This window comes from Neovison vison, chromosome 13 (genome assembly GCF_020171115.1).
Source record: "Neovison vison isolate M4711 chromosome 13, ASM_NN_V1, whole genome shotgun sequence".
NCBI classification, from domain to species: domain Eukaryota; kingdom Metazoa; phylum Chordata; class Mammalia; order Carnivora; family Mustelidae; genus Neogale; species Neogale vison.
Window position 1 is genome coordinate 141495832 of NC_058103.1, and position 144179 is coordinate 141640010.

The 144179-nt window shown below is 47.2% G+C and overlaps 1 protein-coding gene across 1 annotated transcript; it reads right to left on the bottom strand.

Moving 5' to 3' along the window:
- Positions 1-30744: 30744 nt before the first annotated feature.
- ST8SIA2 (ST8 alpha-N-acetyl-neuraminide alpha-2,8-sialyltransferase 2) lies at positions 30745-90056 on the bottom strand. The gene is made up of 6 exons (XM_044229836.1): positions 89959-90056; positions 57257-57319; positions 53668-53796; positions 49698-49955; positions 44006-44299; positions 30745-31166 (listed from the first exon to the last, which is right to left on the bottom strand). Exons 1-6 carry the CDS (start codon positions 90054-90056, stop codon positions 30881-30883), a joined length of 1128 nt encoding a protein of 375 aa, XP_044085771.1. The 3' UTR covers positions 30745-30880.
- Between the last annotated feature and the right edge of the window lie 54123 nt (positions 90057-144179).

Sequence of the window (144179 nt, forward strand, 5' to 3'; positions counted from 1 at the left end):
GCCCCTTCTTATAAGGACGCCAGTCATATTGGATTGGGGTCCACCCCTAGGACCCCATTTTACTTTGAAGACCCTGTCTCCAAATATAGTTGCATTCTGAGGTGCTGGGGCTTAGGACTTCAACATAAGAACTTTGGTAGGACACAGTTCAGCACCAAATTGTCATCTGCTCCTGACCAGCCCCCTTTTCTAGGCCACTCTTGTCCCCATGCTGTGTTTTGTTGCGGGGAGCAGCCAGCATTTTTTTCTGGAAGCATGTCTCAGAAGCAAACCAGAACAGTGTCTGGAATCTCGTTTTTACTAGATGTCAGTTGCCATTATGATGGAATGCTACAAAATTTGATGTTTAAATGATACAGTGATCTGCTGTTAAAAATAGAGCATAATCGGGGCGCCTGGGTGGCTCAGTGAGTTAAAGCTTCTGCCTTTGGCTCAGGTCATGATCCCAGACTCTTGGGATTGAGCCCCCCATCAGGGAGCCCTGCTCAGCAGGGAGCTTGCTTCCCTTCCCCTCTCTCTGCCTACTTGTGATCTCTGTCTGTCAAATGAATAAATAAAAATATTTCAAAAAATAGAGCATAATATAATGTTCCAATAAAACAATAAAAGTTGTAGGTTAAGTCCTTCATTATACCCTCTCTTGGCTCTCTGATCTCTTCTGCTGTGTTCTGCTGAGCCCTAATTAATACACCACATGAAATATTATTGGTTTATTGTTCGTTTGTTCCTGGTGTTGGAAGCTCCATCTGGGCAAGAACTGTGATTGGTTTCTTCACCCTGTATCCTGACCACTTTACGCAGGGCCTAGTATATAACATAGGTGCTTCAAAAGAAATGGTGTGTGTGGACTATTACGCAGCCATCAAAAAGAATGAAATCTTGTCATTTGCAAGGACACAGATGGAGCTAGAGTGTATTCCACTAAGTGAAATAAGTCAGCCAGTGAAAGACTGATAGTGAAAGATACCATATGATTTTGTTTGTGTGGAATTTAAGAAACAAAACAGATCAACATAGGGGAAAGAAGGAAAAAAAAAGAGGAGAGGCAAATCATAAGAGACTCTTTTTTAAAAAATTTTTAAAAATTTATTTATTTGACAGAGAGAGAGATCACAAGTAGGCAGAGAGACAGGCAGAGAAAGAGAGGAAGGGAAGCAGTTTTCCTGCTGAGCAGGGAGCCCGACGTGGGGCTCAATCCCAGGACCCTGGGATCATGACCTGAACTGAAGGCAGAGGCTTCAACCTGCTGAGCCACTCAGGCGCCCCAAGAGACTCTTAACTATAGAGAATAAACTGAGGGTTTCTGGAGGGGAGGTTAGTCGGGGGGGTAGGGTAAATGAGTGATGGGTATTAGGGAGGGCACTTGTTATGATGAGCACTGAGTGTTCTATGTAAGTGAAGGATTACTCAATTCTAAACCTGAAACCAATATTACACTATCTGTTAACTAACTAGAATTCAAATAAAAACTTGAAACAAATAAATAAATGGTAAGTAAATGAATTCATAGACATTCTTAGTCTCCCTCTATTAGGAAAAATGACCACAACTCAGGTGCTTCTCTGGTAAATCAGGTCTAACTTCTGCATACATCTGGAAAATCTACCCACGAGTTCAAAAGGAGGACCTTCCACTGGAGAGGGGTCCCCACCTCCTCCAGCTGCCTTGGCCCTGGACATAAACCCTGGTTCTTCCCTTTGTCTTCTGAGGGATGAACACAAACATGGATCTGTTTTAAAAAACTTCACCGAAGCTTGAAGGATTTATATTAAAGAAAATGAAACCCTAAAAGTGGTCCTGAGGTTTCACTTCCTCAAAGTGTGTCACCTCCAGGTCTCTGGGTTCCTGCCTCCAGCTCCCTCCCCTCCCCAGAGCAATCTTTTTGCTGAGCCCCAGGCCTGTCCCTGGATTGTAAGTCCCCTCCTTCCACAACTGAATCAATCTGGTGTTATCACCTCAGTTCTGGAGCACCCACCCTCCACCCCCCATTCCTGGCCAGGCCAGAGCTGTTGTCAAAACGGTCTTTGGAAGGGGATCTCCTACCTTTGGTGAAATTCTCCTGTTAAGCTATTGCACCTGGAGACCCACATCCCAGTCATAGCTTTTGCTTCTGGGTTGTCAAGCACTCCCCGTTTCAGAACACTTACATGGGGTCTTGTGTCTGCATCCTGGAAAACAGCCAATGAAATGGCTTTTCCCAACACCAGGCAGAGCCTGCCCCAAAAAATAACCACAACTTCTTCCAGGAAACCACTAGAAATGACTATTCCAGGTTTTGGCTTCTAGCTCTCTGAGTCCCAATCAAGTTATTGGGGTTCAGTGTCAGGGCCCCTGGTTTTGCAGGTCTCTTTGCCCATAAACTTGGATCAAGGTCATATTTTAAGACATTAAGGGACAGCGGACTGGTCCAGAAAGAGTCAGCTTATAGGGGCAGTAGGATTGCCCAGGGAGGCGTGGCTGGCACAGAAACGGCATGGTCTCTGTCCCCTGATGCTTAGAGGGGGGAATCAGAACATGTCCCCGTGCGGAACTGAGTAGGGAAGAAGGGAGGGTCCCAGAGTCAGTCCTAGGTGGTCATTACCCTTCCCACCCCTTCTCTTAACTCTGCAAACACAGGACAAAATCAGGGCTCACCGTGTCAGGTCCTAGAGATAGGGCTTTTCTGGGGGCAGGGGTAGCTGGGGCTATGCCCCTCTCCTCGGAGGAGTGGAGGGGATCTTGGAGAATCCGTCTGTGGGTCTGCCTGCCCAGGAAGAGGGGCAAGGAAATGGACTGGTGGGTGAAGCTAGCAATTATGACACTGAAATTACCTGAATTCTCCCAGCCATCAGCTTTCACTTTGTTCCCAACGCTGTGTGAAGGATTACACACAGATGTTCTCATCCCATTCTTATAGGTAGCTGTGAGTTACTAAACAGAGAAATGAGTGACTCCACAAGACCCAGATCACACTGCTAGGTTGAATCATGGCAAGACTTGACGTCTGGATCCCTTGATTCCAAAACCTGCCCTCTCAAGGGTTCTCAATGGGTTCTCACCACTCTCCCTTAGTGGGTGGAGAGAGAGGGCTCCCAAGAGGGTTCTTAAAAACTCACACCTGAGAGGAGGAGGCTCTTCATGGCAGCAGCAGCTACAGTCTGCTGTAGGTCATTGGGAGGACCCCAGGAGTCTACGGGCACCCATCCTGAGCATCTGCTGTGTTGCGTTGGATGAATGAAGGTATTGGCTGTAAGGGTTCCAAGTTCCTTAGGGCTCGCCCCATAAATGACCAGCTCTGGGGAAGGCCAGCTCCGTCTGCACAGGGACATCCTTTCCAGAACGACCCCACCACCCATTCTAGTTTACAACCTGGCTCGTAGGGAAAGGGTCGCCGGTTGTCCCCACGTTGGCCCCAGGCAGCCCTGTCTCCCCTCCTTTCAGGCTTCTAAAGACGGTAGAAAACAGACCCCACCCCCACTTTCTGCTCGTGACCAGTTAGAAGGGGTCGTCCTATTTTTAAGAGATGTTAAGGTTTTGTTCTGTTGTTGTCACTTAATAATCCCTGTCTTTGCTGTCCCTACTCCACCACAAACCACAACAAGGTCACCTCAAACTAAACAAAATCAGTGGGGCCCCATAGGCAACTCCGTTCCAAGGGAGTCCAGAACCCCTGGCAGCGAGTGTGTTCATGCACACACGGAGGGTAGAAGCTGGAAGCTGGGTGATTACCCCTAGCCACACCGGCCCCACCCTGGGGCTGGGAAGAGCAAAATCATTCCTGGGCCTTCTGCCAGGCATAGCAGCAGTGGAGAGCTGGCCTGAGGGCATTGAGGAAAGGGACAAAGGAAATACCAGCAGATGTCTGAGTTGACAGTTGACGCCAAAACCCAGATGGCACCCCCCTCACCCATGCCGTGGCACCGCAGAAGTCCTCAGGATTTGGGCACAGGCACAGGGAGGTGAGGACATTCTGAACCGAGTCAGAGTTGTGGAGAGATGGCTCGAAATAGAAATAAACCCGAGTTATAGACAGATAGACAAGTCTCGTTACTTGCACACTGATTGGGAGGGGACCATGTTGCAAGATTGAAAGGCCCTTCTTCAGGAAGCAGAACTCCAGCCTTTTTTATAGACTGGATGTCTGAGGAATAAGGAGAGGCCGGTCCTGAATTAGGGGAGGGGGACATAGACTTGTATGGGTAGAGGCAGAGTGGGAATGGGGAGGGAGCTCTTGGTGGTGGTGGTGGTGGTGGGAAGGGCAATTTCATGTTTTTATCCCAGGGAGGGGGTGAGGAGACAGAGGCCAATGCCTCCGCATAATGTAGATTATCCAGGACATGGCTGCCATAACGATTTTCTTGTAGAATCAGGATAAATCTCCGAGCCTGGCCAGTCAGGCCCCCTTTTTGGGCCGCCAGCTCTGCTCTGCATCTCCTGGTTCACATGGCTTCTTTGCTTTCACAACTGTGCCCCTGGAATTCGCCTATATTGGCACTTGCTGGGCCAGCCACTAACAGCTTCTCAGTGAATGCTCTGATGGGTGTGCTCTGTGATAAGGGAATCTGAAATAAATTTGCTAAGCCTCAGTCAAAATGAGGAAAGAGAAAGAACCAGAAAGAAAGAAAGGATAAAAGAAAGGAAGGAAGGAAGGAAGGAAGGGAGGAATGAAGGGAAGGAGGAAGTCAGCCCATGATTTTCCAGCAAAGGAAATCCACGCTTTATTCTTCTAGAATGTATTCTTTTAGAATGGATACCGGAGAGCTAAATCTATCTTTTAATTTCTTTATACCTTTTACTTCCATCTTGAAAACACCAGAAGACATAGGACAGGTGCAGCGGCTTCCATGACCTGCTTCCTATCAAGTAATGAGCAAGGCAGGATCGCCTTGCACAAGCCGCGTGGCCTGCCACGGAGGGAAGGCTGCTCCTGACCAAAGGGTTCTACTAACACTCTCTCTTGGAAATGATTCAGGCGGGAACTCCCTTGAACTCCACTTTTTGTGATCGTCTAGGATGGTGTAGTTTGCTTAATGTGTGCAATTATGAAAATGGCTCTTGTTAACAGTAAGCCTGGCTGGTTTCCACAACAATTCTGTTTCCTTGCAAGAAGCCAGGAGATGTGTTCATGGCTGGTCTATCAGGCCCCTTACAGCTAGAAAGTGAAAAAAATGGGTCTAAAATGATTTCCAGCAGTGGTGCTTGGAACCTTTACAATCCTTAGAATCTTCAGAGTTTGTCCTTAAGAGGAGAAGGGAGGCAGGAAGCCCCTCACTCACCTCTTTCCAAATGGAGGGATTCTGTTTGCTGATTTGATTTGGAGGGAAAAGATCCGCGTTGCTGAAATAGGTTTGAAAGTCATGTGGCTAGGACAGCCCTGAGTGGACCATAAAGCACAAAGTCTTCACTCCACAGGGAAAGATGGAGTGTGAGGTTTTTGGTTAACTTTGACCTTGATCAGAAGTGTCCTGATCTGAGTCACATAATATTGTTGAGGAAGCCAGTCCCATGGGTGGGGAATGATGCCATGGAAGTGATGTGCCTTCTTCTGCTGGTTCTTCTTTGACTCAGAGTCATGACTAGATAGAGTAGCCCTGGTTTGAGCCAACGGGCACTTTAAGCAGGCTGGGCTGTCCCACTGAAAGACACAGCAGCTTGGGGGGTGGTGGGTGCTCATAGGGGCAGCCAACTCACCTTTTCCTGTTTGATCCCAGCATAGGCTTTGGGGGCAGGAACACCAGTGTTCTTGGTCGGCCATTCATTGACTGACTGTGGCAACTAACACTTTGAACAGCTTCTTCATCTGAAAAGTGGGGATGACAGAGCCTACATTGTGAAGTTATCGTAAAATGCAATCAGATCATTCACATGTAATGTGTAGCATGCTTTCTGGCACAAATTAGAGTCCCATGAACCATCATCATCATCATCATCATCATCTCAAGAGTGGATGCCCTGTTGTTCATTGCCTGAGTGGTGGGGGGGCTGCAGTGAGCCCTTGGGGAATGTGAAATGTGACACATGGGAGCATGGTCCAGTTATTCAAGGATGAACTCCAAATTTTGTCTTGCTACTTCAGGAAGGGCAATTTCTGCCCACTGGTCCCTTGATGATAAGTAGCCCTTGGACATTTGCTGGAGAGGCACAAACAAGAGGACTCTATTAGGCAATTTTTTTTTTTAATAAAACTGAGGTAAGGGGGACCTGGGTGGCTCAGTGGATTAAAGCCTCTGCCTTCGGCTCAGATCATGAACCTGGGGTCCTGGGATTGAGCCCCGTATCTGCTCTCTGCTCAGTGGGGACCCTTCTTCCCCCTTTCTCTTGGCCTGCCTCTCTGCCTACTTGTGATCTCTGTCTGTCACATAAATAAATAAAATCTTTTAAAAAAATTGAGGTAAAATTGGTATACAAGGTTATATAAATTTCAGGTAGATGACATTATAATTTGATATCAGTATGCTACAGAGCAATCGCTCTTAAGAGTCTAGTTACTGTCCAGACCCATAGCATTGGCACTCTGCACTTATTCCACATGCCCCCTCCCTTCTCCAACCCTCACCCCCCCTACTCCCACTGGTAACCAACAATCTGTTTTCTGTATCCATGAGTTTGTTTTTATTTTGTTTTTTTTTTTTTAGATTTCACATAGGTTTGAAATCATATGATATTTGTCTTTCACTGTCTGACTTATTCCACTTAACATAATACCCTCTAGGTCCATCCATGTTGTCAAAAATGGCAAGATTTCATTCTTTTTTTAACGGCTGATTAGTGTCCCATTGCATAAGTGCCACATCTTCTTTATCCATTCATCCACTGGTGGGTGGATTTAGATCATTACCATTTCTTGGCAATTGTAAATAATGCTGCCATCAGTGATGGTGCCTTCATATTTTTATATTCTTTGTAACCAGTGTTTTTTTTTATTATTTGGATAAATACCCAGAAGGAAATAGTTGGATCATATTGTAGTTCTAGTCTTAATTTTTTGAGGAATCTCCATGCTGTTTTTCATACTGTCTGTACTAGTTTACATTCCCACAAACACTGTATGAATGTTTCCTTTTCTCCACATCCTCTCCAACACTTGTTCTGTCTTCTGTTGTTGGTAGTGGCCATTCTGATCAGTGTAAAATAGTATCTCATTGTGGTTTTGATATGTATTTCTGTAATAATTAATGATACTAAACATCTTTTCATGTGCCTGTTGGCCATCTGTATGTCTTCTGTGGAAAAATATTTATTCAGGTCCTTTTTTTTGTTGAGTTGTGTGAGCTCTTTATATATTTTGGATATTAACCCCTTGTCAGATGACTTGCAAAAATGTTCTCTCATTCAGTAGATTGCCTTTTCATTTTGATGATGGCTTTTATCCCCCCCAACTACACAGGAGATTTTTGTTTGGTAGAGCCCCATTTGTTTATTTTTGCTTTTGTTTTCTTTCTGATTGGAGTCAGAGCTACAAAAATGTCATCAATACAATAATTTTGAGGAGATTACTACCTGTGTTTTCTTCTAGGAATTTTATGGTTTCAGGTCTTATATTCAAGTCTTTAATACAATTTTGACTCCATTTTTGTGTATACTATGAGATAGTGACCTAGTTTCACTCCTTTGCAGGTAGGTATCCAGTTTTCCAAACACCATTTATTGAAAAGACTGTCTTTTCTCACTGGACAGCTATATGTAGAAGAATGAAACTCGACCATTCTCTTACACCGTACAAAAAGATAAACTCAAAATGGATAAAAGACCTCAATGTGAGACAGGAATCCATTAGAATCCTAGAGGAGAATATAGGCAGTAACCTCTTCAATATCAGCCACAGCAACTTCTTTCAAGATACGTCTCCAAAGGCAAAGGAAACAAAAGCAAAAATGAACTTTTGGGACTTCATCAAAATCAAAAGCTTCTGCACAGCAAAGGAAACAGTCAACAAAACAAAGAGAACCCATGGAATGGGAGAAAATATTTGCAAATGACAGTACAGACAAAAGGTTGATATCCAGGATCTATAAAGAACTCCTCAAACTCAACACACATAAAACAGACAATCATATTAAAAATGGGCAGAAGATATGAAAGACACTTCTCCAAAGAAGACATACAAATGGCTATCAGACACATGAAAAAATGTTCATCATCACTAGCCATCAGGGAGATTCAAATTAAAACCACACTGAGATACCACCTTACACCAGTTAGAATGTCCAAAATTAGCAAGACGGGAAACAACATGTGTTGGAGGGGATGTGGAGAAAGGGGAACCCTCTTACACTGTTGGTGGGAATGCAAGTTGGTGCAGCCACTTTGGAAAACAGTGTGGAGATTCCTCAAGAAATTAAAAATAGAGCTTCCCTATGACCCTGCAACTGAACTACTGGGTATTTACCCCGAAGATACAGATGTAGTGAAAAGAAGAGCTATCTGTACCCCAATGTTTATAGCAGCAATGGCCACGGTCACCAAACTCTGGAAAGAACCAAGATGCCCTTCAACGGAAAAATGGATAAGGAAGATGTGGTTCATATACACTATGGAGTATTATGCCTCCATCAGAAAGGATGAATACCCAACTTTTGTAGCAACATGGACGGGACTGGAAGAGATTATGCTGAGTGAACTAAGTTAAGCAGAGTCAATTATCATATGGTTTCACTTATTTGTGGAGTATGACAAATAGCATGGAGGACAAGGGGAGATGGAGAGGAGAAGGGAGTTGAGGGAAATTGGAAGGGGAGGTGAACCATGAGAGACTATGGACTCTGAAAAGGAATCTGAGGGTTCTGAAGGTGGGGGTGGGAGGCTGGGGGAACCAGGTGGTGGGTATTGGAGAGGGCACGTATTGCATGGAGCACTTGGTGTGGTGCAAAAACAACGAATACTGTTACACTGAAAATAAATTTAAAAAATAAAAAAAAAAGACTGTCCTTTCTCCATTGTGTATTCTTGGGTCTTTGTCATAAATTAATTGTCCATTTACATGTGGGTTTAATTTTGGGGTCTTAATTTTGTTCTATCGTTCTGTGTGTGTTTTGATTGTCATAGTTTTGTAATATTGTTTGAATCAGGGAGCATGATACCTCCAACTCTGTTCTTCTTTCTTAAGATTGCCTTAGCTCTTTGGGTTCTTTTATGGTTCCATGCAAATTTTAGAATTATATGTTCTAGTTCTATGAAAAAAATGTCATTGGAGTTTTGATGGAAATTACATTGAAACTGTATATTTCTTTGGGTAGTATGAGCATTTTAATAGTAGTAATTCTTCCAATCCATGAGTATGAAATATCTTTCCGTTTACTTATGTCGTCTTCAATTTCTTTCTCAGTGTTTTATAGTTTTCAATGTAGGTATCTTTCACCCTCTTTGTTAGATTTATTCCTAGGTATTTTATTCATTTTGATGGAATTGTAAATGGGATTATTTTTATAATTTCTCTTTATGATAATTTGTTATTAATGTACAAAAACAACAGATTTCTGTATGTTGATTTGTTATCATGTTAATTTACTGAATTCATTTATTAGTTCTAACAGTTATTTTTATGGAGTCTCTGGGTTTTCTAGATATAATATGTCATGGGCAAATAGTGAGTTTTACTTCTTCCTTTATGATTTGGAAGATTTTTTTTTTCTTATTTCTATTTCTTTGTCTTGCCTAATTGCTGTGGCTAGGACTTCCAATACTGTGTTGAGTGACAGTAGTAAGAGTGGGCATTCTTCTCTTGCCCTGATCTTAGAGGATAATCTTGAATGTAATGTTAGCTCTGTGTTCATTATATATGGCCTTTATTATGTTTAGCTATGGTCCCTCTATAGGTTCCCTCAAAAAAATGGGTACCTGGTTGAGAGTTTTTATCCTAAATGGATGTTGAATTTTGTCAAATGCTTTTTCTGTATCTATTGAAATGATTATGTGATTTTTATCCTACACCATTTTGTGGTGTACCATGTTGATTGATTTGCAGATGTTGTGTATTTTCTTGTTGTAAAGTGGTGCCATTTCTTTTCAGTTTAGAGAAATCCCTTTAACATTTCTTATAAGGTTGGTTTAATGGTAATGAACTCCTTTAGCTTTTGCTTATTTGGAAAACTTAATAACCTCTCCTTCAATTCTGAATGATAATCTTCTTGGGTAGAGAATTCTTCATTGGAAGCTTTTACCTTTCAGTACACTTTCTTGTGGCCTACAAAGATTCTGCTTAGGGGTGCCTGGCTGCGCAGGCCATGATCCTGGGGTCCTGGGATCAAGCCCCTTGTTGGGCTCCCTGATCAGTGGGGAGTCTGCTTCTCCCTCTTCTTCTGCTCTGCCCCCCTCACCCTGCTTGTGCTCACTCTCTCTCTCCCTCTTGCTCTATCTCTGAAATAAATAAATAAAATCTTAAAAAAAAGTCTGTTGATAGCCTTATGTAGTTTCCCTTGTATGTGATAAGTTGTTTTTTTCCTTCCTGCATTTAAGATTCTCTCTTTATCTTTAATTTTTACCCATTCAATTATATAGTGTCTTGGTGTGGCTCTCTTTAGATTCCTCTTATATAGGACTCTCTGTGCTTCCCAAACCTGTATGTCTGTTTCCTTCTTCAAATTAGGAAAGTTTTCAGCCGTTTTTCTCTAATAAGCTTTCTGGTCCCTTCTCTCTCTCTTTTCTCCTTCTGGGATCCCTGAAGTATAATGTTCTTTCATTTGATGTCGTCTCAAAGTCCCCTTGAATTCTCTTCATTTTTAAAAATTATTTCTTCTCTTTGTTTCTCTGTCTGGAGTTCTATTGCTTTGTCTTCCAGCTTGCTTCCCCAGTCTTAGGCTTCATCTAGTCTGCTGTTGAACCCTTTTAGGGTATTTGTCAGTTTAGTTACCATATTCTTCAGCTTTGTAACTTCTGTTTGGAACTTTCTTATATTTTCTATCTCTTTATTGATGGTCGTACTCTGTTAATTCTTCTCCCAAGTTCAGTGAGCATCTTTATAGCCATTATTTTGAGCCTTTTTCAGGTAGATTGCATTATTAATGTATTTTTCTGTCGTTTTGTCTTGGTCTTTCATTTGGGACATATTGCTCTGTATCCTCATTTTGCCTTTCTGCATTTGTTTCTATGTGTTAGGCATATCAACTACCTTTCCCAGTCTTGAAGGAATGGTCTTGTGTAGACGATGTCATATGGAGCTCAGAAGCACAATCACCTGACTACCAGAGCATCGCTCAAGGGATGTCCCCTATGTGGGCTGCGTATGCCATCTGTCCGTGGCACAGGGGCCATGTCTATGGCATAGAGGTAGGTAAGACTGGCACCTGGCTCGACTGTAATGTGCAGTTGTGCTATGGTGTAGGGGCAGGCAGGGCTAGTGGCTGGCCCATCTGCGACCTGCTGTTGTGCTGCAGAGGTGGACAGTGTTCTCAGCTGGGTAAGCCCAACAGCTCTAGCATGTTAGAGAAATAGTTTCAAAATGGTGCCTACCATCACCAACATTAGCAAAATAGAATGAGGTTGTAAATATGGTGTCCACCAATGTCTCTGTCCCTAGAGGAAGTCTGAATAGTTTCCCTCCTCTTTGGCAGGTGGTTTAAGGCTAATAAGTGGGTCTCTTTCACATACAGTGAACTAAGGCCTAGAACTTTTGTTGAGTCCTAGGGTGAAAGAGTCTGTGCACGAACCCTTGAAGACTGGTTTCTCTGTTCCCTACAGTTCTATGATTTTCCTAGACATAATCCACAGTGTTTTTCAAAGCCTGGCATTTAGGGGGCCTGTTTCTCTGGTGAAGGATATAAAGGTTGAGTTACCTGATGTGGAACATAAACCTCTCCTCCTCAGGATGAAGTTCTGTGTTTTTGAGACCCCTCCCAATTGTGGATTGCCATGTTTGGGATGTGGTTTTTAAGTTTTTGTCTTTTTGGTGTGGTAGTGTCTTTATCTCTCCTACCTCTCTTGATACTGTCCTTTTTGGCCTTTGTTGTAGATGTTCTGTTCATTCAGTTTTCTGGTCTTTTTCAGAGGAAATTATTCCATATATAGTTGTACATTAATTGTATCCATGGGAAAAAGTGAGTTCAGGATTTTCCTACACTGCTGTCTTGAATTCAACTCCCCATTAGGCAGCTTTTAAAAGAGCATCTTTTGAATTGTCTCTCCCAACCTGGTCTTGGGGAGTTGAAACAGGATCAGCTGTGCCCAGTGTTGTGAACTTCATCAAATCTGGCCTATTATAGAAGCCAAAATGCTTAGTAGATTTCCTGGGGGGAAACAGCACAAAATAACAGAGAGTGGCTTGAGAGAAGATAAAAAGGGGATTTATTCCTTCGAGGAGAACATTGAACATTCAGTCCAAACACCCCCGTAACTAATTCATTACTTTACACCAAGCAGACATCTTTTAAATTAGGCGGAATACAAATGAGTCTTGTTTTGTGCCATTAATTTCAATGGCTTTACACAATATTTGAATCACTGGTTTTTCTTCTCCTTTGGAGGCAGACCAAATCAGGCTGAATCTACTCACATTAAAAGCCATTCATGGGACCCAGCCAGCCCCATCTTGCAGATGGAATGCCATATGTTTTGGCTTGCCCCCTCATATGGAACAGTAATATGCAATCCAAGAATAGAATGCACTATTTCTCCATGTCTGCACTGCCGGTCACCTCAAACCCGTAAGCACTTTCTTTTCTGGACAGAGGTAGACAAGTTCATCTGGAAAAGATTCTGAAAGATGCTGAGAGTCTTAAGAGATGGTTTTTGTTTTCTTTGGCCCCTTCTAGACTCAAGACTTCAAATGAAATCAGTTAGAAGAGTTTAGTGCATCCGTAATATGGCACTTGGAAGTATTCCATTTTTACTTTTTCAGGAACATGTTAGACCTTTTAACTCGAAAGCATAACATTTGACTTTTTGTTAAGGTCTGGAGTATCTATAAATAATGAGTTAAATTGTTCTGGGATCTCAAAATGGAAAAGCAGAAGTAGAGAGACAGGTAAATATGGCAAATGAATCATATTTATGATTAGAATAAACTTTGAGTGTTTGGAAAGACTTGACAGGAGGAACAGAGAAAAGGTAGTAAGAGGGTAAGGGCTCATTTTTCTGTTTACCTAGGTTGAGGTTGTTGAAAGAACATTGAGTAAGAAGTCTGGTCTTTTCTTTGCTGTTGACTAGCTGTGTGACTGGGAGCAAGTGCTACGATTATGTTCTTCACCTATAAAATAAGAGGATTAGGGAAACTTGGGTTGCTCAGTCGATTAAGTGTCTGCTTTCAGCTCAGGTCATGATCCCAGGATCCTGGGATTGAGCCCCACATCAGGCTTCCTGCTCAGCAGGGAGTCTGCTTCTCCCTCTCCCTCTGCTCCCCGCCCCCCACCCCTGCTCATGCTCTCTCTCTCAAATAAATAAAAATCTTTATAATTAAAAAAAAACAGAATAAGGGAATTAGGTAGAATTGGCAATGGCAAGTAGATTTCATCTCTCATGCTGGGTATTGGATGAGGCTGGTCTTAGTGTGAGACACTGGTGAGACCAATCAGATATTTGCTGTGAGCCTGGGATCTGAGAATGAGCATGGTCACCTTTTATTTGGTTCAGAATTGAATGTCTCTAAGGTCCTTTTCAGCAGTAAAATTTTGTAGCTATGTAACTATGATTCAGTTTGTTCCACAATTGACCTTAAGAAGACTTGGCACCATTTGGAAACCTCTCAGTGACTGAAGAAGTGTTCTTGAGCTTCAAACCATTCTCTAACATGTGGAGTGCCTACATACAAAGACTTATGTCCATCCAGCCATTGCTGAGAAGCTTCACCATTGCTGTGAAGCTTTATTCCTGATCTAGGGAACAGTTCTAACAACAGACTGATGTCATGGAAACACAGATGCAGCTAATCTCGAATTCTGATTTTAATGAGATTGTAAATGAAAAGCAAAGGGCAGATACTGGAATCTCATTGTTTTCCAGATCACCAAGGTGTGGCCCACATCTTCTCTCAGCTCTTTAGGTTTCAGTCAGGCATAATCATGGCCCTCGAATTACCAAATATCTATTTTCTGGCTTGTTAGAGATTGAGGTTTGAGATAGCTAGGCCCTTGAGATTGCTTGACCCTACAGGATGGGCTTTCAGACAAGGTACCTGAACCATTACTCACATCAGTGTATTAAAATGCAACTTTCTGTCTCTCTTCCTCTCTCACTTTTTTATTTAAAGATTTATTTATTTGTCTGAGAGAGAGAGCATGAGTGGAGGAAGGTCATTGGGAGAGTCAGAGAGAATCTCAAGTAGACTTCCAGCTGAGCAAGGAGCCTGATGTGGGGATCAATCTCTCAATCCCGAGATTATGACTTGAGCTGATACTAAGAGTTGGATACTCAACCAACTGAGCCACCCAAGTGTCCCTACCTTTTAGCTGAGATGCCACAGGCTAAGAACAAAACAAAAGCAGCCATGTACTCTTTCTTTCCAAAGCCAAGAGCTATATATCCGTGTAGGACTTGCAAAGGGGCTGACCTAAAACCAGGTCCTGATCCTTAGCCCATTATCCATCTCAAAGGGATAGAATTGTTGAAAATGGCAATTGCAAAGAGACAATATTTTAAGGGAGAGTTGTTGGTATATGATGTGACCTGCCTCATACCCTAATCCACATACAGCAGGAGAGAGGAGGCAGAAGTGAGAGCGGCTTCTGGAGGACCACCTGGAAAGCTATTCTTCCCTGGAATTGAGGGACACAGTGGACTGTGCCCTGATAGACATCAGAGTTGTGAATTATGGAATTAAGATTAAGTTATAGATTGAGGCACCAGAGCTGGGAGGATAGGGGCTGTTGGGAGGCAATGTTATGCATTTTCCATGAGTCCAATGGATGTGAAGAGGAGATTTGGTCTGGAGACTTTGCCCAGGAGCTACCATTGGAAGGGTGATGGACCAGATGTCTGGTCATCCTAGAGTCCTATATTTTAGCACTGCAAACCGAAACAGCATTTGAAAACTTGTGCTTGTGTGTGTGTATGTATGTGTATGTGTATGTGTGTATGTGTGTATGTGTGACTTTGTGTTAGTCATGAGAGACTACACTTATGCTTTTTTTAAAATTTGAAGATCTAATTAGCTTTATTAAGCAATTTATGAATTGGGCAGTATCCCATTTAGCAAATAGAGGGGAGCTCCTTTAGACTTATGTCTGGAAACAATCTCTAGCGCTCAGTGACTTAATATAACATATTCAGTGAGATTGATTTAGAACTTTGCTCCACACTCAGGGACCTGGGTTGATGAAGAGTCCATCATTCTCTAGTTGCTTCATCTGGGTCCTGTTGTCTCTCTGGGCACCCTAGGACAGGAATAGGTAGCCAGATGGTTGCGTGTGTGCTGGTTCTTGTATGTCTTATTCCAAAAGTAGTATGCCACTTCTGCCTATAGTCAACTGGCCAGATCTAGTTAGAGTTAGGTTCTGCCTCACTGCAAGTGGGTTGGAAAATGTGGGAGAGCAGATGGAATGCATTTTGACCATCTCTGCCTTTGCCACAAACTTTTTGACTATGAGCTCCAGTGTACAGTGATCGGACTTGAGCTGGTCAGATTCCCAAAGAAGTCCTTCTAATCTCTTATTTATAGAGTGAATCCTTGTAGCTAATGCTCTGGGAGGAGAAAGAAGGCTAAAATGGGATGTGTATATTGGGGGAACCTCAGCATTTAATATGCATAGAGTCACTTAGTACCTCTGTGCCTGGTATCCTCAGTTCTTTGGATTTATTCTCTCCAGTGTTAGGTGTGTGAGGAGCCATCACCCAGTTTCCCCAGAGGGGAGATGAAATCAGAGGGTTTAATCACTTCCTTAATATCTCTTAACCAATTTTCCTGTTTTTAGCTGCATCTTCACCCCCACATTCATGGGCACCTGGTGCCACCTTTTCTGCTGCCAGCTTACAACATAGTTCACTCAGTTCCCATTCTTCCATCTGCTTTTCATTTTCCAAAATTTCTCTTGTTTTTTTTTTCTTCCATTATTTATGTGCCAGAAGATTTGTATCCTTTTTGAAAAATCATTCTAATAGGGCTTATAAACTAAGTTGAAGTACATGGGTGCTTTGAATGCCCATCTTTAGGCAGAAGACCTATTCTCACAATCCTTATAAAACTCAATTTCTTGGTTTTTTTAAAAATATTTTTTCATTAACATTTATTTGACAGACAGAGATCACAAGCAGGCAGAGAGGCAGCAGAGAGAGAGAAAGGAGGAAGCAGGCACCCCGCTGAGTGGAGAACCTGATATGGGGCTCGATCCCAGGACCCTGGGACCACGACCCGAGCCGAAGGCAGAGGCCTTAACCCACCGAGCCACCCAGGTGCCCCCAAACTCACTTTCTTGATATACGATAACACCTACAGCCTTACATACATCTTATCATTTCAAGTTGTTTTCATTGGAACCTGGGGCGGCTCTGTCCTACTCCCATTCAGGAAGCAGAACAGGGCTCTTTACTCGTCCTGTCTTCCTTCTCTTTAGTAAGGGTGATAGGTAGGTGTCTTAGCTTTGGAGCATTTTTGTAGATGACCAGCTGTAGTGATTTCAAAGAAGCTTGGTAGAACGCGACTGAATGTGAGAGGGAGTTTTCTATTTTACCACCTGGAACACAAATTCGCCTACTGCATATGCCCTCAAGCCCTGAAACTGTTGTGATGGGACTCTGGTACCATAAACCTTCAGGGTGTGAAGAGAAGCATATTGTGGCTTTATGATGGACTTTTTCAACTTGGAAGAGGCACAGCATCTCTTAATGTTTTAAGAGTTTATTTGATGGTTTATTGAAAGCCTGATGAGAGCCCACTTTGTTCTCTTTATAGGGAGTTATAAAAGACCTTATTTCCAGAAACGCATTGTAATTTATGTTTCTTTCTTTCTTTTTTTTTTTTTCCCTTGGGAGAATATGGCAGAATGAAAGGAGGTTTCAAGGGGATGTCTGTGGAACACAGGCATACTATATTGAAGGTAGAGCCTGGAATAGGCTCTCACAGGCCTTATTTTGTCTCCAGTAGAAGTGGGTGATTGTTTGTGCTTTCCAAATGGAGGACAAACACATGCTTTGTGCTTGGGATTTGGCCTCTCAGGCCTGATCTAGCGTTTAGAAGATGGTTGGGACTCCGTTAATCAACCCTGCTTTTAAACATACTCTGGGTACATATGAGTCATCTTGGGCTCAGCTCCTATATACAGATTTGCATGTGAACATTTGATATTATCTGGTCCCCTGGTATATAGCTCAGGCCCTTCTGAGTTAAGCTCTGGTGGCAGCTGCCCTGTGTTAAGGCTGGAATTATGAGCTATCTAGGCCAGATTCCCATCTCTGCCACAGGCAGGAGGAAAAGTTTGATTCGAATCTAGTCTATGACTTAGTGTTTTCCTGGGAATCCTTATTGTAATTCCATAACGGAAGTCCCATTGTTTTAAAAATTCTCTTTCATGACTGGCAGGGACAATGCCTGAGTCAAAAGCAGACAAGACTCCTCTTTGTCTCCCAGGTCTTGAGAACAGCTAGACCCCCACATTGTGCATGCTGTTTTTCAAATTAATTAATTGATTAACCAATCAATTAATCGATTGGTTAACCAACCAACCAATCGATTGATTAATTTTAAGTAAACTCCACACCCAGTGTGGCACCCAGTGTGGGGGTTGAACTCATGACCCTGAGATCAAGACCTGAGCTGAGACCAAGAGTTGGATGCTTAACTGACTGAGCCACTCAGGTTCCCCATGCATGCTGTCTTTAAATAGGCTGAGTTCAAAGTCACCATCTGTTGCAGACAGAAGTGTAGCTCGTGTCTTCCTTTGGGAATGAAAGCAGGGATGAGCCCTGCTGGCACCTGCGTTGTTGGGTGTGAGGTCGTAAGCACCAGCTAAATGCCACCACTTAGCCGTATGTGTCTGTGTATTGATCTCACCTCACTCCCTCTTGCGTCTTTTCACCAGTCTTAATGATGATCACGTCAGCTTATTATCTTCAGTATTTTGGAAAATGTGCCGCATTGTAGAGTGGACTTCTCTTCTGTCCTCTACCCTTACCTCCTGATATGATTCCGGGTAGATTGTCTTGTTAGTTTCCCCTTTCTTTTTAACCAAAGGAAGCAAGCTGTGAGGTGCCCCACTATTTGCCATGCCCCATTTTTTCCTGCCACCTTCCTCTTCCTCTTATAGGTGGGGGAGCTCAGATTTAGGACCTTGTCACATATCCTTCATGCTCACGGCAGGGTAAGAGTAATGCCCTCATTTAGGATAAGACATCCTGTTGTCTTGAGATTCTGGTGAGTGTGGTGGGATCCCAACTGATGACATCATTAGGTGCTGAGGCTGTTTCTCATACGTAGGTTTTTTTTTTTTTTAATCCAGGGATGAAGAAAAAGTGCAAGAGCCTGCTCACCCATGGAGCTGCCATCACGATCATCCTTGGCTCCTTCCTTCTATCCACTTGACTTCCACTGGTGAGAAGCAAGAGGCTTCCCTGAGAAAGATCATGAGAAAGCAAATGTCTGCCTCAATGGCCTGCATGGTTACCAGCACTCCTGGGAAGCTGTGGCATATCCTCAAGGACTGGGCCAGTGACTGGTATTACAGTGAGAAGAGCTGCAGACAGACTAAGGAGGCTGTTCATAGAAGGGGGACACTGAGGTCTTACCAACCACACCCTGGAAGAATGAAGTAGAAAAATGATGAGGGCAAGAGATGGGACTTGGAAACAATCTTCCTCTGCATGTCTTGGGCATTTTGGGTGAGCACCTGCCTGTCCTTTCACCCCTAGCATGGTGGACCTAGTACATTGCTGGTTCCCGCTGGTGTCTTTGCCATGCCAGGAGGAAAAGGACAGAGCAAGGGTCTCATGCATCCAGGTAACCTCACCTGGGGGTGGTCTTTCGACCTAGAGGGGAGGCTGGACAGGTGGAAGCAGGGCTTATTCTCTTGGTGGCTTTTGTAAATTGGTGGGATCAGCAGCAGTGAGGCAGTCAACTACCTTGGGCACTTTGCCCTCTGGGGTCAAAGCAGTGGGCCTTGACTTCCTTATCTATAAAATGGGGACAATACTATTGACTTCAGAGGGCAAAGTGCCCAAGGTAGAGGAAGTCAACTCCCTGAACCTTCATCTCCTGTTCCTCGCTGCTGCTGAGGAGGGTAGAACCATCCCAGAGGGGATAGTCAAGAGAGTCAACATTCAACTATCAAAATCCTACTCATTCCTCAAGGCTCAGCTCTTCTATCATCTCCTCTGTGAAGTCCGCTCTGAATCCCCCCAGTAACTTGGGCTGGTGTTTCCCTTTTGTTTCATTCTGCCATTGGTGGTGCATAATTGTTCCTCCCATCAGACCTGAGCTTCCAGGGGCAGGGACTGTGTCTCGCGCAGTGCCTGGAGCAGAGCTAGTCCATTGCCAGCTCTCAGTGTGTCTGATATTGAATGAACAACTAGAAGCAGTCATGCTCTCTTTGTCCTGGTCCCGTTGGTGAGCCCAATGGTGGGGACTGTGTGCTGTGTGGGTGGGCTATACCCCATGACCTTTGAGCTGGAGGGTCACCAAGCATTGAGTGTATGGGGAAGAAGGGACCAGAGTGTCCCAGCCCTCACTCCCCTTGTGGTTCCTGACTCTGTAGAAGAAAGGAGAGTCATCTTCACAGGCACGTGTCTCAGTCCCTTGGGCATGTTTCAAAATTCCACTGCTCCTCTGGAGTGAAAGGCATCAAAGGGAGAACAGACAAGCAGGAGAGGAAGGGGATGACCTGGGTGGGCTGGAGACTTAGCAGCAAGGGGAACACTGACCAATGGTAAGAATTCAAATGCCTCCTCTTCTGGGAGCCACCCCTCTTGGGGTCCTTCTCCTTGGTGTGCCCTCCCAAAAACAGAGTTCTTCACTCTTTTCTCTCTGCTCTCCCTGGGCAATCTGCTGCTTCCCCTTACACCTGCCCTTACAGCGCTGTGCCCTGTGTCTGCTCTCCTTCTGCCACTCCCATCGCTGGACTGCGTGAGCCCTTCAGGAGCAAGGACAGACTGCTCATGTGCCATGGTAGTTTGTTTGTTTCTTTTTTTTCAACATATTTTATTTATTTAATTGAGAGAGAGCACATGAAAAAGAGGGAGAGGCAGGGAGCTTCTTACTGAGCAGGGAGCTTGATATTGGGCTCAATCCTGGGATCCTGAGATTATGACCTGAGCCAAAGGCAGATGCTTAACCAACTGAGCCACCAGGTGCCCCCCCACAGTTTTTCTTAAGTGGGTGAAGAAATGAATGAGTAAGGGGAGGCACGCATGCTTGATTGAGCTCAAACAGCTGTGTGGATTAGGTAGGGAGAGATTCCTAGAAGAAATTCTCCCTCTGAGTGAGACTCCAGCTCTGCCATACTGGCCATCTGACAAGCGGTGGGTCTTGACGTCCTTATCCATAAAATGGGGATAATACTATTGACCCCAGAGGGCAAAATGCCCAAGGTAGCGGCAGGCACTACCGCTCAAGATAGACACTCAACCAATGGCAGGTCCCATTGTCAGGGTCTTGTTGCAGGGACAAGAAGCCACTTAGGAAAAGGCCTCTTCTGGCGTGCAATGGGGAGGAAGTTTAGGGGTGCTACTGGCCCTCAAAACCCCTAGTTATCTGCTGCTCTACTATGATCCCAGCTGTGGCTCTCAGGGAGAGGAACGAAGAGGAATGCACCTCTTTTTTTCAGGAATGAAAACAAGGCTGGGAGCCCCTCTGCTGAGTAGATGGAGAGAAGCAGTTTCAGGAAACTGGGAAGCATTCGGTCTCTCAACAGATATTCATTCATTATTAGGCACCTACTGCATGCCAGGCCCTGCCACTCACTTCTGCAACAGGTACGGAGCCAGGATGAGCCATAACTCATCAGGGACTGGTCTTTGCCCACTTGGCCTGAGCCACCCAGAGAAGGCAGCGAGTTGCCACGCGCGGCTGGCCTTCCGGGGGCGAAGGACTCAAGGCGCCTGGTCAGGCTTAATCCCAGGACCACCTGAGCAGGCAACTTCTCAGTTTGCCAACGGGGAAACAGAGATGGGAGGGGAAGTGGCTGGACCCAGGTTGCTCAGATAGGATGCGGTGGAGGAAAAGTTGGGACATGGGTTCTCCGGGGTCCCTTGGTTTCCTCAGTGCTCTCAGGAAGGTCTTGAGGCCCCTTCTCTGCTTTAACCCAGCCTCGTATGACTGCGTGGTTTTGAGGCAGGCAGTTGGAGCAAGGGGCTTGACGGGGACAGCTGGTGACCCCTGGGAGAGTTCGTGGGAAATCTCCATGACCTTGCCCACACTCTCTCCATTCTGTTCCTGCTCTTAACCCATTCCCTTCCGTCCTCTGCTCGCTGTTACTTCTCCTTTCCAGCTTGGCCTCTGCCAGAGGGTGCTTCCACGTTTTCCTAGCAGCCTGTGGCTTGGCTGTCCCCCCTCTCATCCCCAGACACTGGGCCAAGTGGCCCGGCATGTGCAGAGGGTCATGTCCAGTCCCGGCTTCCTCGCCAAGTTCAAAAGGCAGCAGCTGCAGCCTCTTGGCAGCTGAGCCTGTCACCATCCCTGCATGAATGAGCGTTTCCACTCGGTGGGCCTGGTGGCGGCAGCTGGGGGTGAGGAGGGCCCGGGGGCTGGGTCTGCATGGGCACGGCCCCCATGGGAAGTGGCCATGTTACTCGGCAACAAGGCAAATGTAGCCTCCAGGGGGGGCTACGGCAATCAAGGTGAAGTTGAGGGGCTTCCTGTACCACTTTGGAAAGTGTGGGCTTCAGTTCAAATCCCACATCCACTACTGCCTAGGTTTTTGACCTTGGGCAAGTTAATAAACCCTTTGAGACTTACTTTCCGCATCTGCAAAGTGGGTGTGATCATAACATCCACCGCAGGGACCTCTGTGAGGATGAATGAGTCCAACCATGTAAAGCACTCAGTGAGTTTTCAGGGAACAAGCCTGCCTTTCTGGGTCCTCTGCCGCTCCCTCTGTCCCTGGCCCATCTTCCACTCTCCACTGTGCCTCACAGTTACTCTTTAAGGCAATCATTTCTAGTGACTAGTCTTAGCTAATTGCCCTAAGATGCCTCTTCTGCTTCTTATGTCTCTTGATGCTTCCACAATTGAATTTACAATCTGTACTCACATGAGCTGGACATCTGCTCTGGGTCAAGGCTTTGTCCATGTCCATGGAAAACAATGGGGGAAAGCCAGCCACTTCTCCAGGCCTGGCTACCAGGAACACACCAGTGAACCAAAGCTCTGGTGTCCTGCAGTTTGGTCCAGATGCTCAAACTGCCCTCTTGTCTGGAGGGTCTGGGAGCAGGAGATGATGGGTGAAATAGTTACGAACTCAGAGGGGTCCTGGCCAGTTAGCAGACTCTGGTCATGGTGTCGGAGCACGGCACTCTTGGGGAGTCAGGGTCCTCAGCGCAGTAGCTCTGAATCGACCGGCAAGGAAGTATTTTTAACAATTGACATTGTCACTCGAGTGTGTCCAGGGTCCATAGCAGCTCCGCCCATGGGAAGGGCCAATGACAGCAGCAGCCGGTGACCAGTCTGGGTGGAAAAAGAACCAGTTTAGTCTGTTGTCCCTGTGCCTCCTGTAGGCGAGCTTACCCTCTGACCAGATAGTAGAGGTTTGGGGGCTCAGTGCTAGGTGTTGGCTTTGGCATCAAGCCACCCACTCAGGACCTTTGACATCTTGAGCAAATTTTGAGCCTCTGAGAACCTGAGTGATCTGATCTATAAAATGCAGGCAATAAAACCCACAGGGCCATTGTAAGGATAAGTGTTCTAGAAAACACAGGGCCCAGAATGCAGGACCGAGCAGAGCACACGGGAGCAGCCCTACCCCTCTTCAGGAGGGGTTCTTAACATTAGATAGGAGTCCTCCCCACTCTGGAGGTCAGTGGGGTGCTTGTCTCCCTTAAAGCACCCAGGCCCATACTTTCATTCAGGCAACAGGAGTTTATTAAGTGCTACTATGTGCCACACACAGTTCTAGTGGCTGGGGGTGCTTCAGCGAACCTGCCAGGCAGGGCCCAGTACTCCCACAGCTTATATTTTGGAAAGAGAGGCAGGAAATGCCAGGTCTTTCCTCCTGCTGCAAGCACACAGAAAAAACACAAATCCTGGAGGTGACAGACCCATCAGCAGCAACAACAGAACCCATCAGACGACATAGAGCCAGGCTCCAAATCAAAGGAAGAAAATTCCAGAAGCTGTAAACAAAGGAGTGACCTCCGACCTGAGGCCTGAGTGAAGCTGCCGTGGAAGGAAGAAGGGCGGGGATTCTGGAGCTGGGTCTGGGTCAGCCGGTCCCAGTTGGGGCTGCACATCAACACCCTCCTAGCGGCTTCTAGATGCCCAGGCCACGTCTCAAAACAATTGCATCAGAGTCCCTAGGGGCAGGTCCAGGTACCAGTGGGTCTGAGACTCGCCCAGTGCCTGCTGTGGGGAGGTGCTGGGAATCTAACGGCTGCTCAGACCAGGCATGAGCCAGGATCCCAAGTAGGACAGGACTCGTGAAGTTCTCTGAGTAGGTGAAAAGGGCACTGGATAAACTCCACCCACGTGCTAACAGGGTAAAAGACTGGCCATCTACCTGGGGCTGCAGGGGACAGAGTGTCACTTGGGAGAATTCAAAACTAGTCTGTGCCTCCTAAGAGTTCCAGGGAAGTGGTCACATTGCCAGCCCTTTGCCAGAGCCCAGGACCAATGCATTAGCCGTAACCTACTGCCCAGGGCACAAGATACTGCTTTAAGAAATGAGTTCCTACTGAACATTCTAGAAGGGCAGGCAGACAATAAACAGTGGAGCAAACATGTCATTGTTTCTCAATCCTGGCTGTGCATTAGAATGAGATTTTTTTTTTTTAAGATTTTATTTATTTATGGGGCGCCTGGGTGGCTCAGTAGGTTAAAGCCTCTGCCTTCGGCTCAGATCATGATCCTAGGGTCCTGGGATCGAGTCCCGCATCGGGCTCTCTGCTCGGCGGGGAATCTGCTTCCCCCTCTCTCTCTGGCTGCCTCTCTTCCTACTTGTGATCTCTGTCTGTCAAATAAATAAACAAAATCTTTAAAAAATGTTTTATTTATTTATTTGACAGAGAGATCACATGTAGGAGAGCATTGGCCAGAGAGAGAGGGGGGAAGCAGGCACCCCGCTGAGCAGAGAGCCTGATGCGGGACTCCATCCCAGGACCCTAGGATCATGACCTGAGTCGAAGGCAGAGGTTTTAACCCACTGAGTCACCCAGGCACCCCAGAAGGAGATTTTAAAAAGTGCTGATGTCCCTGATCAGTTTCCAGAGATCTGGATTAAATTTATCCAGAGTGTGGCCTGGGCATCAGAGTCTTTCGTGAAATTTCTCAGGGCTGAGAACTACAAAATAACTGAGATAATTCAGATAGTTTATATAGGCCAGCTAGCAGGATATAGGAAATATAATAAAAAGTAATTAGTTCAGGGACACCAGGGATAGACTTCCTGGAGGTGACATGCAATATGAAACTTGAAAGATGAGCAGGAGACAGCTTGCAAGGAGCAGGGGAAGCAGCTTTCCAGGCAGAGGGAAGAGCACGTGCAAAGGCCCTGAGATTAGAATGAGGCTGAAAAGTTTTGGAGAAACAAACCAGCTGGTGTCGCTGGAATGCAGTGAACCAGAGGGGAGGCATTTTCAAGACCACGTAAGTCATGGAATTTTTCAGGCTTGCAAACATAAGCATTTTCTCCCAAGAGCAAAGGAAAGCCACTAACATGTTTCGGCGGGGCAGTGACATGGGGAGAATCCTGCAAAGTCACAGCTATATGCGCTTGATCTGCTTCACGGCCCAGAACCTCCTCCCCGCCCAGCTTCTCTCTCTCCCCCGTTCTTTATTTGCATTATTCCCAGTGACTCCGTGGGGGAGGTAGGTAGGTGTCCTATCCGTGTTACAGATGACACTGCACCAACGTCAACTGGCTTCCTTAGTGCGATGCTGCTCCCAAGGGCAGGCTTCTGGATCGTCTGGTGCCTGTCCCAGGGCTCCTGGGGCTAGACGGGTTGCTGCAGAGTACCAGCAGCCACATTTGTCACTACAGTGAGTTACATTCTTGCCACCCCTGGTTGGAAGAGAGACGCACAATGCTGGGTCTCCTTGAGCAAAACAGCTTGCCCCCGAGTGGTCTCCTTTGCAGCACCCAACTTCCATGAAGAGCGAATTGTTCTGATTGTTAGTTGTTCCTTCATAGACTATGACAACCTCATTTTAGGAAATGAAGGTGCTTTGAACCAAATTGAAAAGCCAAATCTGATGTGACTCACCTCAGTGTTTCGCAGTGGGATCCCCACTGCTGAGTCCACGCCGGCCTCTGGGCAGCTGCCCCACTGCTTGGCTGTGGGCTCTCGTTTTCTATTAATTCCCCAAGGACTGGCTACTCGCAGCTGTAGCTGGGTCAATTGTGGAGAAACCTCTTTAATATTAGAACATGCAGTCATGGTTGGAGCATTTGGGTCCTTTCTGACACAGCCCTTAGAACCGCGGGAGACCCATGTCACACCCCAGGTTCTAGGGAGGGGAAGGATGTTGTGAGGAAGACTGAGAAGGGCCACAAGGGACCTTTAGTGATCTCGCTGGGTGGTTTCGCGGGGCTGTGGCTGTACACAACTGGGATGATTCTGGAAACAGGATGACGCTGGGCTGGATGGCTTGGTGCACAGTTTGTGGAAACTGGTCCCACCACCTGGATCACTAAGGCGAGATATGAAACTCCTACCGTCACCATGAAGCCCAAGGGCAACAAACACATTGCTTCTACGTAGTAACCATGGAAACCCTGGTACAGACCCCTGGTGTTTTTGCTGCCTGGAGAGATGGCACCGAGTGCTCCCCAACTCCTCCCTTCCCGCCATCCCACTACTTTATCCCAGTCGGGGCTTAGATTCCCAGGAAGAGGTCCCTCGGCTCACCAGGCTCCTGGTGGATGTCAAAGGGAAGAGCCCTGGGGAAGGGAAGCAGAAGGTTGGGAATGAAGACAGGACGGAATGATGACATCCAGCAGTGCGGGTGAGAGACAGGCAGGCTAGGGCAGGCTGTTGGTGTCACTGAGAATGCTATTAAGGGCATTCATGAGGCAGCACGCACGTCTGGGGTCCCATCTGACCGGCATCAACAAATGTCTCTGTTCCATTCATTCTGGAAGGGGAGCTTTAATTAGGCATGAAGAGATTTATCAAACAGCAGCCCCTTGGAGCTGTTGGTCTCTTTGCCATCTGGACGGATGGCTTCGTACCCTGTGACAACAGCAGTGGGAATGATTTATGAGGTCCCACAGCCCCACCCCCTGGGCCTGGTAAAACCTGAATGGCTTTTGTCCTCTCCCAAAAGGAGAGAGATTTTGCCTTTGTTGATGGGCACACAAACTAGGGTTCATGTTGAGGTATGTTTGACTCTTTGAAGGTGATCCCAGACCCATGGCAGCCAAGACTGTGCTTGAGGTCGGTTTCCAGTTTTCAGTGAACCAGCCACAGGGATTAATAGAAGAGACCATGGAATGGGGATAAGACTGGGGTGCAAATTCTGCCAGTGAACTATGGGGCTTCACGCAGTTTTTTTGGCCTCGATTTTATGACCCATCCAATAAGAATAACGATTTCTACATCTGCCCAACACATGTGATTTTTTTTTTTTGGAGAGTTTTATGACATTACAGATGCAAAATGACTTCATTAATTACATAGTCCTCCACAAGAATTAAGGATTTAATCCAACAAACATTTATTGAGCAACTGCTGTGTGCTTCGCACCACTCCTGGCGCTGTAATGGACACAGATGATTAAAACACAGTCCCTGCCCTTGGCGAGCTTACAATCTAAGAACGGTCATAGGACAAGTGCACAATAACTATAATACAAGGCAGAATATGGTAAGTGCCATGAGAAAGGTACAAATAAAGTGCTATGGTGGTTCAGCGGAGGGAGAGATCCCAGTGGTTGGTAGATCAGGGAGGGCTTCATGGAAGATGTGGTTTCTGCACCGGCCTTGAAAGGAACAGAAGAGAGGGTCCCAGGAGATGAGAACAGCAAGACCAAAGGCACAGAGACAGGAAAACCAGGCACCCCTTCCAGCAATGACGATTCTCGATGGACCAGTGCAGGGAATAAAGAAGGAACAGGTCCTTATCTGGTGATCTGTAATGTCAGGGTGGGGACTTGTACCTTGTTTCGTGGGCCAGGGGAACTTTTAAAGGCTTCTGAATGGCTGGAGATAAGAATCACGATGCATCTGCAGGATGGGTGGGGGTGTGCAAGCATGCACAGAGGGAAATGGGGGTGCAGGGAGGGGGAAGAGAGCGCTGCTAAAATTGTGCAAGCAAGGGAGAATCCAGGGCAGCGCTGGTTGGAAGGGTGACAAGGGAATCCATGGAGAAGAGTCAAAGATGACTTTAGGGTCTCAGACCTGGGTGGTTGAGAAGCTCACGGGGCTTCTAGCAAGAAGAGGGGGGTGGATCGTGGAGGAAGGGGAAGCAGAGATGATAAGCTTGGCTTCGAGGTATGGAGTCTATGACGCCCCTGGAGCAGCGGGGGTGGGCACACAACGGAAGGCACCAATGTAGGGAGTGTCCGTGCAGTGGGGCAAGGTGGGAGATGGGAAATAATGGCCTGACCCATCTCGGGTCCTTTTTAGAACAAGGGAAGGGTGGTAATAAATAAATCATAAATACATAAATAAATAAATACATAAATAAATGATGAAGAGACGTTGGGAAGGGAAGAGAAACACCGGGAGTACATGGCATCGTAGGCATGGAGGGGACGGGTGTCCAGCAGGGGTCGCTGTGGATCCCAGTGATGTGGGGAGCTCGGTGGTGATGAGGGGGTCTTCTGATGAGGCAACATGGAGGGTGCTGAATCTCCGGTCCCCGGAGCATGGAGAACAGGCAGGTCATGGGGGATGGCACTGCAAGCGCCAGAGACCCCTTCCTGGGGATGCTGGTGCAGGGAAGGGGAGGGAGGGAAGAGGATGCTGGAGCCGGGATGGGTGTGTGTTGGTGGAAGTGAGGACAGAGGTGGCAGAGGCATGGCTGGGGTGTGTAGGAAAATGTCACTGCCCAGAGGACAGATGTCACGTCCTCAGAAATGCGCGGAAGGAGAGGCGTGTGGAGGAAAGCGATCAGGAGATCTGCGGGAGAGATGGTGTTTCTGGTGGCTTCCTCTCTTCAGCCAAGGAGGCGGCCGATGGAGGGGGTGGTCATTTGGGGGCTTGGCCAGCATGCAGGTCTCAGAGGCTCCAGGGTGGGTGAGGGTGGGGTGATTGGGGACGGCTTAACAGTCAACAGGAGGTGACCAAAGGGTCTCCTGCTCCCAGGATGGCTGTGACCACTGTAGTTACAAGGCGGTGGACCAGGGTGGCGGGGACAGGGTGCAGGCTGGGACTCCTCGGGGCCACCCAGGCTAGCTGGCTTGTGCATTTAGCTTCTCTCAACAGGCAGAGGGGACGGGCTGCCTCCTGACTGCGTGCCCCGGTGGAGGAGCAAGAGGAGGTGGGGGAAGCCCAGGTCCTGGAGCTCCTGCCATCAGGTGGCTGGTGCACTTGGGCAGCGCAAGACCTGTGACTTGGGGAACAGACGGGTGCAGAGGGTCCTGGCTTCCCAGGGCAGGTTGTCAGGGCTCCTTCTACTTCAACAGCCACTGGTGTCCATTTAAGGAACCTAGACCAATATGGGACAGAAGGAAAACCAGCTCTTCCACAGAGCTCTGGCCTTAAACTGCCCCACAGGGTGGACTGGTGGCTGGACACGGAGCGTGGGGCCAGTCCAGGACCTGATGTCCCAGCTCCCCTCAGGACTCACCACTGGAACGTTCTGGAGTCCAAAGCCCCGGTTAATCCACTGAGTCCCAGGAAATTCTACCTGCTCCCCAGGGCACTCCCAGCTTCAGATATTAAATGTCTTCCAGGGCCTTTTGAGATCCTCCCGATGAAAGGTTCTGGAGAAGTGTAAAATATGATACTAATTATTTCCACTTCTTGCGAGGAAGTCCAAACCACGCAGTTCCCACAGAGGCTGTTAGGGCTGTTGCTTTTTAAATATTCATTTTATAATGCAAATCCCAAATCTCAGACTTGAAGCATCCACGGCAAGGACAACAAGAGAAGAAACACAGAGAGGCAGGGTGACGGTCGCAGCCATGGCTTGGACACGGAGCACCCACGTGCAGGTGAATGGTTCTGAACCTCCTCCCACTGCCTCCGTTTGCTGCCCACCAGCCATTAATTTAGAGCAAATGTCCTGGTCTGAATTGCTGCTGATTAATTATGTCCAGTCTCATGTGCTTGGGAGCAGATCTCGGTTACTTTTCTTAACTCCCTTCACCTTCCAGATAATGGTTTTTTACTTAGCTTTCAAATAGGTTTTAAAACACTGTTATTTATCAGGGAAGGGAATACATCCAAACCGCCTAATGCTTGTCTATATGTGACCTGTGATTCCAGCCCCTAAGTGATTGGCATGGAGCCCAGATTTCCCTGGGAAGATTAGGCCCCGTATTTGGATTTGGGTAAAAAAAAAAAGAAAAAAAAAAAAAGTCTTTACAATTCATCTTCATGGGGGCAAAAGGGATTTTGTGAATTTCTCAAATCATTGCCTCCGTAGAGAGGATGGGTGGGTGGGGGCGGGCAGCGGAGCCTCTCCCCGCGCGCTGGAGATGTTCCGTGTTGGAGCTCAATGCCAGCAAGTGTGACATCGGGAGAGGAAAATGACGAGAAAGTGACATGGATGCGGCAGTCTGGCTGCAGAGGCCCCGTGAGCACACGATGCCGGAAGCAAACGGAGTGGTTACAGAGAAATGAAGCAAGGTGCTTAACATCCTTTTAGTTCTAACACTCTGGGGCTCTATGAAGCTCCCAGAAAGGCAATCATATGTATTTTAAAAAAGGATGACATTTATCTTGACGGTGCCCTTGCAAGCTTTGGCTGTGGCTTCCCTGGTGGAAGAAGGGGACAGGACGGTCCCTCATGTGACATTCTAATAGAGCAGGAAGGGGGCTGACCCAGTGGGTGACATCTCGGGGTCCCTCCCTCCTTGGTAGACTCTAGACATTTTAAAGAACACCCACCAGACCACCATGTTCTGGACACTCTTCTGCCTTCTTGCGGGGTGCAGTGCTGTCCCCAAGCGGGAGATCTCAATTTTTCCAAAACGCCAGGTGAACACCCCCTGTGGTCTTCAGGGTCATCTGCCTGGTCTGTCCAGATTCTTGGTGGTTCTTGCAAAGCCAGAGTATGGACTGTCCATGGTTTCTTCTCCAGCCGTCTCTCCATAGCTGTGGAAGCCTGTCTGGAACAGGTGGGTCCACCGTGGATCATCCCTCGGACAGTTTTACTCTAAGTTTGTGGAACAAGGCTCGCGGCCCTGAAGTGGCCTCTGCTTCTTGGTGTCCTTGTCCTCCTTTGCCAGGCTGAACCCTTCAACCTCCTTCTCCTCTGTGAACAGCACCATTTTAGACTTGGGTCCAGTTGTCCCCTCTGGGTCTTGGCTCACCCAGAATCCACGTGTCTCAGAGGCTCGGGGCAGCTGCCAAGAAGGGGCTCTCCATTCATCCATGAGCCCAAAGATCTCTCCAACCCAGATCATCCAAAGTCATGGGACTGGCTTCTTTTCATGTCAAGTCCTTCTGCCCCTAAAGATGGACTGAGTCTCAATCCGGTTTGGGTGGGTTCTCCACACCTTCTTCCTGTGGCTTATCTGCCTAATGCTAGATGAACACCACACAGTTATAAATACTCAGGTCAATATATATATGCAGGTATATATATATATATTCTGGTCACTGTTTTACACTTTAACAAAGAAAACCACTAGCCTGCTTGTTCTATAATTTGCGCCACCCCGACTCCCATCTGCCTGTGGTGTAGCTGGCAGGAAATGTGAGCCACTGAGTCCCACGGGGTGCCCACCTTACGTGGCCCCATCGCACTGGCCAACAGTCAGTTTCAAAGCCCCCTGCTCATGCAGGCTCTTGAGGGCCTTGAACTCCAAGGGCATGGTGTGGGGGCTGGCCTGGGAGGTGTAGCCATACTTGAGGCTGTCGTAATAGTGGTACTTGACGGGGTTCTGGTTCTGATCTAGTGGAAAGGGCCAGAAGCCGTAGAGGTAGATCTGGTTGCAGAAACGTGTGGCCAGCGTGTACATCAAGAGACCAGTGGTGGGTCTCTTGATGTGGACCTTGTTGGTTAGCCAGTACCTGAAAAAAAAAAAAAAAAAAAGAAAAGAAAAGAGAAAGAAAAAAAAAAAAGAAGAGAAAAGAAACAGGAGTTTGTGAATCATCCTTTCCAGGAAGAGGACAATTTTAACCTGTCCAGCAGTCTGCTTCATCTTCACCACTCCAGGAGCTGTGGGACCACTGACCCCTGGTTCCTTTCACAGAGGACTGACTACCTACCTTTATTAAGAAACAGAACTCTTCCCTAGGCTGTGAGCTTTCCCATATACGATTTTTATGGAAACATGAGGAGCCCATTAGGAGGTACAGATGCAGAAATGAGGCACAGAGACAAAAGTGGCTTCCCCCCTGCCACCTAGGTAGAAAGGGCAAGACCTTGACCTGAACGAAGGCCTGTTGGAATCTAAAGTGGGAAGGGGCAAACTTTTTCTACAAAGAGCCAGCTGGTGGATATTTTTGGCTTTGCAGTCACGCTCCTGGCCTCTGCTGTGGGAGCCAGCCAAAGAGGACTCATGTGGGTGTGGCAGCTTGTTGCTGGGGCCGCTGCATGCAGACCCCCTATTAAGGGGCGGCTCTTGTACGGTGCCCCCCCGCATCTTCCCTTTGCGGAGCGTCCCATGTGCTTCCCTCTGCAGGTCACCATTCCTGACTCCAACAGAGACTTCCTTGTCTCTTGAGTGTCATAGGATTTCCTTCCATCCCCGCCTGCAGGACCTCACCCTCTAATGCGGGTTGCCCACCTCTGACCATAGGTGGCTGCCTTGAGAGTTGAGGAGACAGCAGAGGATGCTCTGCCCGGTGAAACCAGGTTCTGCCATGCTCTCTTCTCAAGGCCTGTCGTGGCGCTTGGTGTATCTCCTTCTGAAATGGGAGTTCCCACTTCCTACCCAGGAATCTGGCAGGGATAACGAGAGGAGCTAGGAAGAATTGGGAAGAGCACGGCGTTGGGCTAATGGACACCAGTGCCGGAGGAGGCACTGAGCTACCTCTGCACATAGAAGGTCTCAGTTTACCTTAACCAAGACAGCATTGAGGAAGAACCCAGCTCCAATCCACAGACGAGGAGACAGAGGTCTGGGGAGCTACCAACTTTTTAGATCTGCGCTTCAAGTGACAGTTCTGTTAACAGCTACCTGCGTGCCTTTGGGCTGGTCACTTCTCCCTGCTGGACCTAATTTTTCACATCTTTGTGATAATGGGCCATAGACTAGGGGATCTCCAAGTTTCAACTCAATCTAGACCTTTCTCCAGAAGCAGGAAAATGTCCATTCTCTTTGCTGCCATTTTGGCTTTCCACTATGGTTCTTCTGCTTGGATTTAGAACTCACCGGGATATGTGGTTTAACCTCTTTATTTCTCATAAAAAGCTTCTGCTAACTCTACGCTGGATGCCTTTAAAGGCAATGCATATGCCTTGGTGGAAAGATGGAGTTCCTTACCATCAACTCCTCACTACTGTGTGTCCACACCAGACACTGGCCATGTTTTTCTGTCCTCAAACTCTGTGCGCCTCATCGCACCTGGTCCACCTGCCTCTGTGAAAAACATCTACTCCCCAACCCCAGCGCGGCTCCTGAGGACACCTCAGCCCTGTGGCAGGTGTGACTTTATAGTCAAACGCACCAATTAAACTCAAGCCAGAAGCAAACGTATGCCAGGCAAAACATTTACGTGTTGCTGAAAGTTGAAACTGTCTCATATTCTTCACAGCGCTTTTGGGGAAAAGTTGGTTGGGCGGGGGGAAGATCTTCTAGAAGCTCCAGCACGCCCTTCCTCTTGCAAGTGGTTCTTTCTACCGACCCAAAAATGAAACACCAACACATTCCAGAAAGTTCACCTTAAATCCTTTTTTTTTTTTTTTTCCGGAGGAGATTAACCTTTGAAACAGACAAAGGTTACAGAGTCCTAGTAACCCATATAATTTTAGTTATTTAGTTATGCCAGAGGGTGTTTGACTAGGAAGAAGTCAAAAAAGAGGAAGAGGGAAGCCAGCATGGCACACAGGTTTGTACCTGTGGCTGGGAGGGACAGGGAGAGAGGGGCGCAGCCTCTCGTATCTGCTGCCGGCTTTCCCCCAAGAACCAATCACTGGGAGAGGTGTTAACAGCCCAGGAGGCTCCAGAATGAATGGGGAGCCTAATGGCATGGAGGGGCTGACTTATTTCCCATCCCGGCACCACAGGTGAACAAGAACACTCCTGAGCCATGTCTGACTGGGACGCGGGGGCGCCATTTAATGAGCAGCTTGTAATAGCCGCTGACTGAGTTACGGGGGAACAAATCACTCTTGATTTCCTTTCTATCCCCCTCGGCCACTCTGGCCAGCTTTGAGACTGTGTGTGTGGCTGACTTGTAGACGATTTCCTTCCTCAGGATAACAGCTGGGTGTTAAAACACAAACTAATTAATTTTGCCTTCCCAAATGAGGTTAGCTGGGTGCATCCGGGACGTTGTATTGACAATGCACCTTTAATATTCCAGTCTTGAGATTTTAATTAGAAGGCAAAGTAATCATAAAGAAGCCAGTAATTATTTTCCAAATTGGTTATCCCAATTGCCAAGACGATTAAGCGTCGTATTTTATGAGCATGGACAGCTATAGACGAGGATCGCCAAAACCATCTCCAAGGCACATTTGTCCTTCTTTCTGAATTCCTGAGCTCGGTATGTGGCAAGCACAGTGGCTGCCACTGTGGGGAAAAAGGGACCCAAACGGCCTTCTCTAAGATGCTAAAAGCACTTTGTGGAACATAGCTCATATTGTCCCTTAAGGAGCAGGAATGCCTTACAGGTGGTTTCCATGGCACACTTGGGGACACTGTGCGAGATGAGCAGCAAAGTTGGGGGCAGGACCCTCAGACCCCTGGTTTCCCATTATCCACACCAGCAGCCTGGGCTCTGGTCTGGGGGTCCATAGCCCATTGCTGTCTTTTCCTTGGGAACACTGCCCAGGTCTCTTGTCTCCTGGGGAAACACCTCAGGATGAGGCTGCCTAGCTTTGTGAGCGGAGAGCTGGGGGTTTTGTCTCAAGATTAGGGACTGGAGTGTAGAGCTGACCAAGTCCTGTTGATGCTTGAGGTCGATTGCTGGTCCCTAAGCCTCGGTGCTTACCCAAACCAGTGTCCTTCACTCAGGTGAACAAGGTTGACTTGAAGGATGACCATGCCACCAGAATTTCTCCAGGGACTCTTGGAATCCTGAGGACAACAGCCAGTGGCCTTGACCAGGCTTGGGAAGCCCTTGTGACCTGGGGCTGAGATCCTTCCTCAGAGCCACACGCTATAAGGACCTTCTTGATTCCTACCAAGACACCACCAACTCCCAGCTCTCCTGGCCAGCAACTCTGTCTTATGGTCTCAGCTTTGATGTCACTTCCCAGACCTCGCCAGATGGGTCCATTTTACGTTGTTCTTTTCCAATCACAGCACTTACCATACTGTGCTATCATTATTTACTTGTCTTTCCCCTCCCCTACAATTTACAATTCTGTGAGCCAGTGGACTGACTTCCTACTCCTTATATAACCCCAGATCCTTATAGCTCATGTGTAAAGTGGGTGCACCACAAATCTCTAGTTTATGAAGCCAGGAGAGAAAATGAGCAAGCAGAAGCTAGTGTCCCCTTTTGTGGGGGCACTAGAAGAAACCAAGGAGGCTGGTTTTCCTGCAGACCCACAGGTCTGTACATGGGAGAGGCAGGCTAGTCGTGCCTTAGACCATTTGTTGCCAAAAGAAAGGAGAAAAATCATGATGGCTGATAACTTCAGAGCTTCCTCCTCCTTCATGGGGGGCCCCTGCGGGTGTCAAGAGACACTCACAGGGATCACCTCTGGCCCAGCAGGGTTTCAGAAAGTCCACCTCTTGGGGGCTGAAAACTTGTGGCTGGTGTTGGATTCTGGAATCTAAACTGATGCCACTCCAAACAGGAAAAAAAAATTATATAACCTCATTTATAATGAAAGGAATCCAATTCCACACAACAGTCAGATGGCATTTTCCATTGGATTCGCAAAGAGAACAAGTGTCGGTGACCCGCTGGTGAGCTGGGGAGGCTATGGTAAAGCAGGCATTTTCAATCACCAGAGGTGGGAGTGTAACTTGGTACCTGCCTTTAGGGAGGGCAATTTGGTAACCTCTATAAAAACTAATGATGCTTACATGCATCTCTTTTTAGCAACGGCATGCCTAAAAGTGAGCCTCTAGATGTACATATGTGTGCAGATGCTGGTATAAGATGATCACTGTAGCACTGATTATACTAGCAAAAGATTGGAAAAACCTGTGATGCCCACCAATGACTTCTGCTCCCATAAATTATGGTCCAGACACTCTGAAGGAGAGCAAGGTGGTGTGCTTTGATGTGGAATAACTTCCAGAATTTAGCAAGGTACGATGTTTAAAACATGCTCCCTTATGTGTAAAAGTGGATATTTCTGGAAGAATACACACAGAAAACCCAGTGTAACAGACTGCCTCTGTGGAGGAGGGCTCACTCGTTCTTCCCTTTAAATCCTTTATACTCTTTGGATTTTTCTTTTTACTATGTGCATTGCTGTTTGAAAAAAAAAATTGAGACAATCTATGAAAAATGATGAAATGCCATCTGTGCCTTAAGACCACAGACCTCCTTCTTTTTCTCTATGGAACACTGTGATGGGATATACTTCTGCACTCTGTGTCCCCTGGAGGAGACCGGAACCCGGCTCCTGGACTGAATCTGGGGACATGCTCTTAGGACCATGCGATGGCCGTGTCTGGGAGGAGGGTCCTCCAACCTGTGCTGGTCTCGGCTCTGATTCTCTGTGCCATGCTTACTCTCTTGCCCGTCCAGTGTGCAGGTTTCTGCTCCCCACTGCCAGACAGCAATGCCCACAATGCTGATCTGCTGCTCCAGCCCTGGCAGGGATGCCCGCTGGACCACTGCCATCCTAGGGCTGACGTTCAGCACGTTTGGTGCCTAATTAAGCACCAATTCACAGGCTTCCTCTGCACCAGGCCTGTGGTCTGGGTGGCTAAATGGGCCAGGCAGCGGGCTGCTTTCCTGCCCGAGGGCCACCCTCTCCACGGGTCACAGCCTTCCCTATTGTTGTAATTGAATCAGAGCCATTCACTACCATCTGCAGACCAGAGTTTTCCCCTTCCTGCAGCCATATTCAACTGCCGGGGTGTCCTTCCCCTGGGCTGTTCGCTTCCCTTGCCAACAGTCAGCCAGGGCACTGGGCCACTCTTGCAGGCTGACAGAACCCAAAGCCCCCTGGAAGTAAGATTCAAAGGGTAGGCTTTCTCTGCCCCACACTGCCCCCTCCCTGCAATGCCCAGGCCCCATAAAGGTCCCAAAGTGTCAGGAATCTCCAGAGGACCCAGTGGTTAGAGGTTCCGCTGGCACAGGTGTGATGAATCAATGAATCTCTGAGTGGAAAGGGCGGACCATCTAGCCCAGCCATTATGGGTTGAATGACATTCCCTCAGAATTCACCTGTGGTGGTCAACCTACAGTACCTCAGAATGTGATCTTATTTAGAGATAAGGGTCTTTACAGAGATAAGCAAGTTAAAATGAGGCTGTTAAGGGGACCCTTGTTCCAACCCAATTTTATAAGCAGGGGGGATTTGGAGATACACAGGCACACAGAGAGAAGGATGGAGATGTCCTCCACCAGAGCAAGGCCTGGAGAAAGGTCCTCCACAAGAGAAAGAGGAAGGCCTGAGGGAGGGTCTTCCCTCTGTGCTCTGAGAAGGACTTCTAGCCTCCAGATCTGCAAGACAATAACTTTCTGTTGTCCATTTAGGCCACCTGGACTGTGGTCCTTTCCCACAGCAGCGCTGACAGACTCATACACTAATTCTGTAGGATGCAGAGTTCCCAAGTCATGGCCCAGCAAGGAGCATTCGCTGCTGCCTGAACAAGAGGCAACCAAGCTCAGTTCAGAGAACCTTATTTGTTAGGATGCTCTTCTCAGCACCCAGATGAAGTCAGAATCCTCGTAGATCCCTTCTCAACCTTGGTTCTACATCTGGAGCCTTGCAGTCCAAATCTGTGAGCCACTCAAGAGCAAAGGCCTTGTTTCATTGATTTTTGTGTTCCCCCAGGACAGGACTGGGGCCTTCTAGGTTATAGCAAATAAATATTTGTTAATTGAAGAAAGATTGCTCCCACGCTCCTTGGAGACCTCTCTCCACAAACCTTTCGACTTTCGAATTTCTCTGCCACTGTAGTCCCTCTCCAGCCTGGATCCCAAAACTTCTCCAGGTCAGATTTGACCAAGGTCATTGCTGACCTTGAGTCTCAAAACATTAAACATCCATCACTGTGATCTAAGATCATCTTATCCCTTTGAGAAACCACATGCCTGCTGCTGATTGGTACTGTTCATCACACATGTACAATTGTTTAGAACCTAAGCACAGAATCTTGCATTCGTCTGCATTAAATTTCTCCCTCTTAGATTACTCATTGTTTCAGTCTATCAAAAGAAGCCTGGATTCAACTCTGAGGCCCCAATTATTAGGAATCCCCCCAAAGTTGTGTCTTCTGCAAACTGACTAAGGAGACCATTGGTGCCTTCACTTAAGTTATTGGTAAAAATGGGGACAGTCGGCAGTACAGGAAGCTGGTGACGTGTTCTTAGAGACCTCCACAAAGTCAACCTTTAATTAGTCATTTGGGTATCTGTGGTCAACAGACAGTGGCCAGTCTGCCAAGGACATGAGAAGGGGCATGGCAGTAGACACAACTGAAACCCATACACATGGGTTCGAGTCCCCCTCCTCCTCATCTGAGTTACCTGGTCTCTGAGCCTGTTTCCTTGTGAGTAAAATGGGGATAAAAATGGTATCTATCTTACAAGGTTTCTCTAAGAAGAGACTTAACATTTGCTCCTTTTTACTCCCTGAAATGTCACAGTTCTCCATGCTGCTCAAGCAATATTTTGTCAAAGTATCTGACTTGAACCAAGATATGAAAATGACTACACCGATCCTGGGTCTGTCTACTACCCCCTCAGAAGAGCAGACTGGGGCAGTGTGCCCTGCTGCTTTCCCATGACATCTGGTCTTGATATTTGCTTCTTCATCTTCAGGTGTTCCTGAGCCATTGCACTGATAAACATTTTGAAACTCTGGCTTGGGGCTGACAACAAGCTCACTGGAGTCCATCCTTTCCCCATGTTAAGAAAACTGGGGTATGATTTGGGAAAGGTCAGGGCCAACTGCTCAGTGGTCTTAGTGCATGATATCGCCTGAGATATTAGTAGGTATTGGTTTTGTTGATAGTACAGGTTCTCAAGCTTATGCTGTACATCAGAATCATCTGTAGGGTTTGTGAAGATATAGATTTCTGGGCCTCAAACATGCAGTTTCTGATTCAGTAAACCGGGGTTGGGCCTGAGAATTTGTATTTATAACAAGTACCCAGGTGATGCTGATGTCGCTGGTCCAGGGACCATGTTGAGAACCACTTGTTTAGGGCAACGAAATGGGATTATACACAATGATACCAAAAACTTTGTCATGCTATCCAGGTAAAAGACAGCTCTCCTTTGCTGAGAAGACAGGTGAAGAAGAGGAACCAAGAGTCTCGTTCCCATTTGTTTTTTGTAGCCTCTACACTGCCTGCCCTTAACTTTTTGGTTCTTTTTACTTGAACCATAAAATGCAGTTTCTGTTTTTCTTTCTTTTTTGGGGAGGGAGGGGTGGACGGCGAGGGAGAGAGAGTATCTTAAGCAGCCTCCACACCCAGGGCGGAGCCTGACGAGGGGTTCCATCTCATTACCCTGAGATCATGATCTGAGCTGAAATCAAGAGCCAGAGGCGCCCCTTTCTATATTTTTCTTAATATTTCCATAAGTTCACATTCTGGCTTTGGCCTTCTGACATTATTCTTCTAGGATCCCTGTTATTACTTCCTGGTTATTGCCACAGGGGCAAATGGGTGGTGATCAGGAGCAAGAGAGGAGTCTGAATCTTGCTCACGAGCCATGCAACCTTGTGCAAGTTTCTTACCACCTGAGGCTCACTTTGCTGTCTTCAGCATAGAATGCTGGTTCTAGTTCTCTCATCACATGACATAATACTTAGCATGGTGTCTCGTATAGCTGTGTTAGGGATGGTTATCTGTGACCCTCCTCTATTCTCCTACATGTCCTTCTTCAATCTGAGGTCACTAGGGACCCCCTGACCAGTCACCAGAGGCTCTCTGAGTATCAGGCACTATGCAGGAGAGAGGAATGCAGCACAAAGTGGCAGTATCCTAGCCTCAAGGCAGTGACGACTTGAACAATTAATAATAAGAAGTAGGTTAATAACCGCAAATGTGTAGGAGGAGACTGTTTAGCCAGGAGAATGGAAACTGTGTTCATGTGGTCCTTTCACATGAAGCCTGGCTCTACCACGTGCCAGCTTATAGTACTAGACGGACTTAATATGACCAGCACTGGGCTCTAAAGTGATTTATGTAAATGATTTCATTTGGTCCTCATGACAAGCCCTCTTGCTGTTAATAGAGCATCTCATGGTTTTTTTCCCCCCATGAATGGATGGACTGGGGACACTAAACCAGTCTAAGGAGCACAATGACTTGTATGTGGACACGTTTGGGCATGTCAAGCCACCCAGCTGCATTCAGAGTGAGTGGACACACAGCTGCTATCTGAGGATGGCTGCTTTCCTTTGGAAAGATGGCTTGGCTGTGAAGGAGCAGTCAAGCAAATGAGGGAGGCGAAGGCGAAGGCAACGTCAAGGGGCGAACAACACTGAGAGCCTCAATGGGAGGTTCCACAAGACTATGTCAAGCCTCAGATGCCAGAGGGTGTTTGATGGGACCCTGAGGTGTTCTGACCTTTCAGCTTGTTCTGCCTGGTGGGAACACTGTCCCAGACTCAGAAGAACCGCCGTGCACCCAGGGAGACCTGATACACCACTGTGTGGTCTCCTCACACCACTTCTCTGGTGTGACAGCACCTGCCCCACGGAGCTGATGGGGGCCCCAAATCCAGAACTGGCTGGGTTTGAATTTGCTGCCTCTGGTGTCCTGGCTAGAGTGAGGTGCTGTGCTTCAGTTCCTGGTTGTGCCCCTTCCTGGCTCGGTGGCTTCCTACTCATCACCCAACTCATCTGGGCGTCAATTTCCTCCTTGGCAGAATGAACCTTTTAAGATGCCTCAAAGATGATTCCCATTTGACATTCCCACCAGCAGGCACAAGGGTTCCAATTTCCTCACATCCTCACCGACGCGTGTGATTTCCCATGTTTTGATAGCGTCCATCCCAGCGGGTGGGAAGTAGTAACTCACTGTGGTTTTGATTTACAATTTCCCAATGATGAGTGATGTTGAGCATCTTTTCATGTACTTATTGGCCATCTGTATATCTTCTCTGGAGAAAAAAAGTCCATCCAAGTCCTCTGCCCATGTAAAAATTAGGTTGTTTGATTATTTATGGTGTTGTTGAGTTGTACTCAACATATACTCCGGATATTAATCCCTTATCAGATACATGATTTGCAACTATTTCCCCCCATTCTATGGGTAGGTCCCCACCCCCTGCCATACTAGATTGGCTTTTTGGTGCATGAAAAGTTTTAGTTTAATGAAGTCCCTTTTATCTCCTTTTTTCTTTCATTTCCTGTGTTTTTGGTGTGATACTTAAGAAACCATTGCAAGACCCAAGATCATAAAGATTTTCTGCTACATTTTCCTCTAACAGCCAATTACTTCTAATCGAATGGCGCACTTGAAAGTGGTCAAGATGGGTTACTACCAAATCACAAGTTGGCAAAGATGTGTTGAAATGGAATAGCAGGTGTGGGGGAAAATGTGGAGAAACTGAATCCCCTGTGTGCTGCTAGTGGATCGCAACATGGTGCAGACACCATGGAAGACGGGATGGATGTTCTTCAAAAAATTAAAAACAGAGTGACTGTATGATCCAGCCATGGAAAGCAGAGTCTCGAAGAGCTATCTGCTCACACGTGTTGACAGCAGCACTATTCACAACAGTCAAGAGGTGAAAGCAACCCAAACGTCCAGCTATGGACGGATGGACAAACAAAATCTGGCACACACATACAAGAGAATATTATCCAGTCTTCGAAAGAAAGGCCGTTCTGACACAGGCTATGGCACAGATAGACCTTGAGGACGACACGTTAAGTGGAATCTGTCAGTCACAGAAAGGCAAATGCAGTAGCAATCTCCTTGAATGAGGTATCTAAAGTAGCCAAATTCATGGAAACTGAAGTAGAAAGGTTACTGTATCAGGGGATGGAGGGAGGGAGGGTTGGGGAACAGAGGACTTGTTATTTAATGGGTATAGAGTTTCAGATGTGCAAGATGAAGTTCTGGAGATTTGTTTCACAACACTGGGTATATACTTAACTACTGAGCTGCACAGTTAACAATGGTTAAAGTAGTAAATTTTATGTTGTGTCTATTTTACTGCAATAAAAATGTTTATCTCCTCCACTTCATAAAGAGATGGTTTATTGAACAATAGATTTTTAAGTATGGAAACAAGATTATTCTGTAAACTACAGTCTACATTGGAACTCTGAGGTGAAGACATCCTGACAGGTGAATCTAACTTTTGTCCACTCTTCTACTACAGAATCCTTTATCCAGTTGAGCCTAAATATACCCTCCACTCTGTGGTTTCACCCTCCAGTCCTACTTCTACCTCTGAAGTCTATAGGGCAAGTCCAATCCCTTGGTAGGTGGTTGGTGGCCGTAGGGATGACTGACTGTGTGTCCCCCTTGGCCAGATCAGACCACACATTCAGCTGTAGGCAAGAGACAGAGAAAAGTGAGGGACAGAGAAAAGTGAGAGACAGAGAAAAGCAGGGCTCATGGAGGTAATGAACCTGTTTCACCACTTGAGTAATGGAAGTGGGCTTTGAACCCAGGTGTCCCTAACTCCAAAGCCTATGGTTCTCATGCTAGACCAGACTGCCTCTGGGCCAGTTTCCTCTTCAACCTTCTTTTCTACGAAGCCTCAGTCTTTTCTCCTGTGGCTTTGTTCTGCCTCCCCCATCCCTTCAGCCCATTCTTCCTCTTGAGGCAAACCACAGGGTAAGTTCCCGCCTCATCTGGGCAAGCTCTCACTCTCGCTACAGACACTGCCCACCATTCCTGTAATGTCTGACAGGACCCGCACCCTGCAGAGGGAGAGGGCCATTGGCAGAAATCCATTCCGAGGCCCCTGAAGCCCTCTTCCCTGCCAGCTCTTCCCCTTGCTAAAAGCAGAAACCAGCCCCGTTCTCTCCTGCAATATTTCCTCCCGGGACTTCCTGCAAGGGAAGATGTTGCCATCCCAGGATTAACAGCCTGTTTGTTTAAAGGGCTTATTACTGGTGCTTAATGCTATTTTGACAGATGAAAGTGAGTCAATTATAGCTGGAAATAGCTCTGGCTGTAAATGTTTCTTATAGGTAGTAGCCCATTCCCTGTCTGAGGGACTACTTCTTTTTACCATGAGCAAGTCCTTCCCCTTCTCGCATCTCCTATGACCCCCAAACCTTTCCCTTTTCCAGGCAGAGACAACATATAAGGCATGGACCTAGACTCCATGAGATGGGGGGTTGCTGAGACACGGAGGAGGTAGATGTTCAAGGAAGACCTCACAGGTTTACCTCCAGGATAAGGAATGTGGCCCCAGTGAGCCCTCTGTCCATCAGGTGTCACTCTGCTCTGTCAGCCACAAGCGTCGCCACCTCTTCCTGAATGTTTCCCTCGGGTTTTTTTTGGGGGGGGGGCGGTAATGGGTTTCCGTGCTGGCAACACAGCCTAATCAGATCAGGGCTGGTCACAGGCTTGGGGGTCTCGGGAGTCACCTTTGTGAGGACAGCAAGAATCTATGTGGGTTGGACAGAGAGCTTTCTGGGGGCCACACTGAGTTATGCTTGGGCCCCGCGAAAGAGCATTTCAATGTCAGCATGGGTCTGTATGATGCGCTCGCTTGTGCCACTGGAGCAGGATGGTGAAGTGCCACGTGTTTGGGTGAGGTGGGTACAGGGCTTGATTCCCAAGCTGCAAGCTCAGGAGTGTGGACGGGCGTATTTGTAACAGGCATCTCAAACTTAGTATGTCCAAACTTAATACCCCCAAACATGCCTGGGCTCTCCTCTCACAGAAGATGGCACCACATTCCACCCATACTCTCAACCTCTAATCCTTTTTTTGAAATATTTTTTAAAGATCTTATTTATTTATTTGATAGAGAGAGATCACAAGTAGGCAGGGAGTCAGGCAGAGAGAGAGGGGCGAGCGGCTCCTGAGCAGAGAGCCCCACACGGGGCTCGATCCCAAGATCCTAAAACCATGACCTGAGCCGAAGGCAGAGGTTTAACCCACTGAACCACCCAGGCACCCCTCAAACTCTAATCCTAACAGCCATTCTGGATTCTTCTCTTTCTCTCCCTCCTCGAGATCCTCAAATAGAATCCTCAAATAGAACCACCAACAAATCCTGCTGCCTCTACGCCAAAGTTTCCAGCTAATCTGAGCGACCTGTTGCCTATCTGCTACCACGACCCCAGTCTTAGCCACAAGCAGTCCTGACGCAGACCATTGCAGGAGCTTCCAGCCCATTTTCCTCTTTCCATCCTTGCCCCTCATGGTTTACTCCCTACGCAGCCCCGATGGGAGGACCGTTCTCAACCCAGCTCTCCGGGCGGGCACTACGGATTGGTCAAACCGGACATGACAGAAGAAACCCATTTACCAGCCCCAGCTCCTTTCTCCAGGATGCAAATGCATCTGGGCGGGGAATATCGCCCACCAAGCCCTTCCCAGGCTCCGCGCCGACGCCCTGCCCAGGCTCCGCGCCGACCCCTCGCCCACCCCTGTCCACCCCGTGGAGAGGCCGCTCACCCGCGGACGGCGTGCAGCAGGCGCAGAGAGGGGTACGCAGTACGCACGTTGACGCGGTGCTTCAGGATGAGCTCGTTGACCCACTCAACGCGCTCCTTGCCGCCCCTGGCCATGAAGGCGGGAATCCACAGGATGCTGCCGTTGAGACTGTGCAGCCGCTGGAGCAGCTTCTCCCGCCACGTGGCGTTGACCAAGTCCTCAAAGGCCCGTTGGATGACGGAGGGGTTCATGGTCACCAGGTCGGTCTTGAGCCCCACGTCCCGCGCGTACTCCTGCACCGGGGCCAGGTTGCACCTGCCAGAGAGAAAGCCGTCACGGTCCTTTTGGGAAAGATGAGACGCTGCTGCCCACAGTTCATTTCATCCACCCTTTACCTCCTGTCCCCTCCTCCTCCTCATCTTCCAGCACGGTCCCTCCCCTCCCGCCCCATCAACCCTGCCCCCCCATATTTACTAGGCTCTTATCACATACACGCTGGCCCCTGGGGCTGTACAATGTGTGCCTTCTGGAGTTCCGGATCTAGTGGAGCAGGAAGGGGGCGAGTAAGCCAGCCCTCAGCCCACAAGACGGCCATGCTGCAAGCAGGTGCGACCTGGCCATGATAGGTAACAGCGAGGGCTCTGAAGGCACAATCCCAGGTTCAGAATTCACTCTGCTACTTTCTACTTGTGTGATTCTAGGCAAACTCCTGAACCTCTCTGAGCTTCCCAAGAGCTTCCCTACAGCTAAGGAATATGCACAGTGGTGTCTTCAGCTGTGATGGAGATCCCAAGAGCACCCCCCCCCAGGGATTAAAGGAGTCAGCACATACCCAGTACTCAGAACACTGCTGGACCACTAAGATCTCTTTGTGATCCAGTCTCACGTTACTATGGGAAGGAGGAGCATTAGATGGTATTCTCAGAGGCGGTGACCACTGAGGGACATCTGGACGGATGGAGGAGAACTAATCCCTTTGTGGATGAGGCAATTAGAAGAGTGTTTCTCTAGCTTGTCAGAGCAGAGCAATCACCTCAGGAGGTAGTTAAAAATACAGATTCACCGGGTCTCTCGCCTGGGGACCCAGATTCAGCAGGTGAGCAGAGGAACTGGTAGTTATTTTTATAAGCCCGTCAGGTGATTCTTACGACCAGGCAGTTTAGGGAACATTGTGTTTTGCCATTAGAGGCACAAGAAATGTATCTAAGGGTGTAGAGGTGCAAAACAGTATGGGGATTTAGGGGGAGGCAAATAATTCGCTCTGCCTGGGACATATTGTGTGGAGGAGACAAAGCTGGAGAGGTAAACAGAGTGTATATGTTGGGCATGTGGTTCCAAGAAGATTTCTTGAGCAGGAGAGTAACATGACAAATTTGCATTTTAGGCAACAGGTAGGCAATAAGACGAAATTGTAGTACCGTATTGGATTGGATAGAATTGGGTCTGGGAGTACAAACGAAAAAGGCCATTGCTGTCTTGTGCTGAACTGGCCAGGGACCCTGGGTGGGCAACCTCTGATATCTCACCAGGGGCCTCCTTTGTGGGGGACCTTCCCACCTTCATGGGTCTAGCGTGGGTGTGCATACTGGGACTTCTGGCCTATGCTGCAGGCCAATGGGCCTGGGCTGGCCACAGGGGAGGCCTGGCTGCTTACTGCACAGAGGATCTGATGGTGGAAGAGCCCTTTGACCAGTGGAATTAAGTCTGAGGAACTAGAGTAAGTGTTTGTAGAACAGAGGCTGCAGATATGAAGACCAGGGCCATAAGTCATTGCCGAACGATGAGACCCAGAGAGACACCACTCACCCTCCTTGCAAGCCAGGACTTTTCTTCCTTCAACATTTGAGGAGGAAAAGTAGGATGATCAGAAAGAAAATGAACATCCTTGTGTCCCTGGCGTGTGCCAGCCCCCGGTCTTTTAACTCGGGTCAGCTCATTTTATTCTGACTCCGTGTTAATCACCCTCATTTTACAGATGAGGAGCCCAAGGCCAGAAAGTGCAATGTAATTTGCCCAGAGCGAGTAAGAGAAACCCCAGGATTCCGTCTCTGATGTGTCTGACTCCGAGGCCTGTTTGGTGCTCAGACTAGACCCCCTGAAATACCCACCATCCTCATTTGCACCTGGCCTTGCTATCTGTGACTGTGACCACAAACTGCAGGGTGTAGAACTGGTTTGGGACACCTTCAGGGGCCCTTGCCTCGAACCTCAGAGGAATGGAGTGCCATTATCCCTATTGTCCTGAACCCCGCTGAGCCAGGTTTCCAAGATCTTCCTGAGAATCTGGGGTCTCCCCTGGGCCAACCTCCAGGTCCTGAGAGCAGGGGGAAGGGAAGTGGATTCAATGCAGTTCACATCCGCTGAGTCTACCACGGGCCAGTGGGGGCTGCCCCCAACAGACTTCCAGGTTGGTCAAGGGACGGAAAATGGGCGCGTGCATGCTCAGCTACAGTACTGGTCAGTTGGGGTGTCGTCCAAGTGCCCTGCTGGAGATTCTGGGGAGCTCTGGGACTGCGAGCAGCCCGTGGCGGGCTCCCTACCTCATTCAACCTGGGACCCAGCTCATGGCAGGTGTTCCAGGCAGGGGAGGGCTGTGAGGGCCAGGCTAGGCCCGTGACCATGTTTCAGGGCCACTCCTTGAGTGAGGATGATGGAGGGAGCTCTGCCTTGCTGTACCCCTCCTTCACAGGGCAGTTTTCCTTATGGGTGTGGTCGGGGGGATCAGGAGGGGAATAAGCTTGCTCTAACAGCAGGCCAACTCTCCCAAAGAAAATTCTAGAGGGATTGTTGGTGGGCTGCAGTGCTTTGATGGGCATGACTCTGGGCTGGAAAGGAGTCTGTTCCTTCCAGAAACAGGCATGTCGATAGATCCAGGGGGAGAGGCAATCTGCTGGAGAGAGCAGCAGCTCATGCTTGGCTCTGAGCCATACTGCCTGGGCCCACAGCTTGAGCCTGGCCGCCCAAGCATGCTATGGACCTGTGGCTCTCTGTACCTCAGTTTCCTTCCTGCAAAAGCCAGCCCCAAATGGAACATTCCTTTTTTTTTTTTTTTATTCTTATTTCTTTTTTTTTTTTTCCCAATTTATTTATTTTCAGAAAAACAGTATTCATTATTTTTTCACCACACCCAGTGCTCCATGCAAGCTGTGCCCTCTATAATACCCACCACCTGGTACCCCAACCTCCCACCCCCCCGCCACTTCAAACCCCCAAATGGAACATTCCTGATAGGGTTGTTGTGAGAATTGCATAAGTCAATGGACATGAAGTGCCTAGAATTACCCTCGGTGCATGCTAAGTGCCCAATGACTGTGACAATGAGAGGGATGATTTGTCTGTGAGGGGGCATTCATCCATTAGGTTCTCTCTATTGAAGGTGAGTTTGTGTGTCTGTGTGGTCTGAGTGTGTGTGTGTGTGTGTATGTGTGAGAGAGAGAGAGAGAGGGAGAGCATGCAATGAAGTTTTGATTCCCAAACATCTGGGAATTTATTCTGTACTAAATGACCCCAAGTTAGGAAGTCCCCTCTGCCTGCCACTGCAGCCTCATGGGGACACTGCAGGGACCAGCACTCCTGTCCGGCCCCAATTCCCAACAGCTCTTGAGGTGGGCAGCCCGTGCTCAGTCAAGCCCTAGCCTCCGCCATCCATGAATCTAGTCTCTTGTTTCCATGCCTTTCCTCCTGCTGCTTCCTCCTGCTCAACTTTTTCATTTGCTAACGTCTGCTTCTTCCAGAAGCCAGACCTGAACGCCCCTCAGGAACGCAGAACGTTTTGCAAGCTCATTGCATTTTGCATGCAGGCCTGTTCAGTGTGGAACATTCTGAGAGGCAGAAGGTCTTGGGGTCTCCCAGGCAGGGGAGGGGATTACCACAGAGCAAGGCAAAGTGATGGAAGACTTTGGTTGACAGAGACCGAGAACATCCCTTCAGGACCCTCCTGGTGTCTGTTATCCCACAGAGCCTGGAGCCCGAGCTCAGAGTCCCCTGACTGTGCCAGGCTCAGGCTTGGACTGGTGTCCAGAGATGGACAGGAGCAGCTTGCTTTGGGGGAGCTCATGGTCAGCATGGGGTGGGTGAAGTGGAGACACAGGGCTCCTGGAGAGTTCTCATTCAGAGAAGCAAATGCTACAGGAGAGGTGGTGTGGAATTGTGGGGTGGCCTCCCTCCCCGCACCTCAGGAGAAGGCAGGGCAGGGAATGAACTCTCATTGTGCCCTACTGTGGGCGACACCGTCTAGACACACACATGCCAACTCAGGCTGTGGCCATAGCATGCTCCGCATTTCCTCTCGGTGGGGGCTGTGGTCTATAGGATCCCCCAGAGGGAAAGAGGGTGGTCCCCCTAAGGAAGAAGAGCCCAGGGGGCCCCTGACTAGCCAGGGCTGCCGCCTGGCATCATGCGGGTTCTGTATACTGTGCGCCTTTGTAATTTTGTCCTGAATTGCCAGGGCAGGGTTGGGTCGACCATGCAAATCTCACCGCTGAAGCTTGTGGCAAAGGAAGAAACTTGGCTTATGCGTGTGACCCCAAGTCAGGAAGGCCTGGTACCCCCTACTCACACTCTGCCCACACCTTTAAACCCCACCACCCAACCCTCACCCTTGCCCTGGCTCCCATCAGACACCTGCCCTGCTTCCTTACACCTTGCATTCCCCCTCCGTCCCTAAGTCTGTAGACAGGAGGGCTTTGAGAATGGGGGCCAAGTCCCGGGCTACACCAGGCACAGGCATAATCTGGCAAAGGCTACCAAGCTAATCCAAGTTTGGCTGCGAGGTGGCCGGGGTGCTTCTGTCACAGCAGATGCAGGAGTTGACACAGCATCTAATCCCACGGCCTGAGGTCGTTCCCCAAAGCCCCAGGACAAGGCTCTCTTTGCATCAGGACAGCCCCAGAGGAAACGTGAGATGCGGTATGCCCTTCTGCCAGGGCTGGGGCACTGTTTGGGACGAAACCCGAGGCTCTGTGTGCCCTACTTCTGACCAGGGGACAGCAAAGCCTTGTTCCCAGTCCATCTGGGTTGGGGGTCAGGTATCAGGGCCATGGGTAACTGAGTCCAGTTGGGTCCCAGGAGACGAAACAATAAGAGCTGACATTTCAGGGAGAATGATGGTCAAGTCCAAGTTTCTCTGCCATCCCCTCACTTCCCAGATTTTGACTACAGGATAATAGTCACTAGCAGAGCACCGCCTTCAAGAACACTTGTACAAGGTTTGCAAACTTGAACGGACAACTGGCTGGCCTAGGCTTTATCTGGGGGTCGGCAGACTTTTTCCATAAAGGGCTAGGTACTATTTTCAGATTGGCATATGCTCTCTCTGTTGCTACACTTCAACTCTGCCCAACTAATTTAGCCATTGAGGATACGAAAATGAATGGACATGACTGTGTTCCAGTAAAACCTTATTGATAAAAACAAGCTGTTGGCCATAGTCTGCCTACCTCTGTGCCAGGTTAGGGATTCTCAACCTTGATGGTACACCAGACCATTTGGGTTTCCTCGGCTACATCCTGCTGACCCCTCAGACTGACCTAATCAGTCTGGGGTGCACTCTGGACACTGGGGCTTTTAAAGGCACCTCAAGAAATTCTAATGCACAAAGGTGAGAACAGGGACTAACCCAAGCATAGTCTCTCGTTTCAACCTCTTGGGACAGCTGCTGTGCACCACTTAAACCTGCCTGTCGCTTCGGGACCGGAACCCCTGCTGTGATTACCTGATGACAAAGCTGTGCGTGTCGATCTCCTGCCCGCAGCCGCTGTTCAGCAAGACCCCCGAGTTGCCCACAATGGCACAAGTCCGGAAGTGTTTGTTCTTCAGGGGAGAGGTTCTGGGGAGGAGATCGTAGAGGTTCTGGGACACGTTCATCGTGCTGTCACGGTCAAAGATGTAATGAATGATGTCTCCGGGCTTCAGGGTCCCCTTGAGGACAGAGATGTCCTTTTCAGCATCCAAAAACTTCAAGATTTGCTTCCTACAGGAACCAAACACACATGAGGAACAAGTTTCCCTGTGGCCAGCTGCCCTTTGTCAACCCAGCTTTTCCTGCCCTCTGTCCCCCCGTGGCCTGACGCAGCCAGCACACAGGCGAAGCTGAGTTCGGGTGCCCTCTGAGAATGCGTTCTAGGTGGGGAGTATCAGAAATGGCCCAGAGGCAACTATGGCGAGGGCCGGTCTGGTTTTTCTGGTTATGGCCTCTTCCTATGAGAGGTGGTAACTGCCCAGGGAGAGGACTCTATTAGGACATAGTAAGAGCTCATCACAGAAGGCCCGGGGAGGAAGGGTGTCCCACCATTCTGGTTTGCCCAGGCATGGGTGGTTCAGTGGTAGAATTCTCGCCTGCCATTCTGGTTTGCCCAGGACAGCCTTCTTTTAGCATTGAAAATCCAGTGTCCCAGGGAACGCTTGTTTTGGACACTTCCAGTATCCCCAGATATCACACTCCCTCTCAGTGGGATTCGGGGCCAGCATCCGACAGGGGGTCCTGAGCCAGGATTAGGAAGCCAGGATGACACATGTCCCTCACTCCTCAGCGGTCCGTTTTCTTCCACAAAAATCTTCTCTAGGAGAGGGGATATCCCATGGGTGAATGGGAGTGTAGATACTGTGAGGTGTGTCAACTCCTCTACCTTTGAGAGACTGAGAACGTGGCCTGCCATTCCTGAGTCGGTCCATTCCGTGGACTGTGCTGTTCTGCCCCCCACTGCTATCTAGTTCGAGTTTATAAAAATTGATCCTCCTCTGGTCCCTCAGAGAAATTCCTTCATGCTGTTTCAGAACAAGGGTGAGCAAAGGACAGCTCCCTAGTCTCCAGGGTGACTTTGATTTCGGGGGAATGTTCTAGAATCATCTAGCAAAGTACACAGCTGGAATGGGGTGTGGTGAGAAAAAGGATAGGTGTCTTCTCAGAATCGCCTGGGGACATCTACTTAAACCACCCAGACATAGCTGGGGGAGTCTAGCTGGGGTGGAGGTGTTTACTGTCTGAATCTCCTAAAACATCTTTAGAAGTGATTTAAGTCAAGAGAAAGAAATTTGGTCCCCACAGTAGCCCTACATGAACTTCATTTCCTGCTGTAAGCCCCTTTCGAACATAGATACAATGATGCCAATCTTCTTTTCCGCAGAGCCCTGGCAGGACAAAACTTCTTCCTGCACTTTGCAAATGTGCGAATTTGCAAGAGAGTTGCCCCACTGTGCAAATGGTAACACGGATGCCTGAGAGCCTGTAGGACTGGAGATGTTGGCCACCAGCTGCGTGTCCCAGCAGCACGCCCCTTCAAGCCCCCAGGGAACTATAAAGAATTCGGCAGTTTGGGGCTCACACCTGAGAAATCCTGCCTTTGAGAGTGGCTCAGGCTCTGCGTGCTTCCTAACGCTCACCAGGGAACTTTAACATGTGGCTGGATTTGGGAGCCTCTGGGGTAGCCAATGGGTGGCTAGAATGCTTGGCAGGGCACACAGGAAGGAAGTTCTTCTTCCACTAGTCTTATTAATGACCTGGATCTCTTGCCATCACGCAGGGGAGACACTCCGGGCTGAATAATTTGTATCTCTTGATGGGAAAAGAGGCATTATATTTATTTACTGCCCTATACCAAGGATTCTACAACTTGACAAACTGATACAGTATGGAGATTGCTAAAACCTCTGCAATCACTTACCCCAAAGTATTTAAAAGTAAAGAGAGTCCCTAGAAAGTCCATAAATAAACACCTCTATGAGTGAATTGATTTATACCTAATTATGAGAAATTACTATCAATTATTAAACACCATTCCGAATCACTCACAGCATCTTTTATTAATAATAATTTGGGTGATTAATTGAAGGGAGTTGGAGGAAATTCCTTTTCCCCCTGGGTGAAGGCACATTGTTCCTGCCAGTGTGGCTGTGTTTGTAGGCTGCCATGGTCTGGTCGCCTCTGAAAGTGTGTGTGTGTGTGTGTGTGTGTGTGTATGTGTGTGTTAAGTGTCCATCAAGGCCAGGGGCGTGCAGGTGGGCTTGTGCTGGTGGGAGGATTTCACTCCCAGATGGTGGGGTGGGGTGCTCCCCCCACCAGATGTATGTCTACTTCCTAACCCTCAGAACCTGTGATGTGGCTTTATTTGGAAATAGCACTTTTGAGGACGCAATGAAACTAAGGCTCTTGAGAAAGTCCTGGATTACCGGGTGGGCCCCAAAGCCAATGACACGTGTCCTTATAAGAGGCAGGAGAGGGAACCGCCCGGACACAGAAGAGATGGGGACAGGGATTGGAGCATGAGGCCACAGGGCTGAGGAAGGGCTGAAGCATCCCCCCTCCCCCCTGCACACCCCTTTCCCCACCACGCAGAGGGAGCACTTGGAACTTGGGCCCCAGAGCTGGAAGAGAATATGTTTCTGTGGTCCTAAGCCACCAAGTGGGTGGGAATTGGTTAAGAGCAACCCAACCCTGGGAGACTATTGTGCATGATCTCACGGACGGATCCACGAGTACTGCTGATCCAAGGGCGAGTGATAAAGGCCTGTAGCTGGTGCACCAGGGGGCCTCAGAAGGGGCACTGGTGAGGGTGGCAGAACGGTGCTGCCAGGAGTCGGTTCCTTCAGGTGGCTTCTCAGCTGCTGGGTCCCGGGTCTCATGTGTCTCTAGCTCCCACCCCCACTCCCCCTCATGTCCCCAGTGAAGCCTTGGACTAGGGGGTGGGGCATTTCCATTCTGACAGGGAGCCTCCCTGGAGGGGGCACCTCCCTGCTCCTTAGTCCAGGCGTTCTCCATCTGATCCAGGCTACCTCACCAACCTCCCCACCCACATTCCATACCTCCTACTTCGTGCCCCGGCAGCACAGGGAATGGACACCGGATGCCAGGCTGTGCGCAAGTGGCATGAAGCTTGGCATACCTGTCAATCTCCTGATTACCTTTCTAATCCCGCTGCTCCTTTTCTGGCTCTCCTGTTTCATCCCCTTGTTCTCTCCTCAGCGTGATCTCTGTATTTCCACTGATTCATGCAATGCAACACCACTTAATGTGTGTGTCACATGGCGCTGTCCTGTCTTAGATCTGTGTCTCCCCACTAGCATGTCTGCTTTATGTTAGCATCCCGGGCCCCCAGCACGATGCCAGGGTTCTACTGACCAAGCTTTGGTGGGTCAGTCATGGCTATGTCAATGTCAAGTACTCAAAATGTTGATGCTGTATCTCCTCCTTTACAGCTCTCCATCCCTGCCACCCAGCAGTGACTGCAGAGCTCTGAGACATCATCCTAGAAGCTCAGGACAAGAGCTCCTCTCTGGCTAAGCACACCTCTCCTCTTTATGTCAGCTCCTGGGTCACCCACAGACGGCGGCGCAAGTGCCAGAGAAAGACTCTTGCTTTGGATCGCCTGGGAGAAGCCACCTGTGGTCTCCACCACTCAGGCTCCTGCTGTTGCTGACCCGAGAGCCTCACTCCTTCCAGAACCCAGGATCTCAGCGGGGAGCTCCTGCCACCTCCCCAGCCCTAGTCGCTGCACACACGTGTTGGGCTGCTGGGGTTGTCTCAGGTTTTTATTTCCAATTGATTGCTTACGGATGAAATCTGCCTCAGCGGGAGGTAAACATTTTATTTCTATCCTGACTTCTTTAGATGATGGAAAGCGGCAATTTGCCGGCTTGTGCCGAAGAAGGCCAAGGCTCTCTCTTGTCCTATAGGTAATTACCACTACCTGATCCTCAGAGAGAGCGTCTGGTTGTGCCTCCATTTGGCCGAGGCTGGCTGGATGTTGTGTTTAATGCTTTCATTACTTCTGTCAACAACAGCTGGCGAGGAGGAGCCATTTATTACAACTTCAGCTCTGGAAGAAAAAAAAAAGGAAGAGGGTAGACATGATCTGTTAGCATGCCGATGACAAGTCTAATAGTTTTGTTTTTGCATGGGCTTGGATGTAAACTTCGGGAGAGCAAAATTGCAGTTATTACCTGAGAAGGGAAGGAAGTCTATTTATCTTCTAGAGGGCACAAATTCTCTCCCTCAGATATACAGTACATACAGTTTGGAGACGGGAAAGGCAGTCTCTCTCTCTCTCTCTCTCTCTCTTTCTCTCCATCCCCCACCCCAATGTCTCCTCCCAGTGAAACCTTGCTGTCAACCGTTGGAATAGTACTACACCTTCAAGTTACTTTTGCAAAACTCTGCAGTTGCATTAGCGGCTAGGGGGCATCAGATGGTCTACAAAACTTAATAAAGAGAAAACAAAAGCTCACGCCAGGGAAAAGCGAAGCAGCCTGTGGCTTTCCCCTCCTCCGTCTTATCGTATCACTGCCCTGTTCGTACTCTCCGATGACACCTCACACCGTGTTCCACAGTTCTCGGTGCTCGGTCTCCCTCTCCCATTGCCTGTAAGCAGGGGAGCTCCCTCATTCATTTCTTTTTTTGTCTAAAGGTCTAACATAGGAGGTGCTCAGTAAATGTTTGTTAAACTTGAATTTCACCTTGGGGGAGCCTGGATGGGTGAAGGAGTTGGTTGGCCCTGCATGTCCAGGGCAAATCACAATTCTGGCTGCACAGCCTCTCTCTACCTGACTCAGGAACACTAAGCATTTGGGACCCGCTTGAATCCTGAGGTTTGAAATCTATGCTAGTAGGTTTCTAAGAAACTAGGTTACAATTACATCTCTAAAGGCAGTGTAGTCACCAGCCTGCCTTTATCAGATGCGTACAGATGCATGTGGGTCGCGTCAGGTATTGCTTTTGTCTGTGCTGACAGCAGATTCTCCCACTTCCAGTGATAAGTGGATTTGGGATGCCAAATTTTGGAGCTCTAAAGAATTCAAACCAAACATCTATGTCCTCAGCATTTATCTGGAAACAGCCAAGTTAAAAGAGATGCAGTTCTTTTAATGAAGTCTGTAGCCGATGCTCTACTTTGCTTTTTGTAGGTAGAAAAGAAATTCAGTTGGGGGTGCAAATTATCTCTGCACATTCTCCCCACACATCTCCATTGCTCAATATTCCTGACTCCTCTGGCTGATATCTCCTGTTTTGGATTCAAACATATGTAACTTTTGCAGAGGACTAGAAGAGGAAACAGAAGACCCTTGGAAATTTTGTTGTTTTCATAAAAGGAAGCAGAAGGTGTCATGGAAAGATTTTACAAGCTGTGTGACTGTGGGTAAATCATTTTACTTCTTGGAGATTCAGTTTCCCCATTTATAGAAAAAGGAAGATATCCAGCATTAAGGACCTAGAATTCTGTAAGGACCACGAGGTCTCCTGCACCTATCCCTGACTGCCCTCTCATAAGGCTGCAGGAGGAGCTACTTGTGGTCAAAACCCTGTGGCACTGCCTCCTTCTGCACAGGCCACAGGTAGGAGCAGTGACACTTGGGACCACAGATCTAGCTATTACACCTCAAGATCCCAAACTTCACTGTAGCTTACATCAGACAGTATTTATGAAAGAAACACTTCTGTGCTTTCCAAACAGGACTTCCAAACGTGACTTATTTTCCAAACAGGCTAGCTGATGTTCTCATTGGTAATAAATGATCAGAACCTGGTATCTCATGGCTTAATGTGGATTCAGTCTTAAGGTGAAGCTTCCTAGAAACTGTGGCACATTGGTTGACCCCAGGCTCTCTCAGGCCAGAAGGATCTGCAGAGGTACCTATCCTGGGTGCTTGCCCAGGGAATTTTCTTGGAAAACTCCAGAAGGAGTTTCTAGGCTTCTCTGGGACAGAGTGGTGGAGGGGAGGAAGGGAAAGAGACAAACGCGGGCATGACTAGTGGTAAAATTCCATTCCTGTCTCCACTTCCTAGTGAAATCTAGGAGGAGAACTTATGCCTCTAGCTGTGGTCTTCCTGGAGTTAATCCTGGCTCTGTGGCTGTTGAGCTGGGGCACTTGGTCAAGTCACGTTGGGTCTCTGTCCTCTGCTTTCTTCTCTGTAACATCGGAGGGATGGATTAGGTGACCCAGGAGCCAACTCAAGTCACTGGTTTTACATGCTCTCTGTTGCACAAACTCAGCTGGATTAGTGGGTCATTCCAATGCACCGAGGAAACAGGTTCAGATGGGAGAAATAATTTGCTCATGGCCCCAACTACAAGCACGGGGAATGAATCCTGGTCTGCCTGGCTCCCAAGGCTTTTTCTTCCTGCTTCTCATACTTGATTTTGAGTAAGACTCTTCCTCCCTCAAGTTACCATGGAGCACAGCTGTGGCAAGATCATGGGTCAAGATCTTGTTTCTCCGAAAGGGGACATTTTTCCACAGTAGAAAGAGAGGAACTTAGGGCCACGTGGTCTCCTTTTTTATTTCTGCATTTTACTAGGCATAGTGCAAGTTTCATTTGTCATTAGAGAGCTAGAAGCAATGATGTCAGGGAGAGAGGGGTCACTTTCCTGAATCATGTGGGGTTAGGAATGGACATATTGAATAGGTCGGCTATGGTCAAGAGACCTAAAACGAAAAAAAAAAAAATCTATAGAAGGGCAAATAAGAGACCCTACTCCAAACCATTTGGATCTCTCATCCCCAGACTGACCACAGTAGGATATTTAGAAAGTAAGACAAGGACTTCATTTTCAGTAGTAACTTTGTCAAACAATGTGGCAATCTTTCTTCCTTCCAATGTTCCTTAAGCTCAGGCTCATAGCCTGTAGGTCAGAGCTATGGGGCAGTTGTCATCAGTGGAGAATCGGACCCAAAAGCCTGGTCCAACCATAGTCTGTGGCAAGTGTGGGTTTGTTAGCTTGCAAAGCATTTGCTCCCTTCTGTGTATCAAGCAGCCTCTGGCCAAGGATCATCACAGGAGAAAAATTGCTTTCAGAATTTAGATTGTGCATTCAACAGTCAAGATGAACATCACTGTGTTGACTTCCTAAATATTTTTAAGAGGTCTTTGTGAAGTTCCTGAATGTTTTATTTTCCATCTTAATCTCCCAGATAAGCCACCTACTACAATGAAATTGAGTGAGAGACCTGATTTTCTTTAGAGCTTCCACTGCTCAGCAAAAATGCAAGTTATGAATAAGCACATTGGTGGCTCAAGTGCTTCAAAATGTGTGGGCTCTTTTCCAGAAAGTAGCTCTTTCCCATCTGAGTTTTCCATCTCTACAGCCTCTAGACCTTGGGCCATTTCCTGGGCTCTTCTATCGACAGCTCCTCCCAAAAGTGATTAGGGAAATGCAAAGCCAAAGTGAAACAAAACAGATCTATTTGCTAAGTAAGAAGGGCACATCCAGCAAAGAGGAGAAGCAGATTAATAGCTGCCTTACAGCAAAAACAAATGAACACAAAATCTAATTTACAAACCTATTAGATTTGCTATGTAAGCTGTTCACAGCTGATCTGATTGTACCTCTGCCTCCAGAATCCCTGCAAGACAAAGGAAATGCATTATTTATAAACCCAGCTCTTCTTCCCAAAACCCTCTTCAATCACCAGGAGATCCCGCAGCCTGCCTGGAGAACCATAGAGGGAGGATGAGATCTCACTCGGGCTTCTCCAGAGTGGGCAACATCCTGGCAGTCACAGACCCAAGCATTTTACAGAGAAGTAGGCCTCCGAGATCTCCCCACCATCCCACTTGAACACTGTTTCAATTGGTAGGAGTGTTTCCACTTGAGATCATTTGAGTCTTGAGACCAACTTCTTTGAGATTAATCTCCCCTAGTTAATCCCTCAGCATGACTCAGCATGACTCAGCATCTGCTCTAGCATGACTCAGCATCTGCTCTAGGATGTCTTAGCATGACTTGGCCTTCACTCTAGCATGATTCAGCAGCATCTGCCCCTGGTCTTCTGTTGCTCTCACTCACGTGTTAGGATGTTGTCCCTCACATTCTAAACCCGAGACACCAGAAGTTCAACAGAATCCTGAATGTGGTAATGATTTGCTTTTTTGGTGGCAGGAAAAATAATTAGTGGTGTCACTTTGTTGTGGGCTAGGAGCAGGAATGGGTGATTAATAGGGTCATTTGCTTCTTCCTCTAGAATATAGGTTTTTGGAGTAGAAACCTTCTAGGGCCCTTTCCAGCCCCACCACCTATTCATTTCTGGAAAATTCCATTCTGAAGGGGGCCTCTGGGGCCATGAAGTGTCACCCTGCTTTGCTATCACACAGGGCTATCACTCAGTACCTAGTCCACTCTGTGCCCTGTGGGTGTTTTTTAAAAGTTGTGAGACTAATTATTTTTATTAAATTGAATATTTTTTTCTCCCACTGGTTTATAGGATGTGTGGTGGAGGAGCTCTTTCTTCACACTTTTCTCATTTCTAAACTTCCATCTAGCTTTTCCGTCAGGGTGTTGGAGCACTCCGGAGAAACGATTAAATCACTGGCGAAACTGTATGTTTCAAGGGATCCTGTGATTTAATGAGAACTCTTTGGGGGAAGTGAATGCCTGTCTCTACACTGTTGAGACTGGATTTTTCTGTCTGCTTTCTTTAGGGTTACCTTATCTGTAGTTATAACACTGTGTGTGAGTTTTGTGTATGCATTTGTGTGAAAACATATATGCCTTTTCCTGATGGACTGAAACATCTTTTCAGCATTATTTGGCATCAGCCAACATTCTTCCACTTCACAGCCAGACAATCCGACACAGGAAGTACGCTATGTCCTGCCCAGAGCCTCCTCCCTTAGGTCTTTCCTCAGGTGTCCAATTTCCATCCCTCCCAGTCTAGTTCTTGATTGCATGGAGTGTCATTGGTTCTTCACATTTTAAATCAATGCCTAGTATTTCCTTTTTGTCTCTCCTTGTTTCTCCCTGTGAAGACAGAGCTCTGCTCTGGCATTTTTATCTCAGGGGTCTGGGAATATCGGGCCAGCTCTGGACCTGTAACTACATCTACTCAGATCAAACCCCAAGGGCTTTCCTGGGTGTACTGCTGTCCACATGCCACTGACCTTGCACATGCCCCCATCCTGACCCCTGTCCTCAAAATCAGTACTCTTCACAGGGAGGGAAGACCTGTGGGGCCAGATACTCAGTCAAGTGCAATAATTAAAAGTGTGGTAATAGCTCAAGACTAATGAAAGGTTAATGGAACAAAAAAGATCCTCCAGAAAGACTTCATATAAGAATTGATATATGACTTTAAAAAATCATGATCAATGAGAAATTCAGTAAATGGTTTGGAGTAGTTGGTTAACAACCTGGAGGTGAGGCGGAGGGGAATCAGTTGAGTATTACTTTAGTCTATACATCAAAATGATCTCAAGTGACTTAACTAGTGTTTCCTAAATGCCAGCTATTCTCTTACCACCAGTTCACCATGTTTTATCACTCACACACAACATTACCTCCTTAAGTTTTAAAACTGACTCGTCTTTGAAAACTCCCGATCCTAAGCAATGCCATCTGTGAAAATACGTGTTTGATATAGGGATTAGATGGCATTTGAAAAGAACACAATGTCATTAATACAAAAATATTTATCACTGGAATTCCTAAAGCCATATTATCTCTGGGAATACTTCTAGAGCCCTCTGAAAAAGACTAAATTGCAGAGGTACCCATTTAAGGAAGGGATCCCATAAGAAACCGGTGAGAAAATGGAAGAGAATATTTATCAAATCTTTGATGAGGTATGAAGAGTGTATGCAAAGGACTTTTTAAAATTCAGAGGGGTAAGAAGAAGTCATAAGAGAAAATATAAGACAGATCTGACTTTATAAAAACTTAAAACTTGGCTTATACATAAAAGCAATCCTCAACAAACCCCATGCACGGTATCTTTCATGAAATCGAAGTGGGCATCAGGAGAGAGAGCACTGTCTCTATGCAGCCCTCTGGTTTAATGTGACCAGGGGTTTGGAGAGAACCACGTGCCCAACAGCTGTCCCAGGTCTTTCTCTTCTGCCTCCAGACCAGGTCCTGAGTGGCACCAAGACCTATGGAGTTCAGCAGCATCTTTGCCTCCATCACTTTACGCCAACAACAGCTCTTCCCCTATCCCCCCAATTCATGACAACCAAAAATGTGTCACCAGACTCACCAAATGTCCCCTGGGCAGGGGGGCAAAATTGTCTCCATTCAGAATTTCTGCTCTAACCCTTGTTTCTGCCCAGGAAGAGGGATCTCCCACCGGCCAGCCTATCTGCTGTCACCTTCCTCAGATGACCCCCGAGCCAACATCTGTGTTTCCTTTCCAAACCATCCCATTTTCATTTTTCCATCTTTTCCTTCTCCTCCCAGAGCATTCAATGGTCTTACAGCATCTGTGACTTCCCTGCTTATTTAATTATTTCAACAATTTCTTGAACTCACTTTAAAGAAATCTCATGTGCATGGTCCAAACTCCTCCTTTTAGAATTGGAACCAGGGCCTGGAGATTTGGTCCCGGTTGCAGTTTCCTTGGCTGTTCACCGCACTAGAACATCAGCCCCAGGAGGGCATGCATTAACCAAGTCTTTTCTTTTCTGTATTCTGAAGTCTTGTGGACTCTGGAGGGACTGACCCTCCCGGGTTAGCCAATTCCTACAGACAGTAAACAACTCATTTGGGAGTGTACCTTTCAAAGGCAAACCAACCAGTCTAGCGCCCACACCACACCGCTGTTATCTTGCTTACTGGGGTCTCACACTCTGGGCTACTATCCCTCTACCCTAATCACCCCAGAGCCACGTACTGGACAGCTAGGGGCAGCCCCTATGTCCCAGAGCCTGCTGGATTTATTCAACCAGCCTCAGCCTGCTTCCCCTGCCTCACTCTTCCTTCCTATGAGAGTGACAGTAAAGGCTCTTGCCCACAGTCTTCCTCATCTTTCTGCCTCCTGGGTGACCTGGGATCTGGAAGTATAATAAAATATCATTTTAGTGGCAATCATCCTCTGACCTGTTGGACTGACCGTACCTAAATAATAATAAAACCTTTATTAAAAGAGGCAGGGACCCTGTCTTGTTCACCTTCGCAGCCTTCCCCAACTGTGGCTTACTGAATCAAATCTAACTTCCAGGTTAAGTGGGACTTTTCTTCCAAGTCTTCCCTTCCCAGTGAGCATGCCATGTTCCTGCATATGATTTACACCTGTACAAGACACAGTTCCCCCTCTCAGATATCCATTGAATGGGGCACACCATCATTCCAAGAAACAGACTGCAGATGTTTGGCTCAACAAGAATCACATGAACGGACAAGGGATTTTTTTTTTTTTTTCTGATTAGGATTTTGCCTTCAGTGTTATTAAAATAAGCTTGCCTTCCTTACAATGAAGGAATGCTGATACCTGCTTGGTTGAGTGACATAAGAAGATGATCAGGTGAGAAAAATTTGCTAAAGATAATTCACAGTGTGCTGAGGTCATAGAAACAAAGGCACTTGGATAATCCAAAGGAGAAGACATATAGAAAAGCACTTTGCACACATAAAGAACTCTATAAAACAAGGTGTATTTCTAGTAATAACCACTGCATTTGACCCTGTTAAATATTCTCAGCCATAGTGATGATAGAAATTGATTACAGCCCTGCATTTTAGGACAGTGATCTCCTTTCCACCACTGACCTAATACTCCCTCTGAGTAGAGTGTACTTGGTAAACTAAAACAATGCATAAAAATGATAAGTTGAAAAAAAAAGGCATCATGTACAGTTAGCTCTGTTCTAGTGAAAAGCAATTAGCAAATCTGAAAGCTGCATTTCTGTGTTGTCTCTTTGCCCAAGCCCAGTTGTTGATGGGTAAGGGAACATCCAGTGTGTTGGGGTCTTGTAGCTGTTTAGAATCTCCTGTGTTCTCTGTTTGTCACTGGAGAGAGAGGCTCAGTAAACAAATTGTCAGCTTTAATTAAGAGTCTAGACCCAACTTAAACAACTGACTAGTCTTGAGAATAAAAGATTAAACTAAAGCACAAATCATGAATTTGCAGATGGTTCTTCCTTCCTTCCTTCAGAGTTTTGGGAGGATACTGAATAGTATTTTTTTTTTTTCAAAAAATTTGAAAGATTTTATTTATTTGACAGTGAGAGAGGAAACATAAGCATGGGGAGTGGGAGAGGGAGAAGCAGACTCCCCGCCAAGCAGGAAGCCCCATGTGGGGCTCGATCCCAGGACCCTGGGATCATGACCTGAGCTGAAGGCAGATGCTTAAACAACTGAGACACCCAGGAGCCCCTTTTCCTTCAATTTTTGCATAAAACCAGTTGGGCTTCCTTCCCGTTGTCTAAGGGACACACAATAAATATATGGCCCCAGAAATGCATGGTGGGGAGGACTGTAAGAAAAGGGATCATTCATTTGGGGTCAGTCACATGGACAGAGCTAGGGCTTCTGGGTTCAGCGTTAGAGGATGGGTTTCTTTTTAATTGTGGCGAAATATACTTAACATAAAATTCCCATTTTAACCCTTTTAAAGTGTACAGTTCAGTGGCATAAGTATATTCCCAAAGTTGTGTAGGCACATTACCACTATGTAGCTTCAGAATGTTTTTTTAATTGCCCAAAGAGAAACTATGCACCCATTAAACAATACCTCCCTCATCCCTTATCCTTCCACCCACTGGTAACCTCTATTCTACCCCCTAGCTTCATAAATTTGTCTATTCCATATTTTTAATATATATATTTATATATTATATAAATTAATATAAATTAATTATATAAATTAAATAAATAATATTACTTATATAAAATTATATATAATTTGTGTATATAAATTATATATTATATATATATATAAATGTAAGCGGACTCATATAATAGTTGACCTTTGTGTCTGGCTTCTTTCACTTAGTGTAATTTTTTAAGGATTCTTCTATGTAGTTGCATGCATTGGAAAACTAGCTTTTGATGCGGCTGTTCTAAGGAGGCAGAACTTCAGAGACAAGAGAGGGAAAGACCCCTCCCAAGTGTTTGTGTCTTGATCCTTGAGCCCCTGTGATTAGAACAGGAGCAGAGGGTCTACCAGCTGACCAGTGCTTGGATGGGTCAGGGGCTCTCTGGCCCAGGGCTTACTTGGTGAGGAGCTTCCTGAATTTGTTGCCAGAAAATTAAGCTTTGCTGTCCATCTCCTCCTTCATGGAGCTCATTGTACTTGGCCAAGTGCTAGATGGGCAAGGGGCCCAGCCTTGTTGGTCCAGTGCACAGCCTCACTATGAAGTTGGCAATAAAAGTATTTTCAGTTGCCCTAGCACAGTGGGAAACATGGCACCCCATCCTTTGGACCAGGCCAATTTGCATTCCTGAAGACACTCTGTCACTGGTGTCTGATTCACTCTGAGCAGAAGGCAGTTACATGTGGTGTTGTCCACAGGCTTAGTCATTTGTTTTGGGTTGGTCACCGTGAGGCCGCCCACAACACCTGTATACTACCTGCATTCGTGGGAACGTCTTCCCAGCATTCTAGCGATCCTGCTCTAGGGCATCTTTAGTAGATACCACTGGGTAGTCCTTGATGAAGGACTTGGACCCCGTCATCAGCTACTCAGGAGTGATGCAATGGCTGGGTTCATCAAGAGACCTGAATTTCGAGGTCATACTTTCCAAACTCTAAGAACTAGAGGCTACATCACTCATGCCATTCGTCACCTTGTAAGGGCAGCCAGCCTTTCTAGTCACATTCCATAGCAACTCCAACGTTCCATATTCTGTGGGATATGAGTCAGCAAACTTTTCCTTTAAAGGGCCAGACAGCAAAATATTTTAGGCTTTGTGGACCAAGAGGAAAAATGGAAGGTTTTGCAATGGAAGAATGCAATTCTTTCTGGGGGGAGATTGGAGCTTGATTAATTGAGATTTGAAGTTAGTAGTCCTGTCATCATGATAAAAAGGTTGCATCATTCTTCTATAAAGTCTTCCCTCCCACGAACTCATCAAAATGTGTGTCTTGAGTCTCTCTTTTGGACTTCTACTTTATCTACACTTATGGGGTAGGAGAACATTTTATATGGGGATGCAAGTTAAGAAGACAAGGCTCTATAATAAGACTCCCTGGGTCTGAGTTCTAGCTGAATTAATCGTTAGCTGTGTGATCTTTGACTATTATTTAACCTATCTAGAAGCTTCCGTTTGTTTCCTGGTCTACAGAACGAGTAACCACTTCACAGGGTTTAAGTAAGGAGTGCATGAGCTAATGAGTTCCAGGCTTTAGAACACTGCAGGACAGATTATAAAGCACTGGATATTAGTGTTACACTTCCTTTGATTTTTTTTTTCTCCCAACCTTTAAAAAATGTCAAAACATTCTTGGCTTGAGGGCCACATGATAATGGTGGCTGGTTGGACATGACCGATGAGTCACACTTTCCTGACCTCTGCTCTCAGGAGTTAAGAGCAAAATGCCTCTCATCCCCCATGTGAGAGGCGTCTTTGCCATATTTCTTTTGGACGATGTCCTTCTGATCCAGCATAGGCTTCCTGAAGGCACAGCTCCAAGAAGGAGGACCATGAACTCCAGCACTGTCAGCTCCTTACCAGTGTTGACAACGACCATGGATCATACTGAAAGCTGGAACTGGCCGGTCACTTCTGGACCGCCAGCCAGGACTCCTTGTGACTCTAAAGGTCACAGCAGCTTCAGTTTTATAAGCAGCAAGTGACGTTTCTGGCTTGGTAGTTCCATCAGATTTAGACTTATTACCAGGGTCACCTATGCTTGTCACCAGTTTGCCTCTTTCTTCTGGTTCCATGAACTCAGCTTCTCGCTCATCAGGTCAAGCCTGAAGCTCTCCTGATGTGCTCACCAGTCTCTGGGACACCCTTTCCTGGACAGTGAGTCTTATTGGACAGAAGCCCTTGAACCTCACAGATACTGAAACACACCAGGCACAGAGCTCTGAAGAGACCTCGGTAGGGTTCGACCCTGACAGTGGTGTTTCCATGACGATCGAGATCTCTGCTGTTGGTGTCAAGGACCAGGGTGAAGTCAGCGAGCTTACAGGTGTCTCTCTTATGCCCCTGAGCTCTCCTCGTCAACCGCCTAGCTCCTTTCTTGGCTGTCCTCCCTTCTTTCACTTTAAATATTAGTGTATTACTAAATTATTAAATATTACCCATTTGCTTTGATTTCAGCAAACTTTTGCTTGTGAATCAGCTTCCATCGGTGTACAAAAAGGAACCAGCTAACTCCTGGTTCTTCCCTTTGCTCAAGTTCAGAAAACACCCATGTGAACTTAGGGCTTTGATTATGTTCCAGGCAATTTCTCTAGTCTTCATATAAAAGCACAGATAGGGATCTACACATCCAAATTCAAGTAAATAAGGCACTTGGATGCCAAATATTTATACCCGGTTTATTGCTGATCCTTTCTCATTATGAAACTGTTACCTTTGATGGGGTGGGGAGAAAGGGACCATATGATTTCTCACTCAAACCTGAGTCTTTTTGGCATAAACTGAGGCACTGTTTACCAATCTATGTGGGACTCTCTATCCTTAAACCCATACCCATTTTATAAAGGAGAGAGACTTTATAATAGAAAGACTTCTGAGAGAATGCTGCATTCCTAAACCCTGAAAACACTCAAAACCCCAGAAACCAAGGCAGTTAAAACTCAGAGGTGAGACATCTTTATTCTGTGGCTTGAGCTGGAGACAGTAAAGCTATTGGCCGAGAAGACTTCTGTAAATCATTCAAGGCTGTAGAGACTTTTCTGAGAGCCCCCTGACTCCATCCTGAAGTCCCTGCTTTACAGCAAGCCAGAGCGCTTGTCCTACTTCTGGGTCCTGGTCCTACCTGCACCAAGGTGCTCCCCACCACTGCAGTGTCACCTAGCACATGACTTCGCCAGACCGCAGCCAAGCATAGGACAGGGTCCTGCTCATCTCCGGGTTGCGGGGGTGGGGTGTGTCTCTGTTGCACATCAAACATGCCCGGGAGAGGGCTGCTGAATGAGTAGATGAGTCAGGAAGGCTGAAGGTGTCCCTCCACCTGTAGAGAAGAGGACTAAGCCTCCCAGAAGCATGACTTGGGGAGGAGGAAGGGAAATCCTGGCTTCACTGCGACCACTACTGCCCACCTACCCATGTCCCCCTAGGGGGTGCTCTAGCCTCAGCACTCCCGCACTGGCTGTTCCCCTTCCCTTGAACACTCTTCCTGTAAGTCTCTCCATGACTCACTCCCTGTCCTTTCAAACCTGGGCTCCGATGTCACTTTCTCACAGAGACCATCTCTGACCACCCCATTTAAGATCGCATCTGCTCTGTTACTCTCCCCACCGTGGCCCTCCCCGCTCCCATCTCCTTTTGTCTTCTTATCACCATATTCATGTATTAAATGCACTGTCTGACTCTGCCCCCGGAGCGTAAGCTTCGTGACGGAAGCGCCGGGTCTGTCTTGCTGCGGCTGCACCCACAGCGTTGGGCACAGTGCCTGGACATCATAAGGGCTCAGTGAATATTTGTAAACAGAAGACGTCTGCCTCCTTCCTTCCTTTGTTACAAGAGAAGAGCTAGCTGTTCTCTTATCCAGACCCAGGAGCCCTGTAGGAGCTAGCTGTTCTCTTATCCAGACCCAGGAGCCCTGTAGGAGCTAGCTGTTCTCTTATCCAGACCCAGGAGCCCTGTAGGAGCTAGCTGTTCTCTTATCCAGACCCAGGAGCCCTGTAGGAGCTAGCTGTTCTCTTATCCAGACCTACCTGTGCTCTGAATAGCATCCCTTCCTGCCTTGGAGACTCTTGTTCTATCAACTACTTCTTCTCCCTTCCATATCTTCAACAACATCCCTCCAGCTCTGTCGTACTTCTGATATATATCTTGGACCTCACAATAGCCCTGTGAGGCAGCACTGCTTACCCGTTCCACCTGACAAGACACTCAGGCACAGAGAAGGTGAAATACTTCCTAGGGCAGCACAGGGACTAAGTAGGGACACCAGGGCTTGGACCCAGGAGGTGGACTCAGGATCCCAGCTCCTGATTCCTTGGCCATACAACTGGCTCATACCCACTAGCATTTATATGTATGTTTGTTTTTCTCATTTTTTTAAAAAAAGATTTTATTTATTTATTCGACGGACAGAGATCACAAGTAGGAAGAGAGGCAGGTGGAGAGAGGAGGAAGCAGACTCCCTGCTGAGCAGAGAGCCCGATGCAGGGCTCGATCCCAGGACCCTGAGATCATGACCTGAGCCGAAGGCAGAGGCTTACCCCGCTGAGCCACCCAGGTGCCCCTGCTTTTCTCATCTTAAATAAACAACCCAACCTTAATTCGATAAGGTTTCTGTACTTTCTCTATGTCTTGCCAGCACTTAGCAAACTTCCTAAGGAATCGTCTACACTAGTCATCTGTGTTCCTCATTCTACCCTCTCTTGGCGCCTCTCCAATCTGGTCTATGTCCCACATCAAAAGAACTCTCGCAATGGATGCTACTCATTCCCCACCTTATTTGAACCCCATCCTTGTGTAATGATAGTGGCTGCTTCTTCGTTCTGTCCTTCTTGGATAGGTAAAGTCAGGGCTCCCTCGGTCTGGCCATGGGACAGATTTCCCTCTAGAGGAAATATGCTACTGGGAAGGGACAAATGAACAATCCCTACCCAAGAGAGGGGTTAGAGTCCTCAGGGCATCGTTAAGATTCCTTCTGCCTCAGAAAACCCATTATTATATTAAATCATCTCCACTCAACCCTTTAAGGTTCCACGTACAATGAATAAAATCCCTTGAGTCTCACAGCTCCCCAGAGGGTGCCCCCAATTAAAAGTCTTGATTTTTCTCTATTTTCACACCCAGCAAGATTTTGTTCAGCATTACTTTCTACAGTTTTTCTTACAAACTATTCATTTTATGAACTTTTCAAATACAAAATATACTGGAATATGGTTTTTGTTTTGTTTTGTTTTGTTTTCAAACGAATCAGCCTCTCTTTTCTCAGCAAAATTTACTCCCAAAATGTGATGACTTCACCAACCCAGGTGAAAATCCCTGTCCCAGATGGACATGTCACTAGAACATATTTCCAGGAAGCGGATGCAGATTCCAAGAGATCAGTGAAAAATGTTAATGACCTCATTTGCTTGACCCCACGATGTGCGGGGCTCTGTAACAGGGACCTGTTAATTTTCACATTTTAGTTTTAAAAATAAAACACGCAGGCCCCAAAAGGTTAAGTGATTTGCCCAGTGAAAACACTGGCAGAGCACGAACTGGGGTCTCCTTTGCCTGGAGAATGGGGCCACCCTGCCCTTCACCTGCTGCGGGTAAGGATTCAACATACTGTCAGGAAGATGCCAGGGAGTTAAAAAGAAGCAAAGGTTAATTCCACAAGTAGTTGTGAGGTAGCTGGTGAGCGGACTGGAGAAATAGTCAAGTTAGAATCTTCACCTGCACCACACCAGTAGGGAGGAATCGTGATCCAGGAGTGGTTTTATATGAAAAATCATTCAATCTTACTGTCTCCGTCCTTTTGGGCTGCTAGAGCATGATACCAGGGACCGGGTGGCTTATCAAAAATGTATTATTGCTCACAGTCCTGGCGGCTGGGAATTTGAGATCAGGGAGGCAGCATGGTCGGGGGAGCCCCCCCCCATATCCCACCCCATCTGGGTCTGATTTCTTGTTCTAACCTCCTGAGGTGGAGGAAGTGAGGGAGCTCTGAGGGCTCTCCGGGACAGGGCACTCCTCCCATCATGACGGCCCCGCCCGCACGACCGAATCACCTCCCAGAAGGCTCCACTCCCTACCAGCATCGTATTGAGGGTTAGGGTTCTGACATGTGAATCTGGGGGTGGGGGTGGGGAACACAAGCATTCAGACCCTAGCACCTCCACTGGCCAGTGACTCAGTGTCCATTTATCGGCAGTCCCCCTGCCTCCTGCTGCAGATACAGTGTTAACCTCGGCTGTCATTCCCCGCCTTGCATCGTTGCATTAGAAATAGACTCCTGCAAAACCCCTGAAGTGGGATCTTGGCAGCTCTGAAAGCCTCTCCTTTCATTCATGTGGCCTGCCATGGATAAATCTGTGCTCTTTAAAGAGAAGCAGAATGCCCAGCCACAGTGCCGCGCTTTGCTCTTGAACCCGCCTCGCCTCGGCAGCACTTGAAAGGGCTCTACCTTAAGCCGGCCTTTCTTCCCTCTCTTTTATTCCCTTCTTGATGGAGCTGCATTCAGAAACAGCATCCATCCCCATTAATACCAGTGGCAGCCTTTCCCCGAGGAAACCCCCCGAGGGCACCAACGTTGGAGAGGATTTTGAAGTCCTGTCTCTTCTGGGTATCAGATGTGTCCCCACCCTGCCTTTCCAGCGGTCACCGTGCAGGGAGTGTGGGTGTCGTGCAGAAGGAGGATGGCCAGGACCATCAGTTAGGGAGTTGGGGTTCTGGGTCCTGATGGTTCTGGCTTGGCCGCTTTAGACTCTCTATGACTTGATGTCCTTCTCGGTAAAGCGGGGACCTGTTGTGCGACTGCAGTGAGCAGGACTGGACGGACAGGGACCTCGGTTTTTGTATTAACGTGATGGCTGCCGCCCTCTGGATCAGAGAGAACCATTGCTGGGCAAGGACTCTGCCAAACCCCCGTGGAACAGCTGTCCTCAGGGAAGCTGCCTTTCAGCAGTGCAGCCCTCAAGGGAGAAAGGAGGACCCGGACGTCGAAGAAAATGCGTGTGTTCCCCATGGCAGAGCTGTCGTACCTGCTGCCGTTGCTGTCACCAGTGGTGTGCCAGAGACTAATCAGTGCATTTCCTTTTCTTCAACAAAGAAACTCTCAGCTAAACAGCAGGAAGCACCTCTAGAGGGCACGCTGTTGAGACCTAGGCTCAACCGGCTAGCAGCCTGTGCTGGACTGAGCTCCCAGGGGGACTCCTTGCAAAACTCCCGGAGTACCGACTGGTCTTTGAGTGAGTCCGACCACACGTTGGTTCTTTCTGCTCTGCCATTGGACTAAGACCCGAAATATGCCGCGAGCCACAGACACTGTCCTCCTCCGTCGACTGGCCTCACATCTCCAAGTGTTCCCTGAGCCTTTCCCACTACTTTCTCCCAGCTCCTCCCCACCTGCCTGCCCTCCTCTCCATGCTGGGATAGCTCAGCCCTGCTGAGCATGGATCACTTATCCAAACCCCAGCTTCATTGCTTGTCTAGACTACTAGACAAGACTACTAGACTACTAGACTGCTTGTCTAGACTGACTAATTCCCAGCAGGCACGCCTCACTTCCAGAATCATGCACATCCTGGATACCTCCCTACACAACTCAAACCTGACCAGGATCCAGGTGGCATCTATATTCCCCACATGCCCTCACCATGCTCCGCCTTCCAAGACCACCCAGGCTTCAGATTGTACACTTGAGGGGAGCAGGTGCCGACCTTCATGGCCCCACCCTGGATCATGGCTTGGTCTCCATGTTCTCTCCCTCTCTGTCTTAGAGAGTCATTCTCTGCCGCCCCCTCCCACACTGGACCCAGCTTTCTGAGATGCAAATTGCAATCTGGTAGTCCCTCCTTGAAACTCTTCAGGGTTCCCTTACAGACCCTCCCAGCTTTCAAAATAAAGAACAAAAATTAAGGAGCACAGCACAGGAGACACTTTCTGGGGTAGCCCTCTCTGTCTTCCTATTCTATTTTCCCACTTGCCACTTGCTAACTCCACCAAGGGAAGTTTCTGGAATGTGTGGGTTGGATCCAACCAAGCTTGTATCTTTGAACATCATGCTCTCCCTCAGGAATCCTTTATTCTATCTGCATTTACTAAATTCCGAGTTTATGAACTGCCGGCCCCAGGTCATATCTGGCCTCAATATGTGTCTGGGTGGAGGTGACTTGCATATTCTAAACATTTTAAAAATCAGAAGCCAATATTTTAAAGCTCAAGGGAATAGTTATTATAAAGCATGCTAATTTCTGGATCCTTGTGAACAATCAGAAGATCTGGCCACACTGAGTCAGAGTGGTTGGTTGAGTTGAGTTGAGAAGGGGCTGTGCCTCAGGTTGGTGGGAGCCGGGGCGGGGGGCAGGTGGGAATATGCTACGTTTCACCATGTCCTCACCATTCCCTCTTGTCTTACCCTGAGATGCCTCACTTATGTACATGTCCTACCTGGACTCTGTAGTTTGAGATCCCTGGATTGACTCTTTGCCACTCACATAGCAGAAAATCGCATGTCATCTTCTCCATTAACATCCCTGACTCAGAAGCCCCTCTTAAGCCAGTATAGCAAGATTGCTGGACCCGAGGGTGTGCGGGGAGTGGCAGGGGGCACTAGCTTCTTGTTCCTTCTCAATGACAACTGACAAGGTGCTTATTGATAAATTCAACCATAAGCAGAAGAACACACAGAGGCTGAGTCCTTTGCCCCCTGTAGAAGCAAAGCTGCTGGAAAGGAAATCTGGGAAGTTCCTTCTTCCTACCATACAGTGCAAGGCTACTGCCTACCCAGGGCTTGCTGATTGAACTTCCAACTAACAGAACAGTAAGAGGAAACCAGCCCGAGCTCTGGAAGGATACTCAGCCCCCATGACTTCAGGTGTCAGCCATGGCCTCCAGTCCCACACCTACCCTTTGTCCTGGAGGAGTCTGGGGGCTCTGGGGAGGAATTGTGGAGGGGTTCTGCCCATTGTCTCCCTGTGAGCCAATTCCTGATTGCCTTGGAGAAAAGCCCAGAGCTGGTGCTCAGGATGGAAAATGCAACCTCCTGCTATGTTGTTAGGGAATAGAAAATGACTTCACTCAACAAACATCGCTGTAGCTTGTAGCGGGTGGGGGTGGGGTCGGGATGGGCATAGAGAGGATGGTGGCACCCAAGCCTGTGTCAGGTTCATGCTAGAAACAGGTGTCTGGGTGGGGACTTAAGAAGGACTTTGCTTGGATGGTAGAGCCCAGAGGAGTGACCATCCTGAGTTGCTACTGCCTGGGTACCTAGCATCTGGCACCCATAGGCCACACCCTCACTGTGGATTTTCTCCTTTTGTCTCTATCATAACCCTATGAGGTGAGCATTTTTAGTAATCCCATTCAGTTAGAGACGTTAAGCATTGAATCCAAGGATTTACAGTAAGGAGGAGCTGGAGGCAGGATATGAACCTGGCTTTGTCTAACAGATTGTCTCTAAGCTGGGAACATGGGGCAGGGGTGGTCAAAGCCTGAGTGGAGTCAAAACTGGGGCTTCGTGTAATTGGCGCAAATCCAGAAGAGAAGCCAGAGAGCAGGGCCAGACAGCAATTGTACTTGGGACCTACACCTGACTCCAGACAGATGCCCAAGCTGTCCCCTGGCACAGCCAAGAGAAGGAAGCAGGGAGCCAAGTCCTCCAAGGGGTGTGTGCACAGGGACCTGGGGTTGTCTATCCCACTGGATTCCTACCTTCTCCTTCTAGGAGGGTTTGGCCCTAATGTTTCAAATGCTTCTAGCAGCTTTTCAGGGAGCCTGGTTTCTGCTGCAAACACACAAAAGTGAGAGGTGCAAAGATGGACTGGATAAGTTCCCCTCCCTTGCTTTCCCCCTTGCTCTGAGCATCAGTCAGGACTCCCCGGGTGTGTGCGGGGCGTTCTGCCCGTCTACCTCCAGGGTCTGGGCTGGTGGCTCTGCATGGTGCTCTGGGGACAATGGGTCAAGGTAGCATTTCAGGCTTTGGACTGGGGCTGGCTTTGAGCCTTATCCCTTCTCCACTTCTCCTGCCACTGAATTCACCTAGAAAAGGCCAGGGAAGAAGCTAGGGGGAAGTGAGGCTTAGTCTGCCCCTCCTTGGACTTTAGAACAATCCAGAGGCAAAGAGAATTCTTCACCAGCTTACTTCTCCATGTGACCACAGTGGACTGGACAAATGGATGGGAAATTTAATGCTTCTTAGGCTCTTGTAAAACATCCTGGCATGTAAAGGGCTTTGCATGGGCACGTTCAGAATGGGGAGCAGAGGGGAGAAGATGCCCAGAACCTCCCCACCCCCTGGAAGAGGGAAGGCAGGAAGGGATCTTGTCTCTCTGCATTTTTATTTTTATTTTCTTGACAGAAATGCCTCTTTGATTCAATACTGTCAAAAAAAAAAAGAGCGACAGAAGAACACAGGCTTTGGTGAGCGAGCAGAGTATTTAAAGCTGAGCCTCCTCACTCCTTAAAGTGAGTAAACTTTGCAGAGTAAATGAGGTAATGAATATATACAAACAGCTTGGCAGATGCTATTTCAATTTTACTTCTATTATTGTTCTCATTAAAACTCTTCTGAGAAGAGAGACAGGTCATGGCTGGATTCCTTTGCCTTCCCATCATTTTCTTCCAATTAGCATGCACTTATTAGGCACCTACTATATGGCAGGCCCTAAGCTGAGACCTGGGGGCACAACGGGGATAGACAGTAACCCGCCCCCCAGGTTTGAAGGTGCTTAAAATCTAAATTTGGAGGTACAGCTGGGTGGCTCAGCCAGTTAAGTGTCTGCCTTCAACTCAGGTCATGATCTCAGGGTCCTGGGATGGAGCCCCACATCTGCTGAGCAGGGAGGCTGCTTCTCCCTCTCCCTCTGCCTACTGCTCCCCTTGCTTATGCTCTCTCGTTCTCTCTCTCAAATAAATAAATAAAATCCTTAAAATAAATCTAAATTTGGAAGCACACACATACCCATACGAGAAAGACAAATATCTCAACAAAGGAAGAGTCATAAACATGTACTTGGTGGCACCAAGAGGAATGGAGGAGGACAGGGATGGGTGTGTAGGGACTGGGGGCAGGCTCCGCGGGAGCCAAGGAAGAGTTGCCGAAGGAGCCGGTAGTCCATCAGCATCCTGGAATCTGAGCGAGAGCCAGCCTCACAAAAGGCTGTGGGAAGAGCCCCAGGCAGAGGGATCTGCTTAGGCAAGAAGAGCCTGATGGGTTGGTGGATCCCAGATCTTCTTTCCTTTAAAATTCATGTTTCTGGAGCCTCCCAATCCAGAATACGGTTTCCAAGACTTCATCCCACTCTTCCTCTCCCCAACTCTGATTATTGGTCTTGTTTTCACCTCAACATGGTAGCTTTATCATATAACCTCTCCTTTCCTTCTCCCGCTCCTTGTTTCTCTACCTTATTTTTATGAATGCGATCTTTCCTTCGTAGACTATTCTCCTCCTGCCTGCTCTTCACACCCCGGACCTGCTTCTCCCTCCTTCTCAAACCTTTGGTGCAGCCAGACGGTAAACATGACCTCTTTGATCAGGGACCTCTCTTTGAAATCTTCTTTCATCTCATCATTGTGCCAAATGTCACCAGACACTTGCTGATGGCTAAGTCCAGGGGCCCCTGAGCACCCTCAAACCTGCCAGGAGCACTTCCCTCTCTTGCTCACTGCTTTGGTCTCTTGGTTCCCCTCTCATCTTTGTCCAACCTTCTCCATGGCCTTTGCTACCTTGGCTTATCCTTTCCACCCTCTAAATGAGGGCAATGGCCAAGGCTTAATCCTGGGGTCTCTGTTTCTTTAGGGATTTTGTCTCCATTCATGGCCTCAACTAATATCTCCCTACAAATGGCTTCCAAACTCCATCTCCAACTTCCACAACCTCCCTCCTAGATATTGTTCTCTTATGGCTTGATCCTAGTTGCAGTTGCCCGCCATGTACATGACCATGGACAACCTCTTCCCATCTTGAGCCTTTGTTGCCATACTTAATGAATAAAGGAAAATGGGCCAGCTAGCCTTTTGTCCCAATGCTCTGATAATTGTTGATTCAGGCAGTGATTTTTAAATTCTTAAAAACTCCCACATAGACAAACTCCATCCTTTTATAATCACCATGTTTAAGGCCAAACCATTGTCCTAGCCACCACTGATGGTCCCCTGAGCGCTGTCACTTCTTCTCTGTACAATGATGCCCTCTCTCTTCCTTTCCATTGACACAACTGCAACCCTAACCCTCCAAGCTCCTCCTGTGGATGACATGAGTGGTCTCCCCAGCTCGTCCCCCTCTCAGCAGCTCACATATTCTCTGCACAATCCTGTTCAAAACCCTTCAAGGTTTCCTACTGTCCATAACATCTTCTCTTCAGCTTTATGGATCCCTTTGAGAATCTTTAAAAATATATGGATCCTTTGTCCAGAAAAATGCCTAGAATTTCAAGAGGTTCACTGATCTCCTGAGATCAATCACAGACTGTTTAGAGGTCTTTGGACCCCAGCTTAATCCAAAGTGGCTCCTAAAAGAACCAAGTGTGACAGCGTCATCACTGACAGCTCAGCTCTGAGCTCTCTGTCCTGTCATATTTCCCTCCACTCCAGCCCAGCTTCTTGCTGTCACTCAGCCTTTCCTTGGCTTCGACCATTCCCCGCATCTGGATCACCACCTTCCTTCTTTTTCTGGCTAAGTCCTTGGATGCATCCTTGGACGCAAGCCCCACCCTGATCCTGCCTCCTCTGCGAAATGTCTCTCTTGTCCTCAGCCCCCTTTGGAGCTCCTACAGTATGAATCATCAGTACCATCAGCACAACAATGTCACTTTCATTTTTATTGCAAGGCAGGGCTCACCACTGAGGACAGGCACTGCCATTGCACACACGAGAGGTTTGTTGGTGACAATGAATCTTCCTGATAACGAAAAGGAGAAAGCTTCCAAAAATCCTCCAACTTAGCTATATTTGATAATAGCCTTTTATATTTTATTACACACACTTAGTGCTTTTCTAACACATGGAATATTGAGCATAATTTATCTGGAGCACCAATCCTGCTGTAATATAATGATTCTCCAAGTGGTACTGGAAGACGGGAAACAGTGATGTTACTGAACCTCTCTTGCAAGTTTATAAGGTGCTTCTTTGAGATGTAAGAATGTCTACTGCAGTGCCTGGCAGGTAACAGGTGCTCAGTAGGTTAGTCTGCCTTCTCCGGTGGTGGTCATTTTTTTTCTGTTTAACGTAGAGCAGCTGGTCGGTGAAAATAGACCAGCACCTATTTATTGCCCTGCTCTAAAATTTCAGGGCAAGGAATTCAGAGGCATAACAAAAGGATTTGCTATTTCCAGTGAGTCTGGACTCCATCCAACAGGGAAACCCATTGAGGGAGGCACTCAGCTGTGAGGCATTGGAGCTAGGCATGTGGGCTCATCTCATGCTCATTCTACAGATGGGGAAACTAAGTCCCAGAGAGCTTTGGGCCTGCCTTTAAGGTGAATGGCCTGGGGGTGGCGAATCCATAACCAAAGCCCCGATTCCCAAATTGTTGCTCACTCCAGACCCATCTGGCATCAACCCCTAAGAAATCTCTGATCCGTTAGACCACAAGTGCCTTGAGCCTTTTTTCCTGTACTGGGTTCAGATTTGCATGGTGCCAGCCTCGAATACAGGACTTGTGAGTACCTGTGGATGGTGAGTCGGATCGATTTGACTCGTACAGCTTTGTGGTAAGCACATGAAGCTTGCAGTAATGGTCACAGCATCTCGGTACCAGGGACGCTTTTGTCCGGGGGCACCTCGAGTGACTTGCAAGGCTGCTGTTTCTGCACCTCGCTAGGAGCACGTTCAGACAGTGGACTTCTCCATGGTAGGTAGCGTGTGCTGGTTACGCCGAAATGTGACGTTCGAGAAACCAGTTCCTGAGCATTCACCGTGCGCCATGCAACGGGGACACGTTGGTGAACGGGGCGAAAATGGACTCTTCCCTCACAGAGATTGTCTTGTAGTGGATGAAAACAGTAAAATCAAAACTGAATAACACCAACCACCTCATCCAGGCTGATGGTCTCAGTGGCTAATCTCCGCCGATTTTCAAGACAGAAAATAAAAACAACGCCACACAATGGCACTCTGATGAAGACTAAAAAATCCCAAAGTCAACACATTTTACTTTATTTTCTCTCCATTGATCTCAACTCCCAAACGTTCCAGCTTCAAAAGGTAAGATTAGGTACCATTAAGCCAGCAAGACCAGCATTGATTTAAAACCATCCTTCGTGCTACAGGATGGAGGAGGTTGCAGACCCTTATTAATCTCCGTGTTATCAGCTTGATCTCAGCCTGCCAGCGAATTCTTGATTCTAGCCACATCCCTCCAGTCCTCTGGCTTCTGTGTACCAGGCCGCGAAGACTGTAGAGAACCTCGAGTTATCCTGTGAAGGATACTGGTCTTTCTCCATGGAACCAGCCAAAAGGAAAGTGGGCTTCATCTGTAAGTAGGATGGCACTTAATGGACTTCGAATCAGATGGTTCTTTGGGGGGCTTTTATAATTCACATTTTCTCTCCTTTGGCCATGGAGAGAAATGTAGACACGATCTCAGGATGTAGGCAGCAGGGGCCTTTCTGAGCCTCAAGGAAGGAATCCCCCCCCTTTCCTGACTTCTCTCCTTTCCTGCCTTTGTTCTCCAAACCAGGGCTTGGTCTCTGCAAGGCCCGTGCAAGGAGGTTGGAAGCACAAGGCGGTACAGGTCTGCTGTGGTGGCCCCAGCATCCTGTGGCTACCATCCCACGGGCAAGAAAGGGACCATGCAAGATACACGAAGCCTAAGGTATGGCGCGAACCAGAAGTAGAGCGTGCCAGGAGACAGTGAGATGGGGGTCTAACCTTGTGGCATTGCTGGGGGTGAGCGGTCTCTCGGGCCTAAATCATCCTTTTTTTTCAAAGCATTCACAAGACTGTTTCATTGGCCAGTTCCTTATTTGTACCCTGGGCAATTTCCCAGGTACTGTGAGCAAGTGTCTCTGTAACCAGGCACTTTCTAGGAAGATTAGCTCTCTTCCTCTTCCTATAGAAATTTTGCAAGGATTGTCACAGCTTTGCTACCAAAGGGGCAGACAACGATCACGGGGAAGAAGTAAGGCTAGTGCATCATCATGGCACAGACGTCAATCTTTTCCTGGATCTTCCTTCAGGGGTTTTGCTAACTGCACTTTATTGACTTAATACTTTTCTTTACAATGACTCGCTTGAAAACTTAAATGAATTTATCATAAAAGGAATCTTTATATCAGTGCCATAAATAGAATACCAATATCCCTTGCCCTTAAATAGAAAATAATGGCAAGAATAAATACAATTAAATTCTTGGCTACCAGCCTGCCCAGAGGCTGTCTTTACCTGAAGGAGCAGGTTGGTTCTAATGGCTTTCTTTTACCTGCCTTTGATCACCCCCAGTGGCCTCCCCCACCTTAATTCCTCTGCTTTCTATAACAGAGATGAGACCGTAGTCTGGGTAGGCCACCAAAACCACCCAGAAAACCAGGAACCCCAGGGTTCTGTTACTGCAGATACCAGCTAGAAAAGGGGGGCCTTTCCTGTGTGAATGACCACATCCTGGCCAAGTTCATGAGTGGGGCTTAATGATCCAGCCAAGGAGGACCTCACTGCCCAGCTTCTCCAGAAATTTCGATCCTATGCTATAGCCCAGGGACGAGGTTGTTTCTGATATAGACATACTGCTGTCTCCTTGAAGACTGATTTCATAGATCAATTCCACCCTTGGTTGGGATTTCTCCTTTTCTTGCCTCCTGTCTCGGGCCTCATCTGGGAGAGGGGCAGAGAGAGGGAAGCAGGCTAATCTCTGGGACTAAATCTCCAGCACCCGGAAAATGGCCAGCTAGACCTTGAGAAAATTCAGTTCTCTTTCTCTGTGTTTAGGAAGCAGTTACTTTACTGGAGTCTCAGTTTACCTCTCCACAAAGTGGGTTTTGATGGGGTTTTATAATAAATGTGTGAAATAATGTTTGAAAAGCTCCTGGTGCTTACACAGGCATCCGGCAAGTGGCTCTAAGAATAACTATTAGCAAGTTATTCTGACATCCATTTGGGGGTAACTCTAGGCCAACTCTGTGATGAGTAACAGGAATCCTACAACAAGTTTCCCCTGGTCTGATGGTCCGACCTCACTGACTTGGGCAGAAGGCCAGGAAACCAGCTATACCTACCAGTGGAGCGAGTGTGCATGCAAATCACCTGGGGTCTTGGGTCTTGTAATGATGCAGATTCAATTTCATTAGGTCTGGTTCTGGGGTGAGGCCCAAGATTTTGCATTTTTACCAAAACTCCAGATGATGCCATGTGGCTGGACCAAAGGCCACCCTTTGAGTGACAAGGCTCTAGCCCCATGGTTCTCCAAATGTGGTCCTTGGAGGGACCAATGGTAACAGATCACCTGGAACTTGTTTGAGATTTGGACTCTCAGACCGCACTCAGATCTGGGGAGTCAGAAACTCTGGCCTGGGACTGGTACTGTATCTTACAGCCCTCATGGATGCTGACCCACAGCTTCCGCACTCCCTGCCCCTGCAATCCACGGCACTCCCTCATTCCTCCTGTGTTAGGGGAACCGTGCAGCCTGAGCCTAAAGGCGAGGGAGACAGCTGTATCTCAGCCTCCCCTAGGCCAGAGAGAGCCAAATCTCTGGGGGTTAGCATTTGGGGCTCTCTTCTTTTTTCAGATTCACCATTGACCCAAAAACACTAACCAAGGCTACCGGGATGCAGCTGGTAAGGCAAGGGGCAGCTAGGGAACTTGATGTGGCAGGAGGGTGGTTTGGGCTGTCTATCCCCTTCCCTGCCTACGCCTTCCACCATTCCCTGCTTTCCATGAGGCCTGGGCTGCTCCCATTGAACTTAGACAGGCCGGCCAGCAGCCCAGCAGGTATTTACAGAATGCCACAAAGAAATTACGTGTTTGCACTTCCCACAATTCCAAATCCCAGATGCTGGGTGTTCAGCCCCCTCCAGCAAGTGGTTTGTATTTTTGTAAGTCTAGCTCTATATTCTGTAAGTATAGCTCTATATTCCTTCTAGCTCCTATATTCCCTTGACTTCCACCCCACCATGCTTTTTCGTACTATATTATTTCTTGAATTGAAGAACACTCCCACTGATGTTGCTTGGTTAAGACCGTAACTGCCCACTTAAAATAAATCAATGTGCCTTGAGCACCTGCCCGGTGCGTTTTGGCACCTTGCATCTATATGCGTGTTTTTAATTGTGGTTAAAGTACACGTCACATAAAACCTCCCACCTTAACCATTTTTAACTGTACAGTTCACTAGTGTTAAGTGCATTCAGGACGTTGTACAACCCATCTGTAGAATTCTTCTCATCTCACAAAACTGAAACTCCGTATGCCTTAAATAGTCGCTCCCTCCTCCCCTAGCCCTGAGCAACCACCATTCAGCTTTTTTGTCTTGGGAATTCGATGACTCTCAGCACCTCATGGAGGTAGAATGGAGGTAGAATCGTTCAGTATCTATCTTTCTGTGACTGGTTTTTTTGCACTTAGCATAATGTCCTCAAGGTCCATCCATGTTGTAGCCTGTGTCAGAATTTCCCTCCTTTTTTTTTTTTTTAAGATTTGTTTATTTATTTGACAGAGAGAGATCACAAGTAGGCAGAGAGGCAGGCAGAGAGAGAGAGGGGGAAGCAGGCTCCCTGCTGAGCAGAGAGCCCGATGTGGGGCTCCATCCCAGGACCCCGAGATCGTGACCTGAGCCCAAGGCAGAGGCTTTACCCCTCTGAGCCATCCAGGTGCCCCGAGAATGTCCCTCCTTTTAACGGCTGAATAACATTCCCTCATACTATATGCCATACATAACTTACCCTTTCACGTATCCTTGGACATCTTTCGGCTACTGCAAATACTACTGAACACAGGTGTACAAACACCTGTTCAAGCCCCTGCTTTCCATTCTTCTGGGCCCACACCCAGAAGTGGGATTGCTGGATCCTATGGTAATTCTACTTCCAATTTTTTGAAGAACCGTTACACTGATTTCCATCATGCGGCACAATTTTTCATTCCCACGATGTGTGTTTTATTTAACCCTCGGAACACTGTGAGTCGGGTATTATTAACCCCGTTGTTTAGATTAGGAAGCTGGGGCTCTGAGAGGTGACGTCACCTGCCTGAGGTCACACAGGTAATAAGTGTTTCTCCAGACACGAGAGCCTCAATCTTCCCACGGTTACCCTTGCGCTGGCAGCTGGGAGAAATGAACAGTGAAGACCTAAGTGAGTTATTCTGACACCGGTGGAGGTTAGAGCTTTACTGGGGGGCACCAGACAGGGTGGGGAAGGGGCTGCAGAGGTTGGCTAGTTCCACGCTGGAGGCTGGCCCGCCGTGGTTCTGTCCTTGAATACAGCGGCCTAAGAGGCATTCACCCCCCCCCCCCCGCCCCAGGCTGGGATGGATACGGCACTGGGGGTTTCCAACTTAACTCTTTGCTTCTCCTTGGGGATCCGGGTACAGTCAGACGTCATACAGAGTCCTCTGAGTGTCAGTTCCCAAGTTTTGGGAACCACGGAGGTGTGGTTGGAAGGGCTTTGCTGCTTCTCCTTCTTCTTCTTTATTTTAAAGCTTTTATTTATCTACTTGACAGAGCACGAGGGAGCGCACAAGCAAGAGGAGAGGCAGGCGGAGGGAGAGGCAGAAGCAGGCTCCCGGAGGACTCGATCCCAGGACCCGGAGATCAGGCCCGCGGCTGAAGACAGATGCTTCACTGACTGAGCCCCCCGGGCGCACCGGACAGGCTTTGCTTCTTCCGGGAGAACAGCAACTCAAAGTCCCCGGCCCTATCCATTTACCAGCTCATTTTTCCAGAGACCGTATGCCTCCTCCCTTCATTATTTAAGCCACGCTGGCATTTACCGAGAGAGAAGGTGTGAATTAATCCTGGGTATCGCTCCTCCGAGCGCAGCCAACGTTCTTGTTCTGGAAATCGGAGATGGGGAACTAACAGCACAAGCCCACGACTCCCTGGGCAGAGTCTGAGTGTGGCCGCCCCTTCCTCAGCATCCACTGAAATGGGGCACCCGAGGGCAGCGGCCACCACTGTGTCTGGGGCGCTCCTCTGACCTGCCCTGAGCCTTCCCTGCAGTCTCAGATATGTCCCCAGCTTCCCTTTCCAAACCCTCTGTGTGGTACAGAGGATACAGAGTCGGTACAGGAGCAGCAGCCCCATAATTCCCGTTCCCGAAAGTAGCTAAGGCCTGCTCGGGCCTGCCTAGGCAAACCTGCCTAGGAGTCCAGCGCCTCAGTTTCCCACCCGTGTGACCTTAGCAAATCCTGGAACCTCTCCCGCCCTCATCTGCCCATAGGCAAACCGGGTGGCTGTGGGGGTTAAGGGAGTGAGCCATGGGGTCCCCAGCAGAATGGTGGGTACGTGTCAGTCCCTGGAAAACAGGGCTCCCTGGGCACGTACTTCCTCCCTGCACTAGCCTGTCCTGTCCATGCCAGCTTCCTTCCCTCCTTCCCTCAATACTTCCTTCCTTCCTTCCTCCCTCCTTTCCTCCCTTCCCTCCTTCCTTCCTTCCTTCCTCAAAGGGCCCCTCCCAGCCCAAAGGAGCTGGAAGCACCAGCCCTTCTGCCTTTCCCCAGAAGGAAATTCCTCCTGGCCTTAATCACTTGTGTTGTCTTCCTCTTCCTTCAGTGTGTGTCAGTCTCTCTGGCAATGAGACGGCCACACGAGGCCACGCTCCCGAGCCATTCTGAGGAGACTGGGTGAGGGCACGCGGGGGGCTGGGGGAGGCACCATCGTGCAACAGGTGACTCGGAGCCGGCCGCCCTGCGGGGCATCGGCCCACAGGCTGCCGGGATGCCACCCCAGCCTGGCGCTAGCACACGGCCCCGGAGCTCGCTCTCAGCACCGCTGCTCCCCACAGACCTTCGTGTTTCCCAGCGTTAGCCTCCTGCAGATTTCCCCCACTGGATGCCATTCAGTACGTGGTTTCTGGATCGTTCTCCTTGCTTCCCGCAGCCTGGGTTCACATCCCAGCTCTGCAGCTCACTAGCGGTGTGACCTTGATCATGTTCTTGAACTGCTCTGTGCCTCGGTTTCCTCCTCTGCGCAATGGAGGACGGAGCGGCACAGACCTCACGGGACTGCTGACAGGGCAGGTGCGAAGAAGGCTAACGGGCTGCGAGTATCGTTCGGCGCAGAGCAGGCATCCCAGAGTGATGCGGGACTCTCGGTGGCGTCGGCCTCTGAGAGGAAAGGATGTGTGAGGAGAGAAGCTGTGCTTCGGGGAGCGACCCCCTCTGCTTACCCTTCAAGGCAAACTCAGACCCCAGACTGTTAGATTTCAGGATCGGTAACATCGGGGAGTCATAGGGCCACCAACCTCTTCGGCCACGGAAGACCATCACTCTCAGGAAAGAGAGGACACCTTTCTACCCCACAGGAAAAAAGAACAGCACCTCACAATAAAGGAGAGTCCTTCTCAGGCAAGGCGGCCGGCAACCCCAACCAGCATAATCATCATGGGTACGTTGGGTTTTTACTTTTTCTTCCTTCTTTTCTTCCCCCGTTTGGATCCCTGGCCTTCTGCGGATCAGCCTTGGGGACCACTGACCTCAGGGTCATTTTGACCCCCAGCCGCTGACTAAGAGGCCAAAGGAGGAGGAAAATTTGTCGCCTTGAGGCTCAAAAAGGGACTGGGAGGTACGGCTGAGTTGGGGGTGGGGGGCTCTGGGTTCTCCCAGGAAGAACAAAAAAGGTGCTGGGCAAACTCTCCGACAAAGCATGAGCCTCCTTGCAGAGCCATTTAGGAACACACACACACACACACACACACACACAGTCCGCGGAGCGGGACTCAGAGTGGAGAGCAGTGAATCAGGATTCCGAGTGGACAAGTGCCGGGAGGAGCAGCTCCTGGCGTGGAACACGGATGCACGGCTGGTCACGGCCACTGCTCTCTCCCCGGATGGAGCGGTTCCCTTCGCCCCCGTGAAGTCTGTGACAGCTGAAGCTGAGAAAACGCTGGGACAAACAGGTCCCGTTAGGACACCGGGGCGGCTTCCTAGCCAAGTGATGGATTGCAGGCCACTGGGGAGAATTTTAAACCAGCCCAGCTGCCGCCCAGGAGAGTGACTAATCTCAACACTTAAGGACAAGCCCCAGACCGGCAGTCATTCAGACACAGGGGATGGGTTTCCTGGACGCAGATGGCACCCAAGTGCCTCGCCCTGGGGCTTCTCTTGGAGAAATGCACCGATCCCACCCCTTGGCAGGAGACGGCCACCGGATGTGAAACGCCCCCCCCCCTGCAACCCCCTATGGCCCGACCTCCTGTTTCTTACTCTCTCAATGTGTCAAACACGCAACTTCCAGCATCCTTTCTGGGGACCAGCCCTTGGAAGGAAACAGTTGGCTCCCGGTTAAGTCTGCTCTTAAGGCCAGTATGAAAGCATGAAGGTGACAAAGACAGACAGAGCTGGCACTTTCTGTCCAATCAGAAGGACGGTGACTGGGGGCTAGAGGGCTGGAAAGGGTTCCCTGGAGAATAAGAGGCTGAACAGAGGTGTGGGGTGGGTCTTGACAGCTTTGGTTTTTATCTGAACTGGCAGTTGGAAACAGAACTGCTAAGTCCTCTACTTTTACAAACTAGGAAGGGCTTTTCCACTGGCCGGCCTCCGACATTCCAAGATGATGAACAACGCCCTTGCCCTTGACTGAGCTTGTGTCCTCCGTGTTGGATACAGAAGGCAGGCAAAGTGGAAAAGCAGGACCTTTCAAGTAAGCAGAGGGTGTTTACTTATTATTAGAATAGTATAGGGGCCCCTGAGTGGTTCACTCAGTGAAGCGACTGCCGTCAGTTCAGGTCATGATCCCAGAGTATTGGGATCGCACCCCACATCGGGATCCCCGCGCAGTAGGGAGCTTGCTTCTCCCGCTCCCTCTCCCCTGTTTGTGCTTGCACGTGCTCTCTCTCTGTGCCAAATACATAAATAAAAATCTTTAAAAAAATAGTATAGGCCTTTGGGAGCAGAAAGACTGAAAGCTTATTTTGGCCACATCTAGTCCAAAAAAATATATTATGGCTTTGATGCACTAAGTCATATGCTCCTCACCAGGGGCTGCGGGCAGGGAGAAATAAAACAGAATTGCTGAGCCCATCTCCATGGGTGTAAATACTGCCATGACCACGTGCTAAGGGTAACACAGGAGGGACGGCCACCCCAGACTGTCCAAGGAGGGTCTGGGCCCTGGCAATGCTTTACAAAGAAAGTGCGACCAGACCTTAGCCTTGATGGTGGAGTCAGGGGAAGGCAGCAGAGCGTGGGGTGGGAGTCGGGAGGGATAGGGTGTGCAAAGAGGTTTTTCCTGAAAGGAGGACAAATGTGTTCAAAAGCATGGAGGCATGGAGTCATGGCTCATTCCAGGAAACTGTGAGCAAAACAGAATGGCTAGAGCCCAGGGAGGCTGAAACAGGAGGCTGGGGCCAGATTATGTAATACCTTGCACACCGCGCTCAGAGCATGGGAGCCTTTCTAGAATTCTACTCTCTCTGAGAAGTATTTATAATTTGCAATTTACAACATCTCCAATTTGTAAAACCTAAACAATTTTAAAACCTAGCAACCCTGCTTTATAAGGGGGAAAGAGGCCCTGAGTGGTGAATTGGTTTCCAAGATGGATATCTATTTACAATTTAAATTTGATGCTAGGAACAGTTGGCAACAGGACTCAGGCAAGTGAGTTAAAAACCAGAGCCTTCTCTCCTGTTTTATCCTCCAGTCATGTTTATACGAGAGGGAAGTACACCAGGATTGGGAAGAAGAATGAGCTTTTACCAAAAAAAAAAAAAAAAAAGAAAAAAAGATCGCATCGTCTTCAGCAAATATGTATTCTCCTGACAAGGTCCCTGCGCTTCAGGACTCAAAGATGAGCTCGTTTTCTTTCACATCAGCCTGGACTCCTCCAGGACCAAAAGGTGCACCTCACCTCACTCCTGGCGGATGGCCGCAGTGGCTGCCTCCTTGCAGACCTGGTCACAGCCAAGGACCAGAGCTAGCCTGCTCCCCATCTTAATTCTCTGCAGTTGTGGTCTGTTGTCTGCTTGGGGTGCACTGGGACTCCTGATCAGGGTGACTGGATGGCATCTGTCCTGACCAGTCAGATGTCCATGCCAATAGGCCAGTGCTCACAGGGACCCACTGTGAAATATCTCTACTATCAAGCCTGCTCCAGGCCCCCAGACGCTCAATCATACATGGTGTGTAGATGTCAGAATTCTCTTTCAATTGACATCTAAATCAGATTTGCAAATGGATAGGAGTTTTCCCTCCAGAAGCTTCAGCCCAAGGTCCCACCTGTGAGTCTAGGATGCTCCTGCTTGTGGCCCATGACTTTGCCTGGCCAGCCAGGGGACAGATAGTGCCATCATCTGTCCTCTGGCATCACACTGAACTTGATGGGACCAAAGGGGCATATCGGGGAGACGAGCCCACTGTCCTTCCCACAGTATCCTTCACTTACCTTCCCTTTTTGCAAGCTGCTGAGGCCAGATCATGGTCTTAGGAAAACTCTGGGCCCGTGCAACATCCCTGGGAAATGAGACCTGTTCTGTAGTATTACTGCAGGGTGAAAGAACCCAGAGGACAGGGCAGTCAACGAGGCTTCTTACAGAACTAGGGTCCCTTGCTTGATCACCAAACCTCTCTGAGTCTCAGTTTCCTCACTGACAATCTTCAGATAGCCACAGCACCTAGCTTAAAGAGATACAGTAGAATTGAGCGAAGTAGTACTTTAAAGCAATGAGCCCAGTGTCTGGCACACAGAGTTTGACCAGTAGGAGGTCTTGTTGCCCCTGGGGAGGTGACCACTGTGTTGCCATGACAAAAAGGTGTGTTAATATCAATGAAGCACTTGAAATGGCTCTTGGCTCAGGGCCAACACTCAATAAATCAATAAATGCTAATGACCATCATCACCTTCATCTTCACCATTATCGTGATTATTATTATTATTACTATTTATCTTCTTTGAAGTTACAGACTACGTTCAAGGAACTCATTCAGGGATGAGGGCTTTGGGTTGCAAATAAGGACACCTGTGCAGGCTTGTCCTCTCTTTACCAGGTCAGGATAAGTGATACTGCTTCGCAGGCTCAAATTTACACGAACTTTAAAAAAAAGGGGAGGTTTCCTTGGGGGGGAACCTCACACATCCTTCCCATCCTAAGGATCTGTGGGTGTCTACTTTGCCCAAAGATGCTATATGTGCCCATCACTGGGCCAGTGCAATAGAAGTTTATTGAATGTCTCTGTGCACTGGATTTGGGGACATCTTGGTGGACAAGAGAGTCATGCCTCACACCCCTCTGTTGTAGGTTACCCTCAAGACTAAAGTTCAGGGGACAATCAGAAAGAAGCATTTTAGCTTACAACTTGGACTAAAAATTGGGGCACCGCATGAATTGTTGGGAGCTGTTTTATCAAAGCCCCACCCAATGTCTGATGTAGAATTTGAATTCACTCTTTGTTTGAGTGCTTTGCTTAGAACTCATCTTTCTACCTTCCCTTTTCCCTCTTGGCCCCAGGGAGGCATTTCCACAAGCAAGCAAGTTAGAAGTTGAAAAGCAACACGGAGGAAAAGAAACAAGTCTCTCAGAAAAAGCTTCAGGAAGAAAAACCTGCCCCTCGTAACCCATTGTATTCCTTGTGCAGGACAGGACCTCTGAGACTAGCGTACCAAAAGCTTCATTTTAGAAGAAAGGGGTACAAGAGCTTAAAAAAAGTGTATCTCACTTGTGTTCCACCAGACAATGCATGTGTAATTCTCTTCCCTCATTCAGTTTCATTCCTTAATCCTTGACTATTTAGTCCAGAAAGAAATGCCTTCCTTCTTCCCTTTCTAATAACACTATGGGGTCCCCCCTTCCAGAAACAGCCATCCCTGGAGCAGGTCGAGATCAAGATGGGGAAGCGTGGGCACGGCTGGGGCAGTGGCACCACGGTCTTGAATATGCGTCCTGGTCTCCCAGGAAGGAATAAGATGAGGAAGACAGAGCCCTGCTCCTGGCACCCCTCACTGGCCACTGTGCCAGGGCCCTTAACCCACTGAGCCCTGGCTGACCACACACAGTTGGGGTGGTTCCAAGGATTAAAGTGGACTGAGCTTGGAACCTGGCCTCTAAGCAGATATCACACCTGTTGGGATTCTGGTCCTCTGCCCGATACCCTTTCTCCTCCAGCCATGGCAAATCCCAGATATGCCTCCCCTCCCCTTAAACATGTGTGGGACAGATTGGGAGTAGGGACTGGGGGAGGGAGTGAGTGGGGGAGATGTTTCAAGCCTGGGTCAAAACAGGACTTAGCTGGGGATCACCCTGAGGACAGGCACACCAGGAAGGAGGGGTGATGCCCCAGAAGATTACACATTTGGCCCGTCTGACACTTTTTCCCAGCGTCAGCCCAAACAGATACTCCCCTCCCCAATGAAACAGGTCCCGGGGCATAGCAGAGGAGCCCTGGGCTTTAAATATATAGGAAAAAGCCCTTCTTAGCTCTGGCCTAGGAGCTTATTCCTGGATATCCTGTTGAAATAACCTGATGTGGGGTGGTTTTGGGGGCGCTGGGGGTTCTGTAAAGCATTTGGCAGGAAAGTGAAGCATTATGTGCAAAGTGATTTCCTGATTGCATTTTAAAAATTAAAAGTCCCTGGCATGTAGAAGCTATTCAAAGTTCAGTGAGTGGATAAGCCAGGGATGCCTGAATGGGCTCCGCACTTCCTGTGTTTCTATAGAACAATGGGCAGCTGCTGGTCCTTCCCTCTCACCTGTCAAGGTCAGCAAGTGGTCTGGGCCAAGCAGACCCCACAGCTGGGAGAAGGGAGGGAGAACTGAGAGGCGGGCCCTCCCCACCGGGCCATCCATCATCCAAGACTAGGCTTGCCCGCTTTCCTCTCCCACCCTGTTTTTTGGGGCAAACAGCTATGGAAAGTAACGTATTTCTCTATTTCTGCGTGGGAGCACGTCACGTATTAACTGAACAGTATTTGTGAAAGTTTTCGGAGCTCGTGGGGAAACCGAGAATGAGGAAGAGGAGGAGGCTGGCAGAGGGGTTCATGAAAGGTAGTGGAGCTCACAGAAAAAATTCTTGGGTTTCTGAGATGGGAAGGGGCCGGGAGAAAAGGAGAGGGCAGGAAGTGGCGCCTGCTCCAGGTTTGGGTGCTTAGGGCCTTGGGATCCTGCCATTTCCTTTTTGAGGGACCTGTCAGCTTAGCGGGCCCTCAACTCCAGCTGATAATGAATGAAACAAATGGGACAAAGGCGGGGGCGCACGCGGCGAGGGCCTCGAGTAGGGCGCCAGGCTCGGCTCTAGCCCTAAGGAGGAGGGGACAATTTTGCCCCCTCGGCGACCTCACCCTTTCCCAGCCCTGGGCCAGGAAGCTCTCCTCAGAACCCCTCAGAGCCCTAGCCGCCTCCCCACCTGCCCGCCGCGGATTGGACGCTCTTTGTGGCGCCGAAGCAAAGAGACCCGGCGAAGCGTGCGGGGAGGCTGCCGGGCGGGGCGCGAGTCCCAGCCTCCCCGCCCGACAGCGGGTGCGTCCCGCGCCGCAAGTGAGCACTCCTGGAAGTCCCGCGCCAGGGCAGGGGCTCGCGGTCCCGCCCCACCTCTGGAGAGATCGGGAGAGAAGCCGGGGCGAGACCGCGCTCCTGGGGGCCCCGAAGACGACCCCGCGGCAACACAGACTTTCCCGAAAGGTCTCCGTCTCCGCGCTGAGAGCGCACGGGAACCCGTGGGCGCAGGGGGCGCCGTGGGGTTAGCTGAGCGTCCAAAGCCAGGCGAGGGAGAGAATCTCAGCCCAGCCCCGCGCGCTTCGCCTCTAGCGGTACCAGCCGGCGCCCCAAGGCCGGGCTCCCGGGCGGGCGGGAGGAGCGTGTGTGCCAGTCGGTAGGTACTGGGGACACTCCCCTTCCAGGGAGCCAGCGCAGAGCCCCCGCCCTCCGCTCCAACCCGGGGATCCCCTCCCCCAGCGCAGAGATCCCCGCGCGCCCCCTGCCCACTTTGCCAAGGCGAGAAAGCGGCCGAGCTGGAGACAAAGAAACTCCTGCCTCCTCCACTCTCGGCCCCTCCGCCCACCCCAGACACTCCCCGGCGCCCTCCCTCGACCCCGGCGACATCGTTCGCGGACACGCTAGGGAAGGGGGGTAGGGTAGGCGAGTCTGCTCCCTGACGCCGGCCAGCTGGAGGCTGCCCGTGCTCCCCGCTTGGGGACACCCCACGGCAGCCGCGCCCCCATGCTCCGCGCCCTAAACCGTCCCGGTCCCCCGGCACCGCCTCCCCGGGCCAAAACCTTCCCCCCACTTCTCCAGCTGAGCGTTAGGGGGGCGCGGCGCACACAAAGCGGGTGTGGGGGGGGGGCGGAGTACCGGGGTGGGAGAGATCCCGCCAGGGCTCTGCACGGGCCCGGGTGCAGCTATTTACCCGATTTCTTCTTCGATCTCCGAGATGTCTGCGAAGATGAGGAAGACCACGAGCAGCGTGAGCGCAGCCAGCATCCAGCTCCGGAACTGCAGCTGCATGGTGGGTTCGCGCCCGCCGGGACCCGCGCGGGCCGGCGCGAGGAGCTGGGGCTGGAGGGCGCAGCGGCAGGCGCCGGAGCCTCCGCGCGCGCCGCGCAGCGGGGCAGACACCCTGCGCTCCGGGCGAGTGCGGGCCAGCGGCGGCGGCGGCGACAGCGGCAGACAGGGGTTGCTCAGGCGCGGCGAGCCCGCTCGCTCTCTCTTCGCTCTCGCCCGCCCCTCCTCTCCCCTCCCTCCTCTTCCCCTCCCCTTCCCTTTCCCTCCCTCCTCCGCCCCGCGCGGGGCTCCGAGTGCAGTTTGACAGCTTTGCTCCGCGCCTCTGCTCGCCTCCTCCCACCCTAGTCAACTCCTAGGTCCAGCCATCCGCCTTTGCTCCTACCGCCTGGCTTCTTTCAGTCCCCGAGGGCGCTGGGATGTGGCCAGAACCCGCCACTCCCCGCCTAGGGAGGCTGGGCTCGGGGCACCGCGGGCGTCCGGGTACCGAGCAGAGCCCCGGGAAGAGTGCGCACCGCCCGGCGTCCCCAGCCGGCTGGCAAACGCCCTCCCGCGCTCGCTCTTTGTCCAGCGCCCTCGCTTTCTCGCAAAGTTTTGGCGACACAAAGACCTACACCTGGGGACAGTCCCCGCGCTCGGCGAGGAGGCGGTTTCAACCAGGCAGATGTTTCAGCAGTTGACGAATTAGGAGGGGTGATGGGGGAAGGGGAGGAGAGAAGAGATATCCAAGATAGGCCAACTTCAGCGGAGATGCTGATTGCAATCTGTGGGGGAGGTGCTCAGCCCCCTAGAAACCACCCCCTCCGGGCGGTCATCTTGGTCACCATTGATAGAACCGAGAGACTGGATCCGGAGAGGCTCCCTGAGTTGCCTGAGGTCGCGCAGTCTTGGCTGGAACTCTGGGCTCCTGCTGGAGCGGCTGCTCTACCCACAATGGCAGACTCAGTGTCGGCCCTGCCCAGCCTCTGCCCTGGCCCTTCTGACTCCGGGCTGGGCTTCCCTCTCCAGCTTTTGCCCTCTCCCAGCAAAATCAGTACCCGCCCTCCCCCCGACCCCGGGGTGGGGGGAAAGCTCCTGTCTTGATCTAAAGGCCTGCTAGAAATTATGGCTCCCACAAGGGGTAGTGCCCCCCAAGCCGAATATTTTTCGCTTCCCCAGCCTTAGACAATTTAACTGAAATTACATTCTGCACCAACCATTAGCCTGGGAAGGGCCCCATTAAGTTTTACTGGAATTAGATAATTACCTATTTTTTTTCTTGCACTAATTGTAACAATCCTCAAATCAGGAAATGTAACTTCCCAGAAGTGATCATCTGGTTTATGAAAGGGTCCTTGAGGTCCGAGTTTGGGGGAAAGGGTCCTGTTCAAGAAGTGATATGGGGTATCCTAATGGCCTGAAAAGGACTGCGGAATGAAAGGGCCATGGTGCAGACTGGCTGTTTCCTCCAGGACCACCCACACAGAGCCAGTTCTCACCAGGGTTGAGAAGGGGGATGTCAGTGGCTAAGTCCCTTCAGGGGCACCTTGGGGAGGTAAGAGGGCTGCCGGTGCCCAGGATCCTTCTGCCTCCTTTAGGAAGGAGGACAGGAGGAAGTCTTCCAAGCTAGGGGAGCTGCTGGACTCTTGTTGACCCTGGAAGCCAAGATAAGATCTTCCCTGTAGGAGGAGTTCCCATTACCCTGCCTGGAGAGCAGGAGAGGGAAGCACTCCAGAGAAAGGGGGAAAGCTCTGGGCATGGGGTACAGATGTCTTTTCCCCAGAGGAGGTGTGTACCGATCCCCATGACAGCACTTCATTTCTTTTCGAGCCCCTCGCAAAATCTGTGCACCTCCATGCCTACGGGGAGCTCCTCCAGAATACCACTTATTTTTCTTGGAGTGAGATTTTGTGAGGTTGAGTACTGTGTTGGATGTCTGTCTCCCGGTCCATTAGAGGTGGTAACGGGCATCAAAAGAGGGTTTACCATCAATGTGGCTGGCCACATGGTTTAACCATCACATCTCCAAGTTTTCTGAGTGCCTTGATCTTTCCCTTGTCCTACTTCATGGGTGGTTAAGGAGTGGTAGAATTGTATTTGTTGTTTTTGTCTTGTTTTTCTGAATGGTTGTGATATCTGAACAGAGAGAGGTTAAGAACAGGGTGCACCTGTTACACTGCTCCATATTTCAATCGTTCATTCATTGATTCCATTACTCAACATGTTTGTTGAGCACTTACCCTGTGCTAGACACTCTGTGCTTGGGGCTAGAGCTACAAAGAGGAGAGAGAGAGAGAGAGAGAGAGAAGGGGAGAGAGGGAAAGAAAGAGAGAAGCATTTCCTGCCCTCTAGTGGCTCATGGTTTAGAAGGAAGACTGTGAGCAAGCTACAGTACAGCTATGGTCTCCGGAATAGCTTATAATTGATTAATAAGACCACACAAGAGAGCAGCAAGAAACGAGCTGGCCTGTCTCTTTGCTGTTCTCTGCTTCTCTACCAGCTCTTACTGTGGCCATCACGGAGAGATTGCTCTCATCCTAAACTCATCAACATTGCCACTGTTACAACAGAGTGTATCCATCTCCTTTTAGGTGACCCAGTGGTCATCCCAGGCTCAGGGTCTCCCTTCTTTGGACTCACTTGAGAAGAGTCATTTTGAGTGGACAGGAAACGCGGAAGCTGTTGAACCCGTCCATCCCTTCTACAGAAATCCTTGTAACCAGACCCCCATAGAGCAAATCCATCAAGTACACCTGCTGGGAGAGAGTGAGCTTTGTAACATGTAATCCTTGCACTGAGAGCCACGGAGATGGGCTTTTACTTGGAGAGTGGTAGGGACTCTCGCGAAAGTTGACCACAGGACACTGCGTCTGCTTCCACATGGGCCAGCTCCTTTTTACGGTGGTCTGTGCGTGCCCACTGCCTCAAGGTTGTCTGTGAAAACTGAGTTTGTTCCTGGGGTCTGGAAAGAGGGAAGTTGATTGAATTGGCAGCAAGTGTCACGTCTGCTGATGCTGTGTAAATGGCCACGTGGGCACACACTTGGCTCAGCCCTCCGGGTCTCTCCACTCTTCCTGCCCTCTCTATTCAAACAAGTCCCTTTTCCTGCGTTGGTCTTTCTAAGAAACAGTAATCGCTTCTTTAGGTTACATTATTGAGTATTTGGGTTAAAATACAAGAGTTATATGGGAGTGGCAGCAAATTAGAAGTCATTACCACCCATTAACATTTTAACTCAAATTAATAGAGTAGATTAGCTATTCAGGCAACTGACATGGCTCTGGGAGGTTCATATGAATGGGGTTAGAGGAGCAGGGAACTCTGCAGGGCCCAGAATCAGGCAGCCCTTCTTTATCTCTGACTCTGACTAAAGGTGTGCTTCTCCTTCCAGCTGCTGACCTCAAGAGTGGGGACCACCAACCACTATTGAAATTCCCAAAAACTCAAAAACCGTATGTATCATTTACACATCAACTAACCTCTCCACGCGCCTCACCCCAGATACAGAGTGTTTTCATCTGAACTGCTTCTTGGGGGGTGATAAAGACTTCTCTTGGCAATCCTTTACACAGGTACCATCATCTTCGTCTTACTAGGAAGGAAACTGAGGCTCAGAAGGGGCTCCATTGCCCAAGATACCTCTGTGGGCAGAAAGGGAATTTTAATGCTCTGAGCCTTGGGGACTTCTGGGATTATGGGAGTGCCAAGGTCCTCTCCAGCACAGTTCTAAATGGATTTGTAAATAGGCACCACCTTTGATTTTTACTGAATCCCTTTCATTCTGGTACGCCAAGATCAGGGAAACAAATTTATCTTCACTCACTGCCCACCCTCCACCATTGGTGAGACCGTAATCGTGAATTTCAGTTTTCATCTGTCCACACAGAAGAAACCAGTCCTTTTAACGAAATCTTTAAATAAAAACCTCAACAATAAATAATAATTTTTTTATCCAAAATTCTGAGACCCAGTACTGAACCACCCTTGAACTTGCTTGGAAAGCCATTTAGAGTGTTTGAGAAAAAACTAGAGTGATAACAGTTTTGCTCTACCATCATCTCTGAAGGAGGAGCTGTGGATTCTTAGTATTGGGGGTCTTCTGGGGAGGGGGGTGCAAAATCACAGAGATCTTAGTTGGAATAGACTAATAGGCTATTGTATTTCTGTGCCTCCCATAACTGAGAGAACCAGCCTTCCCTTTTGAAATTTACACTAAATTTGAATGTTCTCACAAATGCAACATTTCCCCCTTCAAAATCAGAATCCAACGATAACAATATGGGAAAATAAATGGGCACATTTGCATTCCATTTGTAGCTTTTGTAAATAGCAAAATTGTATATTAGCTGAAGAAAGAAAAGAAATATACCCAGGCAAGTGCTGTAAATGTTTCTGGGATTATCTGCAGGAGACCTTGGGAGGGATGTGGGCATGAGCTCCATGGGGAGCTGGAAGTGATAGCAGAGGGTAGGGGGCAGAGGTTCAATTTTTTGCTGGGATTTTTCCAAATTCTTCAGCCAGGTTTAGAGATGGTTTTGAACCAAAGTGTGAAGTCAAGGGTCAGATGGCAGAGATAAATGAAAAGGAACGGCTTCTCATGATTCTCAACAGTCTTCAGCGAAATGATGACTGGGATCTCTGAATCAGCTCATCCAGTTTTGCCCAAACTCCAGCATGACCCTCCCCAAGATTATCTAAGAAAGCTGGCCCTGGTCAGCCTTCCCTGGCTCTCCGTCTTGTCTCGTGTCACTTTCTCTAGCCTCTGTTTGGATCATGGACCTCTGTATTCTCAGAGCTGGGGCATTGGGCAGAGAGGGTGTACCCCTGTCCCTTCACTCACTCAACCATGGCATGTCTTGAATAAACTCTAGGCACAGTTTCTGCCCTTATGGAGGTTGGAGTCCTGTGGAATTTTTATAGATAGAAAACCCTGGGACCCAGAGACCAAGAGATGGCCCACAGTTGCTAGTCTGAGAACCTAGTTTGAGAGTTTGAGTTTGCCAGTTTGAGAACCGAGAGCAGAATTCTGCCTCTCCTGTCTCCAAGCTGAGCTCTGTGCCAGGTTTCCCCTACCTACACTCTTCCATGTTATTTTCCATGACAGTTCAATGAAATTGAAAACTCCCAAGAGGTAGGGAGATTTATTCCTCTTCGGGTCCCACATTATTCAATGAATACATGTTTCCCCATGGTCAATTTCAAGCCACCACCATCATGTCACTGAAAGAAACACTGGGAAGCGTGTGCCCTAACCCGCCATGACATGGATGTCTACCACATACGTACAACAGATGAATCATCTCAAGGGGACGGAAAAGGGTGAAAGGTAGACAATAAAGTTAGGAAGTGAGGAGTTCTGAGCATGTTTGGCCTTTGTTTTCATAAATTTATGTTGTTGAAAGTTTGCAGGCTTTGATTTCTAATAATGGCTCTGTTTCATGATCAGCACAAGCTGCCTCCAGGGCGATACTGGTGACCACCGGCAACAAGAAGTTGGCATCGTCCCAATGAACTGGTGAGCATGCTTGGCAAAATACCATTTCTAAACGAAACTCCAGATGGGAGAGTCTCCAAAGCCATGGCAGCATTCAACAGAAAGTGAACGTGCCCGGATCCTGGCACAATGCACTGGCCGGAAGAGAGTGCCCTTGGGCCCCAAGTAGGCTTCTTGTGAAATGTCCCATTGGGAGTCCTCTTCTACATCTCCCTACCCCACATGGAGTCTTTGTGGTTGGTCATCCTCTCTTCCCAGTTCCCCCAGTCTGGTTTGACAAAGTAGACTGGAAAACCACAGAAGGATCAAGAGACAGTGAGCGTTTTTGGATTAGGTAAAGCAAGTAAACCCCAAAGGCCAATGGCTTCTTCAAAACAAGTTTGTTTCTCTCTCATGTGCAAATGCCCCCAGTAGGCAGCCTGGGCTGATTTGGCCATGGAGCTCCCTAAAGTCTTTAGGATTCAGGTCCTTCCAGCTTTCCTGTGTGCCATCCCTTTGATGAGGCCCTTTCTCATAACTCATCACCTCCAGATTCCCAGGGGTAGAATGGAGGAAGAGATAAAAAGAAAGGAAAGTTCCGGAAGCCTACGGGCACAGGGCTTCGGCTCACTCCCCTTGGTCCAGAACACTGTCCTGCAGCTACACCTCGCTGCAGGGGGCTCTGGCCTTCTGTGCGCTCTGCTGAGAAGCCCATTGTGGAAGAACAGGAGGGCAGATGTGAGGGGCAACGGGCGGGCTCTGCCACAATGGGGTCGGAAAAGACCACCGCAGGGTTTTTCTCTCTGCATTAGCTCTGCCTTAAGATAATTGTGTCTTGGGCAGAAATGCCGGGTACAAGACCTGTTCGTGCAGCCGAGTTTCATACTCTCGTAGTTCTCTCTCTCTCCATTTCTTTCTTTCTTTCTTTTTAAAGATTTTATTTATTTATTTGACAGACAGAGATCACACGTAGGCAGAGAGGCAGGCGCAGGGTTGCAGGGGCGGTGGAGGGGGAAGCAGGTCCCTGCTGAGCAGGGAGCCCAGAGCGGGAGCTCAATCCCAGGACCTTGAGATCATCACCTGAGCGGAAGGCAGAGGCTTGACCCACTGAACCACCCAGGCGCCCCACTTCCCTGTTTCTTAGCGCCCTTTATTTTGCCACATTCTTTCCTTGTTATCACAAGAGGGAGGCATCCTAGGAGGCACGATTTGTACTAAGCAGATCTTTCTATTCTAATGCGCTGACATCTGGGCCTTCCTTGACCTTGGAAACTGCTCTCCCAGGGCTGGTGAATCCCAGAGAGAGTGAGGGATTTGCCGGGGAGTGTGTCATCCATATGCAAACCAAGCCAATCCAGACCCACACCCCACCCACTTTCTCTACGGGCTCTCACTCTCTGGGCCAGTATCCCCCTGCCCTAAATCACCCCAAGGCCCTACACCAGACAACCAGGGACATCCCCTGTGCCCCAGAGCCCACTGAAATTACACAGAGTGAATCCTAAACCTGTTAATCCCGACTCACCTCTTCCTTCCCATGACAATCAACCGCAAGGCGCTTGCCCATGTTTTCTTCCCTCTCCTCCGCCTGCTGACTGACCCAGGAGCCTCCCCGTGTGTTCCCGTGTGGCGTGGCCTGTATAACAGATTATCTTTTCAACGGCCACGGCCTCCTGATCATAGGCTTCCCTTCCCCGCAGCTGAGTTATAACAACAGCTACATTTAAAAACCAGGTTTTTAGAGCTGAACTTCGCAAACTACTTGTGGTACAGGACCGGGGTTTTTCTTTGTTTTTAAATCTCATCGACTGCAGAGGAACAGGTGTCTGACCACGTGACCAGCGTGCATGTCACATCATGGGCCCCTCACCACGTGCGTCGAGCACCAGGGCACACTCTTCATTGAGGGGGTCACTGATCACGCGGAGGCCACAACATGTGAACCTTCTATGAATGTTTCTAAAGGCTTGCCTTCAATTTCTAGACGCATCTCAGCGTGGACCAGGAACGTCCAGTTCACACATGGTCCCTGGACCACACTCCAAGTGGTTCTTGCTCTGAGCTGATTCTGAGACCATGCGGATGGAACTTAGGACTTAGGAACTTAGCTTTTTGTGTGATCTCGACCTAGGTTCCAGCTTTCCCGATATTAAATGGAGAAGATAATAACACGTAGCTCATGAGTTTTCGTAAGAATGAACTAAGATTGTATAACTCAAGTACTTAGGAGCATGCCGGCATAAAGGAACTGTTCATTATATATGGACTTCTGCTTATTATTTAGGATAATGCAAAAATAGAAAGGATATACATATATATATATATATATATATATATATATATATGCATATATATATAATGCAAAAGCAGTTATCTCCGGATGCTGAAATTTGGGTTGATCTTTATTTTTCTCCACACTTTTCTCCATTTTATCAATTTTCTATTATGACCATAAATTACTCTGTAATCAGGGAAAAAAGAAGTCATTACAATTTGTAGTGCCTATTTGCACTGCACTGAATTTTTTTTTTTCTGCCAGAGTTTAATATTCTTTCTTAATAACCCAAGAGAAACACACATATTTAGTAAAGAAAATTGGTTTTGCAAACAATTTCCAACTTTCTTGGATGTTTTGTGAGCAGCTGCCCAATATTCCTGAGGAAGGAGAGCACCGTCTACAGAACTTTGCCCGCTGGCGTTGGGAAGCCGCAGAGAAGAGTCCCTCTTATGTTCTCACCTGATGTCACCCAATGGTCACCTAACGGGCTTCTCTGTTGATTGCTCTGCGTCATGGGCAAGTCCCAGCTTTTGGAGCAAAGGGGTGACTCAGAGAGATGTGTGCAGGGACAGCAAGCAGTAGCTTCACACCCACATGGCACCCCGGTCTCCCCAGCTCCCAGCGCTGAAGGGACGGACTCTCCCCTCAACCGCACTGTGGCTCAAACTCTGCAACCCATGGTTTTGTGCACGCAGTGATACTGAGGATACGTTAAAATGAGGGGCAGAGGGGCAGACCAACATGAGGGTCATAATCAAGGGTCATAATCCTTCCTCTTCAAGTCATTACATAAAGTCCTTTGCTTTATGTAATCATCAGGTCACTTTACTATGCAAAGCTCTCTTTGAGAAGAATGACCCTCACCTTGAAGTTAGCTCTGTGACCATTTCATATTTTAGAATATCTACCCGCCTGGGGTGCCTGGGTGGCTCAGTGGGTTAAAGCCTCTGCCTTCGGCTCAGGTCATGATCCCAGGGTCCTGGGATCGAGGCCCGCATTGGGTTCTCTGCTCTTCGGGAAGCCTGCTTCCTCCTCTCTCTGCCTACTTGTGATCTCTGTCTGTCAAAAAAAAAAGAAAAGAAAAAAGAAATCCTATTAAAAAATGGGCAGCAGAAGATATGAACAGAGACTTCTCCAATGAAGACATACAAATGGCTATCAGACACATGAAAAAACATTCATCATCACTAGCCATCAGGGAGATTCAAATTAAAACCACATTGAGATATCACCTTACACCAGTTAGAATGGCCAAAATTAATAAGACAGGAAGCAACATCTGTTAGAGGGGTTGTAGAGAAAGGGGAACCCTCTTACACTGTTGGTGGGAATGCAAGTTGGTGCAGCCTCTTTGGAGAACAGTGTGGAGATTCCTCAAGAAGTTAAAAATAGAGCTTCACTATGACCCTGCAATTGCACTCCTAGGTATTTACCCCAAAGATACAGATGTCGTGAAAAGAAGGGCCATCTGTACCCCAATGTTTATAGCAGCAATGGCCACGGTTGCCAAACTATGGAAAGAACCAAGATGCCCTTCAACGGACGAAGGGATAAGGAAGATGTGGTCCATATACACTATGGAGTATTATGCCTCCATAAGAAAGGACGAATACCCAACTTTTGTAGCAACATGGACGGGACTGGAAGAGATTATGCTGAGTGAAATAAGTCAAGCAGAGAGAGTCAATTATATGGTTTCACTTATTTGTGGAGCATAACAAATAGCATGGAGGACATGGGGAGTTAGAGAGGAGAAGGGAGTTGGGGTAAATTGGAAGGGGAGGTAAATCATGAGAGACTATGGACTCTGAAAAACAATCTGAGGGGTTTGAAGAGGCGGGGGGGGTGGGAGGACGGGGTACCAGGTGGCGGGTATTATAGAGGGCACGGATTGCATGGAGCACTGGGTGTGGTGAAAAAATAATGAATAGTGTTATGCTGAAAATAAATAAATTTAATTTAAAAAAAAGAATATCCACCCCCCCTTTTTTTTGGTGGGAGGAAATTTATTGAAATGAAAAAGAAGGTAATAATTTGTTTCCCTAGACAGTTTTTTTAAAATCCAAACTATAAAATCCAAATTGTCTCAAACTCTTTCAGATTCTAAGAAGGCATTATTACTACCTAACATTTATCATAGTTAACATTTTGAAGGGAGAAGGAGATGATCTTTATGACCTAGTACTGTTGCATGTTTTTTGTTTACAAATATTTTTTGGAGAGCATTGGGATCCTGCATGTAACTAAAGCTTAGGGGCGCCTGGGTGGCTCCGTAGGTCAAGTGTCAGGCTCTAGATTTCTGCTCAGGTCATGATCTCAGGGTCATGAGATTGAGCCCCGAGTCAGGCTCCACGCTGGGTGTGGAGCCTGCTTAAGATTCTCTCCCTCCCCCTCTCCCTTCTTCCCCTTCCTTCTCTCCTCCTCTCTAAATAAAATAAAATAAAAATAAAAATAAAAAATAACTAAAGCTCAGAGTAAATGTTTACCAACAGGGAGATAATTGTGACAATTCCCCATGATTATGGAGATTTATGGCTGTGTACTGGCCTTTGGATCAACATATTATTGGTAATAGCCATGATTTATTTGCTTCCAAGACCTAGATCAGTAACCAAACCCCAGTTATAGATTTGATCCAAGGGAGGAAACACCGTCCATTTTGCAGGTCTCTGGAAATTCACTGAGATGACAGATAAGTGCTGGGTCACCCTTTTGGTCGGAAAGCAGTTTAATAAATTTTCCTGAGTGGCCCTGGGAGCAGCCGTGGCCTCCAGTCATGTGACATCACGAGAGGTAGACAGGCCACATAACAGCAATCCCCCTGAGCATTTAAGTTACTCACATACTGAGTCAGAAAACCACTGTGTGATTTTCCCAATACAGCAGCACATAGGTCCAAGAGGGATTAGGAAGCTTGATCTTTCAGTTTTATTCCAAAAGGAAAATGCCAGGGTCTCAGATCCAGAAAGGCCCCATAGTGGGTTATTACACTTCTCTAAGTGCCCATAAGATCCTCGGCCAAATTTTACCAGAGGGTCCCACTGGCTCCCGTGCACCGACTCAGCTGTGTGTATGGATCGTGGTTCTTGCGTCCGTAGGGAAGGTCAAAAAGGCACCATCGACAACAGGACTCTGAACACTGTCTTGACAATGTCCTTCCTTTCCTCTCAGTCTCTGTGTGAATAATCCCCAGTTTGGACCATTCAAGATGAGTCCTGTAGTATTTACTTTGTAATTTAAAAACTTGGAAGGTTTATAAGGGACTTCATCTGGCTTGTTCTAAGGACCTCTCCCATTTCCAGTGTTGTCTTTCTCCCTTTCCGCCTGAATTGCCCACTTCCTGACTCTCGGGCATTTCAGGAAGATTTTGCATTCTGTAGCGAGGCTCATGTCAAAAGATAATATTCTCGGGGTGCCTGAGTGGCTCAGTGGGTTGAAGCCTCTGCCTTTGTCTCAGGTCATGATCCCAGGGTCCTGGGATGGAGCCCCGCATCAGGCTCTCTGCTCAGCAGGGAGCCAGCTTCCTCCTTTCTCTCTGCCTGCCTCTCCACCTACTTATAATCTGTCTGTCAAATAAATAAAATCTTAAAAAAAAAAAAAGATAATATTCTCTTATGGTTCCAGGCCCCGTAAAGGGGAACACATATCCCCCTTCCCTTTCTTCCTTCCTATTCACCAGCCTCTGGGAGGGGTCAGTGCCCTTCCTGCAGGACGAGTGTCCCACGGCTCAGAGTACAGCTGGACCCTGGCCGAGGTGTGCCCACAAACAAGGAACCAAAACAACACAGCATTTATTTCAAGATCCATTAGGGGCTCACATGGCATGAGGAAACCGAATGGGAAAGGTGAAACTGGCAAGAAAAGAACTTCTATTCTCTGTTTCTAGAATGGAATTGACCACAAATAATGATGGGGTGGAAATCATTCAGCAGCATCTACTTTAAAGGTGAACAAATTTAAAAATCACACCAAACAGGCATTTTTGTTGTCATTACCAAAGTGTACTTTAAAAAAGAAAAAAAAAAAAAGAAAGGATAATTGCCACTTTATTCTTTATTTTTTTTCCTCACCGGCACACGACCTGCGGGGATCCAGGACTGGAACGCGCAGCTAGCCATTGTGAGAGACAGCCCCCCCCCAAAGCAGGAATTACTCTTCCAAGGTGGCTGCAGCCATTTGAACGGATAAACTCTTTTTTAAGTATCAATAATATTGATGATTCATCATGATTTGCTAGATAATAGAAAACCGTTTTACCATCTTGCTTTCAGAAGCCAGTAAAGAGAAGGCTTCCGTAGGGAGTGGTTAACCACTAAAAAGTGATCCTTGTCCGCTGACAAAATACAATAGAAAAGGTATTTTGAGAGCTGGCGTGGAGAGGAGTATAGTTTTGATATTTGTAAAATAGTCTCCGCAGAATCAATCCTTCCTGTGCTTTCATACAACTTGGGAATTTGTGGGCCATTCCTCAAAAGGAGGAATCTCTCTCTCACTTTCTGCGTCATTTGATTTCTTGCATGGGGTTGATATCGGGTGTATTGAAGCCCACCGCCCAGGTGGTGGTCTTCCCTGGGTTTTGTTGTCCTGTTGCAACAGCGGAGAGGGGCCACCAGGTGGCACTGTGCCAGACGAGGGTCTCCAAAATGAAGCGCCATGACAGGGCTGAGCCTGTGCCCTGTAGACGCGGGGCCAGGGAGGGTCAGAGAGAAACAGAATGAGAACAGAGAAAGGACACAATCACCCAGAGGACACAAATCTTGTATTTTGCTTATTGACCTGTGTTAGACCCATGGAAGCCAGCTCCCATCAGCCAGTTTCAAGCATGTAACTGGAGTTGAGATTAAGAAGTAGACACACTCATGGTTCACCTCCCCTTCCAATTTCCCTCAACTCCCTTCTCCTCTCCATCTCCCCTTGTCCTCCATGCTATTTGTTATGCTCCATAAATAAGTGAAACTATATGATAATTGACTCGAGACTATAGACTCTGAAAAACAATCTGAGGGTTTTGAAGGGGCGGGGGGTGGGAGGTTGGGGGAACCAGGTGGTGGGTATTAGGGAGGGCACAGATTGCATGGAGCACTGGGTGTGGTGCAAAAACAATGAATACTGTTACGCTGAAAAGAAATAAAAAATTAAAAAAAAAAAAAGAAGTAGACACACTATCTCGGGGTATTGAAAGCTATCAGTATTCAAAGCCAATGAAACGGAGGATGGACATGAATCACCAGAAACTGGTTGGATGATCCCAGTTATCTCTGCAGAGGGGTTCTTTTCTTAATGCCTCTTCTAGCCTTGGTGAAGAAAGGAAATTTGAGCAGTTCTTCAGATAATCAATAATGGAAATCAATGATAGATGGACACATTGCATGATCAGTGAAAATCAATAATTGATCAACAGCTTGCCCTGTCCCTGATTTGGGCACAACTATAGTCGATGTGCATTTCTAGCTGTTTAAATTGGAGAGTGAGAAAATATGAAGTGTTTCCACTTCCCCAGCTATCCTCACATATTAATTAGACCAAGAATCAGCCTTTCTCTCCCTGCCCCTCCACCCCCCCTCCCCAGGGCAGGTATGTAAAATAGAAAATCCACTTCCTTGGGGATGGAGGAAGAGCGTGATACTCGTACAGCATCTGTGTCCTCACAGCTCATGCAGGGGCCAGGAGGCACTATTCAGTACCTTCCCTTTAGGAGTCCAGCACTGTACCCAGTGCCCTGATAGGAAGAAATAGACGCTGGAGATTTTCCCCCAGAGTCTTTGGAAAAGATCCCTGATGCACGTATGAGGTGATGCTTGCCACATGTCGCACAGATACAGCTGCACCCAACCCCTCATTAACTTAATGGATTCATATAGTCAGTCCCCCAGGGATGCGGAGTTGAAGCGACTCCGATTCACGGCAAGTGTGGGAGTATTTATAAGTGTATCTCTCCCACTGCTCCCAGGTTCTGAAAGCAGGTGAGCTCTGCTCCTGCAGCAGATAAGAAGGAAGTGAACACTGTACCCAAAAGCTGTCATCGTTTGTTCATTCATTTATGCTTTTTATGACACCTAGTTTGTTTCCAAGGAAGAGAAAGCTTATTAATTTTTGTGCCCTTTGTCCATCTTGCAGTACCTACTGGCCCATTTTGTAGGAGACCATTTTTTTTTTTTTTTTTTTGTAGTAAGGATGTATTGCTTTAGGGTTACCTGTATGAGGCAATTGGCTTTGCTTAGGCAATGCTTTTTTTCCCCCCATGTTCGGAGGTAATAACTGTTCTCCACTAACTTTCTCTCAAGTGTAAATCATGGGTCATAAACTCATAGCTCAAGTTTAATCCAAGGCTCCCAAATATTTTCTTGGACCAGCAAAGTGTTTAAAAATATTTCTGATGGGTGTCTGGGTGGTTCAGTGGGTTAAGCCTCTGCCTTCGGCTCAGGTCATGATCTCAGGGTCCTGGGATCGAGCCCCCCGTGGGGCTCTCTGCTCAGTAGGGAGCCTGCTTGTCCTCTCTCTCTGCCTGCCTCTCTGCCTACTTGTGATCTCTGTCTGTCAAATAAACACAATTTTTAAACAAAAGAATATTTTTTAGTCTGGAAATCTTTAGGGGACCACAGACTCCCCAGCTCTCAACAGGCTCCACCACACATTTTCTGTCTAGTCTGATTCATATACTTGTGATCCCTGCCTGGCTCTAAGGGCATCTCGGAACTGAATCAATAAGAAGCCCATACTATTGGGAAAAAGAAAACCAAGAATGTGCATACTTTAGTGATGATGGGTCAGCACCTTCTCATATAATATATTTTCAATAGATGGGGAGATTCCCGTATACTCTTCACAGGAGGGTAGATTGGAACAACTTCTTTGGAGGTCAGTTTAGCGATATACAGAAGCCCTGTCAGAGGAGAAACTTGTTCTGTAAGGTGAATTAGTGGTCCGTGAGAATAGAAGTATACAGACCCATGGAGGCCTACTTCTCCTGCACAGCCTTCATCTCTGGGAGCCGTTAGTGGTATGAGTTACAGAGACAAATGGCGGCCTCTTGTTAGCCAAACGAGTCTGTTAATTGCAGTTGGAAACATCTCATAAAGTAACAGAAGTCTTTAAAAAGCACATGCCCTCAACCCAATAATTCTGCCCATCTTTGGAAACTTTTTCCTAAGGAAATACATAAATGAATGTGGACATGTCTGGATACAAAGATGTTTATAACAAGGTCATTTATAGAAATGAAGTATTGGGAACAACCCAATGGCTAGCAGTAGGCTTTCATGAAAAAAATCACGTGATAGCTATGCTGTGGAGTACCACGTGGTCATTAGCAATCATAACTTGGTGCTATTTGTGTATGTAGAAGTTGGTTTGCACGTTAGGAAGTTGGAGATTATAAAACAATATGATTCCACGTTGCCAACATTAACACACACATATTTGCATGGTCCGGTGGGTGTCCTCCAAGATGGCGCCCAGGGGCATCTGCCTCCTTGAAATCACAGCCTTGTATAACCCTTTTGCAGTGAGTAACTTGTTTCAACCTGCAGAATCCAGCAACATTGAGGGGAGGTCAGTTCCATGATTAGGTCACAAAAGATTGTGACTTTCATCTTGCTTTTGGGCTCTGTTGCTTTTTTGGCTGGTTCACGTTGATGAAGGCAACCAGTATGTCAGAAAGGTCCACCTGTCAGGGAAGGGCCCCTAACTCCAGCCAGTGGAGAACTGAGGCCCTCAGTCCAATAGCCCACAGGGAACTGAATCTTGCCAGCAACCATTGAGCAAACTTCTGTTGAGCCCCTTAGGTGAGACCCCACTCCGGACAACATTTTGATTGCAGCCTGTGGGAGACACTGAAAAAAAGAGCTGTGCCTAGATTCCTGACCCATAGAAACTGTGAGATAATAAATGTGTGTTGTTTTGAGCTGTTGCACTTGTCATAATTTGTTATGTAACAATAGATAGCTAATACCCAGGGTGGCAGATCTGGAGTTATATACAGGAGAGTAGTGGATGTCAGGATGTCTGGATGGCATAAATGTAGCATTCTTAAAATGTTTGGGGACTACACATCACTTAGATGAAGTACTGGCAGGCTTTTATATTTTATTCTGATGAAAACATTGAGATTTTGACACTGTCATTTAGTAAACAGAAGGGTGACTTAACAGTTTACAATTTATTTGGCTGATTTCATATACTTATGACAGAGCTATCATGTCTCTGAGACACACTCTGTATTTATGGTTGGGACTACGATTTGGGGTGACTTTAATTCATATTTCCCCCTTCTCTTTGCTGCAGGTTGGGTTCCCTGAAACAGAGTTTGGGTTGCAAGATGTTTATTAGGGATCAACACCTGTGAAAGGAGGAGGGGGAGCAGGATTGGGCAGAAAGTGATTTGAACTGCAGTGCAAGCCAATACTGCCTCATCTCACCGGGATGGTGCAGGGGTGGAGGGACTCTGGAGCAAATACCGTCCACGAGATGTGTCTTGAATGGGGCTGAAATGGCAAAGCTTCTATAGCCCTGCTTGCTGAGCTGTTGGATGCAGGCTGCCCCCAAGAAGGGGTGGCTTCTGCTTGGTGACTCTCTGCCCCTGACACAGACCTGGAAGGAGCTGTCACTGGAGGCTGCTGACTGCACCTTCCACACTGGACACCATGTCTTTCCTTGAATGGGATTCTGGGCAGCTCATTTGTCTGTGAACCACCATGGAAAAGAAGTAAAGGAAGCCGGGCTGGGCTGGTAGTAAGGGGCTGGGATTGCCATGTGGGCCTAACAAAAGCTTAGCCAATCACATGGAGAACCCTTGACCATATTTGGCCAATCAGAGTTTTTCCCCATTGAGTGGAAAATGCTGGATGTTTATACTCCCCACAATGGGTCATTGGATGTGCTGCCCTAAGAAAGGCATGCCCTTGGCTGAGAAAGGCCAGTCACTTTCTGCAGCTGAGAAAGCCTGGAGGAGCTGGTAACTAGAAATTGTCCTGTGACAGCACTTTCCGTAGCTGCAACAGGTCCTCTCTTTCATAGGGACCTTGACTTTCATCTTGCTTTTGGGCTCTGTTGCTTTTTTGGCTTGTTCACGTTGATGAAGGCAACCAGTATGTCAGAAAGGCCCACCTGTCAGGGAAGGGAGGATGGCCCCTAGCTCCAGCTGTTCATCCTTGGAGGATGGCTCTGGGACCATGGTCCTCTCTTTGTATTACTCAGATCCACTTCTTCATGTACATTCTCAAGATCCCAGTGTGCTCCTCCCTTCCTGTGGGAAACGTAGGAGAAGATTAGAAAGACCTGTAGCAGCTGGTCTTGGGGCCCACCTGGAGCTCATTGTTCTCTAGACTTCCTTCACCATCAGCTAGCACCTCTGCTAGTCTCGATGGCTTACCTATCACAGTGACCCAGAGGTCTGAGTCCTTCATCACAGTGCCTTCCTCAGGCCAGGGTCATGCACGTATCCTATCACCTTCCCATTTGGAAGGGAGGGAGGACCGACTGAGAGGCACCAAGCAGATCACCTGGAGCTTTACCTCTCCTCACATTCAGGGACAGTTTTCTCTGTTGAGATGGTGATTCCTTGTTTCGGCAGGATGTTTCTGGATGGAAGGAGTTTGAAGCGCCCCTATGGTGACCACAGCTTATAAATCAATGAGTTTCTTGCTCTGGCTCTGGCAAAAGCATGTCCCCCCCTTAAGAAACCGTTCCTCTAACTCTGCGGAACCCAGTTATAGGGAGGGAAAACAAAAATTTTTCCAGGGGGAGGCATGTTAAATAAGGTCATTTCTGCTTCCATCTTTTGGTTCCCAGACCCGTGCATTTTTTCCATTGGGCACACAGTGCCATATACAGGTCTCTAATTCAATGTGCATCCTGCATCCTGGAGAATGGTACCCCATCCTTGGGGAATATTGCATCCAAGGGTGTTTCAGTGGAAACTTCAGAAGCCATTCCATTGCTCTGTAAGTCTGGCAGCTTCTGGGTGGTGCATTATGTGGTATGAGCCAACTTCCTCACCTCCTTTGCTGCAAAGTATGTCTCTTAGGATGCAATGTTATGTAAGATCTTACATTGGTGGATCAAACATTTTAAGCCTCTGGAAAGTGGCGCTGGCCAAGGCCAGATGGGCAGGAAAGGCAAATTCATATTTGAAATATATATCTATTCCTCCGAAAAGGAACCTCTAGCTCTTCTGGAAGGGAAGAATTGAAGGGGCCAGCTGTATTCCTTAAAGTTTGCTGCCATATTAGGCACTCAGGGTTTTCTCTGTGTCTGGCAAATGGATTCTCAGAAACAGCCGTGGTTTACTAGCTTTGATAAGTGGGATCCCATGCTGTTGGGACCGTGCATAGCATTCACCCCTCTCTCTGTGGCCACTCTATTCATGTGACCAATAACCTAGGGTGGATGATTCAAATGGCTGAGTCATTTTGTCCTGGTGGCTATTTTGTGCCTCATCCATTGTGGATGCTCATTGGTAGATATTAACATTTGATATAAAGATCTTCACACCTTATGCCCACTGCCATATGTCCATCCATATGCCACTACCCAAATATCTCTGTTTTTAATCTCCAGATCTTCCTGTCCAGACTCCTGACTGTCCAGCCAGACTAGTCACATTAGCCATGAGCCATATATATATTCTCACCTTTGGTCATTTCTCCTTCCGTGCAAAGTAGACAATGAAGTGAAAGGCTGGATGTGCCATCCATTTTTGGCTTGCACTCACATACCAAGCTGTCTTAACTCAGGCTATTACAACAAAATACTGTGAACTCTGTAGCTTAAACAATAGACACTTATTTTCTCATATATTCAGTTCTTGCTGAGGGCTCTCTTCCTGGCTTTTAGACAGCTGCCTTCACTCTCTATCCTCACTTGGCAGAGAGAGAGACTTTGGCTTCTTCCTCCCCTTAAGGACACTTTGACCCATCTAAACTCAATTACTTCCCAAAGACTCCTCCCACCCCATACTATCACGCTGGGGGTTAAGGCTTCAACATATGCATTTTGAGGGAACACAAGCATGTAGCCCATAGAAGCAATCCATCTATAAGCCAAGGTTTGGCTTTTTCTTTCTTTAGCTAGCCATCCATGGTTCTGATATAGCTGTGGGCATGAGCTGAGGGAGAAATCATGGACATCTGGGCTCTCTGTTCACGTAGCTTGCTTGTGCCCCCCTGAACACATTGTTGTGGAGTAGTATCCTTTTCCATTTTATGATGGATTGCTACTGGGCCCACCCAACCTTAGGATATGGCAGTTCTGACAGGCTTAGTCATAATGGAAAGTTCTGGACTCATGGTCACCTGTGATGTTTCCATGGTCAGGTGCTTTATCTCTGTTAGTAGCTGTTGTCAAAAGGTATACAGTTCTCCACTGTAGATACCAAAGCCTTGCCCAAATACTAGGGACCTGAACTGTGGTTCTTTAACTGGAATATACCATCTGCTTCACACAGCAACTTTCCCCGCCATCAATAACTCCGTATTACAGGTTCTTCTGGGTCATGTGGCAGAAATAGCAATGTGCTTTCACTATAGACCAGCCCAGGCTCTGGGCTCCACTCAAAGTATACAGTGTTCAATTTACCCAGTATATAGGCTGGAATAGTGCTACAAGATGTGGAATAAGATACACCCAGAACTTGGTGAAGCTTACCAGGCACTGTGTTTGCTTCCTTCTTCAAAGCCTGGAGATATAAAATGTAATCTTTTATCTTTGACTTGGAAGATATCTTGGCATATCCTTGAGCACTGTAACCCTACAAATTGTATTGATGTAGCAGGCCCTGCTTAGGCACAGTTTACCTTCCACTATTAGGACCATGTGTCGTACCAACTCATCCAGTGTGCTAGCCAACTCTTTATTATCTGGCCCAATTATCACAATGTAATCAATGTAGAAGATAGATGTGGTGCTCTGTGGGATGTCCAAATCATCCATATCCCTTTTATCAAGAGGGTTCCTCTATCCCTGGAACAGAACTATGAATTTATATTGTTGCCCATTCCCTGTGAATGCAAACTGTCTCAGTTCCTCTTTTCACACCATGCACCTGAGGCCATGTTTATTTGCCTTAACCAAGATGATACAGCTGACATAACAGCTGCTATTAGGGCTACTTCTTGGTTGAGTTTGTGGTAGTTTATTGTCATTTTTCAGGATCCATTTGGTTTTTGCCAGAGGCCAGATTGATGAATTCATCTGAGGTATAATGGGGATTGCATTCCCTGCAATCCTAAAATGGGGACTTAGCAAAGATTTAAAGCACCAAATAATAAATATTTTATGCTTTGTGGCCACATAATCTCTGTTATAACCGTTTAACACTATTGCTGTAGTACAAAAACAGCCACAGACAATGTATAAACACATGAGCGTGGCTGTGTTCCAATAAAACTTTATTGAGAGAAACACGTGGTGGGCGGGGTTTGGCCCGTGAGCTGTAATTTGCCAATCCCGGTTTCAGGTCTTTAAGAGTGTCACTAATTTCTGTCATCCTAAAGAAAGATTTGCTATCTTGTGTTGGAGAAGGAGGATGTGTCAAGTCAAGCAGTCAAGCAGTTCCTAAAATTTGCTTTCTCCATTTCCATAAATTTGGTAAGAGAACAAGGAGGCATAAAGAATTTAGACAATCTATTAGTCATGGCACAATATGTTTGCATAAATTACCATTACCCCCCAAGTTCCATGGGGGTGACGTGGTCTGGGCTTAATGGTTGCTGCACACGCAGGTCTGGTCACAGCCAAGAAACACTGAGCTTAGGAGAGGCTAAATCTTATAATGGTTGCTGGCAAACATGCCCATCCTTCTATCCAGAAAAAGATTAGACTTACTATCCTGGAAGGTAAGAAAATCCTCTCCTGGGAGGAGGGAGAACTTTATTATCCTGGAATGTTTCCTAGGATTTCTATCTTTAGGGAGACACTCTTTCTAGCTCTGAAGGCTGTCTGTTATAGAAACATTTTTTTTGCAGGGCCTTTGGCTCAAAGGATGAGCAGAAATGCCAGAATTACGGAGAATTATCTCCAAACAAGAATACTGTTCCAGAGGTTTCCGCTTGGTATTCCCCACTATACTAGTTCTCACCCCATAGATCAAGAACCCAATATGGGGGTTGCATCCATTCCTGAGTATGTAAACCCTAAATATGCCTTTGGGTTCCAGATGTGACTACTACAAGGGCTCATGGACCCAGAGGATCTACCATAAGCCAGAACTCAGCCAGACCTCCACTTATTACCTGACCCCCATGTGCTCCCCATGCTAACAGAGCATGTGAGGTTAGTGATGTTTTAGGTTTATGAGTGTCAGTGCTAACTCAGTCCTGTGTCCAACAGTCCTCCAAACATTAGAGTATTCCCTCCCCCCTGGTGTTTAGCTGTGTAAGTTAATAGCTGTAGGTCCCTTAGGAAGGACGGGAGTGGGTATACCATATAAAGCCAGGAGATTCAACAGTTATTCTAAGGAAGTCTCAAAGAAGATACTATTTTCTAAGACCAGCGGTGAGGGGGCACCAGCATCACTAGAAAGTTCAGTGGTGTCACTCCTCTATAAGCTAGGGCTTGTGGTAAGGGGAGCTGTCAGTGAACTGGGCACACTGAAAGCAATGGGGATGATAGAGATGGGAATAATGGAGACCAGGTGGGGACATTTATCATGATGAGGACCAGGGCAGGAGTGGCATCCGAGAGGTTTGACCACAGAAAATTCAGAACTTTATGGAGACAGGTAATAGAACACAATGGCACTAGAGATGAAATATGTGGACTCTAAGCAGGGTGATCCCAAGCCGTACAGCCAGAGGAATCCAAGGATGGATGAGCAGAAGGCTGAGGGCCATCACTTCAATAAGATATTATACCTCCTTACTTATATTCTTGGTTTCATTGAGTTTCAGATTGAAGAGGTGCCCAAGTCCCAGGAGGAAGGACCCTACACCATGGCAAGCGTACACAGCCTGCCCAGTCCAGTGTGTCTGGCTCCCTTGATCAAGCACCCAGGAATATTCTCCCAGCTCCTGTATGTGCATGCTGGCTGGGGCTCACAGCCTCTTTGATAAGGAGATAATTTTAAAAACTTTATGGAACCCACTGTTGGCTTTCAGCCTCTCTTAAGTTGACTAAATCAAGTGCATTCTGTACCCACATAGGATAAATTCAGATTTAATGGCCCATCTGATGGCCCAGAACCTGGAGAGGTAATGCCGTCTGATGTCTTTAGGAAGACAGTGAGTGACAGGCAGATCATGACCCCATCCCAGGGTGGCACTGACTTGTCCATGTTGTGCTCAGTTTTGGAGTCATCTTTTTTGGCAGGCGCGTATTCATGTGGCCATGAGAGCCAATCAATTTGCACAAATACTGGGTTATTAACCTGAAACAATCAAGAAGAAGGAGTGTGGATATTTCTTCTCCCTGTTATGTCTTTGAATGTTCCCCTTCTGTGAAAGTACTTGTAGGAGGAAATTAGTAGAAGGCCTTTGCTTTTGAAGATACAAAGACCTGCCTGGGGCCTCATTCCTGTTTCTGTCTAATAAAATCTCTTTTCTAATAAAAAAAAAAGTTACTTCCTGACAAGAGGCTTTGAGGGCAACTAGGGAAGTTAGTTTATTTCTCATAACTGTAAGAAAACAAACCCAGAGGAAACAACATACCGAAAATTTGTGGAGGATCTGTCTGGGCAGGGAAGACAGCGCAGGATTTGGTGATAGGTCAGCCTCAGGGGTAAATGATTCAAATGCCACCTATTTGTTTGAAATTTTGGTCATTCTTGATACTTCTCTTTTCTTCAAGGGCATGGGCAAAGACACTGAATTTTAGAGAGTTTATTTGACTTGGCCCAAATCTCATGCTAATAGGTGATATTTAAACCCATTTACCTCTAAGGCTGACTAGCAAATCCTATGCAGTCTTCCCTTCCCATGATAGACCTGCCACAATTTTTTAATTGGGAAAATCAGTTTGTATCTGCATCTCTTTCTCCATGAAAACTGAGAAGGGGTCTCCAACTGAGAGAAGTTGGTGGTTTAAGAAATCAGGTGTCCAAATGATAAGATCATCTAGAAAAGCAGGAAGTCGTGAGACCAGGAAAAGAGTGGTATAATCTCTGAGCAGGATCTGGATTCCTGTTTAAGATTTGAGGGCAAACCTAATGGGAATCCAGTCTGTACAGGCATGTGGTTTTCTCCAGCCATGTTCACATGGCTGGAGTAGAACTGCTAAATTGGTAATCATAGACACTTTACATTTTAGTGGCCATTGCCAAAGAGCTATGCAAATATACTCTTCCTTCAAAATGTTTCTCCACACCTGTTAATATAGCGTTGTATCAAACTTGTTGATCTTTGCCATCTGCTAGGTGGAAAAAAAATTGGTATTTTGTTGTTTTAAATGCAAATTATTTCATTATATGTGAGAATGAACATCTTTTCTTATGTTTCTTCTGTGAACGGCTCTTCATGATGGAAACTACTTACAAACTTCAGGATAGTCAGATTAAAAGGAAAATACATTGTCTAAACTACTGAGCAAAAATATAAAACATTAAGGAGGAGGTCCTAATACCTTAGGGCTAGGTCTTTGTCTGCCTTGGCTAGAAACATTTTGGCTGGGGCCACAACTCTGCTCAGAAACATCCTCATCCCACCCAGGTGTAGGTACCAGCCAATGGGAGACTGGTACCCAGATTCCCAACTCCCACTGCTGTAATCCCATATCTAACCACAGGCGAAATTTTGCCCATGACACAGTCCTAGAGAAACACTGAAAGGGAAGGGAAAGAAATGTATAAAATGAAAGGATAAAATAAATCCTCTTCCTTATAGGTTCAGTGGTAACTGTGAGTCAGAATTATGCATTCGGCAGCATAGAAATGATAGTAATGCAAAACTTATGAATCATACACTTTTTAACCTGCGGTACAACTCTTTAAGAGAAAAATAAGACTCCTAAATCTCGTTAAGTTTGTCTACACTGAGAATCATGGTACATACACACACTGTGTTGTCCCCAATTTTTTAACCTGGAATGTGAAAGAAATAAATCTTTTGGATTTCTTTCCTTTCTTGTGGAGGGGGTAGTTTTAAACACAAGTTGAAAGGGGCTGAGAATCACTCTAAGTACATTCTTGGAGAGGGAGGCATGGTACAGACATCAAAGAGAGGAGATAGGGCATTGGGGAAGATGGTGGTACAGAGAAAGACACCTGTCTGGAGGGTGTGGATGTGACCCCAGGAGTCCAGGCTTGCCTGAGTTATGACAGTGTCTTCACATGAATGTGCATTATATACTTAGGACCCCAGAACTGAAGGTGGGATCACCACCCAGCAGTTGTGGACTTGTGCCACATGAGCAGTTTTTAAATGATGTCCTCTGAAGTCCTGGGTCCTAGTGTTGCTTCCAGAGAGGAGTGATACCCAGATGGAAGGGCTGCCTTACTGTGAAAAAAGTGTTCTGCACCAGTAACATATGTGGGATGAACTATGTGCCATGAACTATGTTGAGGTTTTCATTTAACTTGGAGAGCTGCCCAACTCTTCCAGCTTTGGAGGTGACAAAATTGAAACTCAGAAAGGTTACATAGCCTGCCTAAGACCCCTTAGCCACCGAATGGTGAGCCTGAGTGTTATGGAACGAATGTTTTGTGTCTCCCCTCAAATTCATATGTTGAAGCCCCAATTCCCTATAAAATGGTATTTGGCAAAGAGGCCATTGGGAGATAATTAGGTTAGGATGAAGCCATAAGGGTAGGGACTTTCATGATGGGCTTAGCACTCTTATAAGAAGTGACATCAGAAAGATTGCTCTTTCTTTCCTCCATGTGAGGACACAGCGAGAAGGTGTCTGTCTACAAATGAGGAAGAGTGTTCTAACCAGAACCCAATCATGCAGGCACCTTGATCTTGAACTTCCAGCCTTTAGCATTGTGAGAAAATAAGTATCTGTTGTGGAAGCCACCCAGTCTGTGGTTTCAGTCCTTCTGTACCTGACTTGAACACCCATATTCGTCCCAGTGTATCCTGCCACCTCTCCAGGATGATCCACGATTCCACTATGATGTTCTGCTAATGTATCACACCGTAATGGTAAAATAACTCAGGACAAAACACGTGCAAACTACCCTGAGAAATTTGTAATATTCTTCGGATAGTTTTTTTGGTCTTTAAACTTGTCATAAGAATGCTGTTCAAAGGGAGATATTTAATTCATTTCCTTTGAAAGAAAGGAATCTACAATCAATATTTCCTCCATCCACAGAAATCCACCTATCGTACATGGTCCTGGGTCCTATAAAACTCTATTTCATAGTTTGGCTATTGTGGACATGTTGTTATGAACACTGAGGTGCATATGGCCATTCTTTTCACTACATCTATATTGTTGGGGTAAATACCCTGTAATGCAATTTCTGGGTCAAAGGGTAGCTCTATTTTTAACTTTTTGAGGGAACTTCACACTGTTTTCCAAAGTGGCTGCACCAACTTGCATTCCCACCAACAGCTGTAAGAGGGTTCCCCTTTCTCCACAACCTCTCCAACATTTGCTGTTTCTTGCCTTGTCAATTTTTGCCATTCTAACTGGTGTCTGGTGGTATCACAGGGTGGTTTTGATTTGAATTTCCCTTATGGCTAATGATGTTGAACACTTTTTTCTTGTGTCTGTTAGCCATTTGTATGTCTTTGGAGAAGTGTCCATTCATGTCTTCTGCCCATATATTGACTTGATCATTTATTTTTTAGGTGTTGAGTTTGAGAAGTTCTTTGTAGATCTTGGATACCAGCCCTTTATTTGTAGTGTCATTTGCAAATGTCTTCTCCCATTCTGTGGGTTATCTGTTTGTTTTATTGATTGTTTCCTTTGTTATGCAGAAGCTTTTTATTTTGATGAAGTCCCAAAAAGTCATGTTTGCTTTTGTTTCCCTTGCCTTTGGAGATGTGTTTTGAAAGAAGTTGCTGCCCTTCAACAGATGAACGGATAAAGAAGTTGTGGTGCATATATACAACGGAATATTACTCAGCCACGAGAAAAGATGAATACCCAATATTTGCATCAACATGATGGAACTGGAGGGAATTATGCTAAGTGAAATAAGTCAAACAGAGAAAGACAATTATCATATAGTTTCACTTATTTGTGGAACATAAAGAATAGCATGGAGGACATTAGGAGAAGGAAGGGAAAAATGAAGAGGGAAAATCAGAGAGGGAGACGAACCATCAGAGTCTATGGACTCTGGAATCAAACTGAGGGTTTTAGAAGGGGGGGGATCAGGGGGATAGGTTAGCCCAGTGACGGGTGTTAAGGAGGGCACGGATTACATGGAGCACTGGGTGTTGTACACAAACAATGAATCATGGAACACTGCATCAAAAACTAGTGATGTACTGTATGGTAACTAACATAACATAATAAAAAATTATATAAAAAACTCAATTTCATAGAAATTATTTAAAAATCTTAAATGATAAAATTTCCCCATACATTGAAGTCCTTCTTTCACTATTCTCCAATTTTTGCGTTTGAATAATAGACTGAGTTGAAAGTGCACACAAAACTTGTTCATTGTCGAACATACATTTCATCAGGGCATCTTAAGGCTAAGCCATACTGAGAGCTTCTCAGGGAGCTCATCAGATCCAAAATACCTAAGACAAAAGGAAATCATGCTTGGTATTTTGTCCTGTGAATAAAAGGGGGATTGGGCACCAAATTCATTCTTCACCTTTTTTCTGGAATGATTTTGGTTCAAGGCCCTTGCCCGCCAGTGGCCTAATCCTGGGACACTAAGTCAGGGTTGTTAGACCACAGGGGTCTTTGGCCCTTGTAAGTGAGACCCTGACTTTGTTTTGATGTCAACCAAACGCTGCCCATCCCCACCAACTTTTCTCTGTTGTATGTCCAACTTCTTGCTGAAAAACTGCTTTCATTCTCCAGTCTCCTCTTGCTTTCCAGCCACTGAAGAACCAGATGAAGTTACAGATCAGACATCTCCAGAGCTCTTCTCTCACCTTATCAAGGTGAACAAGGTATTGGCAACTTTCACTTTCAATAACGACATCAATTTTTTTTAATGTAAAAATACCACATATGTGGAAACTACTTTAAACACTACTTAAAAACCTGTTACTTAGCACAACCACTGTATTATTTTGGTTTAGATTAAAAAGTTTTCCTATGGGGACACCTGGGTGGCTCAGTTGGTTGGACGGCTGCTTTCAGCTCAGGTCATGATCCTGGAGTCCCAGGATCGAGTCCTGCATCTGGCTCCCAGCTCCGTGGGGAGTCTGCTTCTCCCTCTAACCTTCTCCTTGCTCATGCTCTCTCTCACTGTCTCTCTCTCAAATAAATAAATAAAATCTTAAAAAAAAATAAAATAAAATAATAAAAAGTTTTCCTATGTACAATTTGAAAAAATGTAAATGTTAAGCATACTTACATGTTTGTACCCTATTTTTTTAATGAAAATTACAACATGGTGTTTTGCAAGTTATTATGGAAACACCCTGCTATAGTTTTAAGTTTCTGCATAGCTAGTGAAATAAGGGAGCGACTTAGTCTTGAGAGAAGACAAAAGTCTCTAGTGTCAGACAGACTTTTCTTCAAATATCTGCTGCCATTTACCAGTTGACATAAATTACTTCCTCTCTCTGTTCCTTGGTTACCTCATTTCTAAAGTGAAGTAATGTCATCTAACTTTTATAGAGGTGTGAGGATGCAATGAGGAAAAATACCTTGCAGATTGGCACTTTATACCTGGCTGCCATGTTCATTGTGATTAAAGAATAGATGTGTGATCCTGAGCGATTCTCTGATTCGTGGGCATACCATACCTCTCTTCTCTAAATTTGTGCTTAGCAGGTCCCATGTTTCTCCATGAAATTTTGCTTCAGGTTTAAATAGCTAATGGAATTCTCTTTGCTGCCTGGGCTATTGCATCTCTGGGCAGCTTGTTCTGATGTTAAACAAGTAATGATGTGAGCAAAGGTCCAAGCTCCTGGGACTCAAGGACCAGTCGGCCTCCTAAAATGTTCCAGGAGAGTGTGGTCTTCAAAGCAACACTCCCGGACTCCAGTCTGTAATTGGAGAAGAAAAGACACCAATTCAGTTTACCTAAAATCACTCCAACAGAAAATACTTACAGAATGTCCCCATGCGCCAGACTTCCTTCTAAATGGGGAATAAAACTAGCCCTCTCCTCTCTAGATAGAAGGAGGAGATAGAGAATAAATAAATGTCAGCCAAGTTCAGCATATGGTAAGTGATAAAAAGTGAAAAGAGGGGTGTCTGGGTGGCTTAGTTGGTTAAACATCTGACTCTTTTCTTTCATTCATTCATTCTTTATTTATTTATTTATTTCTCTCCTTCTTTTTTTGTAAAGTAAGAGGGAGAAGCAGACTCCCTGGTGAGCAGGAAGCCTATGTGGGACTTGACCCCAGGACCCTGGGATCAGGACCCGAGCGAAAGGCAGATGCACAACAAACTGAGCCACCCAGATGCCCCAAGCATCTGACTCTTGATTTCAACTCATGATCTCAGGGTCATGAGATTGAGCCCCACATCGGGTTCCACGCTGGGTGTGGACCTGGCTTAAGATTATCTCTCTCCCTTTCTCTTTGCCCCTCTACCCCCCACATACCCTGCTCACAATGCTCTCTCTCTCTCTCTCTCTTTCTAAAAAAAAAAAAATGAAAAGAAGTTGGGTGGACTGTTTCATAACAGTGGTCTACAAAGTCTTCAATAGAGATGTAACATTGGAGGGGCGCCTGGGTGGCTCAGTCGGTTAAGCGTTGGCTTTCGGCTCAGGTCATGATCCCAGGGTCCTGGGATTGAGCCCTGGATCAGTCTCCCTGCTTGGCAGGGAGTCTGCTTTTCCCTCTGACCCCCTCTCTCTCTTTCTCTCTCTGTCAGATTAAAAATAATAAAGAAATAAAATAAAATCTTTTAAAAAAAAAGATGTAACATTGGAGCAGAGCCTGATTAAAAAGGAAAAGCCAACCCATGAATATTTAGGACAGTAGAGTGGTCAACTGTCCTATTTGCTCAAGACGGAGGCATTTCCTGGTAAGCGGGAACTTCTGTGCTTAAATCAGGGGAGTTTTATGCAAATCAGGGTGGTTGATGACCCCAGGAAGACAGTCCCAGGCAGAGGAAAGAGCAGATGTATAAAGGATGGTGAGAGGGGAAGAATGTGGTGTATTCTAGGGATGTCTAGGAGGTCAGTATGGTGGGCCCATGGTAAAGCATGTGGAGGGAAGAGACAGAGCAGGAGCAGGGCCAGGCCACAAAGACCTCATTGGGTAGGGCAAAGACAGTTGGATGAATGATCTCCATGTCATTTTCTGAAGGCCTCTCTTGTGCCTGCATAAGCCTGTACTCAAGGTTAAAGTAGAAAAAGCATGGCCATCTCCAGACACCCCTTTTTCCAGATGAGGAAACAGGGATGGAGAAGGGAGGAAGTGACTTGTCTAATGAAACTCAGGGAGTCAGAGGCAAAGCTGGTCGTAGACCCCAAAGGGAGGGCACTTGCCTGAGGAATTGGTCTTGACAGTGAGCCAGGGTTGCTGCACCTGAGCTGGGCCGGGGGGGAGCTGTTCCCTCCCTGCTGGTCTTCCTTGAGCTGAATTAACAGGAATTTGGTCTCAAGATGTGGGAAGAGGCTAATTTATTCCTGTATTAAGACCATAGTAGGAGCACTGTAGGGTATTGTGGGGGGGGTGGCAGAGGGATCCAGGATTTAAGGGGTGCTCATATAATGTATAGAGTGCACTTGGAGAAGAGTGAGGTCAGATGGTGTAGGAAATTGAAATCATGGCATGTGGACAACAATCAGTAGAATAGGTCGCTAAAGCTCAGAGAAGGAGCTGGGGGTCGGCAGTGCAGAACCCTGGGTCCAAATCTATGAAGGGCTGACATAGACAAATAATGCACTTTGCTTGACTTTTATTGTTTTCTCTATTATTAATAATTTTATTGTCACTCATGTGACATCTTTTATTCTAATTATATAGTCCTACAATTTCTTCATGCAGGGTTAACTACTTATCTGTGGGTTGGCCTGGAACCTGAATCATGCTTTAGAAAGAAGAATCCAACCCCAGCTGCACATTTTAGGGTATTTTTTCATTGTTCTTACTCCACCCAGAAATTTTTATTTAATTGGTCTGGGATGGAGCCTTGTGGTAGTTTGGACCATTGAGCAGAATATTTTTCCCCATCCTATTGATATGGGGCTTGGCCATAGCACTTGCTTTGGCCAATGGAGTGTTACTAGACGTGACATGAGCAGAAACCTTACACATGCTTAGTTTGGCTTGTCTCTTATACACCAGTGATCTGTCATGAGAGCATATGCTAGGTAGCTACTGGTCTAGAGAGAATGAAATATACTTAGAGCTGACCTGAATGCCATCTGTAGTCTGTGGGGTTTGCCCAACTGAGCCCAGCCTAGGTGAGTCGACTGCAGTCCAGCCCTAGACTTGCAAGGGAGAATCAAACGTTTCTTGTTTTGAGCCAGTGTGTTTTGAGATGTTTATTGTATAGCATCATTTTTTAAAAAATGATTTTATTTATTTGACAGAGAGAGGGGGAGCACAAGCAGCGGGAGAGGGAGAAGCAGGCTCTCCTGCAGAGCAGGGAGCCTGACTCGGGATTCGAACCCTGGCCCCTGGCACCATGACCTGAGCTGAAGGCAGACGCTTAACGACTGAGCCACTAATACAAGGCCTCAGCCCTCAGAGATTCTGATTTAATTGATTTGGGTTGAGGCCCAGGCATTAGTGTTTTTCAAAATGCTGCCCAGGTGGCTCTATTGTACAACCATGGTTGGTGACTGCCATGATGACTGAATTTGGAGTATTGCTTTTTTTCTGCTCAGGAATCACATGATGATATCATTGCTTGAACTGGGATCTCTTAAAACCTGGCTCTAGAACCACATGCATCAGAAATCCTGTGGTAGTAAGTAAGGCATCTCACATGATCAGAATGCAGATTCCTGGGACCCCTTCTCTGACTTACTGAGTGGGACTCTCTGCAGTGGGCTCAGGAGTTTTTGTTTTTAACACAGTCCTCCTTGGGCACTTTTCAAACACAATGATGTTCAGGAAAGGCTGAATAAGGGATTCTCTCCCATTTCCCACTATCCTGTAGTAACAGAGTTGATGACAACTGAAACTTTCTTATTAATATTCTAAGCCATTGTCCTTGTCTATGAACATCTGACTAGAGTTTAAGTCTTTATAATGGAGATCTTGGGGAGGAGAAGCAGGCTCTGATCTCATTCTGATGTAATGGAGGAGGTCAGACTACATTACTTTTTGGGACTCTAACACTCTATTACTTTATGCCATTGTATTGGTCATTACAATCTGTAGCAATGGCAGGAAGTGGTTCGACCCTTAGCTACCACAGCAGAACGGTGCCTAAGAGGTGTAAGTAAGAAATCACAGAGCCCATGGGTCCTGCCTCAGACATAAAGCTGTGTAGACCAACTGGGTCTCCAGACACCTTGGCCTCTGAGGCCGCACTTGGACCCCACCAGGCCATGGCTCTTGCAGAGGTCACTGTGGGTCCTTGTGGCTCTTGGTTGGCTTAAAAAAAAAATACTGTGTTTCATTTCTGCCCCCACTTTAAACTCTTGGCTTTGCACCATGGACTCTAATCCTATTGTTGGCCCTTTGGACTTGAGGTCAAGTCTTACATCTCCCCTGAAGGTGAAGCTTGGCTATTTCTTGTTGACTCAGATTTGGAGTTGGACTGCTCAGACTTGCAGTCCAGTGGTTCTCAGTTTCACCTGGGAAATTTGAAACAATGAATGTCCAGGCTCCCTCTTTTCCTATAATTCAGTCAAGGCCTCTGGGGTGGGACAGAGGTATCAGAATTTTCAGATATGCTCCAGCAGACTGCAACATGTAGCTGAGATTGAGAGAACCATTCCCTGGCAGAAACCACACCTCTCCATGGCCTCCACCTTTACCTCATCCCCAGAGCTTTGGTTGAACTCCCGTTACCAGGGTGCTGCTTCCACGAGGAGTATTTTAACACAGTCACCACATTGTCATCCGATGGAACAGCTCTTTTCATGTCAGTCCCAAACTGGTAGTCACTTTCCCCGCCCTCCAGAAGTAGAGTTTGAAATATGCCACGATCATCAGGTTGCAGACGGAGCATGGAGGCAGCTGGCCAGAGAAAACACCGCGCTCAAATGAGAGAGACAGACAGAAAGCTTCGGGGCCATGCAAAATAGGAAGCGAAGCCATTCTCTATAATGAGTAACCGGCGGCAGGCGCTTTGCAGAGCAATACAGTTGATAAATACTCTGTACTTAAAGTGAACTTTGAACAAATGCATAAACAGAGATTGAGTGTTTTCCGCAAAGAGAAGCAAGCAAGGGCTTCACACAAAGAAGCCACGTCCCAGCACAGATGGAAGTGGGGTAAGAAAGGAGTTGAAGACTCAGGGAAAGCTAGGCACCTGAGTAAATTTCAAAAACCCAGATGAATCAGGTCGCAGGCAAGCTTCTCCTGATACTAAGGAGGGGTTGCCCTCGTTGCGTCGTGAAAAGATACCGGAAATTCATATCGGGATCTCACTGTGTGTTATTTATAGTTTGCTGTGTGTGCCACCACTTTAATGGACTATATAATAAGTGGATTATAATTTTTCATTCCGTAGGGTGGGCTCATTGTTTTCAATTAATTCTGTTGTCTTCACAAAGGCCAGAACTAAGGAGCCTCATCAAGATCTTTTGCAGAAACCCACCTGGACTGTGGGGTTTGGAGGGCCAGCTTGGGGGGACAGACTGGATGAGCAGTTAGCTCCAGACTGCTGTGAGTTACGTCCACATCAGCAGCCCCCAGGAGAGGGAATGAGCACTGGCTGTGAGAAAGGAAGAATGGAAAGACCCTAGGGATGATGCGGTTGGGACATTCTTCAGCGCGACGGGGAGCCAGAAAGCCCTGGAACAGGCGCTGATTATCAAACTGGAGAGGTTGAGGGAGTCAAGTGGAACATTTCAGAGCAGTGGTGCCTGGTTTAATTAAGATGGAGAACCAGATACACCCTTTCCTCATGCAACACCATCCGATCTCCATAAGACAGCCCTGACTCGCTGCCTATCAGTTCCGACAGGGGCGAGCTGGTGAGACCGGGATCTGCCTCCCTCTTTTGCCAGGGCCGGATATTGATCTGAGATTCTGACATGGGGGGAAAAAAAAGAGGCAGAATTTGCCTTTCTGTGATTTAAAAGGATGTCAGTTAGAAAGAAACATCCGGGCTGAAGGTAGAGTCCTAGGAACGGACTTCTTTCTCCTTGCCCCCTGGGGAGGCACCTCTGGGCTCCTCCACTAGGGCTGATTCTCTTTGGAAGAGTTTCCAGAAACTCTGTAGAGGAGATGTTAAATGACATGGCCATTGAAAACAGATTAGGAGCGGATGATTACTTGGGAGCTGAGTTGCAACTGAGCCCTGCTCTGGCAATATGCTCCTGATAACAGCATACGGCTACGTGGAAGGTCTCCTTGGATTTTCACGGAAAAGGGCAGATTAAAAGCAAACAAAGGGATAAGAAGCCCAAACCTTAAATAGCTAGACAGCAGCTGGGTGGTAGAACAGCCCTTGCCAGGTCCTGTCTCTTGGGGCCTTTGAGGCCAAATCCCATTTCACACCAGATTTAATGGAGAATTCTTCTCAAAGTCAAAATCAGCCCGCTGTCTTTGAACATCTTCCTTTAAAATGGTGTTAATGAGCGTGACTTCTTCTGGATCGGGAAGCCCCATTGCTGCCTTCAGGGTTGATACCTTCCCAGGCCCTACTATCCGAATTCTCTCATTTGGGGATCCAGCTTCTTCACGGATTTTCTTTTCTTTCTTTCTTTCTTTTTTTTTTTTAATTCCTTTATCTGAGAAGAAAAGAATATTTAGACATTTAATTGGCATGTAACGAGATAACTATAACAAGTTAATTAGTTCTCAATTAAGTTGCGTTTACCATACTTCCTGAATGTGTTCTTAGCAATTAGGGGCATCTAATGAACTTGCAGTAGTTTGCTGTTTGGGAAACAGCATACAGAGTGCTGGGAACATTTCTCCTCCCGTCGGAGGCAGCATGGCATTGTCTTTTGAAAGGCAGTGTCCCTGTATGCATCCAAACTGTCTTAGGATCAATTCAATGTAACAGCTGGTCAATCAGCAAAGCAATAAGCTGGACAAGTTCTGTGAAAATGGAAACAAAGGATCACGGATTTAGGGTGACGGTGATTGGGATCCAAGGGACATGAGGTCAGGTCTTGACTTTCTAGTGATGTGACATTGGGCAGGTATCTTCCAGATCTCTATGCCTCAGTTTCCCCATTATATGCTGAGCGTAACAAAGAGGGAGCTCACTAAGGTTGCTGGGTAGATTGATGAGAAAGTGCAGGTAAAGCATTATAGGTCCCGTGTTTAGTGGACATTGCTATTAGTTTGTAGATGTTTCTCTGTGATTCTGAAGATGTGGGGGTAAAAAGTTTACTTGGTTACTTGGCTAAGCACTTGAGAGGTTAGCCATCATTTTAAGTCATCGCAGAGCCCCAAGTCAAATTTCATTGTGCTGTTAGTGGAGGAAGATCCCTGAAAGCATTACCAAAATATTATAGGACAGCCAGGGAAATGTAGGTGGATAAGGTTAATTATTCATTTTATCGTGGTGTTTCCCTTAAGATAACATTATTCAGTAAGCTTGAGATCAGAAAAATGATTGCGTTTATCAGTCCAGCACGGGGACAGTGAGGATGAAACCAGTCCCCTCTGGGGAACAAATGGGGTGATGGAGGGGTGACGAGGTGGGTGAGGCTCTCAGAGAATCCTTCATCCTACAGCGGTGAGAGGAGATCCCGTTTTGACTCTCCCTCTCTTTTCCTTCCTAGCTACAGGTTCACCTCCCCTTCAGCGCTAGCTATGATTAAAAAGCCGTGTAGAAAAAAAAAAAAAGCCGTGTAGAGGAATCATCAGAAGGAGGGGAAAAAAAAATTTACAAACTAATTTGCATTTTAATGAATTTTTAATTGAACCAAAATCTGTTGTTTCTGTTTAAAGATGCAGTGCTGACTTTTTGGTCTCTGCTGCTGAGGGCCAAGTGGGAACTTAATGTGATAAAAACAATGATAATGCTAAGCTTAATTAGGTTTGAAAGCTCGTCTGGAAAGGCTGCAAGGAGTGTGGGAATGGCGAGCAATTTGCTAGCAGCCGGCTAAGAAGCTGGATTGGGTGGGTGGAGGCTTTCTTTCTAAAACCACCAAGAATGCAGCCCATATCAGCCCGTTGATTTGGCCCCACCCATGCTGGACCAGTGCGTGCATTATCAAACTGTCCTTCCGTCTTCATGTTTTGGGTTTTCTAGGCACGGGTGACAGATGAACTCAGCTAGTGGGAGGTGGACAGTAGATTTCTAGTATGGCTTTAGCTTTTATGATCATCCATGCCTTTTCCTTTTCTTTATGTCACTTAGTAGGATCTTATTGCTGGGGGTGTCACACTAAGACACATAGATGGTGGTCAGGAGGAATGTCTCAGTGACTCAATGGCAGTGTGTGCAGTAGGTTTGTTTCTTTCCTGGAAAGTATTTGTTGAAATTATTTCCCAGGGAATCCTTGTTTTTGAGTATTTGGGTGGGGAAAATTCTGGGATAAGTCTGATAAGTCCCCCTACATTCTGCATTTCCCCATTTGCTCCTCAAGATCTTTTTGCTGTTTCCACCTTTCCTCACCTGCCCTTTGCCCCTCAGCCCCAGAAAACAGATGTAAGCTCACTTCAGTCCTGCAAGGTGATGACCATAGCAGAGCCAGAGGGAAAGAGGAAAAGACAGCATGTGATTGGCTTTAAAGATTAAGGAGCCCAAGAGTGTGGTGGAAGAATTCTGGAAGATTGTTTGCCAGGCAGCTCTTTCTCTTCTGTAAACACAGACTTATAACAATTCTATAGGCTGGGGATGGGTGGGGGAGAATAGTCAGAGAGGAAGGAAGACAGTAGGCCCTTGTGAGCTCTTCCTTCAGGCCAAGTGGGGTAATGCCTATTTGATAGAACCCCTAGATAAGGGCGCCTGGGTGGCTCAGTACCTTAAGCCCCCACCTGCGGCTCAGGTCATGATCCCAGGGTCCTGAGATCGAGCCCCACATTGGGCTCTCTGTTGGGCAGGGAGCCTGCTTCCTCCTCTCCCTCTCTGCCTACTTGTGATCTCTGTCTGTCAAATATTAAGATCTTAAAAAAAAAAAAAAAAAAAAAAGTACCCCAGATCAATTTAAGGACTAACTACTAGGGGAGAAAAATGTCCTGGAAAATGTGCTAGAGAGAACCTGAGAAATCCATAGGTTCTTACGGTGTGTGCAAAAACAGCCGTATTTTCCCTATGCCCTAAACCCAGCTTCTGCAGGATACCTGTTCTTCAGGGTTAACATAGATTTCAGTACATCCTGTGACTGCCAGCTTTTCCATTCTCTCTCTCTTATTACATCTATCTTCCCTTCCCAACTGCCTGTCCTGAGGACCAAGTGCAGGATCAGATGAGAAGACAACGGCCTACAGGGATGTACACTGCGTAAGACCAAATTCCTGCTGTAGCAGACCTATCCACCTATCTACCCACCCACCCATCCACCCACCCACCCATCCGTCTGTCCATCCATCCATCCACCCACCCACCCACCCACCCATCCATCTGTCCATCCATCCATCCACCCACCCACCCATCCATCTGTCCATCCATCCATCCATCCATCCATCCACCCATTCATCCATCTGTCCATCCATCCATCCATCCCTCCACCCACAAACCCATCCATCTGTCCATCCATCCATCCATCCACCCACAAACCCATATATCTGTCCATCCATCCATCTATCCACCCACCCATTCATCCATCTGTCCATCCATCCATCCATTCACCCACCCACCCAGCCACCCAAGTGGTTCTGTTTCTCTGTGATTTCTAAAGGTCACTCTCATTACACATACAGTTGATCTCTGAAAGTATAAAGGGGGTAGGAGTGCTGACCTCCCACGATGTTGAAAGCTTGCATGTAACTGTTTACTCCCCCCAAACACAATTACAAATAGCCTGTTTTTGATCTGAAACCTTATCAATAACAAATAGTTGATTAACCCATAGCTTATATATGTTACACATATATCATATTCTTATAATCAAGTAAGTTAGAGAAAAGAAAATGTTATTAAGAAAATCACAAGGAAGAAAAAATATATTTGTAATACAGTGGTGTATTTATTGGGAAAAAAAGAAAGCCTGTGTAAGTGGACCCATACAGTTCAAAGGTCAACCGTAGAAAGAAGCATCTAGAAGGAGGTGGTCTTGTGAGCATGGGGAGAAGGGAACACTTTCAAGAAGCTTGTCTGTATACCCTTCAATCCCTGAATTCTTACCTACCCCAAATCCTTTGGATGCCTACATTTCCTCACCCTGTAGAAACTAAGATGGAAGAGGGACACCAGGACACTTTTACCGTTGTTGACTAGAGGGCAGGCCCATGTCAGGGTCTCCTCTGTATGGTGAGCAGGAACTTGTCTTAGGCAGGGAAGGCTGGGCAGCCTGTCTCATCTGAAGACGCTTCAAATGCATCTCTCACAATAGGGAATCCAATCAAATAATGTGATTCACATCAAACCTAATTCTTTCAGCATCTGTCTTTTTATAAGGTGAAAGAGCAAACCTTTGTAATTTTTCAGTGGCCAGTTGGGAATTCTCAAAAATAGGTCTAGGAAATCCCCTAAGCATTTTATTTTATTTTTTTCTAAATTAGGATCCAATCTAGGAAAAGCAGAATCTAATGAGTTACCAGAGAAGAAGTGGATACTTAGATAGGATCATTGGATGTCTGAAAAGTAATGATTGGCTACCTATTTCTCAAAGCAAGTATTACATATTTTAAAATAACAGACCTATAAAGCATTTAGCTATTTCACAAGTCACGAACCTTTGTTTTTTTAATAATTGAGGACATAATGGAGTAAACCTAAAGCACATGCAGAACCATAAAAAATGATTCTGATAAGATAAAGTACCTTTGCTATCTAGGCAGATTACACAGATGTAAAGAATATTCTTTTTTATTGTGGATAATGACATTGGTCAATAAACCAAGTTAACCTTTCAAAACAAGAGGAAGTTTGCCAAAATGTTAACATTTTCATGGCTTCTCTTCAGATTTAGGTATTATATAAGCCCAGGCAAATAGAATTCACTTTACAAGTTTTGTCCTTCACTTACCCTCTTTCATATTCTGGAATAGATTGTTTGAAAAATGAAAGCACAGAGACACTTCTCACTATGGCCTCTAATATAGTCTCAACTGTCCATATTAATTATGACTTGTAACTAAAGTAACTAACTTCTATTTTACAGAGAAAATTGGGGTATAGATAATTGAGAATTGTCTGTCATGTATGAACATTTAGCAGACTAACAAAGCTTGTGATACATATAATACAATTTTATTTAGCCACAGACATCACTTTTACACATTAAGATGAATATTTTTATTAACATGACCTGAATATATAACTATATAACATATAAAAATAAGCAAAAATACATAAATTTTATTATACTTTGTAATTAATGTTTCAGTATTCTATTTTAGAAAATATCTAGCCATCTAAGAACTATCCATTAATTAGCTCAGTTTGATATTTTTCTAAAGTTTCAATTCACCTAAAGATGTTGGAAATTATGTCCAAACTGGCTCAATATAAAATATAATTACTGTTGATATGAAAACTTTGTCAGATAATGACTAAATTTAGTTGAACACAAACTTACCTTTTTTATAATCTTAAACATCATTGGGTGTAATGTCAGCTTATTTGGTTAGCAACCCTGTATAAATTTAGGGGACTTAAGACTTTTTTCTTGCAAAAACAAACCAAACTAAGTTGAAATATACTATTGTATTATATACTTAACACTGCTAAATCGAAGAAGAGACATAGCTGTTTTTTTCCTTATAGTAATGTGATTTGCCAAAACGTATCATAATGTGAGCTTAGATCCTCAGAGTGTTTCTGAGCTAACAGCTTGTGTAAGAAGGATTTTTTTTTTATTTGTAGCATATTAAAGTATCAGAAATTCAGTGTTTTAATTTTGTGGGATTTTTAGGAGTATTCCAATTGTATGATTATTTATGTTTATACACAAGTCAGAAGAGTGCTCCTTTAAATGAAGAAATACAATTTAATTTATCAATATTCTCCAGAAGTCAGATACTACTTCACATTCTTACAGTGAGATATCAAGGCCTTTCTCAGTTATAGACAGTCATACAGAGAGGGTTTGTAGCTTCAGTTCTACAACTCCCACCAGAAGTTAAAAGTAAATACAAAACACAAGACTTTGCTGGCCCAGATTTCAAAGAGTTGATCTCATTCCTTATGGACATGAAGTTCTTCACTGACCAGAACTTAAGATTAGTCTAACAGACCAACAAATCAATCTGTCATCTCTCACCCATTAGTGACTAGATTTCTACCATTCCTCTGTAGCATTAACCATGTGGTGAAACCATAAAACAAAAATCCTAATCAGTATTGTCATCACAGGGGATACATACACTGGCTCTGAGGGAACCAGAAACAAGATGGAGGCACTACATCAGTACAGAGAAGAAATCTTATTTTTTCTTTCCTTCTTGACTTCCCAGCATGTTCAGAGAGAGCTTCCTGCTGCTGTGACCCACAACACACAGGCAGATCTGGACTGAGCTGGTGGTCCAGCATGGTCCTTTGTGATGGAAGGCAACACAGCTGATCTGATGTTCTCAGTGTGATGCTCCTAGAGTGATACAGCAAATGCCACACTGGGAGGTAATTAACACCTACCTGAGACTGAAGCATTAGAAAGAGAGGCCACAGTTTTCCCATGACTTTAGAGTTCATAGTTGGTAGGGAGTTTTGTTATCTTCCCATCCAATATTCTTACTTGCTGAAGGGGAAACTGAGTCCCTCAGAGGGCAAGATTCTGTTGCTCAGGGTCCCATACCACGTTATGAGTAGAGCCAGGACCACAAAATGTAGGCTTTCATTACCAGTGATGTTCATAGTAAGTTATGTCTTATAGCGGCGTTGTATTTCTGGTGCTGAAAACTACTAAGTCTTCATATGTATTCAGTAACCTGGGCAGTTATTTCATTACTTGTGTTATGATCAGGGCTCTAAAACTTCTAGAAGTTTCAAAGGAAAGCCAGATACTAGGTGCTCAGAAATGGCCTCACTCTTTTTTGGACAAAGCAAGGTAAATTAGAGACTAGGTAAGAAGGTATGACCATCAATGTTGATTTAAAAGATACTATCAATTTATCAAGGCTGCTTGACCAGTCAGTTTGCTATTCTTTATGTCCCTAACATGTGCTGGTTTATGTATATAATTGCATGATGGGGGCAAGGTAAATATTGAGAGGAGGGAACATGAGTTAATGCTAGCACTAGATACTTGATGTGATGTCTCCCTAAGTCCTTGTAGCAATCCTCATCAGAATACTCATTCCAGTTTGTAGATAGGGAACACACTTATCCAATGTCACAGGGCCACCCTTCTGGGGGAAGTTCAAGGCATTCTGGCTACAGAGCTTAAGCCCATTTCACAGCATCACAAGGCAGGCACGGATTTAAAGCCACACTGGTTGGGAGGATTAAGTGCCCTCAGAGATACGGAAGCTAGGTGTGAAAGGAATGAAAAAGACCCCTACTAATTCACACAGCAGGGAAGCTGAATATGTGATTGCCATTTGCTTGTGCTATGAATAACGGGAAGGAGTTTTGATTCATGGAGATGGAGAAGAGAGAGAAGCTTCCGTGTGGAAGGTGCTTAGAGATTTGGACACTCCAGGGCAATATTTGGAAAAAGGCAAGTAGATTGGTTGGAGTGAGTCACAGCATGTTGGCAAAGGGACTTTATAGGACCATCATAACAATAGAAATGCCATTATTTGAGTTCTTTTCTATAGACTAGATATTCTACCATGGGCTCTTCACTGATACTCTCATCTCAGTCCTCTATATAACCCTTCTAGGTAGGCATCGTTATAGATAACGATCCTGTGACACAGAGTAGAGGAGTAACTAAAGCCAAGGTCACATGCAATTAAATGCCAGCATTGTAATCTGAACCGGGATCTGTCTGATTCATGGCCCTGAACTCTTACCACTATTGGAAAAGAATATTAGGTCAAAATTCCGGAAAGTTCTGAACATCAAGTTAAAGAGTCTGGATGTTATCTTTCAGGCAGACCTTTTCTAAAGCTTGTTCTACAAGATGTAGTCCAAGATTTTAGCAGATATTTAAAGAGGGCTAAGCATATTTCTGTAGTCCAACTTTTTGAGAAGACCAAAAAACACGGGAAAATGTCTCTCTTCCCTTTAATAGACCACTGTGCCTTGTGAAACACAGAGAGGTCTGGTTTGCAGCACTTCCTCAAACTTATTGGCCACATTTCCATGTTCAGAACATCATCCATCTGTGGACAGATTACAGCCGGCAGCAGCATGCTGCAAACATAGATTTGTATTTATGAAAAGCATCTTAGGAAGTGGATTCAAGGATGGATACAGTGGTCCAGCTTGGAGACAGAGAGACCAGTTGGAGAGCAGCTAATTCTAGTGAGGGAGAAAGAAAAGGAAAAGGAATCTCGTTCTTTCATCGGATCATGAGAAGACTAGACTCCAGTGACCTGGATTAACAGTCTTCAAAATCCTCACCCAATTAAAAAACCACCCTGTCTGAGAGAGCACTCTGAAAACAAAGAGGCAAACACACACACATAGGCACACATTAGCAAAGGCTGGATAATAGAGGTGCTGTGTGAACATAAAGACAGACTCCAGGCTACAATTCCTCTGGTATGTGCCCCTCAGCCCACCCTCTCTGTGTTGATGTTGGTTGAAAACATGCACAGTCCGGGATGTGTGTTCCTGCTGCATTGATCCGGTCACCAGCCTCACCGTGGACATTGAGCTGCCTTATTGCTCACAGCTCCCTTCCATACCAAGGCCAACCCTTCTCGTCCAGGGCTGCCATCAATGGGCAGAGCATATCCTTGGCACCAAACAATTCTCCACCCACGGTGGAAACACTTGAGGCAGTGAGAGGGCTTTGGTTATCCCTTGTCTTACCAGCCCATACCTTCTTTCCTTGTTTCCCTTGGCAGCTGTGGGTGTGGGTGCTCTGTTCATTGCATCTCATTATGCTTTGTTCCCATCATCACAGACCTTGCTGGCCTCTCTGGGTTGTGGGTGGATTCCATTAAAAACATGCCCAATTTGGAATATGTGAATATTTGGATCATTACTTTTGTAATCTCCTTGTAAAATGTCTGTTAAAACAAACCACACCAGTGGGGGATGCCTGGGTGTGTGGTGGAGGGCTCAGACTAACTGCCTTAGAAGAAGACAGTGTTGGTGGGATTTTTGACTCTATGTCTTGATACCTGTGTGACTTTGGACAAGTTACCAATGGTTTCTAAACTTCAGTTTCCAAACATCAGAAAATGGGAATGCTGTCAGTCTTTCTATAGTGGATGTGGGGATTCAAAGAGGACAAACCTCTCAGTAAATGTGAGTGTCCAATATTCGTCTGCATGGAGGACTTGGTGGGAGTACACTGGCTTGTGCTGTTGGCAACAAATCTCCTTCCTCTTTCACTTTGCTTTTGCCTATCAGCTAGTGCCCATTCGGGTCCAGCAGTTCTGATGGCCAGACAATTGCTTTAATTCTAGCCATATCTGATTCATGTCTCCACTTGAGGGACATAAATGAAAATGCTCTACTGTTGCCTCTTAAAAGAATTTGTCAGTTCTATCAACTCTGGGAATTGCTGGGCTCCAAACTCTCCCTCAAGGGAGCTGTTTAGCAACATAACTTAGATTATAGTGGAGTTAATGTTTAGTGAACACCTGCTATGTGGTAGGCAGTACGCTCTGCGCTTTCACATAAGTTGTCTCACTAATGTTATAGAAAATGACTATCATTTTATGGAACCATCCGTAGCTCAAGGTAGCATTTATACACGTATGTCCAATCCTGGTAGGGTGAAACTTTTCTTTTCCCCTTTTAGGGGCGATATCCAATACATTTATCCCTGAGTATGGTTTGGATACCAACCAACCAGCATGAGGCATTGGAGGACAGTGATTACAGGCCTTGAGGATGGCAGCTATTTACCAGTTGGAATAGAAATAGTTTAACAATTCTGTTTTCCATGTTTTGATAATTGGTATGACTGATCTGGGGCAACCCAGGCCTCTCTCCCAATGGTTCAGCCCCTGGAAAGAGGGTACACCAGTCCTTTCCATCCTCCAGCTGCTGTTAGGGGGAAATGCTGAAGAAGTTAACTTTGGGGCACCAGAAGCACAGAGTAAAAACTAGGCCCGTGTCTTCTGGGATTCGGAGACAGACAGAATCTGGGTGGGCTAGTCAAGGCAGGGCAGCCTAGTAAAGACTACAGGCTCTGGATCAGATGGACCTGGGTTGAGGCCCCCGTCCCTCACTTACTCACTGTGTGAGACTGGGCATGTTTTTAGACTTGTCCAGCCTCAGTCTTCCCATCTGTGGAATGGTGATAACAAAACTCTCTTGCAGGCTCTCTATGCCACTTTATGAAACAATATAAGTAAATTATTAATACAAGTGGAATCATACTTTTAAAGTACTGCTCAAAGTTGTCTCTCTTCTTAGTAACCCAGTTTTTTTTTTTTCTTTGACATTTCTGCCCTCATTGCCTGAGGAAGGGAAGAACAAAGATGCAAATGAGGAAAGATTTGTCAGAGGGAGAGCTTGTACTAGACAGAAAGAGGAAGTAGAAGGCCCCTCCGTTGCTGGGAAGGCAGAGAAATGGGAAAGCATGCAAAGGGCAAGAAGTCAGACAACTTTCCTTGCTCCTCCCCAACTCCTCTGGGAGGCTGAGCCGGATTTGTAGAAACATCCAGACCATTTTGATGAAGTTTTAGAATGTAGGTGAGGTTCAGTGGGGTGGAGCCCCGAGCTAATGACCAAGAAAGAATTCTTGAGACGCCTTTGGTGCAAAATGGTGGTGTATTAAAGCATGAGGTCAGGACTGGCTGGCAGGAAGAGCTGCCCGGGGGGTTCTGAAGGGCGGCAGGTTCTCTATGTGGGGTTGGTGCAGGTAAGGAAAAATGGAGGTTTCAGTAGGACTTTCATATGCTAAAGAAGACCTACAGGATATCAGATACCAGAGGCCTTGCCATTGTCCAGGTCATTTCCCCCTTCTTAGGAAGGTATTAACATTAAGATAGTTGGGAGATTCCCAGAGATTGTCACATATGTCCCACCCAGGAGTGGGGGTCAGGGAAGGTTGCCGGGTGTCAGCCTTTTGTTTTGTCCTCAGCCAGCTTTCTGTTCCCTCATCAATTTGAGTGAGTCCTAGACCAAGAGGGTTTGCTCCTTGTTTCCCAGAGTGTCCCCCAGGAAAACCACAGGTCTCTCAGAAAAGACCTGCTCCCAGGTAGGCATTCGTGCATAGGGTGTGGCACTGGTGGGGATGTTTGTCCCTGAGATAATACCCAGTTGCCCGTGCCCACCCACGGGTTGGTGCAACCTCAGAAATTTCTGCATGCACCAGTGCGGTACACAAAATACCGAGAGATCCTAGTGTCCAGAATGTTGCCAGGAAGTGGCCCAGCATCTCGGAGCCTCCTAAGTGAAGGCAGGGGGACTTCAGACCACTCTGGACCTCAGCAAGATCCCTAAGAAACAGTAGCAGTTCCCTGTCAGCAAACACTGGCACAAAAACCCAGTGAGGAGGTGAAAAGAGGGTCTGCCTAGCAGAGGGCACAGGGACCCAGAGGACAGTGGGTGACCGGAAGTCCTGCTTCTCCCTGCTGTGAGGCTATGTTGGCTTTCCTCCCAGCTGAGCACCAGCTTGGGAAGGAGAAAGAGGTGAGGAAACCCCTTGGAAGGGAATAAAGGGCCAGATAGGGAGTGGGGAATGAGAGTGGTTGGAAGAACAGAGAAATTGCTGCCTCTAATAGATGATGATACATTTTCTTTCTCCCCACACCCCACCACGGTCTCCAAAATGTGGGCTCAAATGAGGCCAGTTACAGACATTGACTTCATGGTATGTACTACTATCAGGAAAAGCAACAATAATAAAGCAAGCTTGGCTTCATTAGCCTCCAACACCACATCTGGCAGGGGTCATGTGCAAGGCAAGAACAGCCCAGCACCATGGGGCCTTGATACTCCCCACCCAAGAGGGGTCTCTCCAGCACCACACCGCACCCCTCTGAGCTCAGTTACCACATCCTAGCTCCTCTGGATGGCCCTGACCAGACACTTCCTCTGAGTGTAACTCCAGTCGGCTTCCATCAGAATCACAACCCCATCCCCATCTTGGCCCACATTTGTCACCTGTTACAGTCTTCATCGTTCCCTGACATTTGGCCTATCTATGTTCCCTGTACCTCAGAGCTCCATCCTTCCTGCCTGCCCTGTCTTGCTTCCAGTCCAGGATCCACCCATGGTATCAGCCACTCTCTGGATAGCATCCTCAATGCAAATCCTTCCCCTTCACCCTTCCGACAAAAGCTGAACCCTGTCCCACTTCCACTCCTAGCCCTTTCTGCTGAGCATTCTGGAAAAAAAAGATAATCACATAAGCCTGCAAACTGAGGCTGTGATGAATTTCCAACATTTAGCTCTACGTGGAACTAAGGCATGGCCCAGAACTAGCACTATTCTCTCCAGCTGGCTCTCTGTCCCATTGTATCCCATTGTATGCCTTGGCTTTTACTGAGCCCTCCAACCCCCAACTTGTCTCAGCAGGTGATCTTAAGCACCACCTCCAGAGAAAAGCTACACCACAGGCAAACGTCCTCAAAATGTCCTCAAGCTTCTGCAAACCTGCAGAAGGATTGACCCCTGAATATAACTTTCTCCTTTTCCTTTGCATCCAGGGCCGACGTACTTTGGGCATCGTTCCCTCCTGCCTCCTCAGCACCAGGGCTCTGTATCTTCAACTTCTTCTCCAATCCTGCCTCCTTTTGCTCCATGTTCAAAGATTCTGAAGTCATCCCTACCCTGAAAAATAAATAAATGGAAAACAATCTCCTTTGTATCTGTATCTCCTCAGTCCTACCCTTCTACCCCCACACCTCATCAATATTCCATTAGTGGTACTTTCTTACTCTTTGTTTCTACATCCTCATTTTCACCCACTCCTGGGTCTCTGCAATCCATCATAATTCCACTGCCCCACTGACAGTGCTCTTGATGAAGTTCTAGAACCTAGGTGAGGTTCGGTGGGCTGAGGTCCGGAGCCGATGACCAAGAAAGAATTCTTGAGACATCTTTGGTGCAAAATGGTGGTTTATCAAAGCACGGGGACAGGACCCATGGGCAGGAAGAGCTGCTGTTCCGGGTTGAGAGGGATGGCAGGTTATGTACCCTGCAGGTTGGGGGAAGGTGAGGGGAAGGGAGGTTTCAATGGAGCTTTCATATGCTAAAGAGAGCCTTTGTCTCCAAAGGCAAATGAAACAAAAATGAAAATAAACTTTGGGACTTCATCAAAATCAAAAGCTTCTGCACAGCAAAGGAAATAGTCAAAAAAACAAAGAGGCAACCCACAGAATGGGAGAAGATATTTGCAAATGACAGTACAGACAAAAGCTTGATATCCAGGATCTATAATGAACTCCTCAAACTCAACACACACGAAACAGGCAAACATATCAAAAAATGGGCAGAAGATATGAACAGACACTTCTCCAATCAAGACATACAAATGGCTATCAGACACATGAAAAAATGTTCATCATCATTAGCCCTCAGGGAGATTCAAATTAAAACCACATTGAGATATCACCTTACACCAGTTAGAATGGCCAAAATTAACAAAACAGGAAACAACATGTGTTGGAGAGGATGTGGAGAAAGGGGAACCCTCTTCCACTGTTGGTGGGAATGCAAGTTGGTGCAGCCTCTTTGGAGAACAGTGTGGAGATTCCTCAAGAAGTTAAAAATAGAACTTCCCTATGACCCTGCAATTGCACTCCTAGGTATTTACCCCAAAGATACAGATGTCGTGAAAAGAAGGGCCATCTGTACCCCAATGTTTATAGCAGCAATGGCCACGGTCGTCAAACTATGGAAAGAACCAAGATGCCCTTCAACGGATGAATGGATAAGGAAGATGTGGTCCATATACATTATGGAGTATTATGCTTCCATCAGAAAGGATGAGTACCCAAACTTTGTAGCAACATGGACGGGACTGGAAGAGATTATGCTGAGTGAAATCAGTCAAGCAGAGAGAGTCAATTATCATATGGTTTCACTTATTTGTGGAGCATAACAAATAGCATGGAGGACAAGGGGAGATGGAGAGGAGAAGGGAATTTGGGTAAATTGGAAGGGGAGGTGAACCATGAGAGACTATGGACTCTGAAAAACAATCTGAGGGGCTGGAAGTGGGGGTGGGTGGGAGGTTGGGGTACCAGGTGGTGGGTATTATAGAGGGCACGGCTTGCATGGAGCACTGGGTGTGGTGAAAAAATAATGAATACTGTTTTTCTGAAAATAAATAAATTGAGAAAAAAATGAAAAAAAAAAAAAAAAAGAGGGCCTACAAGGTGCCAGGATATCCGAGGCCTACCTGAGGCCTTGCCCTTGGAGCTTGGTCAATGTTGTCTTTAGACCAGCCATTAACATTAAGATAGTTGGGAGACTTTTTGGTGGGATGTCACAATCCTGCGATCAATCGTCTTTGTTAGTGAGATTTAGGACATTTGTAAGCCAAGGGAGACTCCTGTCTAGCAGGATTGTGAGTTCTGCAAGTTAACTATTTGCTTATTGTTCATGGCAGTCAGGGCTGCCTGAGGGATACTACACATGACTGAGGGGGAGCGGATGGAGAGGGGGGTGCAAGGCGCCAGCTTTTGCGTTGTCTTCAGCCAGCCTCATGCTCCCTCATCACTCTTAGCAAGGCCAACAAGGACCAACTGGTCACTATAGCCAATGCATGCTTTTCAGCCCTCATCTCTTTGATCTTCTGGTAGTATTACTCTCTTTATGAAACTTATTGCCTCCATATTTTCCTGGATCTCCACATAATTTGATGGCTACTTCTACTCAATCTCTTTTTTGGGGGGGAGAACTTCTTTGCCACTGAAGGTGTCCTTGAACTGAGTGGTTCTCCAAAATGTTTCTACGCGTTCAAATCACCTGGAAAGCTTATTCAAACACAGACTCCTGGACCCTACCCCTAGAAGGTTGTTTTTTTTTTTTTTAAGATTTTTATTTATTTATTTGACAGACAGAGATCACAAGCAGGCAGAGAGGCAGGCAGAGAGAGAGGGGGAAGCAGTCTCCCTGCTAAGCAGAGAGCCCGACATGGGGCTTGATCCCAGAACCCTGGGATCATGACCTGAGCTGAAGGCAGAGGCATTAAACCCACTGAGCCACCCAGCTGCCCCTACCCCTAGAAGTTCTAATTCAGAAGGTCTGGGGCGGGTCCTGAAAATTTACATCTCTATTAAGTTCCCAGGTGATGCTTATGCTGGTGGTCCAGGGACGGCACTTAGAAACCCACGGCTACAGGTGCCAGGGGCCTGCAGTGTTTGACTTAAGCTTTCTTCTCTTCTCTACACCAGTCATTCTTGACTGGGTGTAGACTTTAGCCCGGATGTTAGCCATGAGCATCAACCTATATTTCTAACCACCCACGAGACACCTACTCTTCAGTGGCTCACAGAACCCTCACATTCAACATGGCCATTTGAGCCCCTCTTTCCTACCTGCTTTCTTTTGGCTTTGCCATTTCCAAGGAGGGCACCACCATCCCCCCAGCTGCCCCAGCTAGGAAACTGGTAGATAGATTTTATTCTTCTGTGCTCTACTACTTTTCTGTGGCTGCTGCAACAAATTTCCACCATGTGGAGGCTTAGAACAATAGGAAAATTTTTTTCTCATAATTTGGAGGCCAGAAGTCCAAAATCTGGTTTCACGGGGCTGAAACCAAGACGTCTGCAGGGTCGTTCTTCCTCTGGAGGCTCTAGGGGAGAAACTGTTTCTTGCCTCTTTCAGGTATCAGTCAGCATTCCTTAGCTTGTGGCCACATATCTCTGATCTCTGCTCCATGGTCACACTGCCTTCTTCTCTGTGTCAAATTTCCTTCTGCCTCTTGCTTATAAGGGCACTTGTGGCTGCATTTAGGACCCACCTGATAATCGAGGATAATCTCCCCATTTTAAAATCCCTAACTCAATCACATCTGCAAAGGTGTTGCTATATAAGTTATCATTTATAGGTTCCGAGGATTAGGACTTGGTATCATTGTAAGTCATTATCCAGCCTCGTACAAGCTCCCTCACCCCATGTCTCCATCATTGCTTTGTAACCACATCCTGCCCATCCTACTTCCTAGGTGTCTCTTAAGCCATTGTACTTCCCTCTGTCTCCCTTGCTATGTTCAAAGCCAGTTCCATCATCTCCTGTCTAATCACACAGTAATCATTTAACTGATATTTTACCTGCCATCTTGCCAGCCCTTTTCCATAAAGTAAATTATTACCCCAGATAGTGATGCTGTTCCCCTGCTTTACCTCCTTCAATGGCTTCTCATGATTTCCACATAACATCTGTTTTCCTGATCATGACCTCAGGACTCTGTTCTGGCCCATACCTACTTCCCAGACCAGCTTGGGCCCTTCTCTCCCTGCTCATCTGTGCCAGTCCACAATCTCAAGGCCCTGTATACTCTTTCTTCGGCCCAGAACAGCCTTCACACTGCACCGCCCCATACTAGGTCCCTGGGGCAGGTTTCCATGGCTACCCATGCTTTCTCAATCATACACCTGGCACAGGTCAGTTGTAACTATGGTTTAATTTCCTGTTTCCCAACCCGACTGTAGGCTTGTTGGGGGTGGGGTCAGGCTTATGTTGATACTGTTCTCCTCTTTTTTGAGGTCTAGCACAGTGCCCATCTTAAAGTAGGCATCAATAAGTATTTATTGGGTTGAATTGCCATGGCCTGTCCCCTAGCCTATTGCCCTTAGGGTCTCAGAGACACCATTTAGACTACTCAGACATTGCTAATACACAGTGAAAAATCAGCTCCTTTTCCTAGAAGCCCCAGATGCATTGTTCTTCGCATCACTGGTAGGGCTCACCTGTGTATTCTGTCCATCACGTTGATTTGGGAAAAATCAAATTAGCATGATGTTGGTTTCCCCTGATTGGCTAGAGGATAGCTCACATCTATTCTAAGCCCTGCATCTGGTTTCCACGCTCTCCATTCAAAGTCCTCGAGCAGGGTCAGACCCTATAAAATCCATAACCATTAACCCATACAACCTTGTACCTATAAGATTCAGACTGTATGCCCCTGGTATCTCCCTGCTGGCTGCCTTTCCACACACTAACTACTACGTGCAGGCATGGGTCGGGGGCAGAGGGCAGACGGTCTTTGATATCAAATGAATCTAGTTACAGGCAATTAGAGAACCATCAGACCACCTCACTGATACAGCATAAGGCGATCATGCAGATAAAAAGCCCTGGGCATAGTCAAGTCCCAGATGCTCTCACCTCTTGCTCAGCTGAACTTCTTTTTTCCCATCCATTGCCTCCTTGCAGATCCTTTCAACTTAAACTCCCGTTCCCAGCTCCTTGCCCTCTGCACTGAACTCAGAGTTTAGGATTTATCTTCTGCTACTTGCCGGCCTGGATATGGTATCAAGCACGCAGCACCTAGAGCTTCATCATCCTACCAGCCTGCCCTTCTCTAGCCCTGCAAAATGGAGATGAGGTAAGTGTGTGTGGTGTGACAGAGCTGTTTAATGATTTTTTCTTCTTGCTTGTTGGTCTGCAAGACTTCTCTCTCATTTGCCCACTCCTGCCTCCGGGACTGTTGGTATAAAGACCCTTCTTATCTCTCGACTTCCCTGGCCCATTGTCCTACGTGTTCCTCCACCCACACCATGTTTTAGGACTCTGTGCTTGTCCTGTGCTGTTCCTGTTCCTGGCATGATATTCTCATCTTCTCTGCCTTGCAAATTCCTGCCCATCCACCAGGAACCAGCCCCAACGCCACTTCCCTTCTGAAGCTTCTACTCTCCACAAGGCAGAGCTAGACATTCCTTTGTGCACTCCTGACACCCCATACCAATCTCTATCAGAGCATTTGCCATATTGCATGGCCATGCTCCATTTACAGGTCTCTCCCCCTAACTAAAATGTGAGCTCGTTCACTAGGTCTCATTCATCTCTGGATTGTCTATGCCCAACCCATAATTGATTCTCTGCATTTGTTACAATAATGTGTGGACTGAGAGAAGTCCCCATCCAGCAAGCCTTGCTCAGCCTCAGGCAAGTGGGGTAAGTGGCCCTTGGGGACTCGGTGACTGTGCCTTCCCTCCCCAGTCATCCTCTGGCTGCTCCCTCTTCTTTTGTGATTTAATTGGTATTTGGCGCTTCAGACTCTTGGCTGGGCCCTTTAGAAAGAGAGTCATCAATGGTGAAAGCTCTCCACATCGACTCACACCTACAGGGCTTGCTGAAATGATGTCCCTGCCCCTCCTGGCCTCTCCAGCACCTAAGCAAGCTGCCCAGGGACCCCACTATGGGTTAGATTGGCGCGCAAAGTGGTTTAGAGAAGTCCTTGCACCTGGCAGGGCATTATCTAAGCTACGCTGGAGCTTAGAAAATTAATGAAAAGGGAGGGAAGTCATTGGGATTTTAGACTTGCAATCAGGGGCTCTGCGACCCCTGAAGCTGGCAGTATTAAGGGAGCTAATGTGCCGACGGTGGGAGCTCAGCTGGTCTCCGTTTGCTGATCTCCTTGTCGCAGGGGGAGCTGGGCACTCTTTCCTTGTGCCAGACAATGAGTTGCTGGCAGAGAGGCAGCAGGCACAGTGCTGAAAATGCCAAGCAGGGGCAGCTGTGCCAAGATTTAGAGGAGCAGATGATTCCCCGGCAGCCCACAAGGTTTAACCCACCCGGCTGTCCTCACTGATTCAAAAGGAAAACTGGAAGGAAAACCATGCTCGCTGGGCACTGACTGTATGCCTGATACTTTATCTGGTTTATTCCATTCAACCTGCTCAACCTGGGGCCCCTCCCTTACCATCCCATCTAACAGAAGAGAAACCTAGGGCTCCTGAAGGTATGTCACCTTCAAGGACCACCTCTTGAGTTCTACTGGCTGTGTCTCACATAAGGGTGCTCGGCCACGTGGACAAATGGGGCCTGAAATCTAACCACAGCCTGGCTGTCAAGCTGTGCCCCGAAGGTGCCTTCACTAATTTACAAAGGTCTCCCAGAAAGTGGCCACCAACCTGCTTCAAAGGTAGAACTCAGGTTAAACTTGGGGTGGTCCAAATCCTCAACTGGCTATCCTGTATCCCCAAGGAGGTCCAGAATCAGGTTTGGGCAAAAACAAAAACAAAAACAAAAACAAAAACAAAAAAACAGAAAGTAGGAGGAGACTCAATGCTGGAAGGAATGGGGATCCTGGGACCTCATTCCTTCCTACCATCTTCTCACTTCTAACCATGATCATCATTTGTCTGTGGGTCCCCCAGCTGCTTCTCATTTCTTAGTCTAAGCCTCTTTGGACTGCAGTTGGGTATGGTAAGGAGACAGGGTCACGTATCTTCGCTTTTTTTTTTTTAATCAGTCAATACCAACATACCTTTAGTACCAGAGTTATTCTGGGCAGAAGGCGGCTATCTTGATTGGTTTGCTCACAGCTGACAAAGACGGGGCTTGGAGGTCAGAGTCTTGATGGGATTGCTGTCTCTAATATAGTCAAGGCAGCCCAAGCACATCCCAAATGCTGATCTTGTTCCCACCTTCCCACCACCTCAGCCTCTGCCTCCATCTCCATGCTCTCCAGCCATGCCACAGACTTCTGGTAGATAGAAACTTTACAAATCAGCTCATTCATTATTATTATTATTATTATTTTTACCAACTCAAAAGCTTTAAGGGGTTCTATGTGGCTTGGAGGATAAAGTCCTAAGCTCATCCAAAAGTGCTTCTCAAAGTGTGGTCCCCAGAACAGCAGCATTGATATTACCTGAAAACTTGTTAGAAATGCAAATGTTCAGGGCTCCCCTCCAGACCTATGGAATCAGAAAGCCTGGGCGTTCTGTCCGGCAATCTTTGTTGGAACAACACTTGGAACAACCAGGTACCTGTGATTCTTGCTAAAGCTTGAGAACCTCTGGCCTATCCCAAATCCCGACTTGCCGTCTCTTTGTTACCTTCTGCTCCAACCAGACTGATCCTCTCCCTGCTCCTGGTAATGGCCTGTTTATTAGCCTCTCCATCTCTGCTCTTATGGTGCCCCTGGCAAGAGTAGTAGCTGGTTTTTCCTCAACCTCCATCCTCCCCTTCTTTGCTACCAGTCAGTCTATATTATGGAGACATCATTGTGCCTAGCTGACCATTTTTTCATGGTAAGTAGGTGTGTTTGCAGAGTTAAATTCTAGCTAAAGATTTTACGTGGAGTGTCCTGAAAAGGGAGGACAGACAGCTGGAGTAAGTGCCCTTTTATCATTCTACCTTTTCCTCTTCCTCCTGACTGTTGGCTGGAATGTGGATATAATGGCTGAAGCTCTTGCAGCCTTCAAGGACCTTTGGGGAAAACTTGACAAGGAAGTTACACAAAGCAAGGAGAAAGATAGAAAAAAGTAAGGGTGCCATGGAGCTACCATGGCAAGCCCTGCAATCTGGCCTCTGAACTTTACAGGAGAGAGAAACTCTCCATGTATAGAAGCCATGGAAATTAGGTTCCACTGAAACCACTGAAACAATTTTTAACTCAAAATGCCTTCCAGATTTCTCTTTATTTATACACATCCAACCTGTTCTTTAACCCCCCCCCCCGTTTGTTCACATGTTAATCATTTAACAAACACTGGGGCATCTACTCTGTGCCAAGCCCTAGGTAGGTCTCAGACCAATGAGCACAGCATCATTACATGCTGGCACGATTGTGTGCTTGTCTCTCTTGCCTGCCATTCCATGAGCTTGTCTGCCCTTTAAGGACAGAGCCTCTGACTTTCATGTTTGGATCATCAGCCCTTGATGTGGAACCTAATGCTTAAAAGGAGTCTAGTAAGTGTTGGTGGCATGCCACAGATTTCCCTAGAAAGTTTGCCTGAGTTCTTTCATCGACATTGATCAAAAGGGAAGTGATGTTTACAGAGCACCTACTACATGCCAGTTACCATGTTAGACAATTTTTTCCTCTCATGATTTCACTCTTTCCTCCAGGGTGCCCAGTGACATTTAGGTTGTCAACCTCATTGTACATTTGAGGAAAGTGAACTTTGTTGAGATGAAAATGTCTTGCTGGCTTCTAACTACACAACTGGTAGCTAATGGCAGTGGGACCCTATTGGGATGTTTT

Excerpts from the sequence above, each read along its gene's own strand:
- ST8SIA2 (XM_044229836.1), bottom strand. The coding sequence starts at position 90,056 with ATGCAGCTGCAGTTCCGGAGCTGGATGCTGGCTGCGCTCACGCTGCTC. Across the intron at positions 57,320-89,958 it reads GAGATCGAAGAAGAAATCGG|GGATTCTGGAGGCAGAGGTA; the intron begins GTAAATAGCTGC and ends TTTGTCTTGCAG. Across the intron at positions 53,797-57,256 it reads TTACATAGCAAATCTAATAG|AGCTGAAGTTGTAATAAATG; the intron begins GTTTGTAAATTA and ends TTTTTCTTCCAG.